Genomic DNA, 144,179 nt, shown 5'->3' with positions numbered 1-144,179 from the left:
CCTACATACCAGTGAATGAATTGTTGTAAAATTTTTATGGCATACAGCATTATAGTCATATTCATAATACAGTATTGGAACATTGTTACAATCTGTGAAAACCCACTTTCCTGTGATAATAGGCTGAAACACAGTTTCTCTAAGTACTAGAGAGAGCAAGAGAGGCATACTGTACAGTAATGTAATTCTTTGAAAGCAAATCTATAATATAGTAAGAAAAGTAACACAGTATTAGTTCAGTTCAGTTCAGTCACTCAGTTGTGTCCAATTCTGTGACCCCATGGACTGCAGCACACCAGGCTTCCCTGTCCATCACCAGCTCCTGGAGTTTGCTCAAACTCATGTCTCTTGAGTTGGTGATGCCATCCAACCATCTCATCCTCTGTCGTCCCCTTCTCCTCCTGCCTTCAGTCTTTCTCAGCATCAAGGTCTTTTCCACTGAGTCAGTTCTTCGCATCAGGTGGCCAAAGTATTGGAGCTTCAGCTGTACACATTATTCATATTAAATATCACTCACCTTATGCCTATGTAAGGATAGACTAATCCATTTCATTACAAGTTTGCACATGATGTTAAGGATAGACTAATGCATTTCATTACAAGTTTTGCACATGATGTTCATTGTACACAATGAACGCTTAGGCTCTGATGATGACACAGAAATGTCTCCTACAGTTTTTGTCATTCAATTATTAGGTTTTCACATGAAGACACTCACAAACATGTACAATAAACATTTATTTACTATTCATTAGGTAGAAGCGGATCATCATAGAGGTCTCCATCCTTATTGTCTTCATGTTGAGTAGGCTGAGGAGGAGGAAGAGAAGTGGTTTAGCTTGCTGCCTTAGGGACGGCAGAGGCAGAAGAACTGGAGGAGTCAGGAGAGGCAATCACACTCAGACATACATTGTTAATTTCTGACTTTTATTTTGTCATTTCATTTCTCTAAATGTTTCTCTAATGTTTCTCTGTTATACCAACTCTTCTCCAGTTTGCTTTAGTTTCAGTGCCTGAAAGATAGAAGGGTCTATGTCTTAGAAGCCAAAAGCCATATTGAATATCTTGAATAAGCAGAATATTTCTGCCAGATTGTCTAATATCACTGTTTTATGGCACTGCTTTTTCTACATCTTCCTCATGTCTGGCCCTGGTTCAGAAGTGCTCATCTCAAGTCCTCTTCTGTTAATTCCTCTAGTGTGATGTCTATTAGCTCCTGAATTTCTACAAGATCCATATCTTGAAACTCTTCACCCCCTCACCTTTTTTTTCCTATCCACAGTCTCTTTCATGATTTCCTTGACTGGCTCTGTCATGAATCCTATGAAGTCATGCATAACATCTGGCCAGGTTTCTCCAGTAGGAATTTATTGTTTCAGGCATAATGACTTTCACAGCTTTTTCTATAACAATGATGGCATCTTCCATGATGTAATCTTTTCAGACTTTCATGTTGTTCTTTCTGTTGAGGTTTTCCTCTGTAGCATTGATAGTCATTTCCAGACAGTACCATGAATAAAGAGCCTTAAATGTCCTTCTGACCCTCTGATCTAGAGGCTGAATTAGAGATGTGTTTGGGGGCAAGTAGACTATTTTGGTGGCTTCAAGTGTTGAACTTATGAGATTTGGGGTGGGGGGTGGTGCGGGCAGGAACAGTGTCCAATATCAAATGAACTGTGAAAGGCATTTATTACTGGCAAGGTACTTATTGACTTTAAGGACAAAGCGTTGATGGAACTAATGCAAAAAAATTGTTCTTATTTTCCAAATCTCTTTGTTGGGCAACCAGAAGACTGTCAGCTAGTGTTTATCTTTTCCCTTCAAGGCTCGAGGGTTAGCAGCTTTGTAGACAAGGGAAGTCCTGATTATAAACCTGACTGCATTTGTACAAAATAGCAGTATAAGCCTCTTGTCCCTTCCTGTCCTAAATCCTGGCGCTCACTTCTCTTCATTACTAATAAATGCCTTGTATGACAATTTTTTTCCCCAGAATAGAGCAATTTGTCTGCATTAAAAATCTGTTCAGATATTCTTTCTCCTCAATGATTTTCTAATGGCATCTAGGATCTCCTGGCTGGCAGAAGCTGCTTCTTCTATTGTCTTCACATTTTTAAAGCTGTATCTTTTTCTAAAATGATCAAACCATCCTTCGCTGGCCTTGAATTCTTTAGACCCCTCACCTTCCTTTTGTTTTAAGGTGTCATGTAATGACTTTGCTTTTTCTCAAAACATACTGGAGTCTGTAGGTATGCCTTACCTATGGCAATATTGCACTCACATAAAAGCTGCGTTTTCAACACATGACAAAAAAGTATTTCACCAAAAGTGCAATGTTTTCACCCTGCTGGTGTAGCTGCACTGACGGCTTTGTGGATTTTCTTTTCTTTTTTCACAATGGTCCTTACTCTAGGAAACGGCAACAGCCTCAGTTGCAGACCTCAATTTATGGTGCATATTAAGCAATTTAACTTTTTTTTTGTAACGTCATGACTTTTTTCTGATTCTTCAGAGCACTTCCAACATCTCTAGTGGCACTTCACTTGGGTCCCATGATGTTATTCAAGGTTTAGTGTATTGCACTAAACATGATGAAAAATGCATGAAAACTGCTAGGGAGAAATTTTTTCTTCATTTTTAAAAAATTTTTTCATTGGAACTAATTACTTTACAACATTGTGCTGGTTTCTGCCATACATCAACATGAATCAGCCCCAGGTATACATATGTCCCCTCCCTCTTGAACCTTACTTCCATCTCTCACCCACTCCCACCCCTCTAGGCTGTCATAGAACACTGGGTTGAGCTCCCTGGTCACACAGAAAATTGGGGGAGAAATTTTTTTACTGTCATTTAAAATTTATTAGACAGATGAACCACATACGTGGAGATGATTAGTGCCACATGGTGTTTAAAGTGGATACTCACAATACTTGAGCTTATGGCAATAGCAACAGCAGTTGGCTACAAAATTGTTACAGTAATACTTAAGTAGTGTGTACTACTTAAGATTTAATACAGTCTGTGAGTGTTTTTTGCATATAAGTTTTGATACATTTTAACTTTTTAAATAGATTTTTATATATTTTATGGTAAATGATAAAATAGATGAGCATCTAGTATCTACATAGATTTTTATGCATTCATGACACACTTCACTTAAAAAATTACTTTTTATGCTTCTAGGTTATGTGGTTTGTCTGAGAGTTTTTTCAAATTGTCACAAATCTCCAAAATTTTTTTTCAATGTTTATATTGGAAAAAATTTAGGTACAAGTGTATCTACACAGTTCAAACCTGTGCTGTTCACAGGGCAATTATATTGGCAAAAAATTTTATATTTATCAAGGGACTTATATCCATGTATATAAACTGGGCAATAAATGGGCAATAAAATGGGCAATAAAATTAGACAATGTGTCACAATATTCTTTTAATTGCCCTCTGCAGATAACACCTTTGCCGTGTGGGGCACTATAGTAATGTTTGCTTAAAAGTTTTTTTGTTTTTTTTCAGGAACAGGGACTAGCCTTGCCTAGTTCAAACAGGTTGAGACCACCAAGCGTTTAGTTGGGCCCTAAGTGTCTGATGATGAGCTTTTGATGTCCAAGGGCCAAAAAAACTCTACCCTCAGTTAAGGCCAACACCACCATTTTTTGAACATGTGTCCCATGAAGAAGCATGTAGCTCAGATACACCTGCAAAGAGTGTATCTCACAGGTTTCCTCACCTGTCTTATATCTCTAATGACCTTTCTTCCTGATACTCATACCTTGATTTTATCCTGAGCCCGTCACCTTCAGAAGGCAGATTTAAGACTTGTTTTTCCATCTCCTCACTTGACTGCTTCCCAAATAAACCTTTTCTCTGCTGTATACCTTGGCATCTCAGTATTTAGCTTGCCACATGTTGGGCAAACAAACCTGGTTTGTCACACCAGCACTCTTACTATTAGGTTTTTATGCAAGGTAAATAAAATCATATATCCACATAAAATTTTTTAAGTAATCCGTGAAAGGAAAAAAAAAAAATTGACTCCTCCAAATTAAGAGCATTTATTCCGCAAAAGACCATATTAAGAGGATGAAAGAAAAATCTGAGAGAAAATATTTGCAAACCACATATTAGACCAAAAGCTAGTTTCTAGAATATACAAAGAACTCTCAAAACCCAACTGCTAAAAAATCCAATTAGAAAATGGTCAGAAGGAAAGAACTGACATCCTGAAGAAGATATACAGATGGTAAATAAGCACATGAAAAGAGGTTCACCATCAGAGGCCATGAGGGAAATAAAATTTAAAGCACATGAACTATCACTACATACCTAGCAGAATGGCTAGAATAAAAAATAATGGCAACACCTAATGTTCATTAGAGTGCAGAAAAGCTGGATCACTGACAATCTGCTGGTGAGAAGGTAAAGTGGAATAGCCACTCTGGAAACGAATTTGGATGCTCTTACAAAACTAAACATGTAGCTATCATATAACCCAGCAATTGCTCTCCTGGGCATTTCTCCCAGAGAAAAGAAAAAACTCATGTTCCTGCTAAAAAAACTGTACACAAATGTTCAAAAACTTTATGTCAAATAGCCAAAAATTGAAGACAAGCAGGTATCTTTCCAAGTGTGAATGGTTAAATAAACTGTGTACATCCACATTGTGGAAAACTACTCAGTAATAAAAAGGAATAAACTCTTGATGTATTCAATGACTTAGATAACTCTCCGGGAAAATATGTGGCATGAAAAAGTTGATTTCTCCTGAATTACATATTGTATGATTCCATTATATTATATCCTTCAAATGGCAAAACTACAGAAACAGATAAGAGATTAGTGGTTGCCAGGGCCTGGAGAGGGGAAAAGAGAGGTGAATGGGGATATAAAAAGGCAACACAAGAAGCCCGTGTGATGATGGGACTGTTTTATATCTTGATCATATCAAAGAGGACAGACCTAAGAGTATATACTGTGTGACTCTATTTACATGAAATTCTAGAAAAATAAAAAACTGTAGTGAAAGGAAAAGATCAATGGCATTGCCAGGGCCCAGAGGGTGAAGATACAGAATGATTGCATATGGTTTCCAAATAAATTTTGGGGTGATGGAAATGTTCTATCAATATCACCATTGCAGTGTTAGTTAAATTACATTGTATATTTGTTAAGGATTTCCCTGGTGGCTCAGTGCTGAAGAATCCACCTTCAATGCAGGAGACACTATTTAATCTCTGGGTCAAGAAGATCCCCTGGAGAAGGAAAGGGCAACCCACTCCAGTATTCTTACATGGAAAATCCCATGGACAGAAGAGCCTGGTGGGCTATAGTCCATGGGGTCGCAAAAAAGTCAGAGATGACTTAGTGACTAAATAACAACAAATATTTGTTAAAATTCATTGGGATTTCCCTGGGGATACAGTGGCTAAGACTCCACACTCCTGATGAAGCAGGCCAGGTTTGACCCCCGGTCAGGAAACTAGATTCCACAGCTGCAACTAAATAAAATCCCGAATGAAGATCTAACAGCCTGTGTACTGCAACTAAGACCTGTTGCAGCCAAATAAATAAATAAAAATAAGCAAATATTTAAAAGAAACCTCAACTAATTGTGCACTTAATATTGATGATGAGTTTCATTAAATTATACCTGACTCCCAAAATGGGGCTAATACATTCAGATGAATTTGCAACTTTTTCACTTAACTTTGTATCATGAACTCCTAGCTTCAGGATGTATAGCTTTTCCTTCTTTTCACAACAGTTGCATAGTATTCCATTGCATGGGTGCCTCATAATGCCACAATTAATTGTTCCCTTTTGATAAGCATTTGGGCCATATCCAATATTTTATTTTACAAATAATGTTTTAATAGTTAACCTCATCATATACCTTTGCATACTGTGTTTTTATTAAATGGATTCCTAAAAGTGATATAGCTTGGTTAAATGTTATATACAATTAAAATATTAGTAGTAAGCATCACATTGCCCAATAAAATAAGGTGGTTTAACTTGTACTCTCGCCAATGATGAGTGAGAGTCCTGTGGTTGTTCTAAGGGATTCTTTTTAAGCTCATTTACTTGTTCCTTTTCCCACAGCATTTTCATGCAGTTGGTGTTTTCCTTTTCACAACTCCCACAGGATTTCTGTAGCTTTGAGTTTTGACTGTTGATGCTTTGCTAGGATTTGTAGAATGACCTAGTTATTTGATGACCACTCAATAAACAAGGAATTCATATGACAGTGGTGAGCTGGACATGAAAAGCAATACTATATAGCAGGATAAATGGCATGATACTTGTACATAAGTATCAAACATACTGATAATAATGATAAGAGAGATGATGATGATAATGGTAACATTAATAGCTAAAAATTATTGAGCACTTACTATGTACCAAGAAGTAGTCTAAGAACTGCAAATATATGTATTTAATTCTCCCAATAATGCTCTGAGGTAGAGACTACTTCTACTGTTTTCATTTTATAGACTCCTTGGCTGGGCATTGAAGGTTGAATAGGAGTTAACTAGGTTACGAAAGGTTGTGGATTAAATGGAATCAGGCAGAATGAAAAGTGTGTACAAAGGTCAAGGCAGAAGAAGGAAAAGTCAATTCAGAGGTCCCATGAGTAACAGCACGTGGCTGGCAACCAAAGGGAACAGGATAAGAAGAAGCTGGAGGAAGTTCATAATTGGGTGGCTAGAGATGTGTCTCATTTTCTCTTGCTACACACACACACACACACACACACTGCAGTTGGCTGTTCTCACCATTTTAACCTATGGTTTCTAGCAGAGAATGCAGGAAGACTTCTCATTAAGAAGCAATGCCTAGTTTCAGACCCAAAGATTAAGAGCCAACCAGACAAAGAAGAGGAACCACGTGTTCAGGCAGAGGAGGTGGCATGAAATGTCATGACAGGAGTGCTTAAGGAACTGACTGGCTTAAGGTGGCTGGGTATAAAGAGCTAAGGGAGAGGGACCATTGGTGAGGCCAAAGAAGGTGGCAGATGCCAACTCACGTAGAGCCTGTAGTCCACATTAAGGACTCAAAACTTTGATTGCAAAATCACTCAATGAAAAAAAGTGATTCACTATCTACTCTAGACAGGCCCTGTCTTGGAGGCCAAAGGAGATGCAGTGATGTGGGCTGGACTTCTCTGGTGGTCCAGAAGAACTTGCCTGCCAGTGCAGGGAACACAGGTTCAGTCCCTGACCTGGGAAGAGTCCACATGCCACAGAGCAACTGGGTCTGTGGGCCGCAACTATTGAGCCTGTGCTCTAGAGTTCAAGAGTCACACTACCAAAGCTTGTGTACCTAGAGCTCATGCTCTGCAACAAGACAACAGCAATGAAGACCCAGTGCACCTAATCAAAAAAAAAAAAAAAGACACATCTGTTAACATTTTAAAAAGTGATGTGGACTGCCTTTAAGAAGCTCACCGATTAGCTAAGACAGTAAGACATGAGCAAATATAAGGGAGCCAATCAATGATAAAGGGCCACATATAAAAAGGAGTGAATGTGAAATGTTGGGTTACAGGAGGGAAAGAGAATTGGCTGGGGAAGTGGGATAGTGAGGGGTGGGAAAGGAATGAAGCCTTGAAGGGTGGGTGCCATTTGGAAAGAGATGGGGAGACAGCCTTCCATATCAGACATTTCAAGAAAAAACAAATGAGATCTATCTGATATATTTGGAAGAGACTGAGTAAGCCCACCTAGCCAAAGCATGGATGTGTGCAAGGAACATGAGAGAACCTTAGAAGAGGTGCATAACATCAAATGAGGAAGGGTCTGACATGCAAGGCTAAGGAATTTGAATTTAAATTTTTGTGGGCAAAGAAGGGCCATTCTGCCCTTTTCAGTGTCAAACAACTTGAATAAGGGATTTTGTTTTACAATTAATCTGGAACAAGAGAGATAACCAAGTCAGGGAGCCAACTTCAGAGGTCAGTGCTTACGCCAAAGTTCTGTACAAGGTTGGCCAAAATAAAGAAGAACCGAAAGACCAAAGGGAATAATGCACTGCATTATTTACATCTTTTTGCAGGAAAGTAATTTTCTTTCTTACCATGACGTACATTTTCTTTTCATGGTAATCTGCCTTCAAAGCCTTGAAGATGAATGTATTTAAAGTTCTGGAAGCCAAGTCAAAAGCATAGTATGGTGTCTTTTAGGAACGTGTACTCAAGATTCTTTATTGGCATCCACCACTATATTTCACGTCCACACTCCTGTTTGCTGAGTTTCCTTTTTCTACAGGATGTTCATTATTGAAGGATTCTTGAGACAATAATAAAATACATTGCAATTATTTCATTGCAATTATTTAAAAGGATGTTTGCTTCTCTTGAGCGTTTTTACTCACAGCACTTCTGTGGGTTTTCTCACGCCAATAACCAGTTCTCCAACTCTCCAGACACCAACTGGGTTCCTACAATTCAGCTCTGTTCTGACACCGCTACCCGGCATTAGCCCAGACTCTACAGAGTTAAGGGTTCAGTACCACAAGACTGTCCCACTTATAAGAAACCCAATATTTTCAGATGCCAGTTGAAAGTACTGGGTCCCTTGGGTACCCACACTTCTGTCCAGTTTGGTTACAGGATCAGGGGTTCCCAAACTCACCCCACCAGCTTCAGGTTTGATCATTTGCTAGAATGACTCACAGAATTCAAGAAAACACTTTACTTTCTACCAGTGGCTTATTATAGAGGGTGCAAATGAAGAGCCAAATGAAGAGGTATACAGGGTGTGGTCCAGAAGGGCCCTGAGCCCAGGAGCTTCTGTCCCTGTGGAGATGGGGTGAGCCACCTTTCCAGAACAGCGATGCATTTGCCAACATGGAAGCTCTTCCTGCCCCAGGTTTTTATGGAGGTTTCACTACATGCGTGTGATTGAGTAAATCACTGGCCATTGGGAATTAACTCAATCTCTAGTATTTCTCTCCAGCCCGGAGTTTGGAGGTCTGAAAGTTCCAACCCTCAAATCACAGGGTTGGTTCCCATGGCAACCAACCCCACAAAGAAGTTACTTAGGGACCCACTAGAGCCTCTTTAGCATAAACTCAGGTAAGGTGGAAAGGGGCTTATTATGAATAAAATACCCCAAACACTTCTTTTCATTTCTATCACTCAAGAAGTTTCAAGGGTTTTAGAAGTTCTTGTATCAAGGAACTGGAGATGAAGACCAAATATGAAGGTATTGGGTTGGCCAAAAATGTCCTTCCGATTAAAAAGAATTAGTTAATTATTTATTTTGGCTGCTCTGGGTCTTCATTGCTGAGTGGGGGTACTCTTTGTTGCAGTGCATGGGCTTCTCACTGTGGTGGCTTCTCTTGTTGCAGAGCATGGGCTCTAGGGTGTGCCGGCTTCAGTAATTGCAACAGAGGAGCTCAGTAGTTGTGGCTCTTGGGCTCTAGAGCACAGGCTCAATAGTTGTGGCACATGGGCCTAGTTGCTCCATGGCATGTGGAATCTTTCTGGACCAGGGATCGAACCCATGTCCCCTGTATTGGCAGGCGGATTCTTAATCACTGGACCACCAGGGAAGTCCTCCTTCGGCTTTTAAGTAAAAATAAAAGATAGACTTTTCATTTTCACCAAGAACTTTATTGAACAATGTGTTTACTGTTTTGTTCCACTACCTTCTGCAGTTTTTTTCAGGCAACTTCACAATTCTGTCTTCCCCAAACTGTTTATCTTTTGGAGCAAAGGACTGTTACAAGTGTTTTTACAGTCTTTCAATGAATTAAAATCTTTTCGTTAAGAGAATTTTATAAAGACCAAGATAAATGTACATCAGAAAAAGCAATGTCTGATGAATACAGTGGATGAATCAGAACTTTCCAGCCAGCTTGTAACAATTTGCTTGATCATCTAGAAGCATGCAGTCTTGCATGATCCTGATGAAAGATTATGTGTTTTCTGTTGTCTAATTCTGGATGCTTTTCATCAAGTAACTGCTTTCAGTTGGTCTAATTGGGAGCATTACTTGTTGAAATCAATTGTTTGGTTTTCTGTAAGAAGCTCATAATGGAGGACTCCCTTCCAATTCCACTATATACACAACATCACCTTCTCTGGATGACCAGCCTTTGGTCATCCAAAAAAACTGGTTTATTTTGTGGTTTATTTTGCTTGCCCTACAATCTCTTCCATTTCACATTATCACACAGTAGCTAGTTTTCATCACCCATCACAATCTTTATTAAAAATGTGCCATCTTTTTAAAGTAAAGTGTTTCCAGTGAACACTTAGTGTTTCTTCATTATTTGGCCCTCCCTTGTAAAATCGGACAACTTCATGAGAACCCGCTTAAAAACCATGGAGCATCACCCCATCCAAAAACACACCATGTTCACACTTACACACCCCCACCCCAAAACACACGTACAATTTTGCCTGCAATCTGAGACAGCTGAAACTTGTAGCCTCCAGGTTAAGTATCACTGTCCCTGTGTGTCCAGGGGACAAGTGCTGTCTGAAGGCCACAGAGAATTCAAACAAAATTCTGTTACCTCTATAGTGTTAAGTAAAAGGAAGAGAAGATATGAAATGTATTTCAATGATAAATTTTATTAGATTTTTGAAAGGTTTAAATGGTAAGATTCATAATAACAAAAAGCTTTGCATGTACACACCATAAAATGCTAATAAATTTAAGGGATTCAGTTTCCACTTGTATATACCATATGGTACAGAGCTTAAAGTGGAAGAGAGGTCTCCTCATTTCCCCTTCCCCACTCCCATACAGTTGTCCCTCACTGGACTTGTTTTCAAGGATTTGTAACGTGACAAAGGCTATGCTGGGTCATAGGTGGTGGGAAAAAGAAAGATTGTGAAGACTCTTGTCTTCTAGGGAGGTTTATAGCCCTGGGGAGAAGAACAGGTGTATAAAAAAAAAAATCACACTAATAAAAGACATCAATGATGTGCTAAAATAGACTTGTGGGAAAGCAGCAGAGGAAGGAGGTAGTATTAATTTTGCCTGGAGGTGAATTTGAAAGGAGCCCAGCAGAATGGGAAGAATGTTCAGGCCAAGTTTGTTTGTTTGTTTGTTTCTTCCCCTTTCAGCCATAGGAAGAGAGAATTCCAGGATACTTCTACCCTGGACTTGTCACTTGGACTCTCTACCTGCTATTCCAAAAAGAGAAATGGCCAAGTACATTCAACCTTCTCTTCAGTAATGGATGAAGTGGCTAATGTGTGTCAGGAACACTGCCAGGCAGTTTCTAGCTGTTATCCCGAATTCTGATGACAACAAAATGGTGGTCAGTGTTAGCCCCATTTTTTCTGAGGAAACTGGGTTCTGAGTTGGGACTTCTCATGGTCATACAGTTAGAAAGTGGCTGAGACAGGACTGTCTTTTTCCTCGACCCCACTTGGTTGCTTTAGGCCCATGTTAAGGGACCTTGTTGGAAAAGACTCTGAGGCTGGGAGGGATTTGGGGCAGGAGGAGAAGGGAACAACAGAGGATGAGATGGCTGGAAGGCATCACTGACTCGATGGGTATGGGTGTGGGTGGACTCCGGGAGTTGGTGATGGACAGAGAGGCCTGGTGTGCTGCGATTCATGGGGTCGCAAGGAGTCGGACATGACTGAGCAACTGAACTGAACTGAAGGGGCCTTATGATGTTGTGTGGTGCGTTTAAGCACAGGCACACACAGAGGACATTTGATACTTATATGAATAAATGGATACCTGAGGAAAAGAACAAAAGACTAAACTTTCCCAGGTAGGCAGTTCCCAGGAAGCCTGTCTTTGCATCCTGCAGAATGAATTTATCTAACTAACTATTGCCATACCAGCTGTCAGACTGGGGTCCAGAGAGACTCGCCCCAGCAGGGTGTGCCAGCCTCTGCTACAGGCACAGTCTGGAGAAGTGTACGTCTACCCAGCCGGAAGCCCTGCTTGTGTCTGAAAATTCACAGCACTACGTCTCAACTGTTCTGTCAGACTTTGCCACCGCATGCCCTGGATTTCACCACATGTGAAGAGGACTTGCTTTGCCTACAAAGGCTATAAGCTTCCTGAAGATGGGAACTCCATCTGCACCAATGTTACCAAAAGGAACTCGGGTCTGCTCACCTAATATGCAGCAAAACCAGTCTCCTTCACCAAGGAAAGTACAGCTTTTTTTTGCAAAGGGACAAGCAAGAATAATGGGCAGTTCATGCCCAAAAGCCACAGACTCCCTGATGATTTCAGGGAAGGGTCTTTAAGGTAACCTTTAAGGATGAGGGTCACGGAGTTCATAATCAGCTCAGAGACACTCTTCTGATTGGTTGGTGATGAGGTAATAGGGTAGTATTTCAGGGTCTTAATCATCAACCCGGTTCCAATCAGTCTGGGGTCTTGGTGCTTGCAGTATGGCATCACCATACTAGTGATGGTGACCCTAGGTGGGGGGTCTTAGTTTATGTAGAACAATACAAAATTATGCATCCAACTGTAATCTATCTTTGGGAGGAACTAGGAGTCCTGGGACTCTATCGTTTTAATCATTAACTGCTTGAGTCTGTTCTTCGGAAACTCAGGGAAGGCAAAACAAGAAGCAGGGGCCATGGAGGAACTTCTGTATCCTGGAGGCCCTCCTTTTTTTTTTTTAATACTCATCAGTCTTGAGGGGAACAGAAGCAGGACAAGAAAGGGAATACGGTTTTGGATAAAGAGGTTAACCATCAACTCAGCGGGGAACTCAATTTTAGTGGGACTTGGTTTTATCACCACCCTGCTCCTTGTGGCCCTTGAGGGAGCCAGAGCAGCTCTAAATTGGGAACCGCCATCCACCATTTTCATAAAGATTTACAGAGGCATAGCTGTCACTTGAAGCCTTTTAAATTATAGTGTCAAATACAATTACTGTTATTATTAGAGTAAGCACTCGATAAGTGCTTGCGAAATAATTAAACAAATGATAAATAAATGTTCCAGGAATTCAGATTAGTGTAGGGGGAGAGGCCACTGAGTAAGGGAGACTGGAGGGAGGGAGAATTTGGCTACGATGGCATATGGGAATGAGATTGGCAGTGGGGAATATTTCTAGAAGGGAGAAACTGCACCAGTATGCGGTTCAGCGCCAAGTACTATTTATATGCAGCAACATCCTGGTGGTCAGAGGAGTTCTACAAGGAAGTTGTGTGGAAAGGTAACTCAAGATAGCTAACTTTGATCAAGAGTCCCTTTGTGCTAGGCACTAAGCTGTGTGCTTTATCTGGGTGGCCTCCTTTCATCCTCACAACAGACCCATGAGGTGGTTACTGTTATAGTCATCAGGAAATTGAGACACAGAGAAGTTAATTAACTTACCTGAAGTCTTTGTTGTTCAGTCGCTCAGTTGTGCCTGACTCTTTGCAACCCCATGGACTGCAGCATGCCAGACCTCCCTGTCCTTCACCATCACGCCAAACCATGCAGTGATTTGAATGCCAAACTATGCCCTTGGACTCCCACAGTGGCAAAGGAGAGCTGCTGAAGGTTCTTGGACAGAGAAGTGATATGGTAATATGGGTGCTGCGGGAAAAAAAAAAAAGCAATACAGCTCAGTGGTTAGGAGTTTGGGCTTTGGCACCAAACTATCTGTGTGTTTGTTTTTTTTTTAATCTCAGTTCTGCCACTTGGCATCTGGGCTCTCTTAGATGTATTATTTAACTGTCTATGCCTCAGTTTCCTCATCTATAAAATGGGGGTAATAAAAACATCTAGTTTTTAGGGTTTTATGAGGAATATTCCCTGGTGGCTCAGATGGTAAATAATCTGCTTTTGATGCAGGGACACCTCGGTTTGATCCCTGGGTTGGGAAGATCCCCTGAAGAGGGGAATGGCTACCCACTCTGGTATTCTTGTGGAGAGAATTCCATGGACAGAGGAGCATGATGGGCTACAGCCTATGGGGTCACAAAGAGTCGGACATGACAGAGCGACTAACACTTTCATTACTTCAAATGAGATAATAAATGTAGAGCACTTAGAAACATCGATGGCATGTGTGTGCGTGATAGCTCTTAGCTGTTATCGATATGTTAGCTATCTGCTAGGTGAACTGGAGAGGTCAGATCAGGGGCCCAGCAGGAGGCAAGGACTGAAGCAGGGATGCCTAGGGTCATGGCAACTGGAATAAAAGGGTAAGACAGTTTAAAGTAAGATTTAATCAGATTCATTTACTGGAAAATGAGATAAAGAATAGTTAATAATGACTCTCAGATTCCTGGTCTCATTACTGGGAGGAAAGGGATGTCTGACAGTGACAGGAACACTAGGAGAGGAGCTAGTTTGGGGGGCAAGACCACATTTATGGAAGGCATGGGGAGCATGTCAAGGAAACTCTGTGTTCTATCGCTGGCTCTGCCACCAGCTTGGCAGAAGCCTCCTTCTTCCTCTGGGCTTTCTCATTAGCAAAATGAAGCTTGAGAGCTCAAAATCAGATATTTTCCAATTTCACCTGAGAGTACCCTAAAGGGAAATGATGCTGTCAGAATGGTTAAGGCTTTTTGAGGTTCAAGGGTAGATGACAAGAGGAAGGCAATAATAGAACAGGACTTCTCCCCTTTTTCTACTTTAAATTGAGTTATATTTGACATATAACACTATATTAGTTTCAGATATACAGTATAGAAATTTGATATTTCTATATATTACAATACGATCACTACAAGTATAGTTATCATCTGTCACCTTACTAAGTTATGACAATATTATTGACTATTCCTAGCATATTCCCTATGTTGTACATTACCTTTCATCCCTGTGACTCACTTATTTTGTAACTGGAAGTTTGTGCCTCTTAATCCCCATCACCTATTTCACTCCTTCCCTCTGGCAACCACATGCTTGTTCTCTGTATCTATGAGTCTGCTTCTGTTTTTTTTTTTTTTCCCCATCGGTTTTGTTTTTTAATTCCACATATAAATGAAATTAAAAAAATAAATGAAATCATACAGTATTTGTTTTTCTATGTCTGAGTTATTTCACTGAGCATAATATCCTCTACATCCATCCATGTCATAATGGCAAAGTTTCATTCTTTTTATGGCTAATATTTCATTGCATATATGTGTGTATATATATATATATATATATATACACACACACATCACATCTTCTTTATCCATTCATACACCAGTGAGTACTTGGGCCCTTCCATATCTTGCAAATTGTAAATAATGCTGCAAAGATATAGAGGTGCATATACCTTTCTGAATTAGTATTTTTGTTTTCTTTGGAAAAATATCCAAAAGTGGAATTGTTGGGTCACATGGTAGTTCTAATTTTTTGAAGCACCTCCATACTCCACTTCTCCATAGTGGCTGCACCACCAACTTACAATCTTACCAACAGTGTGTAAGTGTTTCCATTTTTTCCCATTCTCGACAACACTTGTGATTTGTTGTCTTTCTGAGAACAGCCGTCCATTCTGACAGGTGTGAGGTGGTTCCCCCTTTTTTTCCTTAATTCCTCCTTAAATCTTGCACCTCAGACAGGCTTTGAAGATAGCTTGTCGCATGGATCCCTGGAGGAGAAGTGTCAGAGAAAGTCAAGTTCAGTGTTTATTTGATTTAGATGCTCTCTCTTCCCCTTGATTGGTTTTTCAGACTTCCCCTTGATTGGTTTTTCAGACTTTGTTTTTCTACCAGATTAGAGAAGAAAGGGAAGGTTGTTTTTAAAAGTTCACTGTCCTCAGCACTGGCATGAGAGACACAGCGACAGAGAAACTAGAACCCTTGGTGGTGGCAGCAGCCCAGGAAAGCTTATGTTTACCCAGAGGGCACACCTGAGGGGGTGGAGCACCATCTGCCTGGGACACACTCGGAACTAGCCTCCAACAGGTGTGTGCAGCAAGCTTACCGTTCAGAACGGCTATTGGAGAATGGGCAGGCGCTTTTATGAGAAGAGCCGAATTTCAAAATAGTTTTTTACATCAAGTAAAATAGAATAACAAAGCCGAGGCTTAATAATGAAGATATTGAATGCATGCCAATCAACTCAGAAACAAACACTGGGAGAAACATTTGTTAAAAATAAGTACTACTAAAAAAAATAAATAAATAAGTACTACTTCCACAACATAGCAGGACAGTAGCACAAAGGAGGTGCTCTCTCCTTTTTTTTTTTTTTTTTAGAGCTGACAACTGTGCTTAGACAATTTTCTTCAGGTTGGACAATATTCAGGAATTAAAATCAACTCTTACATATACTGGTTGATATCATTGAAAAATCTTAACTGGTTCTCAGGTTTAATGATTGGAAAAAACTGTCATTAAGTAGCCTCCTTTCAGGCTTCCTTGGTGGCTCAGTGGTAAAGAATTTGCCTGCCAAGATGCATAAAAGATTATATTTTTATTACTGTTCAAACAAGTGATTAAATTTACTCTTTGCAGTAAGCAGGAGTTCACATGCATTCTTTAAACTGCTGGACTTCGTTGTGCATCATTTAAAACGTTTTGTATGTTCCTTCTTATCTATGTTTACTGTGTGTTCTTGAATAATGTTCATTTGTCAGGAGAACTGTGAGAAATAAACTATGTGGATACTGAAAAAAAAAAAAAAAAGGATCTGCCTGCCAATGCAGGAGATGTGGGTTCAATCCCTGTGTCCAGAAGATCCCCTGGAGAAGGAAATGGCAACCCACTCCAGTTTTCTTGCCTGGGAAATCCCATGGACAGAGGAGCCTGGCAGACTACAGCCCATGGGCTTGCAAAGAATTGGACATGACTTAGCAACTGAACAAAAACAGGTTCCTTTCAGTTAACACAGAGTCATCACTGTCATTTGTGTCAGCAAATATTTATTGGGTATTTTTGTATTAGGTAAGGTCCTATTTATCAAAAGTATTTTAAATACTTTAAAGCACTGTGCAAAAATGTTAGTGTGTTTGGTGGAAGCACAGATTCCAAAAATTTCATGTCCCACATTTTATAGGTAGAGAAACTGAGGTTCTAGGGAGCAAAAAGACTCACCAATCATCGTTTCCTAGTTTCACTACAGTGCCAGGTTGTGATCATTCAAGGAGATGAGACATGCCAAATGACTGATAGTCTAGTTTAAGAGAGGATATCAAGAAATGGAAACCATGGGATTTTTAAAAAATTTTGTTTGTTTTTGGCTGCCATAGTCTTCATTGCTGCACATGGGCTTTCTCTTGTTGCAGTAATTGGTACTCTCTAGTTGCAGTACTCTCTAGTTGCTGTGCCCAGGCTTCTCATTGTGGAGGTTTCTCTTGTTTTGGAACATGAGCTCTAGGGTGGGCATGCTCAGTAGTTGTAGCACATGGGCCTAGTTGCTCTGAGGCATGTAGGCTCTTCCTGGACCAGGAACTGAACCTGTGTCTTCTGCATTGGCAGGCAGATTCTTAACCACTGGACCATCAGGGAGGTCCCAGCCATGGTGTTTGTTCTTTGTTTGTGTCCCATTCAAATAGCATGACAGATGCTTCTGAGGATGAACTGGAGACCTAGGAGCCTGAATCTTCCATGCAAGTTTGGAGAGACAGTAGTGAAACCTTATAGAAAAGAGGGCACAGAAATGACTAGAAATGTATCCAGGACTCCCTGGAGAGATGGCAGGCTGCTGAAGACTGCTGGTGACTGCCCTGAAGCAAGCGTTCGATATCTAGGGAAAAGTCTGGGAAACTTCAATGATTGGTTAAGTATCAACACAGAAAAGAGTGTGGTGTGGTGTGGGCAGAACCCATCTTTGGCCCCATCACTCCACCAGAGTCAGTCTCAGTGAAACAATCAGAAATATGGACAAAACTTTATATTTTTCAGAATTGTTTATAATTGCCTCTGTACTCCTCATTTTTCTTTCCACTCCTTGCTCTAGTCATGCTGAAATTCTTGTAGTTCCTCTGTACATGATGCATCTTTGTTCACGTCCCTAGGCCTTAGTATATGGCTTCCCTGGTGGCTCAGTGGTAAAGAATCCACTGCTCATGTAGGAGTGGCAGATTTGATCCCTGGGTTGGGATGATCCTCTGGAGAAGGAAATGGCAACCCATTCTAATATTCTTGCCTGGGAAATCCCATGGACAGAAGAGCCTGGTGGGCTATAGCCTGGTGGGCTCTAGTTCATGGGGTCACAAAAAGAGCTGGACATGACTTAGCAACTAATCAACAGCAACAAGACCTTAATATATACATTGAGTTGGCCAGAAAGTCACTTGGGTTTTTCTCTTACACCTTACAGGAAAACCTGAATGAACTATTTGGTCAACCCCAAATATTGTGTATGTCATATTATATGTACTATTTCTAACTCCTTCCACTTTTCATTTTTATCCATCCTTCTACAATGAGCAAATTGTCACCTCCTTCCAGAAGCGTTTTCTTGTCACTAAACATTTTGGGCTAAATTGGGTCTCCTTAAAATTCTTGTGTTAGGGCCCTGACCCCACCCAAAGCCTCAAACTGTGACTGTGTTTGGAGATAGGGCCTTTAAAGAGGTAATTCAGTTAAAATGAGGCCCTTAGGAAATGATAACTCAGTCTGACCAATGTCTCTACAAGAAGAAATTTGGAAGTACAGACACCAGGGGTGCACAAAGGCGGAGGAAAGGCCACATGAAGACACAGTGAAAGGCCACTGAATGCAAGGCGTGGAGAAAGACTGTGTAAGAAACCAAACCAAACCAAACACCTTCATCCTGGATTTTTAGCCTCCAGAACTATGAGAAAATACATTTCTGTTGTTTAAGCCACCCAATGTGTGGTCCCTGTAGGTCCTTTCCTCTTTGGGTTATTGTAACCCCTTGTGCCTCCTCTTGTCACCTTATTTTCATATTGGGTTTCTGCTTCCCAGGTCTTCTTTCACCTTTTGAGTTTCTTGACGTCTATCTAGACTTACTCAATTTACATCTTCAACCCCAGCCCAGTGTCTGACCCGACACCCAAGGGTTCAATAAATGCAGGATGAATGAATTAATCTGAATGAAAACAATATGCCGTGTAAGTGATGAACAATGAGGAATAGGATAAGCAAATTATAGCATCTTCATAGGACTAAAACATGCTTATGACTAATTTTGAATAATGTAGGGGGGAAAAGCTTATGTTCTTATATTAAGTGAAAAAAAGGTGGAAAAACAGATTCTACCCTCAGGATGTACACAATGTATATTAAAATGTATATTTTAATGTACAGGATGTATATTACAATGAATCAAAGGAAATATATGAAATGTGCCCAGTGCCTTCTCTGGATAGTGGCATGTTTGTCTTAGTTCTTACCTCCTGTTTTGGAAATTTTCACCCCAGTGTTTCCTACTGAGAGTCAATCTGTACTTACCTCTTTTGTTGCCTCTCTCTGTAGTTCAAATTTCTGGTTTCTTATTTCTGTTTTATGAGTCAAGACTATAAACTCCTTGGAAAAGTAGCAGTGTTTTTGTACTATTATTTCTCTGGTACTTGGCACATCCTATTAAACACTAAACATTTAGTCATTCACTAAATAATTCTTCAATGAATAATGGCAATAGCAACCACAAAAATGAAAGTTTTTTTTTTTTTTTAAAGGAAATTCTCATTAAATCTCTTTTCCTTATGTCTGGAAATCTGGAAATATGTGAGCAGAGATGATGGCTTGTCACTATGAATGGAAGCCAGTAATGAATCAAATAACCTTGCATCAGAAAAAAAAAAAAGAATGAGATAGGCCCACAGTGAAGAGAAGTGTTATGCAATATGGGAAAACTTCCTAAAAGACCCTGGGTCTGTCCACCCATGCAACATGCTGGGGGTGGAGAAAGAAAAATCTGACTATATTTTGTCAGATTTCTTTCGAATCCCTTCAGAGTACCGGTCAGTCTATTTGTTCCTCTGAAACTCGAGGTCATGGTAAGATAATACATGAGTGTTTACAATGAAAAATTACTATCAAAACACATGGAATGTTTAGTTCCCACAGCTAACACTTTTTTCTCTGACTTTAGCCTGTTTATGGTGAAGTTTAATAGCAGACACCCCCAGCCACACCTGGAGATGGGATGTTTCCATAAAGGTCAGGTCAAGTTCTCCTTCCGAAGAGTGACTAATACAGGGAAACCCGCAGAGCCCCACTGTGAGCTCGGCACCCTGGGTCCATCTCAACTTCACATTCAAAACAGAAAGAAGCTTAGTGGGCCCGAAGCAGAGGTGGAATCTTAGAAAAACACAGCTGCCGGGGTTAGCATGCGCGTGCAAATGCTCCTCCATGTAACGCCTGTGCCCCTTTCTCATTTACTTGGCTCTGAAAGCTGAACTTGCGGCCTTTAATTCCAACAGACCTGAATGGATGCTTCTTAACTATGCCTTGGATGTAGTAAATTAGCACCCTCTTAGGAAGTCATTCAGGTATTAAATATTTAGGAACTTATTACAAAAGAATTGCAACATGTAACCCCTCAGGCAGGAAAGGATGTTGCTAATCTGTTCCATGTATGGAGCAGTGCTAGCTGACAGGACAGGCTGCTGGTCATAAATCCATTTCATCAAATCCTACCTTGTAAATAACAAAAACATCCAGTATAACCTCGTTTCTTCACTTTTCCTACTTCTTATTATTACTTTTTTTTTTTTTTTGACAATGCTGCATGGCATACAAGATCTTAGTTCCCTGGGCAGGGGTTGAACCTGCCCCCTCTGCAGAGGAATCTATGGAATTCCAACCGCTGGATCACCAGAGAAGTCCCACTAACTTATTTTTATTTTATTTATTTATTTATATTTTTGCTGGGCTGGGTCCTCATTGCTGCACGGGCTTTTCTCTAATTTTGGTGAGCAGAGGGCTACTCTGTAATTGAGGTTCGTAGGCATATCATTGCCGTTGGCTGCTCCGTGGGCTCTAGGACACACGGTCTTCAGTAGTTGCAGCTGTTGGGCTCAGTACTGAGCCCATGTGCTGCCACTACTGAACTGCAACTATTGAGCACAGGCTCAAGAGTTGTGTCACAAAGGCTTAATTGCTCTGAGGCATGGGGGATCTTCCCCAACTAGGGATCAAACCCTTATCTTCTGAATTGCCAAGCGGACTCTTTACCTCTGAGCCACCAGGGAAGCTCCCTTCCACTAATTATTATTAATTTTCCTCTCTGTGGTCCCCTTTAAGTTGAAATTACATCTTAGTGTGCAGAGAGAGAATATTCATTAATACAGCAAAAATTTCCAGGATTGAGTACCTTCTCTGTGCCAGGCATCACTCTAGGCATTTGGGACAAACCAATAAATAAGATAAAGATCTCCGTATTTGGAGCATATAAGGAGCATATATTCCAATGGGGAAAACTGACAATAAACAATAAGCATACTAGCAAACACCCTCTTCCAACAACACAAGAGAAGACTCTACACATGGACATCACCAGATGGTCATTACAGAAATCAGATTGATTATATTCTTTGCAGCTGAAAATGGAGAAGCTCTATACAGTCAGCAAAAACAAGACTGGGAGCTGATTGTGGCTAGATCATGAACTCCTTATTGCCAAATTCAGACTTGAATTGAAGAAAGTAGGGAAAACCATAGACCATTCAGGTATGACCTAAATCAAATCCCTTGTGATGATACAGTGAAAGTGACAAATAGATTCAAGGGATTAGATCTGATAGAGTGCCTGAAGAACTATGGATGGAGGTTTGTAACATTGTACAGGAGGCAGTGATCAAGACCATCCCCAAGAAAAAGAAATGCAAAAAGGCAAAATGGTTGTCTGAGGAGGCCAAACAAATAGCTGTGAAAAGAAGAGAATCTAAAGGCAAAGGAGAAAAGGAAAGATATATCCATTTGAATGCAGAGTTCCAAAGAATAGCAAGGAGAGGTAAAGCCTTCTTCAGTGATCAATGCAAAGAAAAAGAAGAAAACAATAGAATGGAAAAGACTAGAGATCTCTTCAAGAAAATTAGAGATACCCAGGGAACATTTCATGCAAAGATGGGCACAATAAAGGACAGAAATGGTATGGACCTAACAGAAGCAGAAGATACTAAGAAGAGATGGCAAGAATACACAGAAGAACGATACAAAAAAGAACTTCACAACCGAGATAATCACAATGGTGTGATCACTCACCTAGAGCCAGACATCCTGGAATGTGAAGTCGAGTGGGCCTTAGGAAGCATCAATACAAACAAAGCAGGTGGAGGTGATGGAATTCCAGTTGAGCTATTTCAAATCCCAAAAGATGATGCTGTGAAAGTGCTGCACTCAATATGCCAGCAAATTTGGAAAACTCAGCAGTGGCCACAGGACTGGAAAAGGTCAGTTTTCATTCTAATCCCAAAGAAAGGCAATGCCAAATAATGCTCAAACTACTGCACAATTGCACTCATCTCACACGCTAGCAAAGTAAGGCTCAAAATTCTCCAAGCCAGGCTTCAACAGTACGTGAACCATGAACTTCCAGATGTTCAAGCTGGATTTAGAAAAGGCAGAGGAACCAGAGATCAAATTGTCAATATCCGTTGGATCATCAAAAAAGCAAGAGAGTTCCAGAAAAACATCTATTTCTGCTTTATTGACTATGCCAAAGCCTTTAACTGTGTGTATCACAACAAACTGGAAAATTCTTCAAGAGATGGGAATACCAGACCACCTATCCTGCCTCCTGAGAAATCTGTATGCAGGTCAGGAAGCAACAGTTTAACTGTTGCTGGACATGGAACTGGACATGGAACAACAGACTGGTTCCAAATTGGGAAAAGAGTACATCAAGGCTGTGTATTGTCACCCTGATTATTTAACTTATATGTAGAGTATATCATGTGAAATGCTAGGCTGGAAGAAGCACAAGCTGGAATCAAGATTGCTGGGAGAAATATCAATAATCTCAGATATACAGATGACACCACCCTTATGGCAGAAAGCAAAGAAGAACTAAAGAGCCTCTTGATGAAAGTGAAAGAGGAGAGTGAAAAAGTTGGCTTAAAGCTCAACATTCAGAAAACTAAGATCATGGCATCTGGTTCCATCACTTCATGGCAAATAAATAGTGAAACAATGGAAACAGTGACAGACTTTATTTTTGGGGGGCTCCAAAATCATTGCAGATGGTCACTGCAGCCATGAAGTTAAAAGACGCTTACTCCTTGGAAGAAAAGTTATGACCAACCTAAACAGCATATTAAAAAGCAGAGATATTACTTTGCCAACAAAGGTCCATCATAGTCAAAGCTATGGTTTTTCCAGTAGTCATGTATGGACGTGAGAGTTGGACTGTAAAGAAAGCTGAGAGCCAAAAAATTGATGCTTGCGAACCGTGTTGTTGGAGAAGACTCTTAAGAGTCCCTTGGACTACAAGGAGATCCAACCAGTCAATCCTAAAGGGAATCAGTCCTGAATATACATTGGAAGGACTGATGCTGAAGCTGAAACTCCAGTACTTTGTCTACTTGATGCAAAGAACTGACTCATTTGAAAAGACCCTGATGCTGGGAAAGATTGAAGGCGGGAGGAGAAAGGGATGACAGAGGATGAGATGGTTGGATGGCATCACCGACTCGATGGACATGAGTTTAAGTTCCGGGAATTGGTGATGGACAGGGAAGCCTGGCGTGGTGCAGTCCACGGGGTCTCAAAGAGTCGGACATGATTGAGCGACTGAACTGTATTGTTACTAGACAGGAAAATTTTCTAGAATGTTCAAAGGTCATAGCTGATATGGAAAATAATAGTGGGACTACATACTTTTGGGGCTAGTGGTGCAGGGAGCTGCGGTGTTAAACAGGTGGTCAGCCTCATGGGAGAGACCAGAGCAGGCATGAAAGAGTGGGTGGGGTTGGGGGGGCAGGCAGTTGGCCAAGCAAATGTTCGGAGGAAGAGCACGGCAAGAAGGACCAGAAGAGCAAACGCCCTGAGGTTGTGTGTGCTGCTCATGTCAGAAGAACTCCAGGGAGATCACGTGGCAGGTGAGGAATGAGCTTGGGAGGAGAGTAGGCGGGGACAGCAGAGGAAGAAGGGAATGAGGAAGCAGGTTGCGTTGGCTTTGCAGCCCATGTAAGGATGTTTTCAGCTTTTCAAGTCCACACAGAAGTTGACTGAACAGACCAGGTGGTTCTTTGAACAGAGAGTGGAATCCTGGGAATGAGACCTGGACTTTGCTTCTCCCTCTACCGCTGAGCTAATTTCCTGAGCCTGGACAAGGTCTATGTCAGAGCTGCCATCTCCAGGGTTGAATTAACTCATTCCTAATGTTCCTTCCTTTCAGTTCTGAGGTCCTGGGACCTACATGTGATAGGAGCAGCAATTGTGATTGCATTGCAACTCAAAAATCTCTCACATTGGCAGGCATCAGACCTAAAATCTTCAGACAAGCCTATAGGCCTCAGCCCTGAAGGCATGGGACCCCCCTGAACACCCGAATGAGAACTATAGAGAAAGGTAGAGCTGCATTTGCTCACAATTGTAAGGAGTTTGTGGGGTCCTTGAGGCATAACCATGGACCTTCCCCAACTGAAAGTGACCTGTGGGTTATTCTTTAAGAATCAATGCATTTAAGGAGGGTTGTTAATTTCCCCTGAATTTTCTATGAAATATGAAAATATTCCATACATTTTGAGAAACTGAAAGAATAGTACACCAAACTTCACATCTTCCATTTAAACTTCAAAAAATGTTAATATTTTACTATAGCTATGTATCTATCTTTGTTGTTTTATTGTTGTCGACCAATTAGAAAGTTGCAGATATCAAGGCACTTTCTTCCAAGATAGTTGCCCCAAGTATCGCTTAAGAATTAGAACAATCTCCTATTATACCACACCACTATTATCACATATAAGAAAACCAAGACTGATGAAATGTAAATTAAAAATTCCCTTTATTCTAAGAATCCTTTTAGATACTTCAGGATTCCAATCTAGGTCCACGTGTTGCATTTAATTTTATGATGGCTGGTCTATTTTATTCCAAAATAGTTTATCCACAATTTTGTTTTCTGATTGTTTATTTTCAAAATATTGACATTTTGGAATAGTTCAGACCAGTTGTCTTATGGAATGCCCCTACTTTAGGATCTGATTGATTGTTTCCTACTAGTGTCTAACTCATTCCTCTATCCCTTGCTTTCCCTGTAAACAGGAAGTTAGAGCTAATGGAAATTTGTGAGTTTTAGTTAGATAGAATACAGTGTACTCTGGGAAGAGGTGGTTCATTTTCTAGGTATTGACTGAATTACTTAGAAGATCACTTTAGAAGATTATATTTAGCCTAGTAGGACTCCACCCCCATCCTTGACCCACCTGGGAAGGGATGCTATATGTAGACAGAAAGGAAGTTTTTCCTGGCAGTAAGAGGAGCACTGAATTTGGAGTTTAACCCTGAAATTGATCATATCCTTTTATCAGTTTCCTCATCTAAAATTTAATTTTCTTTTTAATGGATTGTTGGGTTCAAATGAAAGATTAGAAAATTCTTTTTTAAAGATCTGTGTGGAAGTAGCTCTGCTTCAGGGACTGACATCCAGTTCAGAGACATCCTTGATTCATCTCAAGTAAGTGAGCAAAGTGTGAAACTATCTATCTATTGTCTATATACCTACCTACCTATCCATATAGAGTAATGAATTTTTGTCATCTCAAGACTGACTGAAAAGAGTAATGTGGGTCAGTTTTTCAATGATGATTTAAGATAGTGATAATCATGGGCAATTTTGCCCTCAAGGGGACATTTAGCAATGTCTGAATACATTTTTGGTTGTCTAACTGAAGACCTGTTACTGGCATCTAGTGGGTGGAGACCAAGATGCTGCTGAATATACTACTATGCACAGGACAGCCTTCCCTCACCAAAGAATTATCTTGCTCAAAATAGCAATAGTATCAATATAGAGAAATCCTGATTTAATTTAAGGTACAATTAAATATTGAACCTTAGCCCAAAGTCCTGCACCAGTCCTTCAAATATTGGGATTTGAAGTAACTTAAATTCCATGCCATAACACAGCAAATTACAAATAGAAAAGAAAATCAAAGAAAAAAATGGAGATAAAAATATGTTAATTATTTCAATCAACATAATTGCTACAGTTCAACTGAGCTTTCTCCAAGGCTAAAAAGAAATCACAATCAGTTGTATAATTTTGGTGATTAAAAATAATAATTCCTAAAGGACATTGCTTTTCCAAAAATAAATTGTAAAATGTTATTTTCATAATGTATTTTATAATATGGTAGCAATAAATGACCTGATAATGGGATGGGCAATGTTTTCAGTATTCATGCAAAAAATGCAAAAGTTAGTTCCATATGGCTATTTATAACAGGAACTTAGATAAAAGCTATGCAGAAAATATTCAGATGAAATGCCTTCAGGGTAATTCTGAGAGGCACTGGATTAATATCATTCCATTTGGAGACTTCTGTTGGTCTAATTTGATTAATAAATTAGATTATGATACCTGGAGGGATATAAGGTCTAAGTAAAGGCAAAACTGAACCATGGCCTGGAGCCCTTATTATGTTTTTAAAAACTTTTTGTAAATATACTATTTAAAAAAATATCTTTATTGAGATACTTTTCACATACCATAAAAATCACCATTTTAAAGCATGCAAGTCAGTGGCTTATGGCAAATTCATAGAACTCTACAACTGTCATCATCATCTAATTTCAGAATAACTTCACTACTCCAAAAGGAAACCCTGTACTTATTAGCAGTTACTTCTTCATCCCCCTGAACCTCCTTCTCTCACCCATGGCAAACATTAGTCTACCTTCCTGTCTCTGTGGATTTGCTTATTCAATCTTTTTATTGCCAAACAATATTCCATTATATGGATATACTCATTCATCAATTGATGGGTATTTGGATTGTTTCCACTTTATGATTGTTATGAATGATGCTATGAACTTTGGCAAATTTTTATCATGAAAGGGTATTGAACTTTGTCAAAAATTTCTGCATCTATTAGGAAGATCATGTGGTTTTTGCTCTTTATTATCTAACATGGTGTATTGCTGTTGTTGTTATTCAGTCACTAAGTCGTGGCCAACTCTGCGACCCCATGAACTGCCCTAACCTAGAATACCAGCCTCCTCTATCCTCCACTATCTCCCAGAGTTTGCTTAAATTCATGTCCATATTGAGTCTGTGATGCTATTTAACTTTCTGATCCTCTGCTGCCCCTTTCTCCTTTTGCCTTCAACACGGTGTATTATATTTATTGATTTTCATATGTAAGATCAACCTTTATATTCCTGGGATAAATGTTACTTGGTGATGGTATAAAATCCTTTTTACATGTTTTTGGACTTGTTTTCTAGTAGTTTAAAGACACTTGTGTCTATATTTATAAGGAATGTTGGTCTGTAATTTCTTGCAATGTCTCTGTCTGGTTTTGCTTATTAGGTTAATGCTGGCCTCATAGACTGAGTTAGGAAATGTTCCCTTCTATTTTATTTTTTGGAACAGTATGTGAAGAATTGATATTCTTCTTTATTTAAATGTTTATATACTTTGTTGGTGAGGTCATCTGGTCCTAGGCTTTTCTTTGTGAGAACTTTAAAAAATTACTAATTCAATCTCTTTATTTGTTACAGGTCTACTTAGATTTTCATTTCTGCTTGAGTCAGATTTGATAGTTTGCATCTTTCTAGAAATGAACCCATTTTGTCTAGGCACCTAATGTGTTGAATACTATAATTATTCATAGCATTCATTTATATATCTTTTAATTTTTATAATATAAGTGACGATATTCTCTTTTTTATTCTTGATTTTGGTAATTTGAGTCTTCCCTCTTTTATTCTTGATTATCTAGATAAAGATTTGTCAATGTTGTCAAAATTTTCCAAGAATTAAGTTTTGGGATATCAGTTTTCTGTAATGATTTCTTATTCTCTATTCAATTTATTGTCATTTTAATCTTTATTATTTTTTTTGTAAATATACTATTAAAAGTTTACATAATATTCCATCATGTGGATGTGCTATAAATTACATTCCAATTTTACTGACTATCTTTAGGTTTTCTCTTCCACCATTTTTCTCCATTATGAATGATGTCTGAGTGACCATCATTATGTAAGCATTTTCTGTGTTTCAAATTCTTATATGAGTTAATAGAGGAGAAATGTCTTTGGAAGGGCACGCTGGTCCTTTAATTTACCCAGCTAGTTTGTTATTAGGTTTCTATTACTGAAACATCTTGGGTAGATGTTGTGAACATTTCTAAAGAAACTTGATACATATAGGATTATTCCTTCTTACAAAAAATTAGATAAAGAAATAAACACATAAATGGAAGAAGTCACTTTCAAAGTTCCAAAATAGGTATTTGAGGGATATGATGGTCTTTTTTAATGTGTCAATTAGACTACAGTCCCCAGATACTTAGTCAAGCATCGATCAAGGTGTTGCTACGAAGGTATTTTGTAGATATGATTAAAGCCCTTTGTTGACTTTCAGTAGGGAGGTTATCGAAGATGATCAATTGGTTGAATCAGTTGGAAGGTCTTAAGAGCAGGGCTGACTCCTGTCTGGAGAAGAAGAAATCCACCTGAGTGTTCCAGTCTACCTTTACTGATGGTCTGCCCTATGGATTTCAGCCTTGTCTAGTCAATACCCATGATCGTGTAGGCCAATTCTTTGCACTAAATCTCTTAACAGATATCTTCTACTGATTCTACTTTTCTGATTGATCGCTGACTTTTACAAGGAGGGCCAGATTTAATAAAATTTTTAAAAAGTTAAAAATTCTAAAACTCCTTCTACTACATTTATTAAGGCTGTAGGCTAATCTATTCAAACTCTATTGAGAGTCTACCACCTAATGTTTACTCTTCTAGTTGCTTGGGTTATAGGAGTGAACAAAATAGAGAAAGTTTCTGTCTTCGTGGAGGTTACATAGCAACAATAACAATATTGACCACCTGCTACTATAGTCACATGTAGGGGATAAAAAGGTGAATATGACTGTACCTTCTCTTTTGGAGCTTGCAATAAGTCTGTGAATATTTGAATTGGTATGAAGGAGAGTGAGACTGAGCATGAATTTTAATTGTAGGAACACATAATTTCTAATGGAGAGATAAAATCAAGTGTTTCAGACACCCGAAGGAATATTCCCTTGAAGGAATATTTGAGATCTTTAAGATCCTGAGACTTCAACTTCATTTATATTTTAAAAATGAAATTAAGTTCATAAATGTATTTAAAGGTATCCTAAAGAAATCATATAAGGTTAAAAAATTATAAACGGAATTGTTAGTAAAACTCCAAGTGGTTTCACTTTGGTGTTCTTTGTGGGCAATGTAAACAATTTATATTTAAAGAGTCCAGTGTCAAAAAGCAATAAGGAAATAGTGAGATGTTTCTTGTGTTCTCCACCTTAATGCCTTGTTTTATTTCATTTTGTACCTGCAGCTGCTGTGGAATTTGCAAAACCTTGAGCTGTTTGGACTCTGCTTTCTAGCTTGGATTAGGTTCCAGGTAACCTCATCGTGGAGTTGTCTTTTGGATCAACTTACTTTTGAAATGCTCCTGAAAGAAATTCTTTGGTAATGGGACTTCCATACAGTAGCTCAATCAGTACAGTATTGTCTTAATTTGCCAATTTGGTAGAGGTATTTTTTTCTTTTGAGAAAAGAAGAAAAAGAAGAAGAGCAAATGGGTTCTTTTTCTTTATAACTATAAAGAAGCAACTGTCTTCAGCACACAGACGATAATAAACAGCCTTCTAGTGATCTTGAGTTATGAACCCACAGTTTATAGCAGGATGAAAAGCTATCGACCTGAATGAGGCAATCATTTCCACCCAGCTGACATATGCCGGTCCTTTCACCTTCACTGAACAATTCTTTTCTGCTGCCTGGAGTATAAAGGAAACAATCACCTGTAGCTGGACTTGTTCCTCGTTCGTTTTGGAAGCCAGAACTACCAGCTCTGAAAATAGGTCATGAGTATAGTAGTCCCTGAGAGGCTCACAGGAAGTAGTTGCAAAGACAGGGGAAGTTTTTAACGACTGTCCAAGAGGCCAGTGAATGACAGGTGTTCAGGAGTTTCTCTGCTTGGCATCTGAAATAGCCACGTGGAGGAGCTGCCTTGGGGACAGAACGACAGGTGTGAGCCTGGCACCTGAGCCCCATAAACGTGGTGACTTTGCTCTGTTGTACAAGAAGCCATGACTACACATATTGGGAATCATCATGTAGGGCTCAAAGGATGATCATGGAGGATTTACGGCATTAACTTCAGAACCCAATACAACAGTTCCAGGTGGAGAGTCAAGGTTGTGATGAACAATTTCTGAATTAATTCCAGTTCTGTGAGGTTGGGATCCCATGATATCAGGCATATGTTTCTACTAATAATTGTTATCATGGATCATTTGTTACTGAAGTTTATACCTTATTGTTATAGTACAAATGCCAGGGGACAGTGGCAAAATTGTTATGGTAAAAATGACAGGGTACAATTACAAACCTGACTTTATGTTTCACTTGTCTTACTGGCTCAGAACACAATTTCAGAACCAGTTTGACCTTAGGAGTTACTAGGTTCTTAATGAAAATCATTGTCTCTCCCATACAAATAGGCAGGATACCATAGAGCAGGGATCAGCCAACCTTTTCAGTAAAGGGCCAGATATTATAAATATTTTGGGCTTTGTGGTCATATGGTCTCCATCACAACTACTCAATTCTGCTGTTGTAACACAAAAGCAGATTTATGTTTATTTATGTAAGTGTTTACATAAACAAAAATGGTTATTTATATAAATAAACAGACATGGTTGTATTCCAATAAAACTCTATTTATAAAATCAGGCAGCTGCTTTGACTTGGGGCCCTAAAGTGTAAGAGCACAGACTTTGGAGCCAGGTTCAAATCCTGGCACTGTTGCTAGCTGTGTGACCTTTGAGAACTTAGTTAACTTTTCTGTGCTTTGGTCTTTCGCATCTCTCAGTTGACAGTAGTTGTTTTTGTTCAGTCGCTAAGTTGTGTCCACCTCTTGGTGACCCCAGGGACTGCAGCAGGCCAGTCTTTCCTGTCCTTCACTATCTCCCAGAGTTTGCTCAAATTCATGTCCACTGAATTGGTGGTGCTATCTAATCATCTTATCTTCTGTTGCCCTCTTCTCCTTTTGTCTTCTATCTTTCCCAGCTTCATGGTCTTTTCCAATGAGTCAGCTCTTTGCAACAAGTGGCCAAAGTATTGGAGCTTCAGCTTCAATATCAGTGCTTTCAATGAATATTCAGGGTTGATTTCCTTCAGGATTGATTGATCTCCTTGCTGTCCAAGGGACTCTCAAGAGTCTTTCTTCAGCACCACAATGTGAACATCAGTTCTTTGGTGCTCAGCCTTCTTTATGGTCCAATTCTCACATCCATACATGACTACTGGAAAGACCATGCTGCTGCTGTTGCTAAGTCACATCAGTCATGTCCAACTCTGTGTGACCCCATAGAAGGCAGCCCACCAGGCTCCCGTCCCTGGGATTCTTCAGGCAAGAATACTGGAGTGGGCTGCCATTTCCTTCTCCAGTGCATGAAAGTGAAAAATGAAAGTGAAGTCGCTCAGTCGTGTCCGACTCTTCGCGACCCCATGGACTGTAGCCTATCAGGCTCCTCCATCCATGGGATTTTCCAGGCAAGAGTACTGGAGTGGGGTGCCATTGCCTTCTCTGGGAAAGACCAAAGCTTTGATTATAAACTGTTGTTAGGAAGATTAAATAAGTAAATGTGTAAGATATTTAAATAGTGCTTAGCTGACAGTAAGTGCTTTATAAGTGTTCATTAGATAACCAAGTCCTATATAAGTGTTTGTTAGATAACCAACCATTCTGTGAAGTAGGTAATAATATTCATATTAAAATTGAAATTTTAAGAAATAAATATGTTACTTCTAAGGAGGTTAAGATTAGAACCTAGTTTTCCCATCTCCAGTACAATTCTCTTTTTTTTTCATCAGAAGTGAAATCATTATATCTAAACACAGGGAAATTCATAGGAACAATTAGCTTGTATTTTTTCTCCCCATCCATGCAAGGGGGTACTATAAGCAGTAGTGTGCTGGCACTGATTTGTGTTGGCTCATTAGAGCAGATTGCTACATTTTCAGGAATTTTGTGAGCTGTGTCTACTGTTGGTAGCTGGAATATGGCTGTGGTGGAAATATTGACACCATGAAATTGGCAGGTGCTACAAATCAGGGCTTTTTCCCTCCAGGAGTACTGGTTTACCAGCACGTGATGGGCTACATGCCAGCAGTGAGCAGTCCTCCAAGCATGGGTCCTATGGTTTGAACAGTGAGTTTGTAAACCACATTCAGTGGCATGTGACCCACCAAATCCTAGGGCACCGTGGCCTGAGAAGAATGCAGATCTCTGGCTTTCTGTCTTGTGGCAGAGACAGAGAAGATTACATGCTTTGCTTAGCAACAGAAACAAGTCTGTGGTGGCCTCTGGACCCTGATTTCTAGACATCTGACTCACAGCTCTCCTTCTCTTCTTGTTCCAACACACACACACACACACACACACACACACACACACAAACACAGAGGCATGTGTGGTTCAAGCTAAATAGGGACAAAATGACTTAGGAGGAACTAAAGGAAGTAGAAAGCTTGTTAGGCGAACACCATAAAGTACTTTAATGGTCACTTTTTATAGGAAAGGCAGTGAGTGCTATGGCATTTTTGCAATTTTTTTTTTTTTTTTTTTTTTAGTTTTTCCTAAGGTGTAGTCCTTCCTCAAAACTGTCTTCTAGCCTTTTGTGGAAGCAGCAGAAGAAATAGCAAAGAGGCTGGAGTCAGTCAGTAGGACAGTAAGTCAAATTGCTTCCTCTTATGAAGTTGTGAACCTCATTTTTCTTCTCTATAAAATGGGAAGCTTAGTCATTTCATTGTTAGTTTTGCATTGTGATTGTGAAAATCATTGGAAATTTGTTATTCATTTATTTAGCATATTTATTACTGAGTACCATCATGAACTGGGTCGTACATAGGTGCTAAGGATGGATGAGTTAGGTACCTGCTCTTGAAAAGTCAGGGTCTGGGTGCTTAAACAGATAATCCAAAGGGTTTGGATCCAGAGGCTAGATCCCTACAGCTTCATTTGGTTGTACTGATCAAGAGTTTGCCCTGAAGCCAAGGTTCCTGTGTTGAATCCAGGCTGTGGGTTGTTTATTAGCTCTGTGACTTTAAGAGAGTTATTTATTAATAGTATATTTTCCTGCTCTGTAAAATGAAATTTTAAGCTTTCCTCAGTTTCATCTGTAAACACTGAGATGACGATAGTACCTACTTCCTGAATTATTCCAATGATTAAATGAAATAATATATGTAAAGCTTCCTCTGTTTCTTCATCTATAAAAAATGTAGATAATAGTAGCCACAGCTTTTAGTGTTGGTATTGCTGTAATGATCAAATAACATATGACAGTAGTTAGAATTGTAAAAGCAAAAACATGAATATAACATAGACTAATGGAAGACAGAGACTAAACAAGGTACTTATTCAAAATTGTAAATGCAGTGGAAAAGATGAACAGAATAGGAATCCTTAGCCTGAGAGTCAGGAAAGGCATTTAACAGAGATGGTGTTTGAGACTGTACATTCATTCATTCACATTTGACAACAAACATTTGACGGTCTACCATATGTCAGGCTTCATGAGAGTGTGCTCAGTCACTTCAGTCATGTCCAACTCTCTGCAACCCTATGGACCATAGCCCGCCGGGCGCCTCTGTCCATGGATTCTCCAGGCAAGAACATTGGAGTGGGTTGCCATGGCCTCCTCCAGCGGATCTTCCCAACTCAGGGATTGAACCTGTCTCTTATGTCTCTGTCATTGGCAGGCAGGTTCTTTACCACTAGTGGCAGGTGGTAATCGATCCCTGGGTTGGGAGGATCCCCTGGAGGAGGGCATGGAAACCCACTCCAGTATTCTTGCCTGGAGAGTCCCATGGACAGAGGAGCCTGACGGGCTATGGTCCTTAGGGTCGCCAAAGTCAGACTGCACTGAAGCGACTTAGCAGCAGCACGGGTGCCACCTGGGAAGCCCATGCATGGCTTCATCCAGTGCTAGATGTGTAGTGATAAACCAGACCAACTCAGCAGCACGAGGAGACGGCTTCTTGGGAGGGCAGGGGAAATGCTTTCTGTGTCCCTTCCCCTTAATTCCAAAACTCCTTTGCCCTTTACAAACATGGAAAACTGATACTTTTTCAGTCTTACATAAAGTGCCATGCAAACCTAGCCTCAAGACAAACCATCTCCTCTCTCAAAAAGACTATCACTTTTAAGCCCCTTCTAGAAAAATTCTGGCACCGTAATAAGTCCTCATCTTTACAGAGTTGAAATCTGGTGGGGGAGATAGTGTTAAATACATACATAAACTCACAGGTAACTAAAATTGGGATGATGGTTATAAAGAAAATAAATGGAGGGCATCAGAAAATAAAGGAAACAATGAATAGCTAGGGAAGGCCTTTATCAAGAACCGATGTACACATATTTAAGCCAAGAGCTGAATTTGCGAGGGTTAGCCAAGCAAGGAAACAAGGGAAAGAGAGAAATGGTTGTGCAAAGTCCCTGAGGGCAGGAAAGTGCAATGTGTTTGAGGAACTGAAAAAAGGCTTGTGATTGGAATGAGGTGAAGTAGGGAAAAATCTAGGATGGGAGGAAGGTGAAAGACAGGAGTGCCAGTAAAGGTGCAATGTGGGGCAGGCCACATCCAACACTGGACTATGTAGGTCAAAGAAGTTCACATTTTATTTCCAGTGAAATAAGGAGCAATTGAAGATGTTTATCAGAAGCTAGGCTCCAAGTCACACATAGTAATTCACTTTGCTGTTGTGTAAGAATGGGATTGGAAATGGGTAAGGATGAAATGGTTTCTGGGAAGGCAGGCATTCCTGATGTGAAGAGCCAACTCACTGGGAAAGACTGAAGGCAAAAGGAGAAGAGGATGGCAAAAGATGAGGTGGTTAGATAGCATCATGGACCTCATGGACATAAATCTGAGCAAACTGTGGGAGATAGTGGAAGACAGGGAAGCTTGGCACGCTGCAGTCCATGGAGTCACAAAGAGTCAGACACAACTTGGTGACTGAACAACAACAAGGATGAAATTCGAAAAATCAGTAGGAGGGTAAGGCAGTAGTTCCAGGTAAGAGATGGAAGTGGCTTGAATTATTCTAGTGGAAGTAGAGATGGTGAGATATGAAAGGATTTGTAGTGAATTTGATAATGAATTGGAAAGAACGACCCCTAGGTTTCTGGTTTGTGGAGCTGGGTAGGTAACAGGGCCACCAGACCAGAAAGCCTGGGTGAATGTCTGGTTTGGGGAAGAAGGGCAAGAGTTGAGTTTTGGATGAGTGAATTGATGAGGTACTAGTGAGACATTATGTGACATATGGCTCATGGACATATGGCCCAGGGATTCTGAAGTGAGACCTGGGCTACAGATATATATAATTATGTTATAAATGTACATACAGATGATAGCTATCACCATGGTGTTTGATATCATTTGGGGGAGCAAATGTATGGATCAGTGCTGTTATCCTTTTGGGGGGTTCCAGATAACTTTGAAAAGCTGATAGAAGCTATACTTCTTCCGTTAAAAGTATTTGTTTTCATTCAAGTTTAAGGAATTTACAGACCTCCCGAAGCCCATCCACAAGTTTTGTAAGGTCCATAGATGACAAAACCAAAGCAAACCAAAACAAAGACCAAAATCCAACAACAAACCCAAACAGACTGTACAAACAGAAAAACGGGCCCTGGATTGAGCCTTGGGGAGCAGCACCATTTAGAGGTGAGACAGAGGCAGTAGCCACACGAGTCTGAAATGATACACACAAAGAGGGAGGAGGAAATCCCAAAGAGACATGGAAACAGAGAAAAGTGTTTCAAGAATGGGAGATAAAGTTGCTGAGAGGGCTGAGAGATAAAGACTGAAAAGTATCCACTGGAGTTGGCAATAGCAGTGACCTTTGGGAGGCCCAGGACTATACTTAGAAAGGTTAGAGCTCTTAGAAGGAGGCACTGTCTGCCCCTCTGCAAAAAGGTGAGTGAGGGAGATACTCCATGCACGTGTGGGTTAATGCATAGATTTGTGGGTGTTCCCTCTTGATGGTCTACTTTTTTTTTTTTTCAATGAACTAGAAAGGTAAAATGATGGTAAGAGGGGAAGACAATCGAGAATAAGGGTGGAAAGTGACGTGAGAGCTTACCAAATGACTGAGTGACTAATCACATGCACACATGGAGGACTGTTACCTATTTGGAGTTGTGATTGAAGGTTGGGTCTTAAGGAATGAGGAGGATTAGAGGGAAGGGCTGGGCTCAGCATGAACAGAGGTCCAGCTCCAGAATTATCCTGGGCCAAGAACCAGTCAGCCTTCCAGAACATTTCAAGGCTCGCTCCACTCCCTTTCTCTTCATCTTTGGCTTCTCCTTTCCTGGCTTGTCTTTCCCCTTGACCTGTAAACATGCTCAAGCTTTTCCCAGTGACTCAGCAGCTCCTCCCATCAGTGTCCAAATTCTCTTCTTTCCATACCCAGAACATCTGTAACAGAAAACTATTTGAAATATTCAGTTGCCCTTTTTCTTCCTATAACTTTTTCTTGTTTGGTTGTGTGTTGCCTTACTTTGGGGACGTTGGCTGCTTCTTGAAGTCTGGACCTCTCTGTGGTCTTTTAAAGGCATGAGTGCATCGACAAGTTCCTGTTGGGTTCCTCTGAGATACATGCAACAGCAAGACACCAGGGGGAACTCCTGCAGGATTTTAGATACGTTTGTGTTTTAGATAGTTCACTCTGGAGGCTGAATGGAGGATGAATTTGTCTGAAGAGAATGTTAGGAGGTTACTGTAATAGTTCAGGTTGGAAAGGATGACTGGAATGTTTGCCAGTGGAAATGGGGGTAGAGATTGAGGTTTATTAGGGAGGTGAAATAGAAATGACTAGATGATTGGATAAGACAAGGGGCTGAATCAATAATGACTTACACTTGGACTTTTCTAATGGTTCAGTGGGTAAGACTTTGCCTTCCACCGCAGGGGGAAGAAGCGGGATGGGTGGGCAGGTTCCATCCCTGGTCAGGGAACTAAGATCCCGCATGCCCTGCTGCAAGGCCAAAATAAAATAAAAACACTCACATTCATTCTCAACTGTCTAATTCTGATGGCTGTGGATGCTGGTGCCAACAGCTGAGGGAGGGGCTGCTTTGAACGCAGAGGGCAAGTTTAGTTTTAGACAAGCTGAGTTTGAGGTGCCCCTATGATACCTAGATAGAGCTTCCTGGCAGGCAGTTGGATATTTGGGTCTAACTCTTGTGGAAGAGGTCTGGGCTGCAATTGCTGATTGGGTAACTGCAACCGTGAGGTTGGAGTTCATCTCCTAAGAGTGGAATAAGAAGAACTGTGGGTTTGGAGTCTTGCATATAAGGTGGAGATTCACAACTAGTGGCACATAAGGATGCCACCCAAGGAGGCAGAGGCCTTATTTACTGAGATGTGAGAACTGGAAGAGTATACTTTTCTGCAAACCAAGAGAATGTTGAGATTCCAGAAGGTGGGGGTCATCTGAATTGTCATATGTAGCAGAGGGACCCAGAAAGAGAATGCCTGCAGGGTGCCTACTAAGATTTGGGAGAATGAAAGGCAGGGATTCTCTTGCTCAGGCAGGGTGAGGAAGGGTGTGTGTTGGGGAGAAGAGGGGAAGCTAGAATGCCCAGTGCTGAGAAATGAGGAAGTGGAGACAGCAGAGAGACCACTGTTTAAGAGGTCATGAGAGGGAGAGAAGCCCTTGGAAGCTAACTGGAGAAGGGCACTTAGAGCGGAGGTTGAGCACCATAGTTTTGTTTTTAGGAGCTAAGCTTGTTTAAAGGCCAAGGGAAAACAGCGAGGATCCAAGCAGCTGCAAGAGGTGAGGAAGGAAGGTTTAAGGGCTCAACCCCACCAAGACAGCTTCTTACAGTATGCCCAGCAACTACCACACTCCTTATCTCATTTACTCATTTGAGGGAGGAAACAGACGGTGAGACTGATCCCATGGGCTAGAGAGAGGGCTGTAGATCCATCTGGGTACCGTGTGCGCCCACGCCACGCGGTACGAGAAAGTGCGCGTAAACTGTCCCACTCCACGTCACGTAGGGGCCCAGGAGCAGCGTGTTCCTGGCTCCCCGTGAGGCGACATCGATGCTATGGGTGTGTGCTGTCTCAGATGAGGTGTCACCACGTGTCGCGGATCAAGGGTAGCAACCCCCGACTTGTAGTATCATGTGCCAGGAACCAGAGCCTGAAAGCTCCCGAGGGCGGTGCACCAGAGGTCGGGAGTCTCTTCCTTACTTCCTCCCCTGCAGATGGGAGTTCTGTTGGCCGCGAGGTGAATGACACTAACAGTGTTGGCGGGGCCTAAAAGGCGCGGGCGAGAGTCTCAGGGCGGAAAGATGGCCGGAGCCGGAGGCAGCAGGTGGCTGAGCGCGCTCCTTGTGCGCGTTGCCCAAGGGACGCCGCGAAACCGAACTCGCCATTTGTTCACCTGGCCGGAAGATTAGTTCATCTCTGTGCCCCGAGATAAACCTTCTACTAGGGGAAGTGTTTAATTTGCATCCAGCGCTGTCGGAAGAAAATCCCTACCCCTGGAGGAGGTGTAGTGGGCGCGTGGGAGCTTTCTCTTGGGTACGCCTTCCAGTCATCTTCCCAAGGCTGGGCACCACTGAGCTGGTTGTTAAATGCGATCTATAGTGTTTGGTTTCTGCAAGGGCGAGTGTAATGTTAAGGAACTGCGAGCCGAGCCAGGATCTTAACCTCCTCTCCATCATTGTTGTACAAGCTACCTCTGTGACCTTGACTCTGGGCAAGTCAGGCTAGGCCCCTCACTACAACTCGGTTTCCCTGTTCATAAAATGAGGATTTGGACTGTAATCTGGTCTTTGCACGGCGGTCAGGATGGCAAATACCACGTCCTCCTACCAAAAAAAAAAAAAAAAAGCCGTCCTGCGTTAGTAACACCTCCCCAACAGACAGCCCCTCTGCAGCGCTCTTCCTCCCTCTTTCTCTTTGGCTCCAGCCTGGGGAAGAGGGGCTCAAGGAGAAGATGTGGGCGGGGCCCGGCCTTCGCCCCGCCCACTCCGGCCCCGCCCCGCCCCCTCCGGCCCCGCCCCGCCCGACGTACCCTCTGCGCCCCTCCGCCTTCGGCGCTGGATGAGGCAAGCACGTGACCTCACATCCGGCGCGGGAGTCCCAAGCTAGCAGCGCGCGCTCCCCTGTTCTCCCGCTGGCTCTCCCCGCAGCGTGATCCAGGCGCCACCGCTGAGGGGAGGGGGGTTCGCTCCGTCGCTGGAGGCGAGAGGCAGTTTCGGAGTGCAGAACGCCCCCCCTCCCCTGCCTACCTCCCCCTGTCGTCTGCCCTTGTTCTCGCCCTGCTCCGGCTGCACGCAGCCACCGCGGACGCAGAGGAGGAGAGCGCGGACGCCCTAGCGCCCGGCTCGGCCCGGGCCCCGCCGCGGCGCCTCCCTCCCCTCACCCGGAGCCGCAGCGCGCGGCGGCGGCGGCTCCTCGAGCTCGAGAGATCCGCTGCCGCCGGCGCCGGCCGAGGGCGATGGGGCTGGGCTGAGGTGAAGCGGCGGCGGCGGCGGCGGCTACAGCGGCGAGCCCGGCCCCGGCCCCACACGGCCTTTTGGCAGCTCCGGACGGGAGGCCTCCCGGGAGACGGCGCGGGGGCACCAGGTGAGTGGCCCTAGCTTCCCCGAGACGGCGGAGGGCAGGGTGAACGGGGCGTGGAGCGGGTGGTGGTGGTGATGTGGGAGGTTGGAAGAGGGGAGTGGTATTGTTGGGGGTGGCGGGCCCCAGGTGAGCTCGGGGTCGGCCTCCCCGGGCCGGAATTGGGTATCTTTTTTCGGGGAAGGTGTGTGTAGGGTGAGGAGGGGAGCTCTAAGACTGCTGATTGTCTGGGACAGGTGGGGCGAGAAGAAGGGCTCCACGTTGTGGGTGTGAAGGCCTGGTTGGGACACGCCGCTAGTTGGGGAGGCAAGTGTGTTGGGGTTTGGGAGTGAGATGGTGAGGTGGTCCAACGCTTTTAGAAAGTCCTGGAGATGGTGAGATCGAAGGTAGCAGTATTGGCAGGGAGCTTGATGGGTTTGCTCGTGTGCTCGCTGAGGAATCTTGAGTTCGTCCTGAGCCACGGAGTAGTAGCCTTGCCAGTCACCGCATTAAGCCGAGTGAGGCCCAGAGAGGAAAAGTGACATAACAACTTGCCCAAGGCCTTTCACTTCGACCCTAGAAACACCTAGGGCCCTTTCCTCCAGTACTTCCGTGACCTCTCTCTTTATAGCTTTTCCTTCTCCCCATGTCTTCCACATTCTGGTGGATGTGTGACCTGGTTTTTTCTTTTTCTTCTGCGGGCGCGGAGAACCGAGGGAATCTGATTTTGTTGTGGTTGTTCAGTCACCAAGTCGTGTCCGAGACTTTGCGACCCCATAGACTGCGGCACTCCGGGCCTCCGTGTCCTTCACCGTCTCGGAGTTTGCCCAAATTCATGTCCATTGTATGGGTGATGCCATCCAACAATCTCATCCTCTGTCGCCCTCTTTTTCTGCCTTCTATCCCAGCGTCAGGATCTTTCCCGATGAGTCGGCTCTTCACATCAGGTGACCAAACTATTGGAGCTTCTTCAGCATCGGTCCTTCTAATGAGGATTCAGGGTTGATTTCTTTTAGGATTGACTGGTTTGATCTCCTTGTTGTCCAAGGGACTTTCAAGAGTTTTCCAGCACCACCAGTGATTGGGGATTGACAATAATTCAGAGCTTCCGAATTTGGAAAGCTTTTGTAACAGGTGTTTATCCTTCCTTTCCCCATAGCTCTGACAGAAACATCCTTGGATCTTAGTGTCTGGACATAGATCTTGATGTCTGGATCTTGGTGTCTGGACACCATTAGATCAGGTGAGGGTGAGACAGCTAAGTGAGATTTTTGAACATTAGAACAACAAAGCCTGTTTTTGATCAGAGAATTGGGTAAGAAAAATGTTGATTGTGGTTGCTTTGAATCCTAAGTAGTGCAGTTATAATAAAGATATTAAGTAGCAATTTCTTTTGAAAATAAAGTTGACAGTGTTTGACTCCGTGTCCAATTATGTAGTAAGAGGGGTGAGTTCTTTGTCCAGGAAGTTTTATTTGGGGTAGCTCTGGTTATTAAAATTATCATACTGTTACTTTGCTTAACTTCCCTGTTCTTCTTTTTCTTTCTTTTTTTTATTAACAAAGGAGAATACTAGTACTTACATCACAGTTTTGAGGACTAGCTGAGAGCATATGTAAAGGAAATAGTAAATAGTTTTTTTCCCCCTTCCATTCCATATACTGCATCTGGCTGTGCTTGTTTAGTATGGTGGTTTTGTAACCACTGTGAGTGTAAAGTTTCAAGACGTGAATATACTTTATTGCTAAAATTGATGAAAATCCTAGGAAGTGGGCAGTGATGAGTGATATGGGGTGTCCTGTGGAATTTTGTCTTTCTTTTGTAACTTTTCCCACTGGTCTAGGTGATGGTGGAAATGGGAACTTCATGCCTGTGAATGACAATGAGAATTGTAATTTCTAAAATCTTAGGAGACAGAAATAGAATTTCATAATGATATTGATTACTTGGTTCATTTAAAGCTGGCTTCTGTTCACTGGTATACTGGGTAACCTAAGCGGGAGACCTTGTGAATGCATCTTAAGTTGAATAGGAGTTAGCAGCTTATCACTTACTGAAAACAACATTCTTAAAACAACTGTCAGTGGTATGCTAAAGGAACATAGTCTAATGTCTGAGATCTACTTGACACATATTCAGAAGGTTTGTTCCAGTGATGGAATGTGTTCTGAATGTGCTAGATAGCTCATCTGGTTCAATCTGGATCTAAGAGTTAGCTGATGAGATTTAGTCTTTGGTTTTGGAACATAGTTTTTCTGTGTGAAATGAAGACCACTGGTTTTTTGGAGAGAGTAAATCTGTAGTTATCAAAACTGTATTCTAATTGACCCACTTAACTAGTCCAGGTAATGTGCAAGGAAATTATAGCGTCTTTAATCTTCATTTGTTGAGAGTAGAGGAATAAGAGAGGATCAGAATTGGGCCACATATTTTAACATTCAGGTTAAAAAATAAAAGGTTCTAGGCTTTTTAATCTGGGGAAAAGTCAGTATCATTTATAAGGTAGAATGTGTTGAATTAATGGTGACCTGAAAGTCGTTCAGTCGTGTCCGACTCTTTGCGACCCCATGGACTATATAGTCCATGGAATTCTCTAGGCCAGAATACTGCAGTGGGTAGCCTTTCCCTTCTCCAGGGGGTCTTCCCAGGGGTCGAACCCAGGTCTCTCACATCGCAGGCAGATTCTTTACCAGCTGAGCCACAAGGGAAGCCACAAGGGAAATTAATGGTAACTAGTAATTATAAAATTGAGATAAAAACATTTGTATTAGTAAGATTAAACATAGAGGCAATGTGAAATGTCATGAATAAATGGTAATTGGAAGAAACGATCTCTGTTACAATGGTGAGTTGAAATGATGTTTTGATCTTCAGTAAGAAAGGAAAAACGTGGAATGAAGGAAAGGGAGAGTTGGCCAGGTGTCAAATGTCTGAGAGTGAGGAAAGTTGAGGATGAGGAATGCTGAAGAGTTTCCATAGACCAACTGTCCTGTTTCCTAACACCAGACCTCATGATACCTAAACCCAAAGGCTTGTACTGGGGCCTTTGCTAGATGAGATGGTAAGTCATTAACTCATAACAAACTTAGAGACTGTCCAAATTTAAAAAGGACTTATGTACCATAAGGTGTCTCCACAAGGGAAGAGTTCTTACAGATTTATGAAAATTTAGCTGCCCAGAGGCACATGTCTTTGAAGTTACAGGTGAAATGCATCTTTCACCCCTTCTATCACCAAAGGCCACTAAAACTAGTATGAACTGAGAATGCAGGAAGGAGTAGTACTCTGTGTTTGAAGTCTTTTTTTTTTTTTGCATGTGACCTGAGATGAGTGAAGTAAGTTGTAATCAATCTCTTAATCAAAATTTCTGTCTAGTTAACCCTTTCACTTACTTGCTATGGATCTTGCTTTTAAACAATCTGTTGAGGGAATTCCCTGGCAGTCCAGTGTTTAGGACTCTGTGCTTCCACTGCCAGGGGCCTGGGTTCAGTCCCACAAGCCACGCCCCCCACAACCCCCCACCTCCCCCAGAAAAAAAAAGCCATTGACAGTCAGATACTAGTTAGGTTAGAAATAAAATTTCCAAGAACAGTGAGTTAGAGTAGAATTTCATGATTATATGATGTGAAACTTGCTGATGTCTATATAATCTTTCTCAAAAATTTTAAATAAAAATATTTCTCACCATTGCTGGTAGCAAAGTGAAGAACTGTTCTACCTTAGCACACTTGATTAATTGATTCTTACTTAGTTTTTCTTATTTTTTTCACAAAAGATTTATGAGTTGGACATTGAAATAAGGAGGTATGAGATTGGAAAATAATAATGTTGAACAGTCAAAGGTTATTTAAATTAGTCCCTTCTTTTTATAGAAAAGGAAACTGATGTCTGGAGAGGTAAGTGACCGCGTGTTGGTAAAGGAGAAGCTTTCTGTTGGTTGGGTATTCTTGTCACCCTGTCTTTAGTCTGTACTGTGTAGTAATGGCACATCTCAAAGCTTGGTGGATGTTTGTGGGTTTGTTTTTTCCCTCTGTTGAGAACCAGCTTTAAAGGATTGCTTTTGATCATTTGACAGACTTCTATTACCTTTTGTTTATTTTAAAATAAGTCACAGAACAGCTCTCACATGTGTTTAGTATGGCTTCTTTACAGCATCCTATTGCTGTCTTTTTCCCACTTGTGAAGTAGGATGAAAAATACATTGGTAGCTTACTCTGCTATATAAAAGACAAATGTTTGGATCTTCTTTCTGCTCTAAAGACCTGAGTAAAATGAAATCCAGTTTTATGTAGGAGCTTTGGACTTAAATTCTCATCTAAGGTAAAATCCTGTGTAGTCAAAATTACCCGTGAAAAAGTGGTTTAGGAAGGCACCAGTTTGAAAACTGGTTAACCGACGTACTGTTTTTCAGTTCTCACAAGCTAGTGTTTTCCCCAGCTGTTAGTACAGGTGACTTTTTTTCTGGAGTCGTAATCTCGACGGGTGACTGGACTTTGGATCGACTGAGGAACAGCAGTCAGTCTCCATTGCGTGCTCACTCTGGGACGAGGATGTGAGGGCAAGCATCCTACCACTGTTATTTAGAGTATTTTTCTCTCTTGTTTTTCTTTTTTTCTTGCAGCACAGATAATTGGATTGATGTAATTAAATCCATGTGTGCTGTGATTCTACAGTGTGAATAATACAGAAAGAAATTAGGTGTTTTAGAAAATCTATTTCCCTCGGGTTATACTGGGTGTTTTATACCACACACTAGCATAATTAAGGGCTAAGGAATAAAGTTGGGATTACTGGGGCACTGTTGGCACTTTTTGTAGTTTTAGGTGGATATTCAGCTGCTTTCAGTGTTTTTAAGAGTGAATGTCACCTTACTAGGAGCAAGATTTGCATTGTATTAAAACAACTATAAGTTGTTAATGTTTTCCATGAAGCTTAAAGTATTTGAACTTAATATCACTCTGGTGGTAGCACAGTAAGAAGACCCCATTCTTTAAAGAAATGTCATGGTGTCTGAAGATTTAACAGTCATATGCCCCAGTAGAGGGCATGGTATATTGGTTAAAATGTGACCTCAGAACCTTACACACATAAGAGATTTTGAATTCCAGCCTCATCACTTAACTACCTCTGTAGTTAAGTAGTTTTTAGTTTCTCCATTTGCTGAATGGAGGTATTAAAACCTAGAGAGTTCTGAGGGTAAGAGGCCCAGTAATTGGTAAATTACTATTGTTAGTTTATTGACTTCCCTGGTGGCTTAGACGGTAAAGTGTCTGCCTACAATGTGAGAGACCCGGGTTCGATCCCTGGGTCAGGAAGATCCTCTGGAGAAGGAAATGGCAACCCACTCCAGTACTCTTGCCTGGAAAATCCCATGGACGGAGCAGCCTGGTAGTCTGCAATCCATAGGGTCGCAAAAGAGTCGGACACTACTGAGTGACTAAACTTGCAACTTTCACTATTGTTAGTTTAATAATGTTTAACATAATCAAAACAAGTCGTACCATGTGTGTGTGTGTGATGAGTGTGTGGATTGTGATTGAGGATTGCTTGTTTCAACTAGAGTAGCAGGCCATAATAACATGCTGTTCAATTCAGGCTGTTAATAGGAAAAATACCATGATTTGGCATCTTTGGTAGCAACATCCTAAAAAGTGTTAATTTCATGTGTCTCTAGTATACATTTGATGTATATTGTTACTGGGTGTGTCTTCAGACTAGTCCCTGCCCTGCCACTCCTCCTCCCCCCCCCCCCCCCCCCCCCGCCCCCCGCCTTTCTCTGTATTACTGTTAACCTGTTGTTTCTCTCTCTGGCTACATTTGTAAAATTTATTTTATTCTATTTTATTTTTTTTCTGGCTACATTTATAAAATTTAAAAATATGTTTAATTATGTTTTCTTAATAGGATTTTATGTTCCCTTATTTAGAAATTCTGATTAGTGAAATATGTCTTCATCTTTTCCTTAAAAAGAGGGCTTGACATTTGTTTCATTTCTGTGGCCTTTGGATTGATTTCTTTAAAATGTGAGTCACTGGTTCTTCTTGGATCAAATATTTTTTCCTTTCTATTTTTATTATATCCCCAAGCACCAGAGGTGAAGTTCTTACTTGTCTGCTAATTATCATAATATAATTCAGTTTACTAAGTAAAATGTAAAGTACTACAGGCAGGTGACCTAAGTAGCACTTAATTACTTGAAAGACTAACCTAGCAAATTCTTAGTTAAAACAGATTTTTATTTTATCTATTTGTTATTTACTTATTTTTATTTATTTAATCTATTTTTATCTGACTTCTTTTGATGTGAAAATATACTTGTTATGATCCATGGGTGTTTTCAGTTCAGTTTTTAGTGAGAAGAGTAGAAAAACTGCTTAATTTTGTCAGGTTCAAAAGCATCTTAATGTGTTTTCCCCCAAATCCTTTTTCTGCATCCCATAGTGAATGACCTTTCTGCATGTTCTTTTAAAAGTTGTGGCAGTTATCAGTTACTATAATGCATAAGAGTTGTGATTTTATAGGCAGTAAGGAAGGAGGCTGGGTTAGGGCTTCTTAGTTGAGCCCTGAGATTGTGTTAGCATATCTAGCTGTTGGATACTGTTAGATCCTGTGGGTGCCCAGCACAGAACTGAACGTTGGGTATACACTGAGAAGTGAGTCTGCCTTCTTGGAGGTACACAGCCTAGCAAGGGAACTCAGAACTGCTGCACTGCACCCCATTTACATGGTATTCTTTGGGAATGTGGGCCCCTCCTCATGGCTTTGGGTCTCTTTCAGTTGAGAAAAGTTCAGAAGCTTCATTACATACAAGTTAATCCATAACTTTATCAAACAAGGTCTTTCATCATAATTTGATTCCGTGCCATCTTTTAAAGCTCCGTTTCCAGCCGTTCATCAGAGGCCGTCCTGAGCTCCAGCTAGTTCAGGCAACGTGTATTCCCTGACATTTTCTCAGATTTCGTACCTTAGCACTTCTGCATGTGGTAATTCCTCTACTTGGATTCCATCCCTCTCTGGTTTCCGGTCTTTGTACTGCTTGTTTGCCCGTTGAACTTCACCCGTCAGGTCGTCAGATCTTGGATGGAGGGAGAGCTGGCCCTTTTCTGCAGAGTCCCCTGTCCCCGCACACCTCTCCTCCCTCCCCGGGCCCCGCCTGCTCTCAGCGCTCCCGTGGTGCATACTTCACTGCAGTCTGCAACCACTTTGTGTGACATGTTTGTTTGCTTACTTACTTGTCTAACCTAGATTTGGCTTCTTGAGGTTAGAAATGTAATCTTTGTAATCTCCAGAATGTAGCACGTACTTGGCATGTGTGGACATAACATTCCAACAAATGCTTTTTTATGAAATAGGAAGTAGTGATCAACCATAATGATTCTTGCTGGAATGCTAATATAATATTATTAGATTTATTTTGAAATATTAGAGTACTTTGGCAAAATCTTGGTTTCCTCAATTTGCCTTTCCCTAAATCAAACAATTGGTCTGGGGTTAGGTTTCAAGATACTAATACTTGGTTAAGATAAAGGCCCTGTTTTAAGTTCATTGATGAACGTGTTGGGAGACTCCCTGTCCATAATAATGAAAAATTGACCATCAGTGGCCTCTAGAACAGAAACAAAGCTTTTCAGTCCGAGAAGAATGGGTGATCCATGGGCTTGCCACAGCACCAGCTCCGTCTGCAGCTGCCGGCAGCACCCCTGCTGCTCCTGGGCAGGGGTGGATGAAATGACAGTGGGGAAGCCCTGCAGGGAAACTCAGTCAGAAGTACTCTTGACTCTGACGTGAGCCAGCCTCTCTGCGTACTAGGCCGCACTGCCCGCTGCATACTTAAAAAAGAATAATTTCATTACTTAGAGAGTCATCAAAGCTTCCTAGAGGAGGTTGTTGACCATGGTCTGGAAGGACTAGCAGGAGCTCTTCAGCCAGACTAAGGTAGGTAGGGGAGGGCATTCTTTGCAGAAGGAACAACATATATAAAGGAATGGAGTGAGGAATCAGTAGGGCTCTTAGAGGAACTGCAAGCTGTGTTCTGTGTAGATGGAATTAAGGTTTGTAGGAGGTGGATAATAACCATTGTTGACTGGAGGATGATGTTGACAGCTGGGCAGGGCCAGGTTCCGAAGGATTTTGTCTTCCAGTTGGTTGTGACTTTGTCCTGGAGCCCTGTCAGGCCTCTCTTCTGCCCCAGTTTCCCATGGAGGGCAAACACATGGTAGTATTGTGTGTTGTAAACTTCCCAAAGTCTTGCTAGTAAAAAGGCTGATTCGCTTTAATTCAGCACTTTTCTTCAATTTATATGAGCAGGCAATGCGTTAAAAATTTTGGAGGGACTTTTGTCAATTGGGAAATGCTGCTGCAGACAGTAGGAAGCTCTGGAAATTTTAAACAAAGAGAAATGATCCTATCTTGTTCTTCTATTGATTTGAATGAGGGAGACTGGAGAGGGCTCTGGACCCAAGCTGAGGCATGCAGGTGCAGATAGGGGAGGTGGGTATGAGAAAAGCAGAGATGATAAGACAGAGCCCAGGTGGATATAGAAGGTGTGGGATAGGTAGGGGTCTAGGGTGACTTTCAAATTCGTGGCATGGTTTTTGAGGCAGGGGCTATCTGTTATAGAAGTAGAGGGAGCTGGTAGTAGTGGCAGCGAGTGGGAGAGCAGGTTTTTGGAAGATGAAACAAGCCTTTTGGGTGTTAGCAGAATGTGGTCAGTATATGTTTGAATCTGTGGGTCTGGGAGAGAGCAGTGCTGACAATACTGATTGGTGGTGGCCATGGTCGATGGGACAGTGGTATCACCCTTTACCCCTGACAGAAGCATAGAGAATATTAATGGCTAAGAAGTGGGCAGAAGAAGTGGAGGCTTGGGGAATATTAATAATTAAGAAGTGGGCAGAGGAAGTAGAGGCTTGGTCCCCTGGCTACCTGCCTCATGACCCAGGCTAGTGTGATAGGAAGTAGAATTCAGCTGCATTGTGGAAGGTAAAAAGGTCATTTGTGCTCTGTCTTGGGAACTTAGTCACTGTTTTCTGTATGAAAGTATGTATTTCAAGTATGTGTTGCTTTCAGATGAATTTTTGGAAAATGGATGGTGCTATCTACATGACATCCCTTAAATTTGTTGGTAAGGCTTTTCGATATAAAGTCATTCTATGCTTGGCTTTCTAGGGAAAGTGCAAAATGCTAATCTTAGTTAAGTGAAGATTATTTTCCTTCAGTCTTTAAAAGACAATATTGATTGAAAGCTGGTAAATAAAGTAGATAATGCCAGTTAAAATATTTTGGACACTAAAAATCCTTCTACAAATGTTAGTCAATATTATTATAGTTGACGTAGTACCCAAACACATTGATTTTTTTTCTTTAATCCTGAATAGTGGATTACAGAATGACCATAGGAAATGAGGAAGTTTAGATTTCTGTGATAGTTGTACCTTGAGTAAGGCTGTTATCCTCTCCAGCAGAAATTTAAAGTTCCATATCATTGAAGTGTTTGTTGAATGCAAATGTAAGGTCCTTCCCATGCTGAGTCAACGTGGGTAGGTTTCAAATTGGAGAAAAAAGAGTAAGGTGGGTTTTCCCACATTCACTTAATTGAAAAAAGCTGATCCAAGTGCCTATCAACTGTAATTGTGAATCTGCAGGATTGGGTTTTTTGTACAGAATGGTTTCCTGGTGATTTTGTGTTCTTTGGGGTTGAGTCTTTATAATGTTTGGAAGAATGAAATGTGAGCCATGCTGAACTACTGAGTTAATGAAGAAAAATTATTTGGAGTTTGTTGTTATAAGAAAAATGAACAAATCTGTAGTCCATTTGTGACTCCTTAACATACTGAAGATTTAAAAGTATAATTCTCTGGAAAGTTCTCCTGTTCGCCCCTCTCTTTTTTTTTCCCCTCTACTCTTCCCTGTCCCCCCCCCCCCCCCCACTGTTTCTAATCCTGGTCCTTCCTTTCCTCTGCTGCTGTATTTTGATACTTTTCTGTGCAAATGATCACTTTATGTTTTAATATTCAACTACAGTGTAGTCTTTTGGAATACTTTTAATCATCAACTTAAACTGAGCATTGTAGTGCCAGTAAAACACTTTACTCAGCTGAAATGACAATGCTGTAAACACTGTCCTAGGAGCATGCACTGATGGTTGCATCACTGGGGTTACTGTCAACTGCAACAGTGACGTTTATTTAAGCTATATCCCAGTTGTACCTATGCTAAAATGTGAAGTATGAGTCTTAGAATTAATGTGTCTAGATTTCAAAGACCACCTTTTAAATTGCTGATTGAAATGTCAAACAAGCTATTATGGATTTGGATTAATAGCATTACAGTTTAGAAGAAATAGTAATTTGCATTAAAATGGAAGAAACATTCATGATATATTGCTTAACGAAAACCTTTACCGCACCTCTATAAAGTAACTTTTTAAAATTGAAGTATAGTTGATGTACAATATAATGTAAGTTACATGTGTAAAATAATGGTGATTCACATTTTTAAAGATTAGGCTTCATTTATAGTTATTATAAAATATTGTATTCCCTATTTTGTACAATATATCATTGTAACTCACTCTATATATAATAGTTTGTACCATTTAATCCCTTAACCCTGAAAGTCTAATTTTTAGTTTGGGGAATTAGGTTCAAACAATTTGATTTATTTACATAGTTATTAGAACTCTTGATTTGTCAGTTCCTATTGTATTAAATGCCCATGCTATACAGTTTCTTCTGAGTTTAAAATACTATCATTTGTTTCAACTAGATTTTTTGTAAGTACCCATTCTCACTCCCAAAGGAAAAAAAAAAATCCAAAACTTTTATATTCTGTTTCAGAAGTCTAACAATGCAGAGAGGAATTTGAAGAAAGGGTTAGTGATAACATACATTTATAGGTACATGTGTGATTTTTAATTGGGATTGTTGGATCAGAGTATGTAGGAGGTTTAAGTTTTCGTCTATAGTCAGTTGATTTTCCAAAAAGCAAGTATAGATTCACTCTTAGCAATGTATAAAGGTGCTTTTTTTTTGTTGCCAGTTTAATAGATAAGTAATGTTTTATCACATCATTTCATACTTTACCTTATCTTGTTCTCCAGTAGGATCATGTGCTCTTTAACTGTTACTGTTTTCCCTCCTCCCTGGTTCTACAACATTGTACCCTAAATTCTAGTTTTAGAGGAGTGTGAATTTGGGAATAATCTGTATGAAGGGAATAATACATCTGCCTTCCCCTCCCCATTATCTTGTGTTTTATGTTTATTGCGATGTCTTATTTTCCATTGAGATACATGAAACAGTATTATGAGCAGCTCCTACTTTGTCATATTAATATTTGCACTGGTACTAAAAAAATTTTGTATAAAATTTCTTACCTTTAATCATACTTAATTGCCTTGTCAAAGTTGTGAAAACTGTCAGCCTTTCTTACCTGTGTTGGAGCACCACCTAACGGTGAAAGAGCGCAACAGCGGACTGTATACACAGGCAGTGCTTCAGGGGGTCAGAAACTTCCATGGTCGGAATGAATCGTGACTTATTACAACTGTCTCATTTTAGTGGAGGAATTGAAACCAAGTTGGGTGAAGGAACTTGCGAAATAGTTCATGGGGAATTAGTCGACATTTAAGAACAAGTTAAAGCTGACTCTTGAGTTCTGTACTCTTCTTTCTGTTTTTGTTATTTTTTTTTGTATTTTGGGATAATGGTGTATATCTCTTACTGTTCCTAATATAGTAACGAACATGGCATATATGCTCACTTAAGATTTATAGATTAATTAGTTTGATAAAATAATTTAGAATTTGCTGTTGCTTATGCTGTATCTCTGGTTAGTACTTTTCCTCAGTGGAGCCAAAATAGAGGAGGAAATAGAAAAATAAAATAATAAAAAAATAAAAAGAACCAACTGTAGCTTTCTTGAAATAGATTTGTTAAGGGAACCTTCAAAATGGCTACTTTACTGTGTCTGGGGTAAAATAACAGTGTGAGAGAGTGCTATTCAGGCAGAGAGAGTGGAATGCTTTAATGAGACCATTTGGAGGTTCCCACAGGTCAGGCCCACAGGTGGCCATGTGTGGTAGAATTAGAATTCTGTACATATGCTCAGTCTTTCTTCTTTCTTTCCTTATCTATTTAAAAACATTATTGCACATAGATGGTAGGAGCATTCAAAGAGTACTGAAGTCTCCTCCCTTCCCATCCTGACACCCTGTTGCCCCAATAGCTATGTCACCAGTTTACAGATCTGTTCAGCCTTTTGTTTTAGGGGTGGGTGCCAGTCTTCTTTTGAGGCCTTTTTGGTTCTGCCAGTTTTGAATATTCACTGTTTAGGACTGGCCTTAACCACAGTGAGCCTTTCTACTAGTAAGATTTTGAAATCAATCTAGCAATTAGAGTACTTTCAAAACTTTCCTTGAGTAGGGAGTTTTAGAAGGTTGAGGTTGAATATATGAGGAAGATTTAAGGGGAAGTATAAAAGTTTTAAGATCAGAGTAACTTGAATAAATGAAAAAAACTCATTTTAAGTAGACAAACTTAATTATTTAATTATGTGAACTTAGTTATGTATGTAAATGATTAATTTTACTTATTTCCTTTGGAAATTAAAATAATAAAAATGAAGCATAGATGCCATTTGTCAGTTCAAAGGTGCCTTCTCCCAGTTTTTACTGATTAAATGCTATACAGTTGATTGTAATACTCAAAGCCATTATGTTATGTAATGATAGTCTTACCACGTGGAGTTTCTCTGAATAAATGGGTTTGTTTCTTTCTTTAAATAGTATATATAATGAAAATGATTAAAATGTATGCATATATGCTATAGTGCAGGTTAAGTTCTTAATGTTACTTACTCTTAATGTTCTTAAATTGACCCTAAGACAGAAAATTGCATTACCTTTCCTAATTATAACTTATTTTGTTAAGCTATCACATTGTTTTGTAACTTACAAAAAATAAATTATACAAAGACTGCACTTTGCAAATGTAAATACAGTTTTGGTTTGGTGTATATTGGATACAATGGTCTTCCTTAAGCCTAAACACAGAAACAAAAGCATGTATTATAAGAGAAAGTTCAAGATGGGAAGTGATAAAATGGGTATTTAGTAGAGCTTTGTTAAAATTTAGCTGGTATCCTTGTAAAATTTCCATGTATTCACTAAATTATATTATGTCATTCTTATTGTTAGGAGCTGACTTGAGTGTTAAGTTTTACCCTTGTCACAATTTTGTTACTGCAGTTGGGAGATTGAGATTTTTTAATTCTTTTTACACAAATATTTGTATAGATATTAAAATTAAGGTTGTACAGTGAGTAAAGATTTCATGTTTGTTAGGGCACATTTTATTTCAGTTGACTGCTGCACATTTTATTTCAGTAGAACTGCTTTTGAATTGCAGAAGGTCATCTTAATTGCTGAGGATGCTACACATTTGACAATGAAATAATACTCAGAATGCCGGCTGTGCTGTTTATTCTTTAGGATTTTTATGACACCTTTTGCTTTGTGATCTTGAAAGATATATTTATCAAATCTTTATTTAACATGAGTAGATTTGTTTAATTCTAAGGAAAAAAAATCTAGAACTACAGAATAAAGTAGGATGATTCATTTTGTTTTTCAACAATACAAGGTAGCCCCAAAGTTGAGTGCAGTTTTAACTTTTAAGACTTCAAAAGTACATGTTTACAGACTTATGAAGGGTATCATTTGAGAACTTTTTAACTCTTAATTTTGTGATCATTAAATAGTATGTTTTTATTTCTTTTAACTCCAGTCTCCCTGAAGTTGGCAAATACCAACTGAAGTAAACAATTAAAAATATTTATTCAGAATATACTTTGCTTGAGGTTTTACTTGAGTGGCAGATCATTAATGAAATCACCTTGTAAAATTATCTACTTTGGAATTTTATGCATGTACATATCCTCAAAGAAAACCTGCCACATATACTGTTATAATATTGTTACATACATATCCTATAGGTACATACATATCCTCAAAGAAAGCCCTCTACACATAGTCTTATAATATTGTTACAACTCATGTGAAACTCAGGTTTGAAGCAAAGATACCTGAAGTTTGGGGATTTCTGTTCTTGTTGAGGCCAACTCATTCTGTTTTAGGAAATGAGATCGGACTCTTATTCTAGATTTAATACTATACTTTATATAATGTAGAAAAAAGTTAACTTTCACAAAAATTAGATTTAGTGAGATTTATTCCTGATAGCTTCCTTTTGTCCTGTGTTGCTGTTTTTACTCAACACAAAAAAAATCAGGTTCATTGTAAATGCAAGGAAGGGTTTGGTTAAGCACAATAGCCTATAAGCTGCTTGCTGTTTAGATAACATCAAGGCTTGTCATGCACTGTGGAATTGGGACTTCAGTACACTAGCTAGATGCGATTTATTCAAATATTAGGAGCTCTTCAGTGGCAGTCAGATGGCAGGAAGGTGTATCTTTTGAAAATCCACTTAAAATTGGTGCATTAAAAAATTCTGAATTTTAGTGTCTTAGTCATTTTGAAAACAGTTCAAAAAGAACTCAAACAAGTACGAGGCAGAAAATTCTTGTTTGAATGAATTTTTATGCTTAGTTTTATTTTGTTTTTTGTTAAGAGTTGGCTTTTGAAAGTTCTGCTAATATCGCAGTTGGAAGGAATGATGATATAGTGCTATTGGTAAGAAAAATTTCTTTGTTTTTTTATGATCTAGAAATTGACTTGATTAAAAAACACATGCACTCAAACCACCAGAAGTTATACTTCTGTAAGTCAGTAGATTTTAGAAGTTTGATATTAAAGCTTTAAATATTTAATTGGATAATTAGTAGACTAGGTTTACCATGTATTTTCACCTTTATACGTAATTTATTTTGAAATGTTTATGTAGATTTTTATCTTCATAGATATGTCATAGAAAATGTTAAGGGATTTCTATTTATGTACATATTTTTAAAATTTAACTATACATTTTCAGCATGTGTATGTTCATTTGTAAGCTGTTGCAGTTGTCTCACGGGGTTTTACTAAAAGTTTATGTGAAAAGTGAAATCTTGGTAATTTCCTTTGAAGTATAATATGTCTAGGGAGGATAGTAATTGGTGACTTTTAGAGAAACTTTTTATTTGAATTGCTTAAATTATTTTTACTGTTTCAACTTTGGTAAAACTTGGTAACACATATAAGAACTTTGCCTTAAAAAGTAAGTTAAATTTCAGAGAAATAACACTTGTAAGATGAGTAATGAGGTAATATGGTTAAGAATTATGTTTAAAAAAGTGTGAATTCAGATTGTTCTAGGCAGTGCATCATGTAATAGCTCATTTAAGTATTTTTGCTGTGGTCATATGAAATGAAAATGTAGTTATCTTGAACTAATGTGTACTCTCTCAAGAGATATTTTAAATAGTTATGAGTATAGGAAATTAATGAAAAGATTGATTTTTAATGGTAATTTTTTTGTCTAAAATTATAAAAGCATGTTATTTATCTGCAAATATATTCTATGCTGAAAAATTAGAACTTATGCAAGTGAGGACGTGCATCTATATTTGTAGGCAATGGATAAAAGATGAGAGTGAAGAAGGATTAGATTCAAAACCCAGGAGTAAGAGTTTATGGATAATACCTGATACATAATACGTTGAGTCAGTAGATTTGGGATTCAGAGGCAGAGTCCTCAAGATCTTATCCCTTGGTGCCGGGAATGACTGTTCTCTGAAAATTTTCTTCTGTTTTCTCCTCAGATGCATGGCTTTTTTAAAAAAATTATTTTATTCAAGCATGATTGATTTACAATGTTGTGTTAATTTCTGCTGTATAGCAAAGTGATTCAGTTATTCACACACACACACACACACACACACACACGCACACACACACACACACACACACATTCTTTTTCACATTCTTTTCCGTTATGGTTTATCACAAGATACTGAATATAGTTCCCTGTGTTATACAGTAGGTCTTTGTTGTTTATCCATTGTATATATAATAGTTTGTATCTTCTAATCCCAAACTCCCAATCCATCTTTTATATATATTAACAAGTAGAAAGAATAGTATCATCTTTAAAGAGTAGAATAATTAGTATAATGAACTCTAATGGACCATCACTCAGCTTTTAAGTCAGTTTTAGCAGTTATCAACTCATGGCTATTCCCTGGTCCATAATGATTTAAAAAAAAAAATTTTTTTTTTTCTTTGGAAGTAAGTTCAGACCTGCTGAAAAGTTGGTATGTTTGTATCAAGTTGCTTGTTGGTTCCTTGATTCTCCTTCTGATATCTGCATAATCTAAAGCAATGTCTTCTGCCGTAGTCCTAATATTGATAATTTGTACCCTCACCCCCACCCCCCGACTTCCTTGTGCAACTAGAAATGATAATTTTTATTGATGTCAAAAAACCAGCTCTTTTTCTTTAATTTCATTTATTTCTTCTCTAAATTTTAGTCTCTCTCTTAATTGCTTATACTGGGTATTACTTGCCATTCATTTTCCGCTTTCTTAAAAACCTTGTAAGAGTGTGCTTTCATTTCTCAATGTTCTTTGTGCTGTTGTTGTGTATAATTACCCACATAGTTACAGTTTCTGGTATTCTTCAGACCTTTGTAGATATCTGTATTACCATCAGTTATCTTTTTTACCCCCTGTGTCTGAGGACTTCCTTTAACTTTTTATAGTGTAGGTTTGCTTTTTTTTTTCTTTTCTTTTTAACCAGCTTTTATATCTGTAAAAGACTTAGTTCAGCTTTGCTTTTGGAAGATATTTTTTTGCTGCGTATAGAATTCTCATCATAGTTTCTTCTTCTTAATACTTCAAAGATCTTCCTCTGTTTTTACCTGCATTGTTTTTAGCAAGAAATTTAATGTCATTTTAAATTTATTTTCATCACAATTTTGAGCAGTTTGATGGTGATATGCCTTGAGGTAATTTCTTAATGTTTTTGCTTAGTGTTGGTTGAACTTCTTGGATCTGTGGGTTTATAGTTTTTCATATAATCTGGAAATTTTGGGGCCATTATAGAGTTACATATTTTTTGTTCCTTTCTACCTTACATGTGTATCAGAGTATTTGAGGTCGTTTCACAGCTTACTGATGCTTTTATGTTAGCTTTCTCCCCTCTCTTTAGTCTGTTTTTTCCTCTCAATTTTTAATTTTGGATATTTCTGTTATTTTGTCTTCAACTTCTTTGATTTTTTCCTGTAATATCCAATTTACTGTTAATTCCATCTAGTATATTTTTCATCTCAGACATTATACTTTTTGTGTTCAGTTTGGTTATTTTTTTGTATCTTTGATGTGTCTGCTTCACGTGATCAGTCTTTCCTCTTGTTTTTTGAGCATGTAGACTACAGTTACAGCAGTTATTTTAATGGCCTTGTCTACCAATTCTGTTATCTCTGTCAGTTCTAGGTCCTCTTTTGTCCATTGATTTTTCTCATTATGGGATGTCTCCTTTTGGTTCTTTGTAAGACTTAAGTTTTAACTGGATAGCAGACATAGTAACTAGATAGTTTACATTCCTGTAAATCTCCTTGGACTGTATTCTGTGAAGCACTTACTTGGAAACAATTTTATTCTTTCAAGTCCTAGAAGTTTTGTTTGGCAGGACCAGAGTAGCTTTTGGTTTGGGGCTAGTTTGAACCTACTACTACTGAAGCAAAGTGAAAGTTGCTCAGTCATGTCTGACTCTTTGTGACCCCATGGAATTCTTCAGTCCAGAACACTGAAATGGATAGCCTTTCCATTCTACAGGGCATCTTCCCAGCCAAGGTCTCCCGCGTTGCAGCCGGGTTCTTAACAGCTGAGCCCACAAAGGAAGCCCAAGAATACTGGAGTGAATAGCCTATCCTTCTCCAGCAGATCTTCCCGATCCAGGAATTGAACCTGCATCTCCTGCATTGCAGGTGGATTCTTTACCAACTGAGCTACCAGGGAAGCCCACTGAAGCAAAACCCTCTGGGTCCTCCTGATTCCATGCAACTAATGAGGTTTCCCACTGTGGTTGATGGGAACAGGTGCTCTCCCCCATGTGAACCTGCTGCATTCTTCCCCTAAAACCTTTTGAATGGCTTTCCCTGGTCTTGGTAGTTTTCTCACACAGAAATGCCAATCAGTATTCAGTTGAAGACTTGAGAAGAGTCCCCGCTTTGGAAATTTTTAGTGTTCATTCTCTGTACACACCTCTTCTCTGGTAATCTGCCTTGCAAACCCAGTCACTTTGGCACTTCCTTAGACTCCCAGCTTCATCTCTTCAACTCTGGAAGATTGTTGGGCTCCCCCTGGGTTCCCTGTCCTACTTTTTAATTTATATTTTGGCATCCTGTAATTACTCAGTTTGTAAACTGGGACAATTATAGAGCTCACCTAGGTATTTCCCATTTTTATATCAGTTTCTTCTGTTGAGTGAGACAGTTGTCAACAGTTGAAAGAAACAGTGACACAGTTGAAACAGTGACAGTGTTTTTTTCTTGGCTCCAAAATCCCTGCAGACAGTGACTGCAGCCATGAAATAAAAAAGACGTTTGCTCCTTGGAAGAAAAGCTATGACAAACCTAGACAGCGTATTAAAAAGCAGAGACATTATTTTGCTGACAAAGGTCTGTCTAGTCAAAGCTATGGTTTTCCCAGTAGTCATGTATGAATGTGAGAGTTGGACCATAAAGAAAGCTGAACTCTGAGGAACTGATGCTTTTGAACTGTGGTGTTGGAGAAGACTCTCGAGAGTCCCTTGGAGTGCAAGGAGATCCAACCATCCTAAAGAAAATCAACCCTAAATATTCGTTGGAAGGACTGATGGCTGAAACTGAAGCTCCAGTACTTTGGCTACCTGATGAAAAGAGCTGACTCATTGGGAAAGACCCTGATGCTGGGAAAGATTGAAGGCGGGAGGAGAAGGGGACGACAGAGGATGAGATGGTTGGATGGCATCACCGACTCAATGGACGTGAGTTTGAGCAAGGTCCAGGAGGTAGTGAGGAATAGGGAAGCCTGGTGTGCTGCAGTTCATGGGGTCGCAAAGAGTTGGACATGACTGAATGACTGGACGGCAATTTTGGTTGACATCCAGTTCCTTGAACTATATAGTTTTAGATATTTTATTAATTTTGTTATTTTATTGGGTTGGCAAAAAGTTCGTTTGGGTTTTCCATAACATCTTACGGAAAAACCCAAATGAACTTTCTGGCTAACCCAGTAGTTAGGATGGCTAGTCTGGTCTATGTTTGTACATCTTGGTTGGAAGCAGAACTTGCTTCCATTTAAGCATTTGAAGAAGTTCTTCTCAAGAAGCATATTTTAGGTGGTGGTGAGAAATGGGGGGTCAGAATTATACGTTTTGGTTGTTAAAAATGAGTGGGAAATCCTGAGCGATGACCCTGAGATTCAGGCCAGAATTTAAGGAAGGACCACAGATTAAAGGTTAAGAACCCCAGATTGGATTCTTTAGTGGGGACAGTGTCAGAGCAGAGTTCCTTTGCCTTACCCTTTGAAGATAGGCATATGCACATTTGTAACCTTGCAGGATTGGACTAAACCTTACAGGCTCAGGCAACAACAGCTGACCTTTTCTACACGGAAAGAGGTTGGATTTGCTCATTCTGCATGTAATCTATGGCATCAGGTGTATAGCCCTTGAGAACAACTGCTACCTCAGGTCATACTGATTTGATGGAACAGGCTTATACTGGTGGGATGATTCTAGTACTGTACTTTTTTACAGCTGCAACACACCCTAGTGTGAGAAGAAATTGTCACTAAATTACCTAAAAGGTTTTTTATGATAATGAAACTTATTTTCCTCTGAAAAACAGGATAACTCTGAGGCTTCTTTTCCATGATGGCACCAAGTCCAATGTATATTGTGTGTGTGTGTGTGTGTTTGTAGTCAAACTCTTGCATTTTATTTCTGTGGAAAACCCTGCCTCTACTTACCCTCAGCCCTGTCTTCAGGGCTACCACAAGGTAGAGAAACTTTGAGTGCCCATTCAGGGACACATCAGTGTTTTTTATAGGTCATTTTCTTGATGGCATAAATCAGGAGATTTCAGTAGTCTGATGTGGGGGATTAAGTTGAAATTCTGCAGTTGTTTTACTTTCCTATTAATTCATATCAGGTAAACATTATATAGCTAAATTCTTTATCAGGTCACTCAGGAAATATTTTTTGAGTACCGGCCACGTGTCAGGATTGTGCTATCCACCAGGTAGGTGAGTGGAGGCATGGCATCTGAAATGAGGGAGGTAACATTCTCACCGTGTTCCGCAGAGGTCAACCACGTCTAAAGCAGTGGCTCTCAAACACTCATCCATCTCAGGGCTCAGACCTTTTTACATTCTTGAAAATTATTGTGAACTCTAAGAAGATTTTGTTTATGTGGGTTATATCTATTATTGCCACATAGATCTTTAAGAATATTAACTTACTAAAGCAGTAATAGATAAGTACATTTTCCCAAATATATAATTTCCAGAAACCAAAAAAAAAAAAGAAAGCAAGAAAATCTGCACTGTTTTCCATTTTGCAGCTTTCTTTAATGTTTGAATTTAATCTTTTTTAATACAGGAGAAATTTTTTGTCAGTGAGTTCAATAAAGTTTCTGCTAGAAATGAGCATCATGGGTAGTCAGAAACAATAAGATTACTCAGTGGACTTGGAATCATGGTGGTCTACAGTAGGGGTCCACCTGCATTAAAGATTCACCCTTGGCCAGGATTGCCATACATGTGGTAGGTGCTCAGTGGATGAGTCTGGAGATTGAAAAAGAAAGATTCTGTAATTTCTCTTAGAATTTAAATGACTTTGCAGCAGGGCTAGTGCTAGTATAAATTAATTAGTGAAATATATCAAGTTTTATAATAGTAAGTAATTCAGTTTCAAGAATTAGCACACCATTGAAAATGTCATGAGAATCAGTTAACACTTTAGTGATTACTTAAATGTCAGTTAAACTTTTATCCAAACAAGAAGTCTGATAGTATGCAGTTACTATACAGTATGCATCTACTAAGATGTTTGTTACTCTTTCCCTCAGTTATCTTCAATTGTTCTGAAGCACACTACCTTTCCAACCACTGTAGATATGGACAAAGAAGAAAGAAAGACTATCAACGAGGGTCAGGAAGATGAAATGGTAACCAGCTTTTACAATTTACTTGTGAAGTGTGAGTTTATTTTTCTAGGGAAGTAGAAAAGTACATTTAAAAAAACACTAAAATGAAACACAATAAAACAACAGCTAAGTCCATGTGGTTTTTCCCCTTCTGGCTGTGTTTTTGAATTGGGCTTATGTAATACCTCTGGTATTATTCTCCTACGGCTCTAGTGTGCTTCCTATTTCACTTGTGAACTGTTAAAACTCAGAGGAAAGAGATGTTTTTTCATTTGATATAACTTAAGTTATGTTTGCTAATGCTTATATATAGTCCTAAATGCAAAATTTCTAATTTTTCCTTTATAAGAAAGTTTAAAATCAGCTTAATAAAACTCAGCTCTTTCTTCGTGGTGTAAGTAGGGGAAAGATAGGGTTGTTACGTTGGAACTCTCATAACATTTGATATGTGGTTATTAATCACTGTGGCCATGCAGGAGATTTATGGCTACAATTTATGTCGCTGGAAGCTTGCCATCGTTTCTCTTGGAGTGGTGTGTACCGGCGGCTTTCTTCTCCTGCTCCTCTATTGGATGCCCGAGTGGCGGGTGAAGGTGACCTGTGTGAGAGCTGCAATCAAAGACTGTGAAGTGGTGCTGCTGAGGACTACTGTAAGTCCACATGATTACTTGTAGTGGATTATTTGTGGGGTAAAATGAAATATTTATGTGTGTTTTGTTCAAAATAAAATATGATGAGAACATCATTGCTAGGATACAATGAGAAATACTAATCCTGGTATTTCTAAAGTATCTGTGTTCCAAGTGACTAATATCCCAGTGATTTGAGTTTAAAGGAATCTTGAAAGGGAAAAAAAAAAGCAAAAGTGTTAGTCACTCAGTCATGTCTGACCCCTTGTGAACCCATGAGCTGTAGCCCACTAGGCTGTCCTCTGTCCATGGAATTCTTCAGGCAAGAATACTGGGTGGGTAGCCATTCCCTTCTCCAGGAGATCTTCCCAACCCAGGAATGGAACTTTGCTCTCCTGCATTGCAGGCAGATTCTTTACTGTCTGAGCCACTCAAATCTACCCTCTTTTATAGCTCTTGATGCGCTGAGAGATTAGATAAATGGCTGGTCTGTCAAGGTTACCTGAAAGGACTGTATCCCAGATCTCTTCTATGCAATGTTGCTGCCCCCCAGGTTTTGTTTTGTAATCCTAATTGGAAGTATTTTATAAGAGGCTTTAATACCTAGTCTCAGTATGTAGATGGATTAAATCAAGAAATTACTCAATAATCTTTTATGAGATCCTCTATCAGTAAAGAATGACATATATAAAATGGTAAGTGATCAAGAACACTTTATATTTGAATTTATGCATCTTCATGAAATGGTTTAACATTTAGTGAGTAGAAAGTGACACTTTCTCGTTTAGAGGTTAGTGTTAATAAATAGCATATCATGTAAAGAATGGAAACTGTATATATGGTTATATAATATGCATAATTGACTCTTTACCCTTATTCCTTTCTCTTTGAAGGATGAATTCAGAACATGGTTTTGTGCAAAAATTCGCTTCCTTTCTCTAGAAACTCCCCCATTTTCAAGTTCAAAATCTCTGGTTAATAAAAATGGCCATGCAGTTCACTTAACTGAAAATCTGGCTGAAGAGAATAGGCTTGAGATGAATAAATACTCACAGCCTCAGTCACAACAGGTATTGTTATCTTAGTCTCAGTGTTTCTTTAAAAACTGGGATTGTTACATTTTATGCTACTGTAGATAGCCTATAATTTTGTACTTGTACTTATTTTTAAGATAAAACTATATGCATATAAAATACCTGTTTATCACTACATGTAAAGTTTAAATATTTACTAGAAGAAATGGATTATGTCACATGTGATTGCTTTAATTTTAATAGTTGTTATATGCTAAATTTGTGTTAGTAAACTTAATTATTAGCAAGTGATGATAATGCTTTTGATGTAACCTTTTTATATGTTCTACAGATTCGCTATTTCACTCACCATAGTGTGAAATATTTCTGGAATGATAGCCTTCACAATTTTGATTTCTTAAAGTAAGTATTCTTCTTTTGTTTGGAGTGTATGAGTGTATTGATTACGTTTTAGATAGAAAATAATTCATTTTAGTGTTACATAAGATGGAAGATTTCCCTTCACTTAATTTTAATAACTCCCTGGTGGTATTTGAATACTCAGCAATACTCAGTAACCAGTTTAGAATAAACCCCATCTGCAAGTTGTACCCTGGCAAAATTGACACAGAAGTTAGAAGCACCATGCTCCCAAAATCTAGTCTAAATCCTTTTCTTTTTGAGGATTCATCTCAGAGTAAATTTTGAGTATACCTCTTAGCCTGCCTGAGTATCTGAATTATCACCTCTCAATTTACTGATGGTTTCATCCATTTGTATTCAATACTTGAGGGATGGAGTGATAGACAAACGTTAAATTTAACTTTCATATGTAGATAAAGATGAGACATGGTCAAATGTGTTAAGCCTTGGGTAGAACAAATTGGAATAATTCCTTAAAATTTGATTTTTATGGAGACTTCAAGTTACATCAGCAGTGAATTTACTAGGATTTTACTTATTTATTTATTTTTGCCTGCGCCACATAACTTGTTGGGGTCTCACTTCCCTTACCAAGGATTGAACCTGGGCCACAGCAGTGAAAGCCCAAAACCCTAGCCACTAGGCCACCAGGGAACTCCATTAGGATTCTATTTTTATTGCTGTTAAAGTGATTATCATAAATACCCATTAAGTATCCTTGCTTGAGAGTGGCAAAGGAATTCTTTTTTTTTTTTTTTTTTTAGGGATTCTTAATATTAGCAGTAAGAAGAGAATCACCTTATGAACATTTAAAATATTCATGCTTGGACTTTTTTCCTCAGACGTTTCCTAAAGAATCATGTAATTCCTAAACAATATTACTATATTCCTAAAGAATTGGAATATAATGGAATGGAGCAGGGCAGTTCTACCTGCCTAGTTCTGAAGACTCTTCCTAGTTAAGAACCATTGCTTTTTTTTAGAGAATACTGCCAGTGAACTGTCATTTTGTTCTTAAAAAAATTTTGACTTGGAGTTGATCCCTGCTACCCTGGGGGAAAATCGCAAACATGTTTGTTGTGGAGGCTTTGCCAACCATAGCAACTTGTAGGATTTAAACTTATTCCAATGATTGCAGTTAATTATGAAGCTTAGTTTTTTCTTTTGGAAAAAGTAGAAAAAGATTTGGAGTTAATTCTCTATAGAGTTTTTGTGAATAGTATCTCGGTTTAAATAAGCATAATTAAGACATTTGAGAGGAAATGTTAGTCGAATCTCAGTTTTAATCATTACAGATTTTAGACATTGTCTGTGACTTAGACAAATTCTGCACTTCTCCTTAGATGAGAGAAGGATTCCGATTGATGCTTTTGTAGAAAGAAAAACAAGTGAGTAGGACTTACTAGTGTGAAGCTTCAAAATTTAAGAAAGGAAACTCGATAAAAAGTAAAGTTTGAAACACTTGAGTTAGTCTTACTTTACCTTTAATTTTTTTGGTTATTAAATGTTACAGCTTTGGCACAGACTTAAAGGATAATAATATTGTTGTATAGTCTTAACCTGTGATAGATACATTGGGTAGCTTAGAAGTTGCCACATTTGAGATTTAGGCCTTTTATTACTGTTTATCTTAGGAAGTGGATATTTAAAAATTCTCATCCATTGTCTCAATTTTTGTTAGGGTTTTCTATTTGTAAGGAAATCACACTTTAAAATAAGGAATATAGAAAAATGAGGCATTAAGAAATTTGGATATTTTAAACTTTGTTTAAAGTAAAAACTTTGGATTTATTTAGGGGACTGGATGAAGGTGTTTCTTGTACGTCAATTTATGAAAAGCATAGTGCAGGACTGACAAAGGGGATGCATGCCTACAGGTAATCTTTATCCAACTAAAGTTAGATCTATTATCAAAATTCTGAAATAAAGTAGTTTACCCTTTTACCATATAGTTGTAATATTAACAAGTATTTAAATATTATAACATAGTAATTGACAGCTTATTGATATTTTATTTGGGTGAGACTCTCTCAGTTTAAGAATTATAAAAGTGTTGAAGCTGATTTTGAAGTGAATATCCCTGAAAATATACTGTATTTCATCATTTCTAAGGTGCACACTTTCCTACATTTTAACATCTCTAAAAGGAGGGTGTGTCATACAGTGGGTGGAGTGTCACCCTTTACTTGACAGCATTTTAATCTTTCTTGATAGTACATAAAATCATGGAATGTCTTATGATTGATAGCATCTTCGATTTACTGAAATATTGGGAATTGTAAGCATGAGCTCAGATTTACTAAAATGAAAATTTGTAAATTGGGAGACAATATCTTTTTTATAGTGTTATTCTTTGCTAAGGTATAAAAGTATACCAGTGTATTATGTATTGTAAACGCCGTTTTTAGATTAAATTAGGAATTTTCTTGTACTCCTCTAGCATGTTCTTTTAAAGGGTTGCAACATAAATTCATTCATTCAGACTTCTGCTTCATAAAACATGAGAATTAATTTATCATCTAGAGAGTACTATTATAAAGAATTTAAGTGGAAGGTTTTAAGCAACTTTTCTTAAGCATTAAAAAAAGGCACCAAATGTATACTGTTTTGAAATAAACATTTTTAATGCAGTATTCTTATTGGAAAAATAGTACAGGACACCTCAAATTACTTATGTAGTCTCTTGAAAAAATTAATTGCAGTTCAGAATTATTGAGCTGTATTGTGTATATGGGTGGAAAAGAAAATCTTTTGCTGACATAGTTTATTGTAGATGAGTGGGAGAGGTACTTGTCACACAAAAGATAAAATAATAGCAGTGTAGTTGTCCAGTATTGACTATGTTGATTTAAATACTGTAGATAGAGAATTTAACTTGTAGAAGACAATTGTTTAGAAAAACGAATGTTTTAAGTTCCAGAATTAAGGAGCAGTTGGTGTTTTGAGCCTGATCTAATGCAATGCCTTCCGTAAATTGCACTGTTAAAATACAGTATAGTGTAATATTATTATTATTATATTTTCCTGTTATAGAAAATTGCTTTATGGAGTAAATGAAATTGCTGTGAAAGTGCCTTCAGTTTTTAAGCTCCTGGTTAAGGAGGTAAGACAATTGTTCCTGTCTTAACATTTGTGATCAATAGGTTTGTCAATTGAAAAGAGCCAGGATTTAAGTAATAAGAAGATAGTCTTGTTTTTTTGTTTCCTAACTTCTCTTTGCTTATTTTTTTTCTTGGAAGGTCAGAAAGATCTTTCTCCAGTAGATCAGTAATTTGGGGGCATGATTACTTTTTTATTTTGTCTGATTTTTTTGGTTTTCTTGTCTATAGATTTTTTCTTATTCTCAGGAAGTTGTGCATCTAAACCTTGCCCTATTTTGCAGATGTGTACCTCTGTCTCCCCCACCCCCAATTTTAAAAACAGTTTATCATGTTTTCTTCACGTGGTACACTCTTAGGAACTAGGCATCATGCCAGATGTTTGGAATTAAAAACATTACATGATGAGTGACAGGAATTTGTACTTTAGCCTAGGGGGAATGCAGGTCAGTAGTTACTGTAGCGACTTTAGTTTGTAAGAGCCATAGAGGAGGCGTAAGTAAAGGGTTGTGGCATGTAAAGAAAGGGAGTAAGTGGCTTTGCCTAGGAGAGTTAGGCTCTCCCGTTTTCTTTCTGATTTTGGGCTAAAGATCAGAATTAGCTGTACTGGGTCAGTACTTTGAGTAGAAGTTAGATTGCCTTCCATCATTTCTCGAGAGTAGCTGTGTAATTGAGCCTTAGAGCACAGCAACGTGTAATGAGTCGGAATTAGAAAGACTGGCTTGTAACATGACTCCATCTGTAACCAGCTCTGATCATTAGAAGCCCTTCTCCCTGCTGCTCTTGTATTGGTAAAATTGTAGTAAATCCTTTAATGGCCTCATTTGATTTTGAAGTAAAATAGGATTATGTATGTGAAAGTGCTTTGAAAAGTACAGAAACATCAATTTTAAGACATTGGAGATTATTAATGAAATTGATAAAATACTATAAAATTTGGGTAGTCAAAGTCCTTTAGCAAGACTCTTTTTTTTTTTGGGAAGTAAACCTGCCAATTGGTTTTTTATTGGCCAAATCAGATGCAGACATCTTTTAAATTTTTTTAGATTATGAAAGGATGATAACACATTTATAGGAGACTTGGAAAATGCAGAAGAAAGTTACATATAATTCCACTATACATTAGTAATTTTTTTAAGTAAATTAAGGTTTTTAATTGGAGTTTTAATATCAAACTCTCAGAAATTAATAGAATAAATAGAAAAGTAGAAGGATGTAGTAGACCTAAAAAGCAGTATGAACCAATTCAACGTAGTAATAATTAAGATTTATATAATTTTCACATAACCACAGGATACAATTTCTATACAAGTTCCCATAGGCTATAAACCAGAAGACACTGGAACATATCCAGGGACATAAAACAAGGGGGAAAAATTTCATGGTCCAAAGGTACTGAAATCACACAGTCTATTCTCTTTACCACTGTGGAATTATGTTAGATATCAATATCAAAATATACTTGAAAATAACACACATACTTTCAAGTGCTATGTGACATTTGCTGTTAGAGATCTTTGACTAAGCCATTAAAAGCCTCAGTAAAGTTAAAAGACTGAAAAAACACAGAAGGTGATTGCAGAGAAGAAAGGATTTAAGTGAGAAATTAATATCAAAGATACTTTAAAGGTCTCATGTATTTGGAAATTGAATGTCCATGTTTAAATGATGGGTGTATGTAAGAAGCCATAACAAGGAAGATTAGAAAATATTTTTAACAGAATAGAAATGAAAAGAGAATTTATCAGAATTTGTTGCATGCAGCTGAAGCTGCTCAATGCAACTAAATACAATATGAAGTCTTGAATAAGGTATGAAAACAAAAGAATGGACAGTAGTGTAAAGTTTTGTGAAATTTGAACAAAATCTGTACTTCTGTTAATACTGTATCACATGTTAATTTCCTGTGTGGGTTTCTTTTTTTTTTTTAGTGTTTCTTCATATTCTTAGAATTGGATTAGAAATTTCAAACCTTATTCAGATTTTTTTTGAAGTCACTAAAATAGTAAGTGGGGAAGTGCACACATGCACATGTTTTCATCCACCTAGCCAGCCTATGTTTTTTGGTTGGTGCATTTAATCCATTTATATTTAAGGTAATTATCACTATATGTGATCCTGTCACTAATTGTTTTGGGTTTAATTTTTGTAGATCTTTTCCTTTTCTTGTTTTTAGCAGGACTCCTTGTTTCTTTTTTTTTTTTCCATTCAGGTTTTAAGCCTTATTTATTTCCTTAGAGAAAGCAAAGCAGTGTAACTTATCTCATATTTGTCTTCTCTTTGGACTTCAGTGAACCCTTGACTTAGAAGTAAATTAGTGTTTCAGGTTCATAATAAGTAAATGTTTGTTCCATTTGGTTAAACATTTTGTACTCTTTTACAGCACAGTAATTATTGAAAGTAAATGTGCTTTTTTGCTAAGGCAAAATGAAAAACAGCTAAATTCACACATTTTAGCTGTTTCTAGCTGAATCTATATTTGGGTTTATCAATCTAACTGGATGCTCCCAATTTAAATTAAGCTTATTTAGTCAAATTCTAGTAGTTTAATGATTGTTTTCTAAAAAGGTAGTATCTTGCTCTACTTTTGGGGTAGTTAGTTACATGTTGCCCTAGGGTACTATACAGCTTATCCTGTTAATATCTTGTTAGTTATTTCTTAAATCTGTATGGTTTTAAATATCTCATTCAATTTGACTTAAAAATTTTGTTTTTTAGGTTCTCAACCCATTTTACATTTTCCAGTTGTTCAGTGTTATACTCTGGAGCACAGATGAATACTATTACTATGCTATAACCATTGTGATTATGTCTGTAGTATCAATTATAAGCTCCCTGTATGCCATTAGAAAGGTGAGTCCAATTTATTACGGTTTTCACAACTGTATTTGTACTTTATAATAACACATAGGGTGTGCAGAATGATATTTGGCATAAAGCATGTTCTTGTTACAGTTTTTCTTTTAGTTATGTGAATATGTACTCCTTTGCCCTCTTTTTGAGGTAGAGGAACACAGATGCTTTTTAAAGTCAGAGTATCACGTGATTGCTTTGGGGCTGTAGGGGTCTCTAGTTGCTTATCTTAGACTGGAATACTGGAGGGCTGAATCTCCTGTTTTTAGGGCTGTCTTGTTAAAGTGTTTCTTATTTTGTTTGGGGCTGAAACATTGAATGATCTTTGAATCTTTTGGTATTGACTTTTTTAAAGGTAGAGTAATATGTGTTTATTATATTAGCTTGTGTGCTAAGTCACTTCAGTTACGTCTGACTCTTTGCGCCCCATGGACTGTAGCCCACCAGACTCCTGTCCATGGGATCCTCTAGGCAAGAATACTGGAGTGGGTTGCCATTTCCTCCTCCAGGAGATGTTCCCAACCCAGGGATCGAACCCAAGTCATGCATCTCCTGCATTGCAGGTGGATTCTTTACCACTAGCACTATATTAGCTTATCTTATTTTATATTACCCTTGCTTTCTAATAGATTGAAGACAGAGTTTATATTAATGAGTTCAAAATTTTTTTCCTCTGATTCAGCAATATATTATGTTACATGACATGGTGGCGGCTCATAGTACTGTGAGAGTTTCAGTTTGCAGAGTAAATGAAGGTAAGTACTTCATTTTACTCTTAGGAAAGTAAATAGAAAGAGATATCCACTATGCACTAATGTGTGAAGCAAGCCCAATATATTATGCATATACATACAGTTCCATAAGAAACAAAAATGTATGTTTGGATTTATAGTCATGTCTCTGTATCAAGTTCATTCATTTATGTGAAATTGTATTTTTCTTTTTCTGTAATGTGACAGGCACTATACAGGGCTCTCGGGATGGACATAGTCCTTGCCATCATTGAACTTCAGTCTAGTTGGAAAGACAGATGATAAACAGAACAATGAAGTGTGATAAATGATAGAGTTCAGGGAACTTAGATATTAGAGCTCATTTACTATAGGTGTCACGGATGGCTTCTTTGAACAGGTATATTTTAAGTGATTGAACTAGCCAGATAAAGTATAGGTGAGAAAGTGATAAGGCAGTGGTGAGAGAGGGAGATAAGAGGATTCTAGTGCCCAAAGGCCTGGAAATTAGAGAGTTTGTTCATTGTAATAACTGAAAGAAATTCAGTGTGGCAGATGCAGCAGTTAGAGGGTAGATAGTCTTTTAAGGCTTGTGAAGGAATCTGGACTCTCCCAAAAGGCAGTGGAAAGACATTGAAGGGTTTTAAGTAGGAGAGTGATATGATCCTATTACTTCATGGCAAATAGGTGGGGAAACAGTGGCTGATATTTTTTTGGGCTCCACAATCACTGCAGATGGTGATTGCAGCCTTGAAATTAAAAGACGCTTACTCCTTGGAAGGAAAGTTATGACCAACCTAGACAGCATATTAAAAAGCAGAGCCATTACTTTGTCAACAAAGGTCCGTCTAGTCAAGGCTATGGTTTTTCCAGTAGTCATGTATGGATGTGAGAGTTGGACTATAAAGAAAGCTGAGTGCCAAAGAATTGATGCTTTTGAACTGTGGTGTTGGAGAAGACTCTTGAGAGTTCCTTGGACAGCAAGGAGATCCAACCAGTCCATCCTAAAGGAGATCAGTCCTGGGTGTTCACTGGAAGGACTGATGTTGAAGCTGAAACTCCAGTATTTTGGCCACCTGATGCGAAGAGTTGACTCATTTGAAAAGACCCTGATGTTGGGAAAGATTGAAGGCAGGAGGAGAAGGGGATGACAGAGGATGAGATGGTTAGATGGCAGCACCGACTCAATGGACATGAGTTTGGGTGAACTCCGAGAGTTGGTGATGGACAGGGAGACCTGGCGTGCCTTCGGTTCATGGGGTTGCAAAGAGTCAGACACGACTGAGCAACTGAACTGATATGATCGTAGTTGCCTATTTGAAAAAATCCTTCTGATTGCCATGTTCAAACTTATTTAGAAGGAAGTAATATTGAAGGCATGAAATGAATCAGGGTGAAGGTTGTGGAGATGGAGGGTGGAGAGATGGCTTTGAAAGATACTTAAATGTGGGCACTGAACAAGATTTGCTGATAGAGTGGTGTCAGGCTGGCGGGGGATGAATGTTGGTGTCATTAAATTAAAATATACCTGTTCGCCTCCACTGGAGGAGAAGCAGAATTGTAGGGAAGGATAACATTTTGACACATGGGTTTGTCCGGTGATATATGGAAGAGGTTAAGGATACAGGGGAGGCAGCTCAGCATTATAGGTCTTGGAGACAGCAGCCTCTGATTTATCAGGAAAACCAAATCAGCCTGCATTCTCTTCGACTCGGTATCCCACATCCAAGTGTGAACCGAAGTTGACCTAGCAGGTTGTTTTCTTCCTTGTGCTTCTTGGTCACTTGCTACTTTAGCTGATTATATCGCCTTTCCTAGTTGCAGTCTTAAGATGTGTGGTTTATTGATGCTCCTTCCCTTCCCGCACTGCCACTACCAAAGATGCTGGGCATCTCTCAGTGTATTTCTTCCTTACCCCCTCAGTAGTCCAACAGATGATTGATACTTAGTTTCCCCGTATACCTAAAGGTTAGAATTTCAAGTGGCATGAGGGCATTGAGTCAAGTTTATATTTTTTTTCCGTTTTTCTTTTTTTCATTTATTTTTATTAGTTGGAGGCTAATTACAATATTGTAGTGATTTTTGCCATACATTGACATGAATCAGCCATGGATTTACATGTGTTCCCCATCCCAATCTCCGCTCCCACCTCCCTCCCCATGAGTCAAGTTTTTAAAATAAAGGATTGTATTAAGAAATGAAGATTATTATACTTACTACATGCTAAATAACTTTAGAATTCTTTGCTTTTAGCTTAGTAAACTACTTCTACTTTTTTTTTTTTTTTTAAGAAACAAAAGAATATTTGTCCTAAGGGCCAACATCACAAACAGTAGTTTTCTTCTCACCCATCTTTGCTTAGAAACTAGTGTAAGTCTCGTTTAAGCATAGTTTAATAAAATCTAGGGGTAGAGGAAGAAAGAATGCCCAAATATAAGGCCACCTTTTACTTGAGAAGATCTTGAAAGAAGTGTTTGACTAACTTGAATATAATACATAAATTTCTAAGGAAGTAATGAACTGGATATGGTAAGTTTTATTTTATACATTTATTTGAAATAATGTCTAAGATACTTTGGAACTGTTTTAGGAATACTGAGAAGACAATGAAACAATATGGAATATAAATAGTAGTCATAAGGAAAAGAATCCTGTTAGAAAGTGCTAAAATTTCAGTGCTTTTCTCTGTTTCCGGGGGATTATAGAAGTCTGAGGTTATGTACATATTTCAGGGGAGTGTCCTGGGTGGACTTACTGCCTGTTTAGCTCACAGGGCTGATAGCTAAGATTGACCATCCACTGTTGAAATGAGTGTTGAAATCCACCCATCTGTTAGCTTAGAGGGGACTTGGCATTAACTGTGTGTACTTGGTGTACTATCCAGGGACAAACTAGCTGACACATTATAGACACTGTGCTCTGTTAGCTTAAGGAATAATAATTTTGTCAGAACTCTTCATCTATTGGGATTTTCTTATTTAACTCCATTATATTTTTAATGTCTTACTGAGATCAGGTAACCTTTGGATGATCTTTAGCTTGTTGTATTTTTATTACAAGTTAAAGAATACTCTTTCCAGACCTGTCTTTCTTTTTCTTTCCTTAAATTCAGAAATAGAAGAGATCTTTTCTACAGACCTTGTGCCGGGAGATGTCATGGTCATTCCATTAAATGGGACAGTCATGCCTTGTGATGCAGTGCTTATTAACGGTACTTGCATTGTAAATGAAAGCATGTTAACAGGTAAACTAAATTAAATGAGTAAAAGTTAGCTGAGTTGCTTATAATGATAGGACTAAGTAGTTACTGATTAAGCTTGTATCAGTATTAACTATGCAGTTTGTATCCTTTATTCACAAACATCATGTGATAGATATTGAAGTTTAGTTTTTTTTTTTTTTGAGAGAACCAAATCCTGCATTATACTCAGCTGTAATACTAAAGTATAATGCTGGTGCTAACATCTCTTGTCCAGCTTCTGTTCATTCTTCTGACAGGAGGAAATGCTTTATAGAAGGGACTCGGAAAAAAGATCTTTCCCCACAGCATATTTACTGCTTTTCACTTTGATGTACAAAATGTAGGAATAAAAGAGTTGATATTTTTATTAAATTGGGGAGAAATAGACTGCAAAATAACTTCCCTTTGGAAATTCAGAATCTAGAGGTAGAGCTTTATTTCTTTTTATCATATGACTTTTTTAATTGTCGTAGTCAATCTGGCAAGAAAGTGATTCTTATATAATACATTTTTGAACTAGTAAGAGTCTGTCTTAAAACACACTCATGCACATAAACATCCCTGCACACCTTTTGCCCTTGACACAAGAAGTGTGGATGCTACAGAGCATAACATTGTAGCAGTAAAATAATTTGTCTGTTTGTTACTGTTAGAGGATTACCATACTCCTCTTTTCTCAGATGTCTGTTCTCTTCATGCGTGTGTGTGTGTGCTGGGGGGTTGTTGGGAGGTGAGGGTGGTTAGGAGTGGATCTTCACATGTTGTGTGTTCTTGGGGTTGCAGAGTGCTTCCCAGGTTAGTTCTCAGGGGTACCAGAACAGGTGCTGTGGTGATGGCAACAACCTTGTCTTCTTAAGAAACGTGATGTAATTATTTCCAAGTGATTACCTTTGAGTCACAGATGACTTTCGAGAATTACTGTAGAAGACAAGATTTGCTGTTTCTGGGTAAGGAAATTGGAAGATAAAAGGCTGATTGATTAAGCTGTGTTATTCACATTTGAGAACTTTTAATAACTGTTGTTAACAGTTATTAACTCAAGTTATAAACACACCACTCAAAATTTGTGATTTCTATGCTTTAAGTTATGAATTTTTTTTTTAAAGGAGAAAGTGTTCCAGTGACAAAAACTAATTTGCCAAATCCTTCAGTGGACATGAAAGGAACGAGAGATGAATTATATAGTCCAGAAACACATAGACGACACACTTTGTTTTGTGGGACAACTGTTATTCAGACTCGTTTCTACGCTGGAGAACTTGTCAAAGCCATAGTAGTTAGAACAGGTAGAAAATGCTTAATCTTTTCTTGCATGGTTTAGCACATTTGATGCTTATTGCATGTTTAAAGAGAGATTCTATTTTGAGAGATAATTATCATTTTCTGATAGAGTTACTATAGAATCATTTTCTTCTTTACTCTTTTTTTTAAAAAAGGATTTAGTACTTCCAAAGGACAGCTTGTTCGCTCCATATTGTATCCCAAACCAACTGATTTTAAACTCTACAGAGATGCCTACTTATTTCTACTGTGTCTAGTGGCTGTGGCTGCAATTGGGTTTATCTACACTATTATCAATAACATTTTAAATGAGGTATGTACGTGGGAAACCTTTAATAGAGTTTGATTTTTAATTATCACATGTGGCTATTGAGGATTTGAGATGTGTCTAGCGAGACTGGAAAATTGAAATTTTAATTTAAATTAATTTAACTTAGAGCCACATGAGACTTGTAGCTATTATGTTAGAAAGTACAGATGTAGAAAATCACCATTATAGCAGAAAGTTTTTACCAGGTTTAGATGGTCTTTTATTTGCTTTCTTGTGACTTATAAAAGGGAGGAGTGATCACATACTCACCAAAAGTTTTATTCTTTTTTCTTTTTTTAACCTCTGGTATATACAGCATTAAAATTATTTGTGATTACTGAATTGAAGATATTTCTAAGGCACCTTGTCAGATTTCTTTTTCTATTCCTTGTAGAGACTCTGATAGTAGTAAGAGTCAATATCTAATAATGTTGTTTACTTTAAAGTATGTAGTGTATGAAGTATATGAGGCTATTAAAGTAGGAATTTTTTAAAAAAATAGCTCTCATTTCACAGCCCACTGACGATTCATTGAGCTTTCTATTTTGCAGCATCTCTAAAAGGGAAAAAAATTGTTTATAATTAATAGGTGAATATATATGTGCTTTATATATAAAACTAAAGAAATACTCATTGGATTAATAAATATTTAATATTGGGGGGCCTGATATTTATTTTTATGTTAACCGTAGGTTGAAGTTGCAGATATAATTATCGAGTCTCTTGATATCATTACAATTACTGTGCCGCCTGCACTTCCTGCTGCAATGACCGCTGGCATTGTGTATGCCCAAAGAAGACTGAAGAAAGTGGGTATTTTCTGTATCAGTCCCCAAAGGATCAACATCTGTGGACAACTGAATCTTATTTGCTTTGACAAGGTTGGTTCAGTTTCATAATCATTCTCAAAGGTCACTTTGTAGTTTTGTAAACCTAAAGTATTTAGATTAATGGTTTCTGTGTTCTTTATCAACTAATTTGCACACATTTGAAAAGAAATGTTTTTCTAATTTTCCTTTTTAAAAACTTATTTGGCATCTGTATCATTTTTATATTATTTTTTCAATTTTTATTACTTTGGATATTGCTTATTTGCCCAAATCTGCAATTGACCAGTCCTTCTAGAATTATACCTTGTAGTAGTAGTTAAATTTATTTGCTGTTTCGTGTTTTTAACAGAATAGACTTCATACAAATATGTTTCCTGGAATGTTACTGCTCTGAAGTATATACATTTAGTGTTTGCTCTATGATTTTATTGAATGTGTTATAAAATTACAAAGGACACTGGTTATATAATTTCATGTGAAAAGGACAGATTTTTTTACTTGTTTGAAATACAGAGGGTTCTCCTTTCCTCATGTGGGATCAGTTTTTCTGAAAGTTCAGAGAACTAAATCTTGACCAGGTTCTTCTGGGTAAGTGATATGATACACATTTGATTTTTGTGTGTCATCTTTATTATCAAGAAAAAAAAGTGAGGTGTATTTTGTTAAGAAAAAAAGAAGGTTGTAACTTAATGACTGTTTCATATTAAATTAATCTGTTCAGAAAATTTTATCTATGTTTGAGCTTTTTTGGAAATGTTTGAAAAGTTTTTAAGCAGACCCAGAAGTAGAAAAAAAGATGCAAGTGAAATAAACCCTCATTTACCCATTATCCTACTTAAACAGTTAACCAGCATTTTGTCAGTCTTACTTTATTGTCCCCTCATTTTGAAGGTGGCAGCATCAGACATTATATTACTTTATCCATATACTTCAGTATGTAGCTCTAGAAGATAAAATAATGTTTTAAAAACACATTACCACAATACCATTAGCACTGCTTACTACTACACTTACCAGAATTAACAGCCTCTGTATTACCTAATATCCAGTACATATTCAGGTTTCCCTGCTTTACAGTCTGTTTTCAATTGTAATCCAAATACAGATTGCAATGATTGCAGTTAATCGGTAACCATTGTTTTTCTTGCCTTTCTTTTCCAGTCATCTTATTGGAGAACCCAGCTTATTTATTTCCTGAATTTGGCTGATTACACTTCTTGATGTCATTTAACTTTGTTCTTCTTCCCTATTTTGGCTCCATATGCCCTAATCTCTCCCTCCTGTGTTGGCATCCATTGTGATAGGTTGAGTGGCACATTGTTCCACTGTTTAATAACACAAGCACATAAGTATACATTTTCTACACATATCTCCCCCCACCCCACCCACATAGAGGAACTGTACCAAGGGAGTGTTCTACACCCTTTTCCTCAGTTTTGTCTTGAAAGTTATTTTCTGTTAGCACACACACAGAGATCTTACTCATCTCCTTCCCCCTTTTATATCTGTATAGCACTCTATTTTGTAGACATAGCATAGTTTTTCATGATTTTGTAAATGTGTGTTTTTTTTTTTTTTAAAGACTGGAACCCTTACTGAAGATGGTTTAGATCTTTGGGGGATTCAGCGAGTGGAAAATGCACGGTAATTATCAGCTAGATTTGACCATTTGTTGTTGTTGTTCAGTCGCTCAGTCACGTCTGACTTTTTTTGACCCCGTGAACTGCAGCATACCAGGCTCCCCTGTCCTTCACTGTCTCCCAGAGTTTGCTTAAACTCATGTGCATTGAGTTAATGATGCCATCCAACCATTTCGTCTTCTGTTGTCCCCCTTTCCCCCTCCCTTCAATCTTTCCCAGCATCAGGGTCTTTTATTAGTTTATTTTTAATAAATATATTAATATATGAACGTTCAGACATATAGAAAGTAATACGACAGATAACTCTGTACCCACTACTGAGATTAAACGTTGACATTTTGCCGTATTTGTTTCAGATCTCTGAAGCAAAAAGATTTAAAAAGATTTAAAACATTACAGATACTGCTGAAGTCTTATCCTATCCCTTTGTCTATCCTTGCCATTGTTCTGAAGTTGTGTTTTTATCCTCTCATGTTTTTATAGTTTACTTCCTGTATATCTACCCATAAACAAGATCTGTCCATAAATGAGTATATATGACTGATATGTACTGTATGTGTTTTTGCCACCTTTTGGCCTTATAACATGTTTCCAAGATTCATTCATGTTGATCTGTATAGATCCAAATTATTAATCTTAACTATTTTTTAGTATGCCATTGTGTGACTAAACCATAATATTTGTTCTTCAGCCAGAGGGCAGTTTCAATTTTTCTCTATTTTTCCTTCCACACTCATAAACAGTGTTGCAATTAAAATTCTTAGTGTTACAACTCCTGTGAGTATGTCCTTGAGTTTGAGTAAACCAGTTTTTTCACAGTTTCAATACTGGATCATACAGCACATGCATGGCCACAGCTCTAGTAGGTACCGTCTGCTTACTCTCTAAGTGACGGTGCAAACTCACTCTCCCTCACTGTATGGGTGATCCTATTGCCCTGCATCCTTGCCAAACTTGGTATTGCCAGACTTCTGATTTTCCCAAATGAATAGCTATGAAATATTATTTCATTGTGGCTTTGTTCGGAGTTTCTTCATTGCTTATAAAGCTGAACATTTTTTCAAATTTTTGGAAGGAGGATTATTTGGCATTCTGTGCATTGTCAGTTTATATCCTGTTTTTTTTTTTTTTAATGGTGGTGTTTGTCTTTATCTTATTCATTTGTTAGAAGTCCTTTGTATTTTCTGGGTGATAATTTTTTTCAGTACTATGCGTTACGAAAATATTTCTCCAGTCTCTGTTTTATATTTTTTTACTTTGTTATTGCTATCTTTTGATGCTTAGAAGTTTTACTACTATAGTTGTGTTTTTGCTTTTTTTTTTCCCCCCCTCTCTTGAAAGTATAGGATTTTGGTTTATACAGTTTGAGAGACTGTTGTTTGGTTCATGTAATGTCAGAGTTGGCACATCTTGGTAAATAGCATATCACATTGTGAACTTACTTATCCCTGATGATGCCTGTTGCTTTTTAATTCTGTTTCATCGAATATTTGTGTGCTTACATACCAGCTTGCTCTTGCCTAATATATGCCTATGTATCTTTTTTCCATCTCTTTTCACTCTTTCTCTGCCATTGTGTTCACATTTATTGTGATTTCAGATATATTTGAAATTATTTCTACCACCGACTCTCTTACCCCAGTTCCCACACACAGGTTTCATATTTCTCTCATTTTTCAGAATTTATACATCCTAATCTTTATTACTTGTCTGTAAGTTACTAATATTCATATTTAGAGTCTAAAGTCTATGAATGTCTTTTTTTTTTTTTTAAAGATTTTATTGCTTCTGTTCTAAGTTTTGGTTTTTTGGCCGCAAAGCATGTTGGCTCTTAGGTTCCTGAACAGGGGTTGAACCTGCACCTCCTGCATTGAAAAGTGAAATCTTAACCCTGGACCGCCAGGGAAGACCCTATGGGTGTCTTTATTAGTTTCTAACTCCATAAAACCTATGGACTGTAGACTACTTTTACTTTTACCTCCCTTTTTGTATGCACTTGTTGTATAGCATTTTATGATTTTGGTTTCATATGCAGTCTACATGCTAAGATGTACCTAGATTAATGGATGGGTTTGGTAACCATTGCTTCTTATATCCCATTCCTGTGGATTAAATTGCCATATTCATAGATACGTTAGTCTTCTTTAGTAATTTTTTTTTCTCCTTTGTTGTTTAAAAAATACTTCTTTATGCTTGATTTCTGCAGTTTCACCACGATCTTTTTGTTTGTGTGGGACTAATTTTGCTTCTTGATTCCAAAGATTCATTCTTTTCATAAATTCTGGAAAGTATGCAGCTTCTTTTTATTCCCATTGTGGCTTTCCTCCCATTCTTTCTCTCCATCTGGGAATCCTAACCATATCCTGGATAATAAATTTCATTTGTTTTTTTTCAAATCTGGCTCTCTCCTTTCCCCACCATGGTGTCTTGTTCTTTTTCAAAGTCTATAATTTTAAAATGCCTTTGCATTCTTTCAGATGGCCATTCTATTATCTCCCGTTTATGGGATTCTAATTCTGTCTTTGTTGTGTCTGTTGAGTCATGAGAGTTATTTCCTGGTTCATTTTTAAATTATGGATTCATCCTTAGTGGAATATTTTGGTGAGACTCCTTTGTAGCTGTGTTGTGGGAGTGCCTCTCCAGAGAGTTTTGACCTTTCTTGGCCAAAAGTAGTGTCAGTGGTGCCAGGCAAACTTTAATGTTACTTTTATAACTTAGGGATTTCTGGACTGGACAGTAGCATATGTATTCAAACCCAGATCCCATCCTGAGTAGCTTAATGGTTCAGACTTCAGGCCCTGACACCAGACCTCTTGTGTTTGAACCCTTGCTTTGGCACCTGTATACTGAGGCTTGGCAAGTCCCTTAAACCCTTCTGCTTCAGTTTCCTCATCTATAAAATGGTGATAATAAAACACCTTTTGGTGGTACAGGATGAGATGAGGCAAATAAATTTAAAGTTCTTTGAATAGCGCCCAATACATAGTAAATATTATATAGATATAACTATTTTCTTGAACTTTGAGTGGGGGAAAAGAGATAAGCTTGTTCTTACTTATGCATTTGAGTCTATGGGTGAATCTTTTCTTTTTCCAAGGTTGTAGTTCTTCCAGAGCATCTTGGTGAAAGGGATTCTCTCAGTTACAACTTCCTACTTTGTATGTGGCCAGGGCTTTGTCTCTTGTTCCTGTATAGTTTTTAAAACCGAAGGCCTTAAGTGTACTGAGAGGGCTCCCTTCCCTTCTTCCTTCTCCCCCTGTAGTCACAGCATTTGTTTAAGGTCACACCCCTTTGGTTGTCCTTTCCCTGTTTTTGGCACTTAAAATTTTCCCTTTTTTTCTTACAAGCTCAGTTTTGTATTTGAAAGGTAGTGTGTTACATAGTCATTTTATGTTTTTGCAAGAGAGTGTTTGTGTCTTCTAATTTCCCATATGTTCATAGGCAAGAGTTTTAATTATTTAGTATGTAATATTTTCCATACTGGTACGTCTGGTCTATTTATTTAGAATCTAAGATAACACTATATTTTACTCATGTATAATAATTTTCATGGAAGAAAATGTTTTTGAATGTCAAAATCTGTAATGAAATTAATACATGCAATACGTGCATAAATGCAAACATTTTATTTCTACTTTTAAAAGTAATAAAACCTGAAAAGTTCTATTAAACTACTGTCTTCAGTCTTGGGGTTTATGAATCTAATTCAGTGTGTTTTCTGTATAGTTTTCTTTTGCCAGAAGAAAAGGTTTGCAGTGAGATGTTGGTAAAGTCTCAGTTTGTTGCTTGTATGGCTACTTGTCATTCACTTACAAAAATTGAAGGAGTGCTTTCTGGAGATCCACTTGATTTGAAAATGTTTGAAGCCATCGGATGGGTAAGTTCAGTGTTTTAAAGTACAGTTAACTTCAGGAAAATAGTAAAAATTAACTTACAGAAGAATTATTTCTTCAATTTGTTTTGATTTTGGTCTGTCCCATACTATATAAGGAACTATGTAATTTCTAAAGATATGTCACCAGAGAGATATTTACAGTTGTGTAGAAATTCTGCTTTAGTTTAATTGACTCATTCAAACAACCTTTAATAGAGGAAGACCTGGACCTACTCAGGGCCCTGCTTTATGTTTACAGGAAAAAGCAGGATCAGTTTCTTGAGGCAGTAGGTCTAAGCAGTAAGGTGATCTCAGTGACTCAGTTTGTTGGCCATAGGGAAAAAGTATAGTGATCATATGTCTTCAGTCCCCACATTCTACTTCCTGTGTCCTTTCTCTCTCTCTTCCTCAACACACACATGTGCACACGCACATGCTCACAGAGGTTTCTGTTCACGTCTTTGTTTGTTTTGTCTTTGATTATTTTAATTTCCGAGTGTTTGCTCTGGTTGTGAGTATTTTCCAGCCTCCAGCTCTTGTTTTACAGGTATTAGTTTGTATTTAAAGTTCCCTTCTTGCTTCTGAATTCTTCATTTTCTCTAGGTTCAGTGTTTCCCCCTTCCTATATGTAATCTTCTCCTTTATACTTTCAAAAAAAATTGAGGTGTCATGGACATCTCCTTGTTGATTTTCATTATATTTCTTCATCCTACTTTCATATTTAAGAATGAAGGTTTGATTTGATACTCTGGGTAGCTGCTGTAACAAGGTTTTTATCCTTGCCCATATGTATGTTGGTCCTGAGAAGTATGTTGGTATGTTGGTTTTCCTGGGAAGGGTCTTCCCTGAATGCGAAGGCTGCCTGGGGGAGCTGTTGTATAGGGGCCCCATCAGCAGGCCTTGAGTTCAGGAGAGAAGAAGTCGTCTTCTGGTTGCTTTCCCACCCTCTCCCACAGTGCTTGCACAAGCAGTACCCTGGAATACTGCCCCTCATTTTAGCAGCCCTTCCTCCTCTCAGGGATGTAGTTTATATCTATAGAGTATGACCTCTGTGACTTGTTTTTTCTTTTGCTTTGATCAGCTATTCTGACTGATAAGTTTGATCCCACCTCTCCTCTATGTCCTTTTGTGTTTATCCTGGGCTACTGTTTCCTTATTGCTGTATCCTGCCAATGCAGGAGAGTTCAATGCGGGTTCAATCTCTGGGTGAGGAAGGTGCCCTGGAGAAGGAAATGGCAACCCACTCCAGTATTCTTGCCTGGGAAATCCCACGACAAGAGCCTGGTGGGCCTACAGTCCCTCAGGTTGCAAAAGAGTTGAACATGATTTAGCAACTAAACAATAACAACAACAAGCTGGAAATCTAAATTTACATCTTCCTACCTCATTGAGCTCCTGACCCAGTGGTTCTCTTAACCATATCTGAGCTCTGCATATTTTTAATCCTCTTCTGTTAGCAGCAAGGAATCTCTGGATGATAGACTAAAAATTTTTGGAACTGCAGGACCTTCTGTATTTTACAGAACTAGTCTCTAGACTTAACTGGTTATAGGAGCAGTATTAGAAGTTTTTCTCTTATTTCTTTACTAACCTCTACCTCCTCTCTCCCACAGGTTACTAGGACTTTAAAACTAGTTATATTTATATTTTGTTTTACTTAAAAAAAAAAAAAAAACCTTAACTGAAGATAGCCATAATGTTTTATTTTAAAATGGAACCAGTGAGTTGAATTTATGAGTTTCATGAATCAATGTGTTGATTATTTTACTTTTAGATTTTGGAAGAAGCAACTGAAGAGGAAACAGCACTTCATAATCGAATTATGCCAACTGTGGTTCGTCCTCCAAAACAGCTGCTTCCTGAATCTGCACCTGCAGGAAACCAAGAAATGGTATGGAACTGCTTGATAATACTTTCGGTGCTCACATTTTCTTCTCATTTTAAAATATTGCTGGAAGATGGAATTACATGTCCTTTTAAAAACTCTAATGCAGATATGAATATCTTTACTGCGTTTATCAGAAACTATGCCTGGTGTGTTGCAGGCATTCCATGTAAAACATTGAGATGCAATTCTCAGTGCTGTTCCGTTCATTCCTACTTAGCAAGCAGCTTAGAGCCTTGTGATTTAGGTACATGGTGGTTAAGACTTTTAGTTTGCATCTGTATTCCTAGGATTTAATAAAAAAAATATGTGGAAGCTTTTATTTTTAGGTTAATTTTTAAATATATACCTCTTAGTTTAAGAACTTAATATGTTAATATTCCTAGGATAGCAGAGTGTTTTAAAATACTCAAGAATAAACTTTTTTTTTTTTTTTTAAGAAATGGGAGCTGGTAGAGAAGAGTCTTAAACCTGACTTTGAAATATTAAAAATTCCGTGTTGTTTTCCAAATAGTTGTTTGTGGATATGCAGTTAAATTTTTTTGTTGTTGTTTGAGTGTGTTAATTGGCTTAATCTGTACTTTTACTTTATTCTTTTTGTCTTGTTTATTTTTAGGAGCTGTTTGAACTTCCAGTAAGTGAAGAATGTTTACTCATTACCTAAGTATATCTTAAAAAAATTTTTTTTTAATTGAGGTATAGTAAATATACTGGTGTATCTGTTTTAATTCTTTGAAAAATAATGAATGGTTTGTGCATCTTTCGAAATTCTGTAGGCTGTTTATGAGATAGGAATTGTCCGCCAGTTCCCATTTTCCTCTGCTTTGCAACGTATGTGTGTGGTGGCCAGGGTGCTTGGGGACAGAAAGATGGATGCCTACATGAAAGGGGCACCAGAGGTCATTGCTGGTCTTTGTAAGCCTGAAACAGGTAAGGAAGCAGCAAGGCTTTGAGTGAAATTCTGATATTTGTGTAAGCTGCTAGTCACAGTTCTAACAATGACCTTCGTTTTCTCTTTTTTAAAAGTTCCTGTTGATTTTGAAAAAGTTTTGGAAGATTACACCAAACAGGGCTTCCGTGTGATTGCTCTTGCACACAGAAAATTGGAGTCAAAACTGACGTGGCACAAAGTGCAGAATGTTGGCAGGTACACGTTGATGAGTGGTTTTACCTACAGTTTTTCCAATAAGGCATCATTTATGTTTATGAAAGTCTTGTGCAATCATTTATACTCAATTTATTATTTATTAGGTAAATTATTATTGGATATGTGCAAATATATAACATAATTCAGTGTTTTAGGCAATTGAGATAAAAGTACAACTCCCTGGAACTATTTTTAATTTATTTTCTCAATGTTTATTGAGTGCCTGCTATGTGTTGGGCATGTTCGAGGAACATAGTTATGTTTTTGGTAAACATAATTTTACAGAAGTTTATTTTCCAATGATCTACAGTTATTCCTTGGTATCTATAGGGGATTGGCTCCTGGACCTGCCATGCAGATTCAACGTGGATCTTGTAGTACTAATAGTATTTATTGAAAAAAATCCATGTGTGAGTAGACCCACACAGTTCAAACTCATGTTATTCAAGGGTCACCCGTACTTGCTTTTGCCTAGTAGTTGAAACCACGTGCTCATTTGATCAGGGTATCATGAATCGCAATAAATACACCTTCCACCCTCACCACCAAAGGTCAGATGACCATTATCAACATCACATTTACCTCCAGTTATAGCTGTGTTTCACATTCAAGGATTGTCCTGTTACAGTAAAACTGATCTAGCCTGACCTTTTGAAAATAACACTTTTGGTTAGGAATATTTCATGGTGTACCTAGCATTTCAAAGCAAAAAGAAAGATTTGTTGGCTGTCCTGCTAATTATGCCTATCAGATAGACTTTTCTTTTCCCATCCCCGCTGTCATTGTCTCTAATTCAGGGACTTAGCTCTTTTCTCCACTTTTTCTTTGTCTAATCTGTGTACACACTCTGTCCACTGAGGGGTCTTTAACATTCAAATCTAATACCAGTCTTCTACCTGGAATTCTTGTAATAAATGGCTCCCCATCACCTTTCAGAGGAGTTCATGATCAAGAATATAAATCGGGAAAGAAACAATGAACACATGCTTAATTTTTAAAAAAGGGTAAATGATACAGATAATTATCAGAAAAGGACATATAAATGGCCACTGAATACATGAAAATGATGAGACACTTCAGTTTTGGGGAAACTACAGAATTAAACCACAACCAGAGTTTTTTCTTCAAGTTTACAAAATTCAAAAGATTGATGCTATCAAGTGTTAGCGAGGGCTTGAGAAAATTTTAACCAAAATACTGCTGCTGCATTATTGTAAATTCATAAAGAACTTGCATAATACTTATTAAAATCTAAATTTACTTACGCAATTTGACCCAGCGTGTACAGTTCAAGGAATTCAGCCAAAAGAAATATGTCTATGTGAGATAAGATTCAAGTTTAAATAGTGTAAAGATCATAAATATGATAGTGGTTAAATTATGAAGTATTAATACTTCTTTTAATTATTCTGAGCTCATTAAAGGAAAAGTGCAGTGCTTATAGTGCAATCCCATTTTTCTGGATGAAAATTAAAGGGAGTGGAGTGGATAGCTAAATAATAACTGAAAGGAAAAGCAACTTTAGGAGTTCTACCCATTAAAACAGAATATTGGGGGGATTTGACCTAAGCAGGGACATAAAAAAAACAGTAGTAATCAAATGGTTTGAGGCATACTTGTGATTAGGAGCCACACATGTAAAATACTGTATCCTGATTCCTATGAAGGGTACGTTAGAGTCGCCTTTCTTTACAGCTTTGCCTTTGGCCACTCCTCCTCCTTGACCTTAAAGACTGATAATTGAGTTGCCTCTGGTTCTTGAGCCTGTCTTTCAGGCAACCTTCCAGCCTTGGACCAGCTGTTCCGTCTGCCCAGGATACCCTACCCTCCCTATCAACTCTTCTCTCTCTCTGCTTTCCTTCCTCATCTTTCAATCAAGATCTTCTCTGTGTTTCCATTCTACCTGTGGAAACAGGTTTTGGCATTTTTCTTATAGCTTGAACCTGTGTATTTTGAATTGATTATTGTACTCTTCATTAATTAGAGGGCAAGATTTCTATGGACTATCATTCATAGGTATCATTCATAGGAGAGTTAGGAAACCGGCTGCAGGCAGAAACCAGTACAGGAAGATGGTTACAGAGCTTTGACCCAGTAGTTTCACATTGGTACAGCTTTGTGCTTTGAAATGCATTTTCAAGTTTCAAGGCTTATTTCTCCTGTTACTTCCAGCAGTATCATTTGTATTAAGTTTTCTAACTATTGTCTAATATCTTTACCACCCATTGTATAAATTATATAATTTTAAAGGTGTTTAGATTTAGTTGCTGTTTACTTAAGCACCCTTATAGTTTAATTTTGTGTAGAAAAACCACTTGGTTAATCCAAGTCTGAAATTTTGGTCCCTAATTTCAAGCCATGCTTTCCCCATTGAAGAGAATATTTCTGTAGTAGGATTTCAATAGCTTTAGCTTAAGAATGCTGCTATCACTGAACAGACTTCTCTATTATAGTACTGAAGCACATATTATTTTTGTGTGATCTCTTTGCTTGCATGTCTGTTTCCCTACAAAAGGTTCTTGAGAGGAGGAGGAGGAGTAGTGTTAGTCACTCAGTCATGTCTGACTCTTTGCGACCCCATGGTTTGTAGCCTGCCAGGCTTCTCTGTCCATGGGATTCTCCAAGCAAGAATACTGGAGTGGGTTGTCATTGCCTTCTCTAGAGGATCCTCCTGACCGAGGGATTGAACCCAGGTCTGCATTGCAGGAGGATTCTTTACTGTCTGAGCTACAGGGAAGTTGAGAGTAGAGATCATGGCTTTTCATCTTTGACCTTCCAGTGACTTGTGTGTATTTGGTGCATAGTAGATAATTACCTCTTTGAAGGAACAGCATCTTGATAACTACTGAAAATTAACATTGTAGAAGACCCATCTTTGGGTCCTGAATAGATCTCATTATTGGACTGCTAATAGTTTTTGCATCGCACTTCCAAGATCAAGATTTTGATCAAGAGTTTTATAAAATTCCTCAAAGACTTGATAGTGAATTCAGTATAACTGTTGAATGTGCCTGTGGTACAGTTTTTTCCTTTTCTCTTAACATTTAAATTAGGGTATGTTGTGTGGGAAGACAGTAAGGAATAGGTGTATTTTACGTTCATTCATTTTGTAGGTAAGATACAAGATGAATATTCCTTAGTACTAGAAGAGTTCTGTGTCTTACAAAGATATGCATTTCCTAAGAATCTTTATATACCCATGTTTCAAAGGGTAAAATTTAATTTCAAAATGTATTTCTTGGGAATTACTTTTTCACATTTAAATTTTTTGAGGTTGAACTCATAAACTTATACATTTATTCAGCATATAAAATGTTTTTCGTTTATAATTGATGGCTATTTTAAATTGCCTTATCAACAAAGTGAACAAATGCTTGTTCTCTTGACTAAATCATTATGTTAAAATTTCTTTTTCTGCAGAGATGCCATTGAGAACAACATGGATTTTATGGGATTAATAATAATGCAGAACAAATTAAAGCGAGAAACCCCTGCAGTACTTGAAGATTTGCATAAAGCCAACATTCGCACTGTCATGGTCACAGGTTAGACTTTATAAAAGGACACACAAAAAAATTGAGTGTGACTCTAAGAGTTCATGTTATCCAATATTGAGGAATGATCAGTGCATTATAAAAGCCTACTTATTATTGTATAATTTCATCTAATACTGCGTTATTATCTTATAAGTCAAGTAATTAAATTTATCATAGAGTAGCTCCATCCTACATTGCCCTGTTTCAGCTCTGAATACTTTTCTAAGATAGAGGACAACTTCACAATACACTTTGGAAATCCTTTAGATCTATTTATAATAAGTATAATAAACTAGTGAAGGACATACTATAAATATTCAGCTATGCTGTTTTTTGTTATCTCTCTTTAATCATATGTTTCTTATAGCAGTTATTTTCCTTTGCTTGTGTTAGTTGTTTGTAGATTTGTTTTCTCTACTAGAATACAAGATTCTTGAGGATTAAGAATATGATTGACTTATTTTGGGATTGTCTATAATTTTTAGAACTGTGCCACCAGATACATGGGAAGTGATTGGTTAGAGTTATATTTTTATATATAGAATAGTATATTTATTATTGTTTGAATGTGTAATAGTGAAAAGAGCCATTTTTTGGTTTCTTTCTTAACTGCTGCATTCAAAAGATTCTCTTGGTGTTAACACTGTTGATAATAGCAGATAGTTACCATTTCTTAACTGTATGAAATTGTGGCAGCTCTAAAGTTTTCTTTCTTAGCAAAGAATCAGATTTAAGGCATTCACTTTATAACATTTATGTGTTCAGTAAGAGACTAACAGAGAAGATCTGCATATGTTTTTATGTTTAGAAACTCTGAGGTCCGTCTGATACCAGATTGCTTAAGTAACCAAATTTATTAGCGTCCCAGCAATTCTTGGTTCTAGTGACTTTGCTTCAGAGCTCTTTCTGTCTGTATCGCTTGTCCTTGTTGTCCTGCCATGACAGAATATGGTGTGTCCCAAGAGGGTCTGTCAGGTCACAGGAAGACATGCTTGGAAACAGTGGGTGGGATTAAGGGAAGAGGAAACAATAGTACCTTCGTTCTGGTAGCAGTGGTCTTCCCAAACCTTTGCCTTCTTCTGTGCATTTGTATTTTCCTCCTTAATCTTGTCTTTACCAGTGTCCTTAATACTTTCCTCTCATGACTGAGAAGTTGTCTGTCTTGCTTCTCTTTATGTTTTATAAAAATTGTATACTTGTTACTTTGCTTTTTTGTGTGTGTGTGTGTTTGTGTGTAATCTTGCCTTTGTAATTCACTTTTTTCTTTATGTTGTGCTCATATTCTTGTACAGATTACCAGTCACTCTGTGGTTATTTCAACAATATTTATTGAGCACTGTCCCAAGCATTGAATGGGTACCCCTAGTGCATGACTCACAAAGGTTGAGAATGTATTTGACTTTAACAGTTGTGGGTGAGAATGTTCTGACTATTTAGTATCTATCTTTTGATTTGAGGCTTCCTTTGATATATGTATGTCCTGATTAACTTTTAACTCCAAGATAACTTTTAAATTCCAAGAGTAAGGACTGTACATTAACTTCATTTTGCCCAGCCCACTCATGGGGACTGTGGTAGATTCTCTGTAAGTACTTGTTGTTTAATACATTTATGTTTTCATTTTAATGTTAATGTATTTTCAATGTTTTGAAAATTAGGTGACAACATGTTGACTGCCGTCTCTGTAGCCAGAGACTGTGGAATGATACTACCTCAGGATAAAGTTATTATTGCTGAAGCATTACCTCCAAAGGATGGGAAAGTTGCCAAGATAAATTGGCATTATGCAGACACCATGACACAGAATAACGATTCATCAGCAATTGACCCGGAGGTAATGTCAAGTAGAGTTTTCTTTTTTGAAGCTTGCTTGTTTTAATTTATTCTAATAAAAAGTGGTGCATTAAAACTCAACAAAACAAAAAGTTAACAAAAACAGAAGCCTGAGCTGTCTCCTCAGAGAATTGGATTCACTAGAATGGGGCCAGATGCAATATCTCAGTGTTTAATTTTTGATGTTTTTAGCCAAAGTTAAGAAGCACAGTTTTATACTATAAGAATCCCAATTATTTATCCTATTTTAAAAGTAGTGGTAAATGGTGCAGATGGTCCATAAATTTGGCTCATGGATCATTTCAAATTGAAGTTGATATTTAGACTTCCTTAAGTGTTATTCTTTAAATAAGCAATATAGATGGATTATCTTAAAATTGAATTTTCTTTAACATTTAATAAATGTTTAACACAGCGTTTTATATAAAACATCAAATGAAAAATTTAGTTTTGAATCAAATATATTCAAAATAGGATTTTTTAAAATTTGATCTGGCCGCCTGAATACTGTTCTGAATGTCTTATACACAGGCTATTCCAATTAAATTGGTCCATGATAACTTAGAGGATCTTCAGGTGACTCGTTATCACTTTGCAATGAATGGAAAATCGTTTTCAGTGATTCTGGAGCATTTTCAAGACCTTGTTCCTAAGGTTAGTGATTTGGGTTATGTATGTTTTCATATGACTATATGGCAAGCAGTATTTTAAAGAAATTTCATGTTTTTTCCAGTTGATGCTGCATGGCACTGTATTTGCTCGTATGGCACCTGATCAGAAGACCCAGTTAGTAGAAGCATTGCAAAATGTAGAGTAAGTATTGGTGGGTCTTGTTTTTGTTTTGTTTTGTTGGCCACACTGCATGGCATGCAGGATCTTAGTTCCCCAACTGGGAATCCAACCCGTGTTCCCTGCAGTGGAAGCTCTGAATCCTAATCACGGAACTTCGAGGAATTTTCCTGTTTTTGTTTTTTAATATTTATGAATTGTAGTTTTGTTTTCAAAACCAGAAAAGTAACTAATATTTCATGTATATAAATGTGTCAACTCTAAGACAGGTAAGCCTCTTTAAAAGAGACTTCCTGGTGGCTCAGTGGTAAAGAATCCACCTCCAAAGCAGAAGACTGGAGTTCTCTCCCTGGGTCAGGAAGACCCCCTGGAGGAGGAAATGGCAACCCACTCTAGTATTCTTGCTTGGACAATTCCATGGACAGAGGAGCCTGGTGGGCTCTAGTCCATGGGGTCCCAGAAGAGCTGGACACGATTTAGTGACTAAGCAACCAATGAGTGCTTATTTATTTAAAGTACATATCCACCATTCCTCTTCTAGGTGATATCCATAAGGTGGAGTTCATTCACTCAGCTTGATAGAAGTAATGTTACAGTTTTAGTAAATAATGTTGTTTTCAAGTTTTTAAAGGAGAAATCTTTACTGATTGTCTTAAAAGTAAGTACTGAAGACTAGGCTGGCCTGAGTCCTTTGTGCTAAAGATTAGGCAATTGAGATGTCCATGTGATAGAAATGGAACAGTGACCCAAGTCATTTGAGTTGTAGGTTGGTGCTATTTGCGGAGTAACATACCTGTGGTCATTATAATGAAAAGATCCATTAGTTAGCAGTGGGGGAATCTTAGTTTGTTAACTCTTCCTAGTACCATACTGGAGGAAATCTTAAATTAAAAGTTGTATATTTCAAGAAATTAGTAAAAATCTTAACGTAATTTTTGTTTCTTAGTTACTATGTTGGGATGTGCGGTGACGGTGCAAATGATTGTGGTGTAAGTATAGACTTTGTGATTTACAGTTCTTTCTCTGGCTAAGTCAAGTACCCAAAACTCAGAAGAATTTTCTTCTTTAATCCATTAGGCTCTGAAGAGGGCACATGGAGGCATTTCCTTATCAGAGCTCGAGGCTTCAGTGGCATCTCCCTTTACCTCCAAAACTCCTAGTATTTCCTGTGTGCCAAACCTTATCAGGTAGTATACATTAGAAATCTTCCTATTATCTTTTTGTAGCTTGGTCTATTAATACGGAAAAAAAGGTCACAGAAAGTAACATGAATTTGTTTTAATGGTATGTTAGTGTACTTGATCTGTGATGCTTTGGAGTAGATTGATTGCTACTCCTCATTTCTTCCAGTTCTGCTTTGGCTTAGTTCTTTTTGGCAAAAAAGTGCATTGTTGTAACTTGAATGTTGATGTTCATCTGTCAAGATATAATTGTGGTTTGGAGGAGGCATTTAGAATACTTCTGTTCACATGCCAACATTTGTTTTCACAGGGAAGGCCGTGCAGCTTTAATGACTTCCTTCTGTGTGTTTAAATTTATGGCTTTGTACAGCATTATACAGTACTTCAGTGTTACTCTGCTGTATTCTGTGAGTACTGACATTGCCAACAGAGATGGTACTTAGTGTTAAGACATTTAAATTAAAAATATTGGACATATATGTTTCAGTTTGAATATATTCATTAATTGTGAAACTTAAATAACTAGCACCTATAAATTTTCCTTTGGTTTACTGAATTTTGAGTAGCAAATTGAAAATCTCGTTAATCTGGAATAGCATTTTCTTTAAGGCCAGCAGCTGTGGCTTCAGCCTTGTGAATTAAAGATAACTGTATTCTTTTTTTGCCTTTAGCACAGATTGGACATTTTTTTTTTTTTTCAAAACTCTTCAAAATGTCAAGCTGTGACATATTTTAGAATTGCAGTTAACTTTGCTATACATTTATAAGGAAAGGCCGGGATGAGAGAAGATGTTTCAGCTGTACTTTTAGGACTTGTGTAAACAAGTGATGTCCCTAGGTACTCCATGGATTTTGTGGTTGAAATGATCTCACTTTAGATTTTTCTCTGAGTGACCATTGGTGAGATGCCAAGGAGTCTTTGTGAAACTATCCCTTTTTACCATGTGTGGAAAATATCAGGAGGGATGGTGTTGGATATTAAGGAAGGGTCAAGATACTAGTTTTCAAGAATGTTAAATATTGTGGGTAGAAGTCTGTGCTTTCTTTTTGCCAAAAAACTTTTTAAAGGTTTTTATTGAATGGATTTTTAGCAGCTACCTTTTATACTAATATATTAAATTGTAAATATGTTCTGTTTCACTAATCTAAAAGCAAATGTGTTTAATTTTTAAGCAGGCCAAGTGTCATTTTGAAGTCATCATTATTGGGGGAAAAAATTAAAACCAAGGAGGAAAAAGTTAATAAATGCAGGGGGAAAATAGTATAAAAGTGGTACTGTAAGAATAGTTCCTGAACTCTATTTTTAAAAAAAATCCTTTCTCTAGATCTTAAGTAACCTGGGAGACTTCCAGTTTCTCTTCATTGATCTGGCAATCATTTTGGTAGTAGTATTTACAAGTAAGTATTTTGTTTGTTACTGTTTTTAAAGCGTAGGAAATTCTGATGTGGCTTATTAAACTTTGGTAAATTTTCATGAACATTATAACACAGTGCACATCTTTCCATTTTCTGTGTAAGGTTCTTTTATTTCTGGTTGTTTATATTTTGCCCCATTTGTTTTATTCTTTCTCCATTTGTTTCTGAAATATTGGAGACTATGTTTACATTATCATGCCCCTTTGCCACTGAATGTTTTAGTATATATTGTCCCAAAGTCATTCTCTTATCTAGCTAAACACAGTTATAAAGACCAAGAAATTTAACATTGATACAATATTACCTAACCCATACCTGTATTTGAGTCTTGTCGTGTGTCCCAAAAATAACCTTATACCCATTTTTCCCCCTAGTCTCTTGGCCCAAGATCTAGTCCAAGCTCACAAACTTCATTTAGTTATCATGTCTATTTTGTCATCTTTAATTCAGAATACTACATTCAGCCTTTTGGGGAGGCTTCTTGATGTTGACTTTTATGAAAGATAATCAGTTATATGGGTTTGTCTGATGTATTCTCATTAGACTCAGGCTATGCATTCTTGGCAGGAATATCAAAGAAGTGATGCTGTGTCCTCCTGAGTACATCATATAAAGAGACAAGGTGTTGGTTTGTTTCAGTATTGGTGATGTTAACATCAAAGTAAATAATGATGGTAATGAGATATGATCTGTTTAATCGTATGAAAATTCACAAGTCCATACCTGAAATAAGTAATTGGGAGAGAAGGGAAAGCTCTTCCTTATAGTAGAATGCTAACTAACAATATAGAAGAAATGATTGGCTTATACAGTGGAAAGACCCTGGTCTTATTGACATTTTAGAATAATTTTTTGTTGTGGGGGTACTATTCTGTGTTTCAGATTGCTTACCAGTATCTCTGACCTCTACTCACTTGATGCCAGTAGCACTCTCCCATTTGTGACATCCAAAAATATCTCCAGACATTGTGAAATGTTCTCTAGGGGTCATACTCAATTTGGTTGCGAACCACTGAATTTGAGAGTCTTTAGTGAATGCTAAAACTAGTGAATGGAAGTCAATAAGAAACAGGATTTTTTACACAGTCTTAGCATCTTTCTACAAGTTACTTATTAATTACAAAGAGAAAAATAGAAATATTACGGTGGAGAAACTTGGCAGCCCCCACCTTAATAAGTGATCAAAGTCTTTTTTTAATGTTACTGTTATGTTTATATAGTTTCAAACCTTTGTTAATGTCTTCTTATTTTAACTGTAGCTTTACAATTAAAGATTCAGAAATAAATTCTTAGTTAAACATATAAGGGTGGTGATGATATGTGCTTATATTTAGTATGCTTTTTACTTGTACTAGTGTTTCCTTTGACTTTTAGTAGACTAAAAAGTACTCCTGAGCCATTTCTTGAAAAAGCCTAAATTGTTCACTTTTACAGTTTACATAAACATGTATGGCATCTGGGTTGGTTTTTGGAGATTTTTCATGTTAAAGATTTGTTAGAGAAAAACAGTTTTTTTAAGTTCCTAAGTGAATCTGATTATGTATTTTATAATGACAAATAATTTAGATACAAATCTTTCCTCTCTTTCTTCTCAATGTAGTGAGTTTAAATCCAGCCTGGAAGGAACTTGTGGCACAAAGACCACCTTCAGGTCTTATATCTGGAGCCCTTCTCTTCTCCGTTTTGTCTCAGATTATCATTTCCATTGGATTTCAGTCTTTGGGGTTTTTTTGGGTCAAGCAACAGACTTGGTATAAAGAATCACATCCGTATTCAGAGTAAGTTGGTCAATCCATTAAAAAAAAAATGTGTAGAGTATATGGGGTTGCAAAGAGTCGGACATGACTTAGCTAACGACTGAACAACAACAGCAGTATATATGCATGTAATAATATGTTTAAATTTATGTAAAAATTGCATGCAGCTTGATTACACATTTAAATAATTTGACCTGCATTTGACTTTATCTCTTGGAAGATGGTCAGGCCAGGTCCTAATAATCGTGACCCAGATGGAAGCACTGGACCAGTTTCTTAAGTTGCTACTGAGCCTTGCTTTCCTTATGTGTAAAATGAGAGAAGTGAAATTAATTACTAGGGTCTCTTCTAAACTCAGAATATCTATGTGTCTAAATTTTCTAACCTCACTTTGGGAAATGACATTTTGAAACTTAAAAAATTTGAGTAAAAGTATTAAGTGGATCTTTTATTTGTTTATGAGCTGAATGTTTTCCAGTTCACAAATTATAACATTTTTAAAATTAATTACACATAGGTAAACTTAAATTCTCTCTACCTTTACTATGCTGAAAGTGCGTGCTCAGTCGCTCAGTTGTGTCCAACTCTTTGGGACCCTGTGGACTGTAGCCTGCCAAGCTCTCTGTCCATGGGATTCTCCAGGCAAGAATATTGGAGTGGGTTGCCACTTTATCCTCCAGAGCATCTTCCTAACCCAGGGATCAAACCTGCTTCTCCTGCATTGGCAGGCGGATTCTTCACCACTAGCGCCACTGGGGAAGCCCCTTGCTAGAAGTACTGTGCAAATTAAAAGAGTGGGGAAAGGGTTTATTAAAAATGAGGGGCTTATTAATTAATGAAGTTTCTTTCGTCTAATTTTTTAAATTGACTGGAATGTGACTAGAAAGAAAAATTGGTTTCCTTTGGGACATAGATACTGTGTTTACTAATACAAGGGTGTTTTTGTGTGTTGTAGTGCTTTTAATACAACAGGAAGCCTAGATGGCAACTCTTCACATTTGAATGATGAAACCAATCCTGATAAACATAACATAGAAAATTATGAAAATACCACAGTATTTTTTATCTCCAGTTTTCAGTACCTCATAGTGGCAATTGCCTTTTCAAAAGGAAAACCCTTCAGGCAACCTTGCTACAAGAATTGTAAGTCTGGCATTTACTGTGATTTCCATCTTGCTTCCCTTCTTCAAAAGTAATGCAGGAGTATAGTTAAAACTGTCCTTTCAAAACAAATAGATCTTCACAAATAGAATGAACCTAGTGATTTAGATGTTTACTCTCTTGTTTTATTCTCATGATAGGTGCCACCCTAGGTTTAAAATTAAAGTCAGCAGTTCTAAACATTCCTGGTTTTCACATCCTATTCCTCTGGCTCCAACTTTTATTTTTACAGCCTATTGCAAAGTTAGAATTAGAAGCAAGAACAGAGGCTCCTCACTTGGAACAGTGGGTATTATACTTTGCTCCTGGGTGGTCTGCATAGCACCAGCTCTTTCCTCATTTTTGACACCGTTTCAGCCAGTATTCACCTGGAGTTCTCCATTTCTCTTACCTTTGCATCTGCCACAGAAGGGGCCAGTAGAATGAAGGCTTGTGCCTATGAAAACTTGTTTGCCTGTGGCTGTAAGAGACAGCATTTTGATCGATCACAGTTAAGGTTTTGGGGGAAAAAAACCATTCACCTTATGTAAGTTGCTGGTTTTAAGAAATTGAAACTGCAGTAATTAATATACCAAACAATGTTAATTTTTTTTTTTTTTCATATAGGACTTTAGACTTTTGCAGTGTCTTAGGGTGAATAGTAGTTATTCTCATGCTGTAAGGAAGTCCCAGTGTTCTGGTTGGCGCGGTGTTAGGTCTCAGCTTTTGGTGTCTCATAGGAGGGATTACTGTGCACATCTCTGTCTAATGTAGCGTTTACAAAGCATATTCACATACATTGTCTTATTTAGTCTTTACTTCTACCCTCTGGTTCGTAGGGCAGGCTTTATTACTTTATATTTTAAGCAGGTAAGACTGTTCAAAAATTTAAATGCCAGTAATAATTGAAATTTGTTTTTACTTTTTTTCTTAAAAAGTGAACTGATATTTCTCATCTTAACCAATGAAGACTATATTATTGAAAATCATATTAAAACCATTGAGGACAAAAGGCCTTGCATAGAAGATATATCACTGTACTTTTTAAGAGAACTTCATAACTAAAGTTATATTATTATAAGATTAACTTGTCAAACTTACGGTTGATATATTTTATCTTTAGTTGAGTATCTTAAAATTTCAAGGAAATACTGAGCATGCCCAAGGGCAGCTAAAACATCTTTCAAAGAGCAAAACTAGTTGGTAATAAGCAAGACAGTCACACCAGGAAAGTTCATTTTAGAGATCTAAGTAAGTCCACCCTATTAGATATTAGATGCCTATTTTCAAATGCATCTTTTATATTATTATGGGAAACTTCAAAAAAAATTAAAGGCTTAAATGTTTTGTATTCCCATTTAACTTCAAATTGATTTAAATAAACTCAATTGTTGATGGCCATACTTTTTTTTTTTAAATGTATGTTAAAAATGATATTTTAGTAGAAATGTAGACACAAAACCTTTGTCCTTACTATTAGCAGCTTGTGCGTTTCTGTCAGTAGTTACAGAAGTGCATAAAACATGTCATAAAACATGCCTCCTGGAAAATGTAATAGAAACAAGAAAGTTAACATATATTAATACATACTTTGCTGATTTTCACATCTTGTCTGTCTGTCTGTGATTGAAGTCCCCTGATCTTGGAATGTAGTTGATACTGGTAAGTAAAGAAAAGTAGAGAAGAAAGTAAGAAATGACAGAAATAAAGTATTACTGTATAAAGTGATATACAATGTAAAGTGTAAATATAGATGGAGAAAAGTAGGGGAAAGGTTAAGGCTTTCCTAGAGTGGACATTAGCTTTTCCTTTTCTAGAATACAGAAAACAGGTCTTCACTGGGGCCTGCTACTTGCTGTTCTCGATATCTAAATAGTATTAATATATTCAGTCTATCTTGAGGTGGTTTTCGTCAAGAATTAACCTTAATCTTAGGCATGTAAGGCTTTATAGAGTTTTTTGCTCACTTCTAGTGGTTCAGTTTGATTCTAAGTAAAACCTAATTTCAGTCTGGTTACCTATTTTTGATGTTAGCTCAGCCTAGTTATAGTTTCGTGTTTGACTATGCTGTCATTTCAAGGACCATGATCACACGGATGTAGTTCTAACACTTTTCTCTTAACTAGATGTGATTTCTTGGGATCTGGCTTCAATTTTTGCTACACTTTTAAAAATTTGATCCCTATAATTTACTGCTTGTGAAATCCAGTTCTTTTTCAGTTTTTGAAGGCATTATTACTGACTTGCCAGTGTCTCTCCTTTTCAGGCCTGTGTGTTTTTTCCTTGCCTGAATTGGTTGGAGCAGATTCCTAGGGGCTCTGAAGGATAAGGTGGCCTTTTAAAGACAAGTAACTGGGTAAGGAAGGAAGGATTAGGAATAAAAAGACTTGAAATTTGTGGTTATAGGTCAGACAATCCTGGTTGGTATTTTTGAAGAAGGAGCAAGAGGTATATGTCAGGCCATGGACAAGTATTTTGGATCTATTTACTCTATATAGGTTTTTATTTTTGAGTTACTTACTAAGGTAAATATGAAGGAAATCCTTTATGGTGCCTTATTTTGATGCCGTATTCCATCAAAAGGAACTGATACTAAGAACAGTTCTGTGACGCCAAGGCTGAGACATATGAATAATAAATCTACTCTTTCCTATAGGAACCTCACCATATCCCCATTTTATAGCTAAAAATTTAACTATGAATGACTTGTTGATGTTCACATAGCCTTGTGGCAGTATCTGAAACAGAATCTAAACCTTTAACTTGTGGAATATTCTCTCAGCTACCGATCACCACCAGTACAGAGTTTGAAAGCTGTCTTCTGGTGAAGTGTATTCCTTGCACTTCGTAGGATTTACTAAGGAATCACTGACTGTGCCAGGAGATTCCAGGAGCTGAGAGCACAGTCTCCTAGAAACTCATACCGCTACAAAATGAACGCCTGACTTTTCCATTCTTGGTTGAAATTGGTATTCATTTTTCCATTTTGGCTATTACACAAATCTGCCAGCCATCAAATCTGACAAATCTGCCAGTCAAATTCCTTTGAACAGTGCCTCTTTTTCTCCCCTGGCTAAACAAAGGAAGGATTCAATTATTTATTTTCTCCTTCAGATGGAAATCTTGGCAGATTTTTAGAGGTGTGATCAAGGGTAGTGGTTATAGGAGAAAGAAAGATGAGAATTTGAGAATATTGTTGAGGTAGATGTAAGAAGTTTTTTCAGCTTGAATAAAAAAAAATTTTTTTTTCTGGTAATGTGTGAGAACTAGATTGAAAATCTGTTTTTGTGTATCATTGTAAAAATGCAGTAGGGTTTGAAAAAGATTAATTATGGGCTGTTATTTCATTGAAACAAAACATTTTCTGTGTCTCTCTCTGGCATTTATATTCGGACCTTTTTTTCTCCCCAGTCCTCTTTCTGATTTAGTCTGTGTTTTCGTATATGTTCATGTACTCAACAGCTCGCAACTTTCCAAACACTTTTTCTTTAACTGACTATATAAATATTTGAATGGCTATATTACTTGTAACATGTATTACTTGTAACATGTATTACTTTTGTTGCTACATTTATTGAATAGAATGTCATATTTCCTGTTTGGAATTTAGTAGAAGTTTGGTTTAAAAAAAATCTAGAAAAAATTCCTTCTTTTATCTTAAATGGGTTCCAAATTTTTCACCCTGTTGGTCAGAGCCTTCTAGCGAAAAGATTCCTCACTTATGGCATGATTGGTAACACAACTTTCAGCCTAAGCGCTAGAACAGTAAATAAATATTTATATTTATACAGCAACAAACTGTTTTATATATAAAACAGTATTGTTTCTATAGAATAATAAGTTGCCTATAGTTTTCAACTGACACTAACAAATTTCATATTTACAAATGTCTCCCACATTTAAAAATATTGAAACCCCCCCTCATTTACAGTCTGTAAATAGGATATTAAACTTCTTTACTCAATCTAAAGACTTCACAATAAGGTTTTGATTATATGTGGTCATAGTAAAGTTTGAGTTTGAAGCTGACCTCAAATAGGAACTTAGAAATAAATATCCAGACCAAGGAAAAACGGAGGGAAAAGTTGGAATCTGCCAATATAATTGAGATTATCTCTGAACCCGCCTCATAGCTTGTTACATAAGGGTGTGCTTTTATGTGCATGTGAAAGTATGTATGTACAGTTAACAAAACTGTCATAAGCAGAGAGTGTTTTGTTTTTGAGTTAGGAAAGTGATACAGAGTGCTGATGGATGAAATTTACCATCTCTGCCTACAACAGCAAGCCACAGGGCTAGCCCACACTTAAAGTAGCAGATCAAGCAATTCCTGGGTTTTGGCTAGTGTTTTCTGTGGAAATATTTTCATGGAGGAGATTAATGAAAAAGTGGGATTCACTTAAGTATAGAGTATAGAAATGTAAGTATAGATATAGAAATATACTTACATTCAACTTAGAATGCCTCTATTTAGGATTATAACTAATACTGATGATAAATATTACCAGCATTTTTACAATCAGCAATAATTGTCTTTGCATATAGTTTTAAATGATAATCTCATTTTGCCCTAAATAGTCTGGTCTCCTGTTTGTGAATTATAGATTGGCTTGATTATCTTATAAAGTGGCTATCTGTGATAAATACAAATAAATGTCCATAAAGGTTCATCCCTTATTTTTTTTTTTATAAATCTTGATTATTTTCACATTACATAAATAAATCCTTTGGGCCTGTATGATCTATCATATTCTAGGAAATATCATATAGCACACATTTTATATACTTCATCCACCTAAATAGAAGTATTCAAATCAAATTTAGGATTGACACTATACCAGTTGTTATTATATGCCTTTTTACTTAAAAGAACTCCCTAATTTAATTGTTTTACTTTCTTTTCCAGATTTTTTTGTTGTGTCTGTGGTTATGTTGTATGCTTTCATATTATTCATCATGTTGCATCCAGTTGACTCTATTGACCAGGTTCTTCAGGTAAGGTTTAAGCGCATCAGTTGTTACTGGTTGTCTGAAAAATGATAAGATCTGGGATAGCAGTGGTTAATAAGATAGTAGGGGAAGATGACACATTATTACTACAGCAGATGAGAGTGCTGGGTGATTGCTAGGGCTTAAGATTTATCCCCCTCCGTTGCGCTTATGTTACTGGGGGGAGAGACTAAACTGGCTGTGTTTATTTCTTCTGGTGTGCTCTAGGATAATTTTGAGCATGCCCTCTTCAGCTTTCTAAAGTCCCAGTTGCTTTTCAAAGTGTTTGTACCACTGTATGAGAGCTTTCGTTCCACATCATTGCCAACATTTGTCTAATGGGTATAAAGATGTCATGTGACTTTGTAAGTAATTTTGATACATGGTTGGGTAGGATCTATATCCTCAGCTCACATTGTTGTTCATCATGATCTTTTTGGCTGTTCGTGGGCTTTTCCTCCTCCATATAAATTTTAAGTGTAGTTTGTCAAGTACCAGGAAAAGCCCTTTTGGAATTTTTATTAGAATTACACTGGGTTTATCAAAAATTGAGGGGGAGGCCCTCCCTTACTTCTTCAGAGTATCTTTTTCTATAAAGGTTTTTAATACAAGTTTTTATCAGATTTATTCATGTAGTATTACGGGGTTTGTTCCTCTGATACGTATCTGTTTAAAATTACATTGTGTGATCCTTTTATGCTGGTGAATCAGTGCAGTTATTTAGACATTCATCTCACATCTGTCAGCTTTGTCAGATTTTATTCTTGGATTTTTAGATTCTCTTGGATTTTGTTTTAGACACTTATCATTTATAAATAGTGACTTTTTTTTGTTTCTCACATTTCAGTCCTTATGTCTTCTATGTATTTTTCATGTCCGTTAACAACATGAATGTTGGTGTGATAGTAATGTCCTTATTTCTATGGGGAGCGTTCCTAGTATTTCACCATTGGATATATTATGGGCTGTAGGTTTCTGGTATATACTTTTTACCAGGTTGAGGAAGCTTACTTGTATGGTGTTGGTGACATAAATATTTAATTTTATCTAATGCTTGTTCTACAGCTATTGAAATGATCACATAGTGTTTCTCCCAGAAGAATGTGAATTACAGTTGACTGATATTCAAATGTTGAACCAGTACTGCATTTGTAGAATAACACCAGTTTGGTCATGATGCATTCTTTTTTATATCTGCTCAATTTAGTTTATTACGATTTTCTTCAGGATTTTTGCTTTTGGTTGCATGAGTGAAATCAGACTTAGTTTTCTTTTCTTGATGTTATTGACAGGTTTGGATATAAAACTTAAATGAACTTTATGGATGAGCTTTATTTCATTGACTTTTCTATATTTTAACTAATTCCTTTAGTGGATATTTAGGTTGTCTCTGCTGTTTTGCTATTATAAATAGTGCTGTATTTGCAGATTCTTGCATACTTCTACTTCATTAAGAAAGACACATTTAGAAGTCAATGTCAGTGGTAGAATTTCTTGGTCAAAGGATGGCAAGGATATCTAGGATCTGAATTTTTATAAACATTACTGGACTCTGGAGAATTTGGCAGTTTATAGTCTTACTGACAAAACATGGTCCGCTGGAGAGGGAATGGCAAACCACTTCAGTATTCTTGCCTTGAGAACCCCATGAACAATATGAAAAGGCAAAAAGATATGATACTGAAAGATGAACTCCCCAGGTTGGTAGGTGCCCAGTATGCTACTGGAGAAGAGTGGAGAAATAGCTCCAGAAAGAAAGAAGAGACGGATCCAAAGCAAAAACAATGTCCAGTTGTGCATGTGACTGGTGATGGAAGTAAAGTCTGATGCTATAAAGGAACAATATTGTATAGGAACCTGTAATGTTAGATCCATGAATCAAGGTAAATTGGAAGTGATTAAATAGGAGATGGTAAGAGTGAACATCAGCATTTTAGGAATCAGTGAACTGAAATGGACTGGAATGGGTGAATTTTAATTCATTTGACCATTATATCTACTACTGTGGGCAAGAATGCCTTGGAAGAATTGGAGTAGCCCTCATAGTCAACCAAAGAGTCCAAAATGCAGTACTTAGTGCAATCTCAAAAATGACAGAATGATCTCTGTTCGTTTCCAGGGCAAACCATTTAGTATCAGAATAATCCAAGTCCATGCCCCAACCGCTAATGCTGAAGAAACTGAAGTTAAATGGTCCTTTGAAGACATACAAGACCGTCTAGAACTAAGACCAAAAAAAAGATGTCCTTTTCATCATAGGGGACTGGAATGCAGAAGAAGGGAGTCAAGAGATACCTGGAGTAACAGACAAGTTTGGCCTTGGAGTGTAAAATGAAGTAGGGCAAAGGCTAACAGAGTTTTGCCAAGAGAATAGACTGGTCATTGCAGATACCCTCTTCCAACAACACAAGAGACAACTGTACACATGAACATCACGTGTTGGCCAACACCGAAATCAGATTGATTCTGTTCTTTGCAGCCGAAAATGGAGCAGCTCTATACAGTCAGCAAAAACAAGACAGGGAGCTCCTTATTGCCAAATTCAGACCTAAATTGAAGAAAGTAGGGAAAACCACTAGACCATTCAGGTATGACCTAAATCAAATCCCTTACGATTTTACAGGGGAAGTGACAAATAGATTCAAGGGATTAGATCTGATAGACAGAGTGCCTGAAGAACTATGGACAGAGGTTCATGCCACTGTGCAGGAAGCAGTGGTCAAAACCATCCCCAAGAAAAAGAAATGTAAAAAGGCAAAACGCTATTTGTGAGGAGGCCTCACAAATAGCTGAGAAAAGAAGAGAAGTGAAAGGCAAAAGAGAAAAGGAAAGATACATCTATCTGAATGCAGAATTCCAAACAACAGCAAGGAGAGATAAGAAAGCCTTCCTCAGTGATCAGTGCAAAGAGAGAGGAAAGCAATAGAATGGAAAAGACTAGAGATCTCTTCAAGAAAATTAGAGATACCCAGGGAACATTTTGTGCAAAGATGGGCACAATAAAGGACAGAAATGGTATGGACCTAACAGAAGCAGAAGAGATTAAGAAGAGGTGACAAGAATACACAGAAGAACTATGCAAAAAAGATCTTGATGACCGATATAACCACGATGGTGTGATCACTCACCTAGAGCCAACATTCTGGAATGTGATGTCAAGTGGGCCTTAGGAAGTTATCACTACAAACAAAGCTAGTGGAGGTGTTGGAGTTCCAGTTGAGTTATTTCAGATCTTAAAAGATGATACTGTGAAAGTGCTGCAGTTAATATGCCAGCAAATTTGGAAAACTCAGCAGTGGCCACAGGACTGGAAAAGATCAGTTTTCATTCCAGTCCCAAAGAAAGGCAATGCTGAAGAATGTTCAAACTACCGCATAATTGCACTCATCTCACACTCTAGTGAAGTAATGCTCAAAATTCTCCAAGCCAGGCTTCAACAGTACATGAAACAAGAACTTCCAGATGTTCAAGCTGGATTTAGAAAAGGCAGAGGAACCAGAGGTCAAATTGCCAACATCTGTTGGAGCATAGAAAAAGCAAGAGAATTCCAGAAAAACATTTACTTCTGCTTTATTGACAACACCAAAGCCTTAGACTGTGTGGATCACAACTAACTGTGGAAAATTCTTAAAGAGATGGGAATACCATAACACCTTACCTGTCTCCTGAGAAATCTGTATGCAGGTCAAGAAGCAATAGTTAGAACCAGACAGGGGACAACAGACTGGTTCCAAATCAGGAAAGGAATATGTCAAGGCTGTATATTGTCACCCTGCTTCTTTAACTTACATGCAGAGTACATCATGTGAAATGCCAGGCTGGATGAAGCACAAGCTGGAACCAAGATTGCAGGGAGAAATATCAGTAACCTCAGGTATGCAGATGACAACCACCCTTATGTCAGAAAGCGAAGAGGAACTAAAGAGCCTCTTGATGAAAGTGAAAGAGGAGAGTGAAAAAGCTGACTTAAAAGTCAACATTCAAAAAACAAAGATCATGGCATTTGGTCCCATCACTTCATGGCAAGTAGATAGGGAAACAATGGAAACAGTGAAAGATTTTATTTTCTTGGGCTCCAAAGTCAGTGCAGATGGTGACTGCAGCCTTGAAATTAAAAGACACTTGCTCCTTGGAAGAAAAGCTATGACAAACTTAGACAGCATGTTAAAAAGCAGAGACACTACTTTACCAACAAAGGTCTACCTAGTCAAAGCTGTGGTTTTTCCATTAGCCATGTATGGATGTCAGAATTGAACTATAAAGAGAGCTGAGTGCCGAAGAATTGATGCTTTTGAACTGTGGTGTTGGAGAAGACTCTTGAGAGACCCTAGGACAGGAAGCAGATTGAATCAGTCAATCCTAAAGGAAATCAGTCCTGAATATTCATCGGAAGGACCGATGCTGAAGCTGAAGCTCCAATATTTTGGCCACCTGATGGGAAGAACTGACTCTTTAGAAAAGACCCTGATGGTAGGAAAGATTGAAGGCAGGAGGAGAAGGGGACGACAGAGGGTGAGATGGTTAGATGGCATCAGGGAGTCAATGAGCATGAGTTTGAGCAAGCTCCTGGAGTTGGTGATGGACAGGGAAGCCTGGTGTGCTACAGTCTGTGGGGTCACAGAGTCAAACACGACTGAGCGACTGAACTGAACTGATAGTTCTTTTTTATGAATTTGCTTTAAACAGTATAGAGTTTGAGTATTACCTCATTGTTAGATCTTCACTGTTTAAAGATAGGATTTTTTTAAAAAAATAAGGACATGTTAGAATTTCATAATCTAGTAGAGTATGGGCTTTTGAATTTGAATAGGAATTGTCTCAAGTTCAGCTGTTTAATGTATATATTAGGCATTTAGTTACTTCACTTTACATGTTATCATCTCAAAAGTGGATGTACTATCTGCCTTGTGGCGTTGTTGAGGATTGAGTAGATAGTATATGTGAAAGTGTTTGGTATATACGAGGAATTAAATAAATTTGGAAATTATGATATAATGTTGTTATATCAACTACACACTATATTGACTTTTGTCTTACAGATAGTGTGTGTGCCATATCCGTGGCGTATAACTATGCTCATCATCGTTCTTGTCAATGCCTTTGTTTCCATCGCAGTAGAGGTAAGTAGCACTTCACATAATCAAATGGTTACCTTGCTGCTTTGCGATTCTTCGTGATTTAATGGTAATGCAGGAAAAGGATAGGTAACATTATGGAGATCCACAAAGAGTTTGTTTCACTCTAGTTAAATTCTTTTAGCCTTCTTGTCTCACTTTTTCTATGAGCTAATAATAGTCATATTAAGAGATATGAGGGAATTCCCTAGTGGTCCAGTGATTAGGACTCCACACTTCTACTGTGGAGGACACAGGTTTGATCCCTAGTCAAGGAACTAGGATCCTGAAAGCCACGCAGTGTGGCCCCCAAAAAAGAGAGATATGACTTAGGTACAGTCATAAATAAGCAGTTAGAAAAAATCAGTGATTGGGAAGATTGGTGCTCTTCTGGCTCGTAAACTGGTAAACCGAGGCCATGAGCTCAGAGTACCACCCGAGTCCTGTGATGTACAGTAAAGCCTCTCATTCAAGGGAGGAGAGGGACAGGGCTGTCTCCTTGAAGTACAGTAAACATGAATAGTAAGAGAGTTTACTGAAAGTATAAAATAATGACAGTTATAAACTTATTCAATTGCTGGAACTTCTGCCTTGGTATTTACTTTTAAGTTTCCCTAGGAGGAGGAAGTCTTAGGTATTCTTTGATCCATTGTATACCATCCGGTTATTCTCTAGGATTGCCTTTAGGTCAGCTTTTCTAAAAGGAGCTAGTAAGTTCTCATTTGCTGCTTATTAATAAAATTTGGTCTCTTCTCAGAACTGTTGTTATAATTCACTCTTAGAGTAGAAGTATATCAAATGAAGAAGGAGATACAGTTGTGATTTTTTTAAAAAAATTTATTTGTGGCCATGCTGGGTCTTTATTGTTGCACGTGGGCTTTCTCTAGTTGTGGTGCATGCGCTTCTGATTGTGATAGCTTCTCTTGCTCCAAAGCACAGGTTCTAGAACCTGCAGGCTTCAGTAGTTGGGCTTAGATCTTCCCAGACCAGGGACTGAACTTGTATCCTTTCCATTGGCAGACAGATTCTTAACCACTGGACCACCAGGGAAGTTCCAGTTGTGATTTTTTAAGTTACGGATTTCATAGAGTAGGCTTTTGAATTAAAATTAGGTATTTGTGGAAAATATGTATATTTTAGAGATAATAGTTGTAGACTTAGAAATTATGTTTAATTTGTTATCTTTCTAAAAAATGACTTGGTATTAAAATTGGGGCCATAGTGGGTGGCCTGGTAATATTATGGTACTGATCTTTTTAGGTTGCCCAGTTTAATGTATTTTTGCTATTTTATGGAAAGCACATCTAAGATAATGTATATTAAATGCTTTCCTTTTTCTGTAGTTTATCTTTTCATGTAAATGTTATTTAAGATAAAATATTTTTAAAAAATAGATTTCGGGGGAATCCTTTCTAATCTCCATTGATTTATTCTTGCTCACTATCAAAAGAATTATTTTTCATCATGCTCACATAGTTATATTTAAATATAAATAATTCATTGTTACAAAAACTAATTCAGATTATAAAGCATTGTTTTAATATAAGAAAAGCCTGAGGATTCATATAAAAGCCATATTCTGTAGAAAATTTAGAGACCCCATTTTACCAAGAATTTTGTGATGATTTATATTTGTTACAAAAGTCCTGTTGTTATTCTTTATCCTTTTTCAATACTAACTGAAATTCTCTGTGTGAAAACCAAATCATGTTTTTCACTAATGTTTCTGCATTGTGTGAGCTTTTTTAAATGTGTGCATTAATAAAGAATGATGTAGTTGTTTTTAATGCTTAACTCACTGGACTGTCTCTCAGAATTTCTTCGTTGACATGGTCCTTTGGAAAGTTGTGTTCAGTCGAGACAAACAAGGAGAATATCGCTTCACCACCACACAGCCACCACAGGTTGGAAATCAGCCCTTACTCAATTCTTCACGTCAGTTGTGTACTCTGCATTGTGTAGGATGGTATTCTGTTGTGTGTTGCTCACCCTTTCTCTCTGTGCCTGGAATTTCATTTTTTTGTAAGACATCCTAGAAAATTCATGGCAAGCATTTGTTACAGATGTTTTAGGACTTCAGAAATTTCTAAATCTCTTTTCCATTCCGATCTCTTTCATGTCAGTGTGTGAAGGTCTTGTCCTCAGTGGTAAGAGTTAATTTTTTCATTTCTGTCTGGCTTTCATTTTGTTTCTGGTTTTTATGAAGAGTCCCATTAGAAGCTAAATGAGATGGATGTAAACAAAGTTATGAAATGGAGATTGTTTCTTCATGGGTGAGTGTTCAAAAGTCAGAATTCTGAGGAATTATTTCTGATTCTTTGTTAGTTACTATACCTTAATTTTGGGTTTCCCCAATTTCTCATCATTCAGAAAAATTTTCAGAGAGAGTGCTCATTTTTATGCAAACCATGGTTTAGGACTTTTTACTGTTTTTGTGGTAAAAAGGAAAGAGAAACAGAAGAATAAAACCAATTTTTTTTTGGTGTTAGGATGTTGAAATTCTTGATAGAAAATATAGGTTAGTCTTATTTTTTAAACCAGTACCATTGAATCACAGCACTGAGCCAGCTTTCTGAATGCAGAGAACTTGACAACATAAAGCCTCACTCTCTCATTTTGCCCATTGCTATTTGTAGGTACGGTTTATACACATGAGTTCTAAACCTTTCACTCATCCCAAGCCACACAGACGCTTTCCGAATTCAAGAGGATTCCCTGGCATGGGTCACTCACTATTTTTAGCCTTCTTTTACCTGAGCATCTGTGTTCTGCACTTTGCTGTGGTAATTCATTAGGCTTGATGCCTAGAATAGTATCACAGGATCACTTTATAAGAGGTCCTATAGAGCACCATTTTCTTTTCTCATGTTCGATGATGGGTAGGGATAGTTTTGTAATGATGTGATGAATCTGGAATCTGCTTTCACTTCTTTTTCTCAATACAGTGTAATACCCAGTGGTCCCCAGTAGTGTGCCCAGAGCTGTATTAGAGACTCAAGTCCTGAGCAAGACCTCCTCTGTCCTGGTTATCTCACTGCATTACTTCAGAGGGTTAAGTCTGTGTCATATCGTCGGTCCTCATATAAAATGTCTGTATTGTCAAAGCCTTGGCCAAGGAAAACATTTCTGTTGGGTTTTTAGTTTTTCCAAAGAGATCTCCAACTATTAATCTAAACAGGAAATGCAGATTCTGAAGAGGAACTATACCCTGATTAAGTCAAAAGTGGGTATCATAAAGCTCCTTTAAACCATTTGAATTGGAAAGCCCTCCTCACTTTTCAATCAAAATTAAGTGGCAGAAAATTCTATCATTTGTTATATCTGTTTTCTAAAAATTATAAGTGAGTATGTGTCCTCGTTGTTTGTAGGAGTTCATGCCTCTCATGTGAAGCTGTGCCTCAAGCGCTGTGGGGCAGAGTGGAGGTAGCAGAGTGGTCTGGAGCAGGCGGCTCCAGCGGGCCCCCATGTTCACCAGTTCTGAGCGTCACGGAGCAGACAGACGTTTTGGCCTTCATTATCTAGGATCATGATTTAAGGAAGCATTTTTAAAATTACTGGCTTTAGTAAAGAGAGTTCTTAGAAACTTAGCACAGAATGCTGTGCTTACATCTTCTGACACTTCCATCTGTAGTTTACCCTCACTGTTCATATTTGTGACCCTTGGAGACCCATCAGTTAGTCAGATTACTGTGAGACTCAATGAGGAATAATTACAGTCCCCCCACCCCCCCAACACACACACAAATCCTTCCAATCTTAAGGTATTTCTAACTTCAGTTAATACATAAAGAGCATTCAGTCAGCTTGCCATGGTTATGCAGCTTATGAGAGTGGCAGAGCTAGGAGTTGAAGCCAGGGTTTCCAATTTCGAGAGGAATGTCTTTTCCACTGTGCCTCACATTATGGGGCCATAGAGATGCAAACTAACATAACAGTCAAGTGACAAAATGGAGATAAGCAATAGCTACTGTTTCAGTACCTACTTTTTATGGTAGACACTGGGAGGTATTTTGTGTAAATTCTAATTGTTATAGTCACCTAAGAGATTAGGATAGAGAAATTAAAGATATTCCTGTCTTCACAGATGAGGAAATGTTGTTAGAACTGGAATTCAAATTCAGTTTTATCTGGGTCCAGGACCATGATATTCCTGTAACAGAAAGGCTCCAAGAGGCTTGAAAATTCTTGAAAAACCAAATAAGCTTTTAGGTGTCATTTTATTTAATAGTAGATGTTTTAGATATATATATATATTTTTTCCCACTGAATATTCATGCAGCTAACCTAATTTAGATACAGGTAAGGTTTTTATATAATAGTCATTTATTTCCCATATTTTTATTACTAATAAAATATTAATAAGTTTTTTTCTTATTAACGCTCAGTGGCCTCAGTAAATGTCCGTTAAGTCAAATTGAATCAAATGGTTAAGTAAACCATTTGTAAATAATCAAAGTTAAAACGTTAATGTAACTAAGTATTTTTTTTCCTACAACGATCTTTAGTGGCCCCAGATATTAATACTTATTCTCTGACCAAAAAGAAAAAGAAAGGAAAAAAGATTCTTAAAATGGCAGTGCTTTTCAAGCAAGGACATTCACAAAATGCCTGAGCTCCACCTTTCATCTGATGAATGAGAAGTGTTCAGTGGAGGACCCCATCACCTCTGGTTTACTATGCAGCTTTACCTGTGTTTGAGAAGATCTGTGCTGCATATTCTTTTAAAGAGGCGTTTGTATGTATCCTGTATCTGATAAACCGAGGCTGCTTAGTGCTGGATGTAAAACTGAAGTCATTTATATCAGGTATTTTGATAATGCCTGAGAATTTGTCCTGATTTTGTTTTCCTTTTAGACGGAAAATAATCCAGATGTCAGCCACAGTCTTTATGCCACTTAGGATATTATTTGAGCTTATTTAGATAGAATGCTAATTCTGATTGTCTTTGTTTTATATTCAGGATTGGTATGAAAAAAGACTTACATGAATACCACAGTACCATTACAACATTTTCCCCATAGCATAGCTTTATGTTTTACTTTCTACCCCTGAAAACATTTCCTAAAAGACACTGCTAGGAGTAAGCTGGCATTGGGATTCTGGAATGAGCAGCTTGGACTGGTCTTCTAAGAAGCAGGAGAATGTTAACTTTTTGAAAGTTCTTTGTGGTTTCTCTGCTGGGCTGCAGTAGCTGCTTTCCCTTCTCTCAGGGATACACTTGGTTATTTAACCTTTCCTTTCAGCAGCAAGTCACAGGATCCTGTTACTGGGGCTCCTGTGTTCTGCTTCAGGGACTTGGCCTTGATGTTTAGAGAGGCCTGGTGCACACTCAGCCCTGGGACGCAGCTCTCCCCTCCTTGCACAGTGCTTGCCTTTGTCCTCTCGCCACCATCTTCTCTCCCTTGATTTAGTTCTCATTTTGGCATGCCTGTAGCACCTTTTATTTTCTCCACCAATGAATTACATTGTTTGAGGATATCTGTGGTATGCTTGTGTTTGTAAACTAACAAGTCTGTGCTTGCTTATGGTGTATTTTTGTGTATAGTGTTTAGGGGAGGTGAGGGTTCAAGAACAAAATATGAATCTAATGTGCAGGGGGGGATCCCTAGTGTTCCATGGGACTTAATTTATTATAACAAGTATATGCTGCTTTTAATAGGGACATGGGGATTTTTTTTAAAAAAACATACACTTTAATGTAAAAAGAATACTATTCAGTTGTGATTCTGTTTGCAATGGAATTTGTTTAAAATGTTATTGCTTGCCTTACTTTACTGGTGGGGAGTGATGGATTTAATTTAATTTGTGTGTGTGTGTTGTATGTGTGTGTATCTTACATTTGAATACACCTGACTGTGACTTTCCTTAATTCAGCCTGTTATGCATTGCTTTCAGCCTAGCTGGATCATCTGGGCAACAATGCCTATATGTTTCTGGTCCCCCCTCTCTTCTTTTTTTTAAAGTCACCTTCCTTCATCATCCGCCCTTGTCTGTGATCCTTTAACAATGTCATTTGCTGTAAAGTAAAAAGTGACAGCTTTCACATTGATTTAGGAACAGTGATTTTTAATTTTTTCTGCAGTTAGATTGAAGAATTTGAACAAATCTTGGGGAAAAGATAGGTCCAAGTGGTGAACCATAATTTTAGATTAAATATGTCGTGCATATGCCTGTACTGGAAAGGAATTATTTGTTCTTTGGATCAACTGAAGAATCCTCTGTCTAGTCTCTTCTGTATTCTAAAGCAGATGCTTTCCTGTGGATTTCCTTTAAGGTGATGATAACTCTATTTTTAGCTATGATAGGCTACTAGATAAATAATTCTCAAATCTATATCCCCAGTAACCCACCCCACCACTTATTTAATATAGCTTACCCGTGACAGGTCACAGTTTTTGCCTTTAAACTCTTGGTAATGGTGCAGTTTACTATGTTTTGTTGACAGAGTAAACTAGAAGGCCTTTACAAGCACGTCGTTATGGTGTCTATATATTTCATGGGGTTGCAGAGTCAGACACAACTGAGTGGCTTTCACTTCTCTCCTGGTGTCTTATGTGCTTGGTGCTCTGCCACGTGCCCATCCCCAGTTTTGAAGGAGAGAGTAGTAGGTCCTGGAGACCTACCGAATAAAAGTATGAAGAAATTTTAAAAGGTTTTCATTTTAAAGTATTTCTGCTGTTCTCCATTGTTTCAGGATCTATGTTACATCAAATTTGTCTTTCTCGATCATGAAAGTATTTTGAGAGTTGACATTAGAATGTCTTTGTCAGTTAGGTTGTGTTTCCATTCTGTGAGATTACAGGTGATCCTTGAATATGGCAAGGATTAGGGTTACTGACCCTCCCCGCAGCCAAAAATCTGCCATGATTTATATAATTTATAATTTATAGAACCCCCAGATAATGGGGCTCCTCCATACCTTCAGAGTCACTGCATCAAGGATCACGTAGTACTATACTCACATGTAAGTGGACCTGCGCAGGTTCAGGTCCATATTGCTCAAGGGTCATCTTTACTTCAGTTGAGATTACACCTGGTTGTAGCCTGGGTTATATGTTGATGGCAAAACAAAACAACCTAGGGTTTAAATATTCTTTGTAGAAGAAACAGTCAAAGTAATTTAAGAATTGACTGTTCTTCAGAGATGAATGTAACTGCAGATCTCAGTATAGTCATTTGGTTTTATTTCCAGTTTCAATTAAGACAAATTCTGAGGACCTGTATTGAATTTACATTTTTTTGTACAGTAACCAGGAACCTTGCTTTCTTGTTCTCCAAGAACTATCTAAGATCACATTCAGTAAAAACATTAGGATTGATCAGAAGGATTTCTGTGACAGCAGAGCTTTTTATAGTGATATAATACTAAGAAATAGTACTTGCTTTATACCTCTCTTTCCAGTTGTGGAATACCAAGGGTGTTCACTATAAAATAAATTTGTTTCATGTTAATGAGAATGTGGTTTTAAAAGAAGTGAGAGACATTAAACATGACCTAAGCTCTGATTTTGACCTAACAATATTTAAATAGTACTTTGAAAGGTGATACTAACAGTAGCAGTGATGTCTTTACACCGTTTTCTTCCAAAAATGATCAGGTGGTTAAGTTGCTAGAAGCAATTGCACCAAAAGATAGTTTGGGGCTTTCATATTAACAGTCTTTTCTCTTGCTGAATAGTTTAAAGTTATTCTCAATACATTAGATGTTTTGTGTAATGGAATCATAGACTCCAGATATACAAGTTATTTTTAAAATGTGTATGCATACAAGAGGAGATAGGAACATAGAACTAAATAAAATGAAGTAAATTACATAGATAATTTTAAAAATATACTCTTAAAAAAATAATGTTCCTAATTAATTGAAAGCTGACTTTTTTAAGTGTTTTTTTTTTTTTCATGTATTTCTTGTACTGAGAAGTCATTTCCTCTTATTTTTCTGTGCTGATGAACTATGCTTTAACAAAATTGTTAAAAAGAGCAGCTCTTAATTTACTGGGTGTCCCTTTTTTTTTTTGTTTATGTTCGTAGGAGTCACTGGATTGGTGGGGGAAATGCTGCTTGTCTTGGGCCCTGAACTGTAGGAAGAAGATGCCAAAGGCCAAGTACATGTATCTGGCTCAGGAGCTCTTGGTTGACCCGGAATGGCCACCCAAACCTCAAACAACAACAGAAGCTAAAGCTTTAGTAAAGGAGAATGGGTCATGTCAGATCATCACCATAACCTAGCAGTGAATCGGTCTCAGTGGTATTCTGGTAGCAGTAGTAGAGTGTAAATGTAGGACTTTATCTGATCCTGTGCGTCAGAATGGCACCCTTTCATTTGTACCCCTTCCAATATAGTAGCTGATTTGAGAGCTTTTTTTTTTAAAAAAAAAAACAAAAACATAAAGAAATTGGCCTGCCAGTTAAACAGTTATCTATAAAGTCCTATACCTTCATTCAGTAACTCTAAATATTATATTTCCAGAACTTGCTTCCTTGTTACCCTCAGTGATACTCTATAGGGTTGAGAAGAAAGTTGGTATCTGAAAGGTGTTTAGATATTATTTTCTAAGACTTATTAGTTTATGCCTTTAAATTTATTTTCACAGCCCCCTTTTTAGAAAAAGTCATCATTTATATACAGTCCCTAAATTTGTGATTGATAAATGAGTGTTCATTAGCCTCCAATGAAAATAGGTTAAAAGCCTGTTTTCATTTGATTTCAGTATTTCTCCCAAAGAAAACTTTGTATATATACACCAGTTCTCTTTGATAGCCTAAAGTTAGGAGTGAGTTTAGGGTGTTGCTTATAGAACAACTCAGGTAATTTCCATTTATGGTTCTATATTTTCTGTACAGACTGCCTGGGTTTTATTTTTCTATCAGCAGGGTACTTCGCTGCTGTCTGAGACGTCCCTCAGAGCTCTTAAGTGCGTCTTGGGCTCCGTCTGGTGTCAGTAGTGTGATTTGCTTTAGTTATATGTTGTTAGATATTTCTCAGTAGGAAGAAAGCTTATTTCTCTTGGCAATAGATGTAGATCTATCTTTCTAATATCCCTTCATACCTGTTTTTTTCCCCCTCTCAGGTTTTATATTATTTTAAATGCCTTTTTATTTTCATTTACGTCTCATTACCTAAAGACATAGGATAATTGTCTTTTGGTTTTTTATGTTTTAGTTTTTTGAGTTAGAATTTTCCCTCTTAAAATTTTAAAGGTTTGATGTAGGTCTCTCCTGCCAATAATGAGGCTTATAAAACGAGCGGCTTTGAATGACTATTTTTTCAAACCAGTATGAACCTGGTGAGTGTGTTTTATGCCATTAGGTGGCGCCAGAGGTCAGAGCGTACCTATTTTGGATTGGGTGTTTGTAAATGAACATATTGGGTTGTGGAAGTTTCTGGGAGAAAAAAAATGAAGTTAAAAAAAAAAAAACATTCATTGAGCCAAAAGAAATGTGGAACATGTTTTTCACCTTTCTGTTTTTCCTGGTTAGTGTTTAAATTCTAAACAAAATTAAGGTGATTTAAAAATGTCTTTATAGGTAAGATCCAGTAGTTTGGCAAAGTCCAGAGTTCTGATAAACAGGAAAACTGATACTGCTGTAAAGTAGCTACTAAACTACTAAGACTGTATGATCTTATCCTCTGTTCTTCCTTGACCAGTAGCATGCTTGTGCTTTCTGCTTCTAGCTGATCATTATCTTCCTGATACGTATTTACCAATTTGATCACATGTTACCCAGAACCGTAGAACCACATGGTTCTCATTTTTTATGCTGCAGAGACCTGATGATGTTTGGTAACTGTAGAAAAATGTAAGTTACACTCAGGATCACTGTTACTGCTATGGCCACTGATGATTCTTACAAAAATATAATCGAAGTTTTCCATCAAAAAGTATGATACTATATTAATACACATTAGATGATAAGAACAGTTGTTCCATGAATGATTCTATGAAGCTATGCATCTTAGACCTCTTGAGCTGTGAATTAGCACTTTTTTCTATAGTTACTCTCTTAATCATTTTATAATTTCCACATTCAATTCACTTTCAATACATATGAGTGTATCCTTTGATTTAAATACTGAAGCATATAATTAATTGCTAAGTAGCAGCTTAAAATCCAATTATTAGATTGTATTTAACATCCTTAAGAGCATGATCATAAAAGAGCTATATTTTTGACACCCTCCCCCCTTTTTTAACTTTTAGATTTTATAAGGGTTTTATATCACATCTTCCCATATTGTTTTCAGAGGAATGAGGTTTTTAGGTAGGTAGACAAAGCATTTGTAGGAGGTTAGATTTGAGTATAGACAAGGTGGGTTGTCCAGGTTGTTATTTGATGGCTTCCAGAATGTGATTTGAAGAATGTCTGTGAGTCCAGGTGTGGGTCCTGCTCAGTGCCATAGATAGAGTCCTCCTCTCTCTGTAGGTCACCATTACATAGTAATTTCAATTCTGAATTTCACATTAAATTATTTGAGTGTATACAGATCTAAATTTTAAAATCTGTACATATATTATTTTGATGTATTAAGATTAATAAATATTGCTGATTTAAATTTTATTTATGCACATACTTAAAGGACAGAAATGTCCAGAAAAGTAATTGTTAAATAATATGTAACTTTTTAACTTTTTAAATAAATAACAAGATTTTTAATGTGTGTCTCCCTCAGGGTTGTTTAAAGTTTTTTTTTTTCCCTCCCTCAAATATAAATAGTGGTAACTATATGTTTTGTAGCTTTTAGCACCAACTGCTGTAAAGCAATGCTGCAAATAATGCTTGAATAAAAAGTGGCTAAGCCAACAATAAAATAAAAATTTTTTATATTAGTTTTGTAATCCCTACATTGGAAAGCTTTCCAAATTCTACTTGCATTTAAATATAACTGTTGCAGTTTTTACTATTTATTTTGTTTCCCATGTTTAAGAAAATAACTGCACAGTTTCAAAGGCATGGAAAGAAAGTTATATTAGCATTTATGTACTCTGTTCCCATAATGGCTATGGATCCAGTCTCCAGAGAAGAGCAGAATTCCAGCTTTAGAAAACATTCTAAGATTTCACGCATGCAGTTTTGACATATCTGAAAATAGACTTTTGTATATTTATGGTGGGAGGTGGTTGGGAACTTTTAACAAAATGTTAATTTTTGTACAGTCTGTGGGCATTTACACATATTTTTAATGCATTAAGATTTGGTAATTATGTGCACATTAAATTAATAGTTACTTTCTGTTATGATTTGTGAATTCCCTAAGACTTCGGATTTTTTTAAGTAACTTTATATCAGAAATGATACTGCATCTTTATATTTTTAAAATTGTATTGCTGCTCAAGAATGGTACCCTGATGTCAAAAAGGCATACATTCAAATTGTACATTCAGCACTGTAAATAACCTTATGAATTTTTTTTTGATTGAAGCTGATCAAAATAAAGATTTAAATGAATGATATAACATTTCTTTTTTTCTGTGTCTTTATATACATCTGTTTGCTCTTCAGTTACATGAATACTGCCCACTCTGGATTTATTTTCCTGGATTCAATATTTCCTGGATTTAATATTTCCCCCTGGATTTAATATTTTTTTTAACTTTGAATTTTTCAAGAAAACAATGCAGCTTTCCACATATCACATGTCTGTGACCAGCCCATGGTAACCCATCAGTCAGATGCATTGTAGAGCCAAATGTTAGTATCAGGAGATCTGAGGGAAATGGTGAAATAGAAGACTAGGGACTCAGAATTTATTAGTAGTTAGGAAGATCAAACTAAAAGCTAATGCCATGTAAGCCATGGTAAGCTTGAGGTGAAGCGGCACCCATGAATGTGAAAAGAGCACTCCATGGAGTGGGAAACCTTGGAACTAAGTACTGACCATAGGAATCCCAGAGAGGGCAGGATGTACCTGGCCTTGTGTTTTGGTAGGAGGGCTTTCCTTGTATCATAGGTTCTGCAGGAGCTGTGTGTCTGCTGTGAGCCGTGTGGATGGTTGCCTGGTGTAAGACCTAGTTTGAGCCCAAGTTCCTTCCATTCAGTGTGGGTTGGTCCTGTCCCTTGCACCACAGCCTGCTGGTGGTGGCACAGTTGTGCTGCTCTCTCCATCCTCTTCCCCCTCCATCAGTTCCAGGTGCCTTACTCTGGAGTATACTGCAGGGGAGGACAGAGGGAGCCCCAGGAGTTTGAATGAGATTGTCCCCGTGCCAAGCTGGGGTTGTAGTTACTCCCCAGGCACAGGGAGATTCCTGCTGTCCCCTGGCCTTGGAATCTCCCCGTGTGGAGGAAGAAAAGCGTGCATCATTCAGGTGGATAATGTGCTTTTGAATGGCCAAACCCTGTAAGCCAGGGTTCTGGGACTTTGATCCAGAAGCTGCCACTTCCTGCTTGTTTCATGAATTCAAAATCCAAAGGACCGGAAACGAATGCTGTCATTACTTCAGTGCTCAAAGTTCTCAGTAGCTCATCAGTTTGTCCATTGAATGAACTCAGTGTTCCTCCACCATCTGCAACTTCTGTGCCCAGTGTTCCCTCCTTGGGTAATTATCATGTCCTCTCTGGAAAATAAAACTTGGAGGTAATTCTTGGAAATCTTCCTGGGAAAATAGGCCAAGGAAGTTTCTCCTGAGTTTGACTCGAAGTTGTACTTTGGTCCACAGCACCTCTTCCAGGGCTGGCTCCTGGCATTTGATGGGCAAGGGGCCTCTCACTTGGTGAGGCCGGGTATGTGCATGCATGACAGACTTCCTCTTGGGGAGCTGGTTTGGGCTCTGGAGTTGCTTCCCTTGATTTGAGTGGGAAGACTGGCCTCCCACAACACCTGGCACAGGCAGTGTCTTTCCCTGTGGTTTAGGACTATATGCCGTAAAAGGTGATTTCAGTCAGTTTAGCCTTTAATGGGCTTTGCCTGCATTGGACTACATCAAAGGCTGATTTCAGTTCCTTTTCTGTTACACCTGCCAGTGTCGGTTTTCCTGGTTTTCCCAACCAGGATAAAAGAAAGACCATTTCTGCAGTACCACTCCAGTCAATAATTCCAGAAGTTAATGTTTATTCTTTTGCAGTTCAGGCACTGGCTTTTCCCAGTATTTTTAAATACCTATGTTCTTTCCTTTTTTCTTAAAAAATGCCATTTTCCCTTCCAAATTACTTTATATTTGCATCAAAAAAATTTTAACAGTAACATTAAGCACATTTGATAAAATTTCAACCTCATAGGTATGTAAGGAAGTCGCCTTTTTCCTAGTTTCTCTCCCAAAGGGGGAATACTAAAGTTTCTTGGGTGTATTCTAGAAAATATATATATATATGCTCATGTTTTTAAAAATCCTACACATTTGTGTAGAACCCCATGTTATATGCTACATGGCCCTTGTTTTACATCATTCAGTGTATTTTAGAAAGTTATGTTAGTAGTTGCAGCTCAAATCCGTTGTTTTCAAAGTCTGTAAGGCATCCTATTGCATGGATGTACGTACTGTAATTTAAATGACTACTTCCCTATTGATGGCCATTTAGGCTTTTTTTCCCCTATTACAATCCTGCAAATAAGTTTTTGTGTAGATGTCTTTAATGAGCATTTTCATAGCATGTATTTTTAGTAATGGAACTATTGGACAAAGAATATGTATATTTAAAATTTGGCTGATACAACTAAGTTTTCCTCCCCAAAGTTTGCTACTATTTATATTCCCACCAATGTATGAGAATGTCTACTTCTTCACACTTGATAAAACACTGGATATTTTCAGGCTTTATATTTCAGTGTGGTGTTGGCACAGGGATTATCAAATAGCCCAGAACACAGACCACACATTCATCCAATGGTGATCTGTGACAGTGCTGACATTGTAGCTCTGAGGGAAGAAAAGATATATATATATATATGTATGTATGTATATATATATATGACAACTGATCCTTTAGTGGAGAAAAAGCAATTGTACTTACATCATATACAAAAATCAGTTCTAGATGGAATAAAGACCTAAATGCAAAAGATAATATTCTAAAATGTAATAAGTTATTATAGGAGAAGTTTTTTGGTTTGCAAGAAGAGGAAGAATTATATTGATAGACACAAAAATCATAAAGATTAATAATTACCTAAGACTTCTGTCCAATAAAAGACATAAAGGGGGTGAAAAGGCAAAGCACACATTAGATGAAGATATCTGCAACAAACACCTACAACCCACAAAGGACTAATATCCAGAATATATAAAGAATGCCTACAATTCAGTTTTTAAAAGACATAATCATTTATTTTTCCATATAGAAAAATGGTCAAAAGAACCCAAATTTCTCAGAAGATTGGCCTTTAAAAAGAGGAAAAATGCTCAAGTTTGTCGTTCAGTAGGGAAATGAAAAACTAAAACCACACTGAGACAACTATTTCATATGAATGGCAAAAATTAAAATTAAAAAAAGTTTCAAAGCATGGGTGGAGATGAAGGACAGGACCCATCATACATGGTAGGTGACAACATATATTGGTATAACTACTTTGCAAAGCAGCTGGACATTCCTATGTTCAGTTGAACATGTGGACACCCTCAACCCAGCAAGGCCATTATGGAACACACTTGAAAATACTTTTAAAAGGTGAGTGGAGCACTTGAGAATGTCCTTAACCTTGTTATTCCTAAAAGGGGCAGAGGGGAGCCTGAGTAGAATTGGAGTGAAGTAGCAGATAAAGGAAGGTCTGAAGGAAGTGTAGACCAGGGATATATGGCTGCTGCAGTGGTCTTTCCATGTGACACTTGGGCACACATCACCAGGTCTTACTGTGCCAGTTATGAAGAAACTGCGCCCCTCTTGCTCATCTTTGGGCTTTGGCAGCAGGACTTGGGTTACAAACGGTCTCTTTCAAAGTTTGAAGATAGTTGTCATTTGTCATTAAAAAACCAGAATATGCCCTCTGCGATAGGGCTCTTTCCATGACTTTTGTTCTGGGGAAGTCTTTATCTTCAGGATGCAAAGATACTCCCCTCTTCCTTTGGAAAGTGCCAAATCACATGCAAAGCTCTAAACCATTCAGTTGCTTCGGGGTGCAGTGCCATTTCAGGTAAGGCCAAATATTCTAAAATATTCTAAAAATTAAATGTGGGTAACTGGAGGGCTTGGCTAGTCTGTACAAATAACAAGTAAAATTTAGTACAAGATGCAGTTTATTTGAAATTACACGTGGGAAACATTGTTTTGGCAGATTAGTATTACTGTGTGTGTTTCACGGATAATTCAGTGCCTTGAGTACTAATTTTTAATTAGGCATCTTAGAAGTGATAGTTCCTTATTTATGGCACAATCAGAAATACTTTCAAATTCTAGCTCTGTGACCCTGGTTAAGTTACTTAACCTTTCTGCGCCTGCAGCTGCGTCACCCTTTAATTGTGGATAACCTAACTCACATGGCTCAGACGGCAGTGAGTCCGCCTGCAATGTGGGAGACCTGCGTTGGATTCCTGGGTCAGGAAGATCCCCTGGAGAAGGGACCGGCTACCCACTCCAGTGTTCTTGCCTGGAGAATTCCATGCACAGAGGAGCCTGGCCTGCTATGGTCCATGGGGTCGGAGAGTCAGACACGACTGAGCGACTTTCACTTTCACAGGGTTACTGTAAGGAGTAAATGCATTAATTTAAATACAGTGCTGAGAGCAGTGTGAGGCATAAAGTGATGAAGTACTGTTAACCTACTTGTCTCAGTGTGGCTGAGACTATTCATTATTTTGAGCTGGTCCTGTGTTAGTGGAGTAAGAAGGCACTGCAGATACAGCGTGATAGAGAGTAAAAGAATCAGGCAGTGGTTGCTTTTGTTTTATCAGACTTCGCTGTTCCCTTCAGGGCTGTCGGTCATATAGGCACCCCTGGCTAAATTATAAATAAATTAAAAAAAATTTTTAAGGTGAATCCAAAAAAATTAGTAAAGTCAAGAGCAGGGTTACTTTCACAACGGGCACTGCTCTGTGATACCTCCAAGCTTGATCGTGAGAAAGATTATTTTAGTTAGTTCTTGCTATGTACAGATTTAAAGGTATTACCTTTTCCATACCTTGCAAATGCTTTAATTTTACCGATTTGAATTAAGAGTGGAAAATCAGTGAAACAAGAGGATGAGACCTCGGAGTGCAGAATGAATGTCTTTTCACCACCCAGGAAAAGTCAGCACTGCTGAGAGGGAGACGTAGCGTGGATGCGTATAACATTTAAAGTCAATGATGATCCGGGTGAAAGGATCATGCAGGATTACGAGCGTTTGCCCTTTTGCTTAGCTCACAGATCTGCCGCGGACGCCGTCGCAGACATGCTGAGGAGCGCTCTGCTGGTCGCGGCGCTCTGGCTCCTGCGCGCGCAGCCGTTTCCGTGCCCACCCTCCTGCAGGTGCGCCTTCGGCGACGCCGCGCACTGCTCGCGCGGCACGGTGGCCGGCATCGCTGCGCTCGGCCTGCCCACCAACCTCACGCATATTTTGCTCTTCCAAATGGGCCGCGGCACCCTGCAGAACAACAGCTTCAGTGGCATGACCGTCCTGCAGCGCCTGTTGCTGTCTGACAGCCACATTTCCGCCATTGCCCCGGGCACATTCAACGACCCGATAAAACTTAAAACCCTGAGGTTATCGCGCAACAAGATCACTCATCTCCCAGGCGCACTGTTGGATAACCTGGTGCTCCTGGAACAGTTGTTTCTGGACGGCAATGAACTAAAGAGCCTTGACCAAAACCTGTTTCAGAAACTGGTTCACCTTCAGGAGCTCTTTCTGAACCAAAACCAGCTCGCTTTCCTGCCTGCTAGCCTCTTCACACACCTGGGGAACCTGAAACTGTTGGATTTATCGGGAAACAATTTGACCCACCTGCCCGAGGGGTTGTTTGGGGTCCAGGTTAAGCTGGAGAAGCTTCTGCTCCACTCGAACCGGCTGGTCTCTTTGGGGTCGGGGCTGTTGGACAGCCTGCGCGCCCTGAAGGAGCTGCAGCTCCACACCAATCACCTCCGTTCCATCGTCCCCGGCGCCTTCGACCGGCTGCGAAGCCTGAGCTCCTTGACCCTTGCCGGAAACCGCCTCGAGTTTCTGCCCTCCGCCCTCTTTCTTCATTCGCACAATCTGACCTTCCTGACCCTGTTCGAGAACCCGCTGGAGGAACTCCCCAAGGTGCTCTTCGGGGAGATAGGCGGCCTGCGGGAGCTGAGGCTGACAGGCACCCAGCTGCGCACCCTGCCCGCCGCCGCCTTCCGCAACCTCACCGGCCTGCGCGTCCTGGAGGTGTCGCTGAGCCCGAGGCTGAGCGCGCTCCCGGAGGACGCCTTCCGAGGCCTCGGAGAGCTGCAGGTGCTCGCCCTGCGTTCCACAGGCCTGGCCTCGCTCCCCGCCGGCCTGCTCCGCGGCCTCGGCCGGCTCCGCCACGTGTGGCTGCGCAGCAACCGGCTGCGCGCAGTGCCCAGCGCCCTTTTCCGCAACCTCAGCAGCCTGGAGGAGGTCCAGCTCGACCACAACCAGCTGGAGACCCTGCCGGGCGACGCGTTTGAGGCTCTGCCCCGGCTGGCGGCGGTCCTGCTGGGACACAATCCCTGGCGCTGCGACTGTGGCCTGGGGCCGTTCCTGGCGTGGCTGCGGAGGCACGCGGACCTCGTGGGTCGAGCCGAGCCCCCGCGGTGTCACGGGCCCGGGCCGCACGCCGGCCGACTGCTCTGGACCCTGCAGGCCGGCGACCTCGGCTGCCCGCGCCCCGGGAGCCCGCCTCCCAGCCGCCTGGCCGGGGGCTACTCCGAAGGCCCCCCGCAGCCCACCCTGCCCGCCGCCCCTGCCCGCGCTAACTTGGGACCCAAGCGCTCCGAGTCGTGGACCCGGCAGGTGGCTGAGAACCAAAGTCAGGACCATAGCCTATTCTGGGGTCTTTATTTTCTGCTTTTAGCCGCTCAGGCCCTAATTACTGGGATTATTGTGTTTGCGATGATTAAACTCGGCAGGCTCTTTCGGAAGTTAATCACAGAGCTCTGGTTCGAGGCGATGAGAAAACCTTGCAATTAATTAAAACGTGACTGGAGTATTGTCAGACGTGGCTCCGGGGAGAGTCCAGACCAGCTGACGCTATCTTCCTCTCCCTTCATCCTCCTCTGCCATCCCCTTCCCTCCCTCTCCCCTCCCCGCTCAGTGACACCTCTCCCTCTGAGCCCCCGTACCATTTACAGTGGTAAACCCTGACTGTCTGTTGTACCTGCTTTCCCATCCGCAGCGTGCTCCTGGCAGCGCGGACCGCGACGGCCCCTCCCTGTGCCCACAGTCGGGGATGGGTGGGCGGGGTGATGAAAGGGGGTCTCTGCAGTATGAACTGAGGGAGGGTGCAAAGAAGACAGCCAACTCAGGCCAGGGCCTGCCTCCTGCAGCTGGTAGATGGCTGCAAATGTTAAAATGAATAAATAGAATGCGTGGGATCCGGCGATGGTAGCTTTTCCTAGGGGAGAAGATGGGTTGCTCTCTTTCCCTTTATCTGAAAAGCAGAACTCTTTCACAGTTCTTTTCGTCCCGTTTTTTCTCACTCTACGTATGTCTAACCTGTGGGATTTGGGAGAAAGCGCTGAACTCCATCCACCCAAGAGTGCAGACAGGCTTGTGTGGCTGACGATGGGCTGAGAGAGACAACCCAGCCCTCCCCCCAGGAGGTCTGTACCCAGCGCGGAGCCCTTACCGCGGCGTGCGGGCTGAGTGCCGACGAGCTGGAGAAGGGCGGGCACCAGGGCGGCACCAGGGCGGGTGGGACCGAGCTTGGGGGAGGAGCGGGGACATTCCCGGGGCTCTCAGGGTGCTGCTGGGAGAGGCTGTTGATCCCGACTGTCCCCGGCTGCGTGCCTGCGCAGCCCTGCTCCGCTTGTTCACGTGAGCTGTGAGTTCTTACTTGATCCCTACCAGGGTGGAGTCTGTCATTTCGACACTGGGTTGGTTTTCATTTCCTGGAACCAAACGCTACCTCATTTCACAAGCATTTACGGAACGCCTGACAGTGACAGGTGTTCATGAATGTAATGATAAGCTTGGGTTCTAGTTTATTATGCTCAGATCACGTTCTCATTTATTCCAATTGAAGGCAGTAAAACCCTCCTTTCTTTAATTGGGTGTCTGCTTGGGAGAAGCAGTGGTTAAAGCATGGGCTGGAAAAGAGTCAGAGACCAGTGGGTTGGGATCCCAGCTCCACCTACTAACTGCATAGGTCTGTGGGGGACACCCCTGACATCTCCAAGCCTTGGTTTCCTTATCCCTGGAAACGGATAAATAGTACCTGCCTTTTAGAGTTGTTGTGAGAACTAAAGACAAGCTTTTGATGACTTAGCCCAGTGCCCTGCATACAGTAAATGCTCAATAAATGGTAGCTCTTATTATTAAAGGGCAAGCAATTATTACTGCTGTCACAATTTTAAAAGAGCTTTGAGCTGGTAGGTTTTTTTTTTTTTCCCTCTGTTGTATTTAAAGGTGAGACCAAACATCCTGAAATAGGTGATTACTTTCAAGTTAGTCTGTCTTCACTTGTGGGTGGTCTCAGCCCTGTGTGGTCAGGCTCTCTGCTCAGGGTCCAGAGAAATAGATCCTCCAACAACAACCACTGGATATGGAGCAGGAAGAGCTGGGGGTTCCTGGCATTTGTAGGTGCACTTTATTTTCAAGGTCAAGTTCAGATGTCTCCTCCTGGTGAAGTCTTCCTGACTGCCCTGGCAGACTAAAAGTGTCCCCTTCTGTGAGTCCACTTCTCAGGCTATCAGGCATTGGGCATGCTCACCACTCCATCTGGCCCGCTTACCTTGCACTCTAGGGGAATGTGTGTGTATGTGTGTGTGTATGTGTCTCCTTATCTTATTTATTTCCACTCCTCCACACTTTGAAACTACCTATAGCATAGAACTCAGACTTTTAATTTTTATGGACTATGGACTCTAGTCCTAACCAACATGCTTTCTTGCAAGGATGAAATAATCCAGGCCAATGCATATGGGGCTTGATAGAAGTTGGCTATTACTGTGATTTGCTCTTTTAGAACACAACATGTTCTAGCATGTCTCAATGCCTTTGCATACATTTATTTATTCAGCAATTATTTATTGACTACCTCCTCTGTACCAGGCACTCTTCTAAGTGGAAGGATAAAGTAGCAAATAAAAATAGCAAATAAAACAAAATGTTTACATTTTGGTGTCCCCTTCAACTAAAACATCTCCCCCAAACTCCTGGTCATTATCTTCAAACATTCAGAAATGTGTGGAGAACATCTTTGGACACCGTAACCAGCTGTGTCAAATCTTGATACTTTGCTTTATTTGCTTCAAATATTTTTTTAACCAAATAAAATGCAACAGATAAATTTGAAGGCTCCTGTCTCCGTCTTTCCCCTGTTCTCATTCCTCTCCTTAGAGGTAACCGCATTAATAAATTTAATCTTTCACATCCCTAGATGTCTTTTAATACTCTTACTATATGTGCCCACACTCTCTAAGCAAGTGGAATCCTTTGCCTATTTTCAAGATTGTATATAAATGCTACTTTGCATATAGTATTCAAATTTTTTCCTGGGCTTTCATTTTTGAGGTTTATCCACATGAAATATTTGACTCTAGTTCATTTTAATAGCTATATAATAGTGAATAAATATACCACAACTTATCTGTTCTCTTGTTGATGGACATTTACTCCCAGTGTTTTTTTCTTTTCTTTTTATGCCCCGCTACTCTACAATTTCACCAACTCTCGATAACATAGAATTTTAAATTTCTGTCAATCTGAAAAGTAGGAAATGATATCTCATAGCTGTTTTATATTTGCCTGATAACTAGTGAGCTTGAACTTATTTTTAAATGTTTATTGAGGGTTTAGATCCTTCTTGGAATTATCTGTGCATATACATCAACCAATTCATGATGGGACATTTTGTCTTTTCATTATTACTGATTTGTAAGAACTCTCTACATATCCTGGACACTAATATTCTGTAAATTATATGCTTTGCAAGTATTTTTTTCACTATGTAACTTTCTTAAAAAAATAATTTTATTTATTTATCTGGCTGTTCGGGTCTTTGTTGCTGTGTGAGTTCTTCCCGAATTGCAGAGGTCAGGGGCTCCTGTTTGTTGTGGTGCTTGGGCTTCTCATTGCAGTGGCTTCTCTTGTCGTGGAGCATGGGCTCTAGAGCACAGGTTCAATAGTTGTGGTGCATGGGCTTAGTTCATCCACAGCATGTGGGATCTTCCTGGACCAGGGATCAAACCTGTGTCTTCTCCACCGGCAGGTGGGTTCTTTACCACTGAGCCACCAGGACTGAAGCAATTTAGCACTCATTGACTTGTTTTATGGATGCAGGCTCTTGGATTTCTCTTAGGATACTAGAATTTAAAATTTTGTAATTATTTTTAAACTTCTTATTTTATATTGGGGTATAGCCAATTGACAAACAGTGTTGTGATAGTTTCAGGTGAACGGTAAAGGGACTCAGCCATACATATACATGTGTTCATTCCCTCCCATCCAGGCTGCCACATGAGCAGAGTTCCACGTGCTATACAGTAGGTCCTTGCTGGTTATCCAAAATTGTGAGGTTTTAAAGGCTTCCTTTCTGAGCTGTATCTATTTCCTCTGTGATTTGTTGTTGTTGTTTGCTTCCCTTAAGTGCTTAGTTATTGGCTCATACGTGAAAAGTGAGGCAATAAAAATCACCGACTCTGAGAGCTTTGTGTACATGGGCAAGCTTCATGTTAAGGGTTCTGGAGCAGCAGGCTGAGTATTATCCTGGGGATCTCGACAGGCCAGAATATTTGTGAAGGGTTGTTTTCTCCAGCATAGTGTAATTTTAAAAACTAATTTGTTTGTTTTCCTAGGGACAGAAGCAGAGGCAACTGTCCCATATAGTAGCTTTCAAACAGCCCCCTGGATTTTAATCCCATATCTCACACCCACCTGTCCCACACTGAGTGGGTGAAAGTCACTCAGTTGTGTCCAACTTTTTGTGACCCTGTGGACTGTAGTCCATGGTATTCTCCAGGCCAGAATACTGGAGTGGGTAGCTTTTCCCTTCTCCAGGGGATCTTCCCAACCCAGGGTTTGAACTCAGATCTCCCACATTGCATGAGAATTCTTTACCAACTGAGCTATCAGGGAAGCCTGAAAACTGTCCTGCATTGTTCCTGGTATAATCAATTTTCAAGCCTCTCTGGAGCTCTATTAAGGAAATGGGATCTCTCTGCTCAGCTACCTTCAACTGTTCTGTTCCATAAATGTGCTGAAATCTCTAGTCCATTGATAATCTTTTTTCATTCCCTGTGATGTAGTGGGTTTATCATTTCAGTTCCTTTGCTGCTATCTATGTGGGGTCCCTGGAGGGAGAGGATATAAATGGGGACAATCAATTTGCATGTTTAACTGCAGGTCCATCCATGTCTATTTCCCAACTTTCCAATCCCCCTTCCCCACAGCGTGTTGTAATTGGCTTCTCTTTCTGGAACGACTGCAAGTCAGACTCTGAATCTCTGCTTATGTTGGGACTGACCAAGTCTGTTTTGGGAGAAGTCACTTTGGGCTTCCCAGCTTTTAAAAATTTCCATTACTACCAGGGCGTGCCGAAGGCAGGGAGATTCCGGGACTCACTGCCCAGTAGTTGCACACACCCTCATTAGGCATCTGGAATGTTACAAGATGATTTCCTCACCATCATAAAGAGACAAGCATTAATTGAATTCAGTGGCTGGATCTGGAGTACTGGGAGCCTGAAATGCCCCCGGGTGAGGGAACAATAAACAGCCCCTCCCCAGTGACACTCTTTCTCCACCCCCTTTCCACCTCTCTGTTGATACTTCTGGGTGCTTTTTGACTTTTATTACCCCAGCACAGATATTGATATTTTCAAGTCCACTGCTTGGGAGGGTTCTGTGTTCCAGCATCTGCCGCATTCAACCAAGCTTTATTAAACATCTAATACATGCTTAGTATCATGAAATCAATTTTCCTAACCCTCAAACTGCCCTGAGAGGTAGTTGTTATTATCCCACTTTATTGATGAGAAAACTGAGGTCCAGAGTGGAGCAGTAATGTACCTAAGGTTATGATTGGCAGAGCTGTCTGTGAGCTCTAGTCTCCTGGCTTCTGGCCTAGACTAGTCCAAGCCCCCAGTGCTTCTCCTGGTATGGACAGGTCACCTGCTCAACCCAGGACATGATGATTATGGGAGGCAAGCACCAGGGGGACATTCTTTTGTGGTTGTAGACATCCTGACATAGGAGTTCTAGTCCCTTAAGCCTACTGGGAGCTCCCTGAGAGCTGAGAGTTATTTGGGGGGCTTTGGTTGTTGAGAAGGAGGAAAGAAGCGAGGATAAAGAGAGAGGAATAGGGAAGAAAAAGGGGTGGGAGAGAGGTAGTTGAGAGGAGAAAGAAACAAGAGAAAGGAAGTAGAAATCTAAGTGCAGGCCATTCTGACAGTGGCTGCAAGGGTGGCCTCAACCCAGCAGTCACCGTCAAGAGCCCACGGGAGGCCCTGTTGTATGGCGGGAGTGGCAGAGGGTTGGTCTCAGCTGTGGGTCTCAGCAATGCCACTGACTGACTGCCCCCATCCTCTTGGGGGTATTATCAGAGTCAAAGAAAGGGACTTCCCTAACAGTCCATTGGTTAAAGCTCCACTGCAGGGTGAGCAGTTTCGATCCCTGGTCGGGGAACTACGATCCCACATGTCGCATGTAGCCAAAAAAAATCGCGTCTGAGAAGATCATGGTGTAAAAGTGCGTTGTAAACCAGAGTTCTGTTCAACTGGGAATGGTCTCCTCGTTGGCAGCACACCATGAGGGCCGGGTGGTTTTTGATCCACGGCCTCCGCATCTCAGAGCGTAACGCAGGACAGTCCTGCTCAACACAAAGAAGACCCAGGATTGAAAAACATCAGCAGAGGATGCAAAGGTACGACAGGGACACAGGGTGTGTCTTCTGCACAAGCCTTTCCCGTGGTCCTGTCCTCCCTCCACAGGCCCTGCAGCCCAGCGCACTCACATTCCCCTTGACCACCATAGTGGGGGCTGCCAGACAGAACCCCAGTAGAACCCCAGAGAGCTGGGGGTTGACAGAGCTGGGAGCTTGTCTGGGTTTTGTCTCTGCCTTGACAGAAGCAATTCAGATCCTCAGTGACATCAAAAGAGAAACAGAAAATGTCAGTATTTCCGTGTTTTTGCCCCCTTCAAACTCAAAGTCAAAGTCAGCCTCAGTTTAAATTCCTTTTGGTTGATTTGTAGGGCAGGGGCAGAGAAGAGGACTGCAGTGAAACCCTGCAGGCCACCCAGCTTTGGGGATGCTAGTGTTCTAATGAGTTATTGGCCTCAGGCCTCCAGCATTGGGAGGCATGTTCTTTACCACTAGCACCACCCAGGAAGCCCCCTGCATACAACTACAATGCCTTAAAAATTCTATTCCCACAAGCAATTAATTATTCCCTATGGAACATAATGGCCAAAATAATGGCCACCAAAGATGTCCGGGTTTTAGTCCCCAAACCTATGAATTTATAAATAGTTTACTTTACAAGGCAAAAGGGGTTTTGCTGAAGTGATTAGGTTTAGGATCTTGAGTTGAGAAGATTATCCAGGTGAACCCAATCACAAGGGTTCTCATAAGTGAAGGGAGGCAGAAGCTGGAGAGAGAATTGAAGATGTGACGACAATGCTATTGGCTTTGAAGATGGAGACGGGGGCATGAGTCAAGGAATGCAGGCAGCCTATAGCAGCTGGAAAAGGCAAGGATGTGGATCCCTCTCCTGGTACTTCCTGAAGGAGCCCAGCTTGGCTGACAGCTTGATTTTAGACCAGGTAGACACATGTTGGGTTGGTGGCCATTCATTATTACAGCAATAGGAAACTAACTTTTCCCATTTCCATGCCTCGATCACAGCATCTAGCAATGTTTACTGTAATTCTGCATGTATGGATCTCCTTAACTGGGCTCCTTGGAATAAAAGCTATATATTAAGTAGCCTTGTGCCATGGTGCTCCTGGGTCTAATAGGTGCTCAGAGCTTGCTCTCCTAAATGAATATTCCTTACCTAATTTGAACTCCAGAATCAGACCTGACAGAGGTCAGCTACCACACAGATGTCCTGCTTTTTAAAGAATTAAATATTCTTCCTTTTTAAGGTTTTGGAAAATCAGGATTTACCACGCATGTAATTATGAGCACCGGTTCACGTAACTGTTCTCTGAGAAACTGTGGCCTTTGTGTGTGTGTGTCTCTGATGCTTAGAGAAGAGATGGCAGGAAGAAGGGGCCTGTGGATAAGCTGCCCCCTTAGGTCTCTAGGAGGGTGATTTGAGATGTTGGCCTTCACCTTGAATATTATGTGGAACCAGGATTAGTAATTAATCTAGTGGAGGCAGTGTAGTAGGAAATGATTAGGGTGAAGGGTGGGAGGGGGAACTGGTGAAAGACTAGCACCCAGGTATATGGAAACCGGTTGAGAGAAGCAGGGGTGTTTAGTCTGGGAAGGAGAGGATTTGGGGGGCTGGTCTCTGTGTTTAGCGCTTCCCAGGTGGCACTCGTGTTAAAGAATCCACTTGCCAGTGTAGGAGACACAAGAGACTGGATTCAATCCCTGGGTTGGGACGATCCCCTGGAGGAGGGAATGGCAACCCACTCCAGTATTCTAGCCTGGAGAATCCCATGGACAGAGGAGCCTGGTGGGCTACAGTCCACGGGGTCGCAAAGAATCGGACACGACTGAGCACACATACATCACTGTGTTTAACCAGTTCAGCTTACTATGGGAAAGGGAGAGGGACTTGTTTCATGGGGTCTCAAGGGACAGAACGAGGACCACTTGGCAGGAAACACACGGTGGGTGGTGGGGGAGACGCTTGGCCCAAGGATTAGAGTGGCCGTCACGTGGGGGCATGAGCTGTCTCTGTGAGCTGCTCAAGCTACAGCTGAGCCACCCGGAGATGGAAGGAGTTTGTGTTTGATGGAGGCAGGTGTGAGCCTGGAACATGCCCTTTAAGATCCCTTCTCCCTCACACGGCCTGTGATTACTCTTACCTTGCCCTGGGTTGACCCGGGCAAATGTGGGTGTAACCCACTGCCCAGACTTGGGCCTCCGGAGACACTGGCCATGGCCTTGTTGAGCTGCTTTGAACAGAAAGGAAAAGCAATTTGCTGACCCTGTGTTGGTGTGGGTGCCTAATGCCCTGGGGTCAGTCACGTCCTCAGACATAAAGCCTGCTGTTCCAACAGCAGGATTTTTGCAGCTTGCTCTTTTTGGGGAGGAGGCCTGTCACTGGCCAGCAGGGCCTCCCAGGGGTTTCTATTCCAGATTGCTTTGGAAAAGCTCAGTCCTAGGTTCCCACAGTCCTTCGAGGGCTGGCCCCTGACCAAAGGGTGTGTTTGCTTTCTCCTCACTTCCTGTGCCTTCCCCTAGGCACCCGCTCCCCCAGCTCCTCCACTCCGCCCGCCAGGGATCAGATCCTCACTCTGATACTGACCAGCTGCGTGACTCTGAATGAGTTCTTTCCCTTCCCTGGGCCTCGGTGTCCCCACTGGTAAAGTAGGGGTCTGGATCCGAAGGCCCCTCCCACTCTGATGCTACTGGAGCCCAGAGTCTAGACCCTGAAAAAAACACTTCCCTCCTCTGTCCGTCTGCCTCTGTCCTTTCAAAGACACATCCCTGCCACCTGTCTCCCCACCCTAGGCTGCCCTTGGATAGTTGAGGGTCTCATCTCCTTCCTAACACTTAAGCAGCTGCAGAAAGGGCCCCTTTGCAGTCTGAGTCTGTCCAAGTGTCTCTGTCCCCATATGCACTCCTACCATCTTTGCAGAAACGCATTTTAGCATTATTCTCATGACTCCTGGTTGGATAGCACCTCGGGGAGGTCCCCTCTGAGCCGTGGGTTCAGTTGGTGCTGTGGCTGGGCCCAAGGCTCCCTGCTAACTGGGAACACAGACTGCCTGTCCTGCAGCAGCTGCCTGCCGCCTTGTCCCTGCCATCCTCTGGCAGTCCTGGAATCTCGCTCATCCTAGTGTAATGGCAAGAGTTCTCTGGGTAATCATGGCCCTGCTCTCTCCCTGCACCGATGGCTGGACACAGGCGTTCTTGGAACAATCATGGTGAGACCTGGGTGAGGAAGTGTTTTGTGAGCAGCAGAGTTCTGTGTGAGGAATGACCACATCTGGGAGGTCCACTGGGACAGTCAGGCAGGGCCTCCCTTGACTGGGCCGTCCCTGGTAGCATCGGGGGAGGCATGTTAGGTCAACTGGTGCTACTGGGCTTAGACATGTGGAGTCAGATGCTTCCTGGAGAGAGAGAAAGAGCAAGACAGAGACAGAACAAGACAAAGATTGCATGTGGACTCCATCTTGGCCATGCTCCTCACTGCAGGGCCCTCGGCCAGTTCTCCGTCTCTGTGAACTCCGTTCCCTCAACTGCAAATCGAGAAATTTGCTCTCAATGTCAGACCACCACGAGCCCCTGCTACCAGTGAGGCTCTGTGAACTCAAGGCTCTTCTCTGCCTCCCTGGGACACCTGAGTTGTCACCAAGGCTGGGGCAGCAGGGACCAGAGTGGCCTGGGCAGAGGAGGGAGCCAGTGGGGCCGTGGAGACCCCCACTTGGGCCATACCCCCACGGCCCTCCCACCCCGAGGAGGAGCCTGGGGGAGAAGTGGGGCGGGTTTCCAGGGGTTCACTTCTGTCACGGATGACACGGCTTCCCGGGCACGTCAGCCTCCTGACGGGCCTGCAGTGCCAGCCTCTTAATCAGAGCCCTGCCCTTTCGACGTGGTTTATAGACTGAGTTATGGGATGTCACTTAAACACCCAGTGGAAAACCAGTTCCCACATCTTTGTTTCTTCCTGAGGAATACCTGCTTCTGCTCAGATTAACCAGATGGTCCTTTTTTAGGCATTTAAAGACTCTCCCTTTTAAAAACACTAGATTTTATAAGAGGTCAGCTCCAGCATGGGTGGGTCTGGATTTCTGGGGAGAAGCCCTGTACTTTGACACTTGGTCTAGACAGCAGAGTTGGCCTTATGGCCACATGATGTTCTTTCAAATCTCAGGTGAGTAGAGCAATATTTAGTGCAAGTTGCTGGAAAGAGAAGACATGGAAAGTGGTTCAGGCACTCCCCCAGGCCCCCTAGAAGATGTCCCTGAGACAAGCAAGTAGCGTAGAGAGCTGTGAACGGGTTTTTTAAATTCCCACCCATAAACCCATACAGAAAAGTACATAAATCACATGTGTGCCACTGGATGATCACAAAATGAAGTTTGAAGTGTTCACTTTGAGTCTCGTTCTTAAGACTTTAGTCCTTCACTTTTGTTTTTCCTCCTTCTTTCCTTCTTCCTTTTAACTTAGATTTTGTTTATTAATGTTTTGTTACATTTTATTTTGTTGTTGTTCAGTCGCTGAGTCATATCTGACTCTTTGTGACCTCATGGACTGCAACACCTCAGGCTTCCCTGTCCTTCACCGTCTCCCAGAGTTTGAGATGACACCTTTGAGTCGGTGATGCCATCCAACCATCTCATCCTCTTCTCCTCCTGCTTTCAATCTTTCCTAGAATCAGGGTCTTTTCTGAAGAACTGGCTTGTCACACCTGGTGGCCAAAGTATTGGAGTTTCAGCTTCAGCATCAGTCCTTTCAGTGAAAATTCAGGGTTGATCTCCTTTAGGATTGGCTGGTTTGATCTCCTTGCTGTTCAATGGACTCTTGAGTCTTCTCCAGAATCATGATCTGAAAGCATCAATTGTTTGGTGCTAAGCCTTTATGGTCCAACTCACATCCATACATGACTACTGGAAAAACCATAGCTTTGACTAAACGGACATCATGACTATATGGACCTTTTATTTGAGCTACCTCAAATCCTTTCTGGAACTGGGAGGGATGAGAGTAAATATGCAAAAAGACGAATGAGTGTCTGGATAAATACACAGTTCTCTGAGAGGACTGGGAAGCTGGTCCACTCAAAGTAACTAGTCCTGAGGACCATGACTCCTTCCTAGACAGGAGGAAAGGCTTCCCAGGAGGGAGGGGTGATTAGAGCAGGAGAAAGCCAGGGGGGGATCCTTGTTCAGTCCTGACACCAGCTCTGACACCAGCTCTCTCCTCGTCACTTGTCACCTGGGTCTCCACTCAGCCTGTTAACCACTTGCCACTTCCTTCTAGGTTCCAGTTGTAATAAGCTCCATCACTGCACTTCTGTCTTCAAAATCCTCTGCTGTCAGGAACAAAGCTTAGTTATCTCTCTTAATTTGTCACCAGGGAAATGACTGATGCCAGAGAAGACAGCCTGTCATTCCAAGGACTCAGGTGACAGCTCTGACGATGGGGCCCAGTCAACACTGTCATTTACCCTTGTTTTCCCCTCCAAGCAATAACCGCAGTTTCATTAATGAGGAGCAGCAGCTTGTTCAGCTGCCTTATTTCTTATGCAAAAGCTGACCAGAAGGCAGTCTTAAGAATAGAAAGGTGTGGGGGTAACAGAAAATGCAGGATTCTAATCTCAATCTCTGACCAAGACCTCTCTGGAATTCAGTTTCCTTTTCTAGAAGAGTGTAGATTTGAACTAGATGAGGTCTAGAGTCCTTTCTGGATCTTGGCTTCCCCCTAACACCTCCCCAAAAGCATATGATTTGGGTGGGTAGTATTGTGAGGACCCTGACCAATTTTTTTTTTTTTTCAATTTCTCCTTTATTTATTTATTTATTTATTTTTCAGTGGGTTTTGTCATACATTGATATGAATCAGCCATAGATTTACATGTATTCCCCATCCCGATCCCCCCTCCCACCTCCCTCTCCACCTGATTCCTCCGGGTCTTCCCAGTGCACCAGGCCCGAGCACTTGTCTCATGCATCCCACCTGGGCTGGTGATCTGTTTCACCCTAGATAATATACATGCTGTTCTTTTGAAACATCCCACCCTCACCTTCTCCCACAGAGTTCAAAAGTCTGTTCTGTACTTCTGTGTCTCTTTTTCTATTTTGCATATAGGGTTATCATTACCATCTTTCTAAATTCCATATATATGTGTTAGTATGCTGTAATGTTCTTTATCTTTCTGGCTTACTTCACTCTGTATAAAGGGCTCCAGTTTCATCCATCTCATTAGAACTGATTCAAATGAATTCTTTTTAACGGCTGAGTAATATTCCATGGTGTATACCTGACCAATTTTAAGTGACAAAAATGGTTGTGGATAATAACACATGTATAAGCAACTGTTTGAACAAAAGAAGAAACCCCAATTCTTTCTGATACTGATTTTATTTGAAAAAATTTATAGACTTATTTCTTTTTTGCACAAGACCTTACAAGGAGGAATGGGAACCTTGCTATGAAAATGTCTCAGTTTCTGAACAGTAGCTGCCACAACCTTTCAAGGTACAGGATTGAATAGATGGCCTAAAAACACAAGTTGGGAGTTTTTCGAAGCAAATGAGGAGCAGCATTACAGAGGCCTCAGCTCAGGCATGGAGAAGGTAATGGCAACCCACTCCAGTGTTCTTGCTTGGAGAATCCCAGGGACAGGGGAGCCTGGTGGGCTGCCGTCTATGGGGTCGCACAGAGTCGGACACGACTGAAGCGACTTACCAGCAGCAGCAGCTCAGGCAAGCCATCTGAAGGGGCTCCAATTTGAAATGTTCTTTTTAGGTCCTACTATGAAACTGAATTGCTGAAGGCTCCAAGTGCAATGAAATCTCTGAAGAGCTAACTATGTATGACAGTCTGTTATTCTGTGAGAAAATCTGGGCCTGGGATTTATCCAGACCCAGCCCAGCAGACTCCCACCCTGCAAGAGCCGCCACTCCCCCAGTCAAGTCTAGGAGGAGCCTGGTTCCCTCTATGCACCTGTGTGGTAAGAGAAGGCCTTCTCTGCTCTTGTTCACCATTTATATATAATAAATAACAATAACAATAAATAAAGCTGGAAGCTATCGAGTCTGGGTACTATGTATGTGGTGCACAGTACAGAGTCAAAAGGGTCTGAAATTAGTCAAAGTTAAGGTGTTACTCACTCAATCATGTCCAGCTCTCTGCAACTCCATGGACTGTAGTCTGCAAGGCTCCTCTGTCCATGAAATTCTCCAGGCAAGAATACTGGAGTGGGTAGCCAATCCCTTCTCCAGGGAATCTTCCCAACCCAGGGATTGAACCTGGATTTCCTGTATTAAAGGCAGATTCTTCACCATCTGAGCCACCAGGGAAGCCTGAAATGAGTCAAGACAAATGCAAATATAAAGTGTGAATAAAAATTTCCCACTTTCTTCCATCCCTTCTCTCCTCCCTCCCTCCTTTCTTTCTTCTCCTTTATCAGATGGAATGTGATGAAAATTTATGATTTTTTCACAGAAAAACAGACTGTTATCAATAGTTAGCTCACATAATGTCCCCACTTTATGGATGGGAAAACTGATACCCCAAAGGGGACATGACTTACTAATGTCCAGATTCTGGGCTCCTGGCTGTCCCTGACTGTCTTGAACATGGTGGTCTAGCTAAAAGCATCTTCTTGCTCCTTTTTGGGTTGCACACAGAGAGGTATTTGTAATGGGAGTGATGAGCCAGGCAGGTTTCTCAAAGTGGGGATCAAGGGAAGAATGGAGCTGCTCAGACTGAGCCCACATGCCCCTGGGTTCTTGTGCAAACTTCAGTCACGTAGGGCATTCAAAACAGACCTGTTCATGTCATAATTAAGGAAAACACAGCTACTATCCCCGCGCTCATCTCTGACCTTTAATTAGGTGTGGTGATGCGCTGGAAGCTGCTGTAGCCATGAGGACCACGAATTTGCTAGTTTAATCATTTCAAAGTCTGCTCTGTTTTATTGTGGCATAAAATTTGGAAGTCTCACATTAAAATGTACAATTAAATGTAACTCGAATAAATTGCTTTAGGCCAAAGAGAACTTTCCCCTTCTTCTTCTAGCTCTGTCCCCTTCCCACCCCTGTCTGTTAACTATTTGCAAACTCCCTGAATCGCTTTGAGGGAACTGGAGGATGGGGCTCTTTGAAAAGCAGTGTTTAAAAAGACATTTGGCAGGCTTGCTGGAGTCAGTCTGTAGGTTCAGAGACTGTACTGGTTAGGCTCACACTATCCTCCCGGCGTGACTTGAGGCTGCCAGGACAACAAAGCAGACTGTGAGGCCTCATGGTCCAGGTGGGCTAGTCTCCTGATACAGTAAATGAAACCATAGCCACCACCAACCACGCTCCTGGTTTTTGCAGTCAGCTATGGAAGCCCAAATCTCTCAGCCGGATATACAAGGGCTTCACAATTGACAACCAGCACCCTTCAAACAGTACACTTTCTTGCCTTTGATCACCCCATGGCCCTTGTCTGGAATGCTTTCTCACCCCCTTCAACACATTCAGAACCCCATTCACCCTCCAAAGCCTGCAACCTCCCTGCCATGGCTTCCTTGATCTGTCTTGGCTGGGGAACCTTGCCCTCTTCTGTCCTTTCCGGACACTCCACTTGCATGAGATCAGGTCCTGTTTTAGTTTGAGGTGCTTTATGGTGGCAGGCCCCCTGAGACTGACCTCTCTGGATGCGGCCTTGAAGGTCATTCCAGTTTGTCTCTGCAGGCAATTTTTCCCTATGAGTGCCTACCAGGAGCCCAGTTGATGGCCACAAAGGTTTGCTGGGACGTCTGTTCATCTGGCCTGTGAGCCTAACCTATCCCTGTGGTCCTACCTGCATGACTCACTTAGCAAAAGAGCGTTTCACTCGAGGGCTGGTCCTGAACAGTGGGGGTCCCTCCTGAGAAATACTGAGCCCTCAATCACAGGGGCCAGCATGGAGGATGGGGCCTTTAAAATATGGGGAATTTAAGGAATGTTTTCTTCACTGTAAAAATCATCAAATCAATTACAGAAAATGTGGAAAAAATTACAAAAGACAAAATTATAGGGGAGGGAAAGATGGCTCATATGCTCATCACCCAGAGGCAGGCCAGTCTCTCTCAAAGGCTCAGACATGTCTGCTGGGTGAAGTGAGCTGAGTTCTGGCCAGAGCAGAAGGGTGAGTTCTATGACCTGTCCACGTCCGTCTGAACCAGGAACCAGTTTCCATAGACTGGGTCTCTGTTTATCTTTGATAATGTTTTCAGAACGGCCTAATTTTTAATTGCATAGAAAAATATCTCACCAGTTAAACAATGATCATCAATTCTGTCTAGCATAATTCAGTACTAGAATTGTTCATACATATGTATTATATACATATATGTATCTCATATATATATATATGTATGAGATAGATATATAGTTGTTGTTATTCAGTTGGTAAGTCATGTCTGACTCTTTGCAACCCCATGGACTGCAGCACGCCAGGCTTCCCTGTCCCTCACCATGTCCCAGAGCTTGTTCAAACTCGTGTCCATTGAGTCGATGATGCCATCCAACCATCTCATCCTCTGTCGTCTCCTTTTCCTTCTGCCTTCAGTCTTTCCCAGCATCAGGGTCTATTCCAATGAGTTGGCTCTTTGCATCAGGTGACCAAAGTATTGGAGCTTCAGCTTCAGCATCAGTCCTCCCAATGAATATTCAGGGTTGATTTCCTTTCTAATTGACTGGCTTGACCTCCTAGCCGTCTAAGGGACTCTCAAGAGTCTTCTCCATCACCACATTTCAAAAGCATCAATTCTTTGGCTTTCAGCCTTCTTTGTGGCCCAACTCTCACATCCATACATGACTACTGGAAAAACCATAGCTTTGACTAAATGGACCTTTGTCAGCAAAATGATGTCTCTGCTTTTTAATACGCTATCTAGGTGTGTTATAGATTTCTTTCAAGGAGCAAGCATCTTTTAATTTCATGGCTGAAGTCATCATCCTCATTGATTTTGGAGCCCAAGAAAATAAAGTCTGTCACTGTTTCATTTTTTCCCCATCTATTTGCCATGAAGTGATGCCATGATCTTAGTTTTTTGAATGCTGAGTTAAAAGCCAGCATTTTCACTTTCCTCTTACACCTTCATCAAGAGGCTCTTTAGTTCCTCTTCACTTTCTACTATGCATATCTCTAAATGACTTGAAAGATAAGTGTACACCCATGTTAATTGCAGCATTATTCATAATAGCCAAAAGGGAGAAGCAACCCAAATATCCAAAAGGACAAATGCTGTATGATACAACTTAAATGAAGTGCCTAAGCCTTCATATTCATTAAGGTAGAAAGTAGAATGGTGGTTCCCAGGGGTTAAGAGAGGGAGGAATGGGGAGCCAATGCTTCATGGGTGCAGAGTCTCAGTTTGGGGCAATTCAAAATTTTAGAGATGGATCATGATGATGGTTGCACAATAATATGAATATGCTTAATGCCACTGAACTGTACCCCTAAAAATGGTGAAAATGCCAAGTTTTATGTCATATGTATTTTAAACACACAAAAAGCAATTCTCATATCTAATTGTGTGGGACAGGGTTGAAGATCCTTGTTTAACTGGTGAAATGTTTTCCTATGCAATTAAAAATTAGGCCGTTTTAAAAAGATAAACACAGAGACCCAGTCTAAATGAGCTGGTTCCTGGTTCACCCAATGTGGACAGGTCATAGAACCAACCTTTCAAGTCATTTGGATAAATATATATAGGCTTCCCAGGCTCAGCAGTAAAGAATCTGCCTGTGATACAGGAGACATGAAGCAGACCTGGGTCCGATCCCTGGTTGGGAAGATCCCCCTGGAGAAGGAAATGGCAGCCCACTCCAGTATTCTTGCCTGAGAAATCCCATGGACAGAGGAGCTTGGTGGGCTACAGTTCATGGGGTCACAAAGAGTCGGACACAACTTAGTGACTAAACAAGAACATAAACGTGTGTGTGTGTGTGTGTGTGTGTGTGTGTGTGTGTGTGTGTGTGAAAAATTGCTGGGTCATCCAGTAATGCTGTGTTTAATTTTATTTTATATTGTAGTACAGTTGATTTACAATGTATCAGTTTCTGGTGTTCAGCAAAGTGATTCAATTATGCAAATAGATATATCTATTATTTTTCAGATCCTTTTCCTATATTGTTTACTACAGAGTACTGAGTGAAGGTCCCTGCTCTGTTTAATTTTTAAGAAACCACCATATTTTTATATACAACAGTTGCACCAGTTTTACATTCTCACCAGCAACACACAAAGGCTGCAATTTTTCCACATCCTCTTCAACATTTACTAGGTTCTATTTTGGGGATAGTAGACATCCTAAGAGTGTGAAGTGATACATATTATGGTTTTGGTTTGCAATTCTCTGATGACTAGTGATGTTGAGCATCTACTCATGTGCTTGTTGGCCAGTTGTATAACTTCCTGGAGAAATATCTACTCACATCCTTTGCCTATGTTTTAATTGGGTTGTTTGTTTTTAAGATTGCTTCTTCACGTGTGAAATCTTCTCTCCTCCACCCACTGCTTCCAGGCTTGACAGCCTCTGACCAAACAGCCTCCTTGGGACACTCATAACTCTAAACACATCATCATCCTCAGGAACAGAATGCGAGGATAAAGAACCATCTCATGACACTTAGAGAACTACCACTAATAACCAGTTATGGATGGAGATGAGTCTGGGAGTCGTCACTGAGGATTTTAAGAAGGTAACTTTCAGAACCCTCCTACACTGTTGGTGAGAATGTAAATTGGTGCAGCCACTATGGAGAACATGGAGGGTCCTTTAAAAACTAAAAATAGAGTTACCATATGATCCAGAAATCCCACAGGCATATATCTGGACAAAACTCTGATTGGAAAAGATACATGTACCCCTAAGTTCACACCTGCATTCTTTACAACAGCCAATACGTGGGAGCAACTTAAATGTCCACCAACAGAGGAATGGATAAAGAAGATGTGTTATATATATAATGGAATATTACTCAGCCAGAAAACAGAATGAAATATGCCATTTGCAGCAACATGAATGGATCTAGAGATTATCATACTAGGTGAAGTAAGTCAGACAGAGAGACAAATATCCTGATATCACTTACATATGAATCTTAAAAAATGATACAAATGAACTTATTTACACAACAGAAGCAGACTCACAGAAATAGAAAACAAATTTAGGGTTACCAAAGGGGAAAGAGTGGGGAGAGATAAATTAGGAGTTTGGGACTAACAGATACACGCTACTATATATGCAGTAGATAAACAGTAAGGACCTACTATATAGTATAGGGAACTATATTCAAGAACCTGTAATAAACTATGATGGAAAAAAAATAAGGTGACTTTCTGCTTGTTTGTCCCATTAATTTGTTTGTCCTAATCTGTATATTTTAAGCATTTCATTCTTCCTTCATGAGGCTGGTATACAATCCTTTAAATGGCCCAAATCCTGACACTTTGGGACAAGTAGGAAGATTATAAAGTCATTTTCTTAAAGACTGTCCTTTCCCTGAGAAGTAAAAAGCAGCTGTCCTATAAGGAAAGGAGGATGGGGAGGAGAGAAGGGCCCTCCCAAGCACTGAGCACCTTTTGTGATCAGGATTGAGCTGGGTATTTCACCCATGCTTTTTCTTCTCATCTGAGTTCACACACGGAGACAAGGAGGCTTGGAGAGGTGACTAACTTATCAAGGACCCAGTCAGAGAAGACAGGCAGAGGTGGAAGACACCCCAGCAGTCTGAGCCCTTTTCTGTGGCAGCAAGAAAAGGGTGCAGCTGTGGCCCCTGGTGCAGGGACACACCTGAAGCTGGTGTCAGGAACCGGTTTCAAGAAGAAGATATAATTTGTACTATCTCTCTCTTCACAATCCCACTCTCTCTGCTGGACATTTCCACTCAACCTCTGACACACTTAATCCTTTGTTTCCCCAAAAGCCCCGTGTCCCCTCCAGGATGGGCCGTTTCCCCCATCCTTCCCTCCGGGACCCCGTCTCCTACATCTGCTCTAGTTCTGTACACCACTGCCATGTCTATAGGCCCCGCCCATCAACCGCCATCCCCATCTTAATTCTCCATCCTGCTGCTCAGCACTACTGCCTTCCTTACTGCTTTCTGGTCCCTCTGGTGGGCTCCCCTTCCTCTGCCTGCCTCAGTAATATTGAGGAGCCCCAGACTGCCTTTCTGAACCCCTTCTTACCTTCTTACTCTGCACCCAGACCCCTGAGAATCTGATGCCAGCCGCGGGCTGTCTCCCTAGAAAAGTGCTCATGCACAGCCCATGCTTTGACAGGCAATCTCAGGGGGTCACAGGTGGCCTCTCCCTCTCGTCCTCTATGTGTAGAGCCTGCTTGAATGGCTGTGGTTCTTGGACTCCACATCCAGCACTTTTTCTGGACAGTGTCCTTATTGACAGTTCCTCACATCTCCATCCCCACCCAGGCCCTCCCCTGAGCTCAGACCCTGATCTTGGACTCTGCTAGACAGTCTACACTGTGGTCCCACAGGGCTCAAATACAGTCTGTCCAAGTGACTCTGCCATCTCCCCACAGGCTCTTCCCTGTGTTTCCTCCTCTTAACAGAACCCACCATCCACTCAGTCACTCATGCTGAACACCTGCCCGTTTTCCTTCACGATGTTTTTCTTTTTCATCATCTGTGGAATGCACTGCTGCGAGTTCTTCAGAGGCTGCTCACCCCGACTTCCATAGTTGTAAGAGCTTTGCTTTTCTACACGGCACTCAGCTCAAGACTACATTTCCCTTACAGGTAGTGGCAGCCACGCAACCAAGTTCTGACTGATGGAATGTGATCAGAAGTGGTATGTATAGCCTCTAGGTCATTTCTGTAAAGAAAAGGACTGAGCCCTTCACCTCCTCTTTCCTTGCCTTTCCTTTGGCTGGAATATGAATGTGAAGGCTGGAGCTGGAGCGGCTATTTTGGATATGAGAGGGCAACCATGGATTGAGATGGGAATTCAATCTCAATCAGATAGATGGGAACTCAGCACCTCATGCAGCATCGTTCCAGCTCTAGATGGAAAATAAGCATTCATTTAAACTCTTGCTTTTTGGGGCTCACTTTGTTGTCATCTTATCCATATAGTAACAGCTCTCACTTAACCACCATACCCAATCCATCATGTTTTACCAGTTTAACTCCTAATATAACTTTTGATTCAGGTCTCTCTCTCAGTCTTTGTCTTATCTTAGCTCAGGCTTTCACCGTCTCCCATCTGAGCTATTGCTATAATTTTTTTCATGTATCCATACCCCCCTTCTTCCCATGCAATCCATCTTCTGTACTTCTGCCAGAACTGTCCATCCTCTGTATCCTCTGTATGTGATTCTCAACCTCAGCACTCTTGACATCTTAGCCCAGATAATTCTTTGTTGTGGGGATACTGTCCCATGTCTGGGAAGATGTTTAGCAACATCTCTGACCTGTACTCACTAGATGCTACTTGCATTCTCCAAGTTGTGACAACTAAAATTGTCTGTAGTCATTGCCAAATGTCCCCTGGGGAGCAGGGTGGCAAAATCACTCTTGGTTGAAAACCACTGCTTGACACCAAGCTGATAAATCTCTCCTTGACTAAACCCTTCCATGGCCCTCCACGGCCTGCAGAATGAGTCTAGCTGGTGGGACCCTTCACATGGCACACTCTGCTTTCTTCCCTAGATGGTGCTGCTACAGAACCCTCACACACACCTTGCCTGTGGTTTATTTGCTACAACTTGGATACGCCATGGTCTTTGGTGCCTGTGTGCCTTTGCAAATGCCATTTGTTCTTCTCAGAGTGCCCAAAGGCCTGCCCACCCTACCAGGCTTAGACCAAGAGTCTTCTCCTAG

The 144,179-nt window shown here is 39.4% G+C and overlaps 2 protein-coding genes across 5 annotated transcripts; both read left to right on the top strand.

The window, feature by feature from the left end:
- The first annotated feature begins 39,147 nt into the window (after nt 1-39,147).
- ATP13A3 (ATPase 13A3) lies at nt 39,148-116,914 on the top strand. 4 transcript variants are annotated; one of them, XM_043873812.1, is made up of 33 exons: nt 39,148-39,651; nt 60,674-60,772; nt 61,228-61,401; nt 62,274-62,450; nt 62,746-62,816; nt 64,613-64,693; nt 65,850-65,919; nt 68,633-68,767; nt 69,450-69,522; nt 72,611-72,742; nt 73,846-74,025; nt 74,176-74,333; nt 75,023-75,211; nt 76,743-76,804; nt 80,527-80,677; nt 82,449-82,565; nt 83,176-83,193; nt 83,336-83,489; nt 83,586-83,706; nt 87,127-87,251; nt 88,901-89,076; nt 89,607-89,729; nt 89,809-89,888; nt 90,811-90,853; nt 90,942-91,051; nt 91,356-91,452; nt 92,371-92,443; nt 94,062-94,239; nt 95,174-95,361; nt 100,265-100,353; nt 105,387-105,467; nt 107,276-107,365; nt 113,493-116,914. In XM_043873812.1, the coding sequence occupies exons 2-33, from the start codon at nt 60,722-60,724 to the stop codon at nt 113,688-113,690; spliced, it is 3,765 nt and encodes a 1,254-aa protein (XP_043729747.1). In that variant the 5' UTR covers nt 39,148-39,651; nt 60,674-60,721; the 3' UTR covers nt 113,691-116,914. The 4 variants fall into 4 exon arrangements, with proteins under 4 accessions (XP_043729747.1, XP_043729749.1, XP_043729750.1 ...); XM_043873813.1 differs by lacking the exon at nt 39,148-39,651 and adding an exon at nt 54,098-54,315; XM_043873814.1 differs by lacking the exon at nt 64,613-64,693.
- A 4,847-nt stretch (nt 116,915-121,761) lies between these two features.
- GP5 (glycoprotein V platelet) lies at nt 121,762-123,877 on the top strand. The gene has a single exon (XM_043874215.1). It carries the CDS (start codon nt 121,762-121,764, stop codon nt 123,484-123,486), a length of 1,725 nt encoding a protein of 574 aa, XP_043730150.1. The 3' UTR covers nt 123,487-123,877.
- Nucleotides 123,878-144,179: the final 20,302 nt, after the last annotated feature.

The sequence above is a fragment of the Cervus elaphus genome, chromosome 19 (genome assembly GCF_910594005.1).
Source record: "Cervus elaphus chromosome 19, mCerEla1.1, whole genome shotgun sequence".
Taxonomy (NCBI): domain Eukaryota; kingdom Metazoa; phylum Chordata; class Mammalia; order Artiodactyla; family Cervidae; genus Cervus; species Cervus elaphus.
Note: the sequence above shows the minus strand (reverse complement) of the source record. Positions and strands in the feature narration are given on the sequence as shown.

Coding starts and splice junctions, on each gene's coding strand:
- ATP13A3 (XM_043873812.1), top strand. CDS start 60,722: ATGGACAAAGAAGAAAGAAAGACTATCAACGAGGGTCAGGAAGATGAA. Junction 69,523..72,610: donor AGTTTGCAGAGTAAATGAAG/GTAAGTACTTCA, acceptor CCTTAAATTCAG/AAATAGAAGAGATCTTTTCT. Junction 76,805..80,526: donor CAGCGAGTGGAAAATGCACG/GTAATTATCAGC, acceptor TTTTCTGTATAG/TTTTCTTTTGCCAGAAGAAA.
- GP5 (XM_043874215.1), top strand. CDS start 121,762: ATGCTGAGGAGCGCTCTGCTGGTCGCGGCGCTCTGGCTCCTGCGCGCG.